This window comes from Mesocricetus auratus, unplaced genomic scaffold (assembly GCF_017639785.1).
Source record: "Mesocricetus auratus isolate SY011 unplaced genomic scaffold, BCM_Maur_2.0 Super-Scaffold_100009, whole genome shotgun sequence".
Lineage (NCBI taxonomy): Eukaryota > Metazoa > Chordata > Mammalia > Rodentia > Cricetidae > Mesocricetus > Mesocricetus auratus.
This window is the reverse complement of record NW_024429193.1, coordinates 14,363,097-14,507,275: the sequence shown is the minus strand read 5'-3', so window position 1 is coordinate 14,507,275 and position 144,179 is coordinate 14,363,097. Positions and strand designations below refer to the sequence as shown.

The 144,179-nt window shown below is 44.5% G+C and overlaps 1 protein-coding gene and 3 long non-coding RNA genes across 6 annotated transcripts in view; 1 reads left to right on the top strand and 3 right to left on the bottom strand.

Annotated features, from left to right (window-relative positions):
* Lmo4 (LIM domain only 4) overlaps positions 1-6,614 on the bottom strand; it is a 16,234-nt gene extending 9,620 nt beyond the window's left edge. Inside the window, exons 1-2 of one of the 3 annotated variants that reach the window (XM_040751668.1) lie at positions 6,192-6,614; positions 3,195-3,433 (exon numbers count right to left, since the gene is read on the bottom strand). In XM_040751668.1, the coding sequence (XP_040607602.1) occupies positions 3,195-3,430 (236 nt within the window). In that variant the 5' untranslated portion in view covers positions 3,431-3,433; positions 6,192-6,614. Of the gene's footprint in view, positions 1-3,194; positions 3,434-3,630; positions 3,780-6,191 lie in introns of those variants that run through there. The other 2 variants (XM_040751670.1, XM_040751669.1) reach the window with 2 other exon arrangements.
* A 1,836-nt stretch (positions 6,615-8,450) lies between these two features.
* On the bottom strand, positions 8,451-9,544 carry LOC121142305. Its single transcript, XR_005879288.1, has 2 exons — positions 9,466-9,544; positions 8,451-8,690 (listed from the first exon to the last, which is right to left on the bottom strand). It is a non-coding gene; the product is annotated as an uncharacterized LOC121142305 (long non-coding RNA).
* Positions 9,545-50,928: 41,384 nt separating this feature from the next.
* LOC121142303 lies at positions 50,929-113,937 on the top strand. Its single transcript, XR_005879286.1, has 2 exons — positions 50,929-51,079; positions 112,479-113,937. It is a non-coding gene; the product is annotated as an uncharacterized LOC121142303 (long non-coding RNA).
* On the bottom strand, positions 51,726-132,990 carry LOC121142304. Its single transcript, XR_005879287.1, has 3 exons — positions 132,887-132,990; positions 101,055-101,226; positions 51,726-51,832 (listed from the first exon to the last, which is right to left on the bottom strand). It is a non-coding gene; the product is annotated as an uncharacterized LOC121142304 (long non-coding RNA).
* Positions 132,991-144,179: the final 11,189 nt, after the last annotated feature.

Here is a 144,179-nt window from a genome sequence, read left to right as displayed (position 1 = left end):
GCCCGAGTGGAGCCGGGGACACCAGCGCCACCGCGCCGGCTCCTGCCCTTCGCTCGCCCCCTCGCGGCCCCGCACCGTGGACTCGGCCCGCCACCCACCCACTGGCCTGCTCCGATCGGAGCCCCACCCGACGGCGTCCCAACTTCCTCCCCGGCCGCACTTTCCGCGCCAGTCACCCGGCCCGAAGTGGGGGTGGAGGAACGCATATTGGGGGGGCGGGGGGGGAGACGGGAGTTTGCAAAGCTACTGCGTGGCGCTTGGGTGGAGCTGAGGGGGTCTGGAGCTGCGGAAGGGAGGGGGCAGCTGTAAGGCTCCCCGACTTTTGGAAGGTGGAGGGGTCAGGCAGACGTGGGTCCCTTTAAGACCCACCCTCCCCCTCCTCTCTACACCCCGCTTCCAGCCTTTCCCTCCCTCTCTTAGAGGCCAATTTTGTTAATTAAATGTTTTGTTTGCGACGAAGCTCTCATTCATTGCGGACACGTCATTCGGAGTAGATCTAAGCCAGAGACCAGATCTCATTAGATAAAGCCCATCAGAACTAAGAAAATGGAGGAGCCACTAATTAAAGCTTTTAATTGTGCAGATTCGCTGCAGCAAGGCCGCCGCTTTATCTGAAATCTTGGAGGAGAGGGGGCAGAAGCCCATCTCTGCTCAATCGACACTTGGCCACGGAATGGGGGAGGGATTGGGGGGGAAACACCTCCCTCTCCTTCCTACCTCCCACTCCCCACTGGCCTCGCCCAGATCCCAGCAGCTTTTTAGCCAGATCTTGGTTGTTTAAAAAGCAACAACAAAACACACACACACACACACACACACAAAACCCTCAAAGTCAGACTGTGTAAAAGCCCCGTAATAAATTGCTGTGTGGTCCCAGGCAGGCAGAGGGGTCTCCTTCACCTGGTGACCCGCTGGGACCAGCCACTCTTTCCACTCTTCAGGAGTTCCTGGTCTCTGAAGAAATGAAAGGGGGGCCTTTGGAGAAGGGATATCTGGGAGGGAAAAGAATGTCAGCATATTCTTCATTTCCCCGCCGCCCGGGTTCCTTAAGTGACAGAGAGAAAAGTATGACTCCAGGTATCTCTATGGGACTGGACAGGAGGCTGGGCTTGGGGTCATCTGAGCAAAGTCTGAGGATGTCCATGATGCATTAGGCACTAAACTAGAATGTCTCTTCTTGGCAGACAAAAGTTTCTCAGGGTAGCAGCTAGTTCTAGAGCAAGCCAAATTCCAGTCCACAAGTTCAGAGGCAAAAAGTAGCAAGACTCCAAGATTATTTAAGGGTTAAAGCTGTGTGCACACCTCTCCACTAGGCTTCAAGAAAACACAAAAGGGCATTCGTTATTTGGCCCCAAGAATAAGGAAAGGAATGGACTTCATTCCCAGGAAGCCACTTGCCTAAACTTGTCCTGTGGGAATCCAAGTGGACCCATCTCCTGGTTAATTAGTAGTAATCAAAAGAAAAATAGCACACACACACACATCCCCCCCCCCAAACACTTGAAGAGATGATCCTGCACCATTCACCAAATCTTAACTGCACTGTGAATTTTTCCACACCAAACCACTATCCTTCCTTACCACATTTTTGTCTTCACTTAATTATAATACTGTCAAAGCCCATGGCACTGCTTGGAAGGGGAAGCATTACACCCAAGCTCCTGATGATTTTCCAACATTTACTTCTAAAAGAACACTTAGTGAAATTAATGCAGCCCTATTAATGTAAAAATAAAAGCTCCTCCTCCCATATTTCTTACACTTGACTGATTGAGGATGCTAGCGGAGTGGATATAGGTTGCATTACCCGAATCACCAAACGTCATTTTACTCCATTATTTTAGTCTAATGATATCAGCAGAGGCAAACACACCCATACTCAGCTCCAAACTACACTGGGATCTTGTATAGCATCAACCACAGATAATGGTAACCACAGCGGGCCTAAACTCGGAATAAATTATTTTATCCACTATTTACCCAAAAAGACAGAACTGAATTTTCTACTAATCACTGTAAGGACAAAGGTTTAGAGCAGAAACAAACAGAAGGAAATTCTTTTAAGTGTGAGTTTCTCTAGCATCGGTGTGTGTGTGTGTGTGTGTGTGTGTGTGTGTGTGTGTTTTAATTACTGGATGTTGAAACAGAACACCTCCTAGAAGCATTCATGTGCAACAGTCTATCAAACCATTTACTCAAATTAAATGTGTAATCCTTCAAATGCCTCCTTTCAAATTAATGAGTTTAAGTAGCTTGAGTTCACCTGAAAAGATCCTATAGGCACCTGACCTCCAGAACTCTTTCCATTAGCTGCCCCACAGCCTGTTGGAAAAGACTGCCTATATCGACATGACTGTTCCTATACATTGCTTTAAAATGCAAGATTAGCATAATCCTATGGTCTCTTTTGGGGATCAAGGGCAGAACTACAAATGGCAACAACAAAAAACAAACCCCAAGGTCCTTCAAATGAAAATAAAAACACACATACAACCCAGAGTCTCCACCAAAAGGTACACACCAACAGTGAGTACACCAAACCTTTCCAGTGAGCCTATGAAGAAAAACACTACCGCTAGGGTCTTGTTTTTATTTTATTATATTATTATTATTTACTATAAAAGAATTACAAGTCTTTGAACTGATGGGCAATCAGTGTTCTTCACAAGGAGCACAAAGAATGAGTCACAGACTTCCCTCAAAAAAAGTTGAAAAGTGCTTATGTAAATATCATAATTAGCCATCACTAGAGACGAACAATTTCTCACTAACTGCACTTTTATTTTTAAATAAACCTTTTGTCTCTGAGTGTGAGTCCCCGCTTAGCTCTGAGAAAGCGCCTGAACGCCCACATTTTAGACATGCTTACTTTTAACCTGAAGCCCAAGCTGAGACTACACTTAGAATTTATTCCAGGGGGTGCTCAACCTTGGACACTTAACCGCCCAAATACCACCAGTCCAGAGTTTTTAGCCATAAATTGTCATCAAATACTGTAAAATTAACACATGCTTTCTTGAGTCATTTAAATGTCGCCAACTGGAGGGTTTGGGGGGGGGTTGTTGGTTTTTTTTTTTTTTCTTTTAAGTCTGTCATGTATCTCCATAGATGTCCGCTCCTTCCTTAAACCCCTGGTAACCCCTGGCCTTGCTCCTGCTGGGCTCACCCATCTGGCAGAAAGGCAGCGAACTTACCTAATGTAGTCATTTCTGCAGAGGATCATGCCGCTCTTGGTGTAACAGGACGTGCCGATGTCGCCCAGCTGCGCCTGGCAGCAGGAGCACTTGAGGCAGCGGCTGTGCCAGTAGCTGTCCATGGCATAGAGCAGAAAGCGGTCCGCAATCTTGCCCCCGCAGCCTGCGCAGCGCTTCCAAGAGAGGGAGCCGGCCGTCACCGGGGGCGGCTGCGAGCTGCTGCCCGGATTCACCATGGTCTAGGGAGAGAGAAAGACAAAACGGAGGATGCAAAAGTTAGAAGTCGATCGCCCGCCGGGCGCCAGAAGCCAGCGCGCTCCCCTCCTCCCTCCCCCAGAGTGGCTGCAAGAGAAGCAGCAGCAGGGCCAGGGCGGGAAGGAGGCCGATCGGAGAGAAGGGAAGGAGGGAGGCTCGCCGGCAGCAGCCGCCTGTTTACTTTTCTCAAGCTTTGTTCTGGGGCCACGAGCTGCTCTCAACTTTCCAAAGCGCTCGCCGCCGCTGACAATTTCAGCTCGGGGACTGTCAAAACTCCGAGAGCTAGGCTCGGTGGCGCGCTCCACCCCTCGCGGCGCCGCCTCCTCCTCTCCTCTCCTCTCCTCCCCCCCCCCAGCGCCCGCCTCCGCCCGCTCCTCCCGCCGCCGCCCGCCTCCAGCAAATGAGGGTCAAACCCACCCACCGCCGCGCCCGGCCCCTCCCCGGCCCCCGCCGAGCCCCGCGAGCCAGCCTCGGGCCGCTGGAGGTGGCCGCCCCGCCGCAGCCACGTTCCCTCCCGAGCTCTGCCGGGGGAAGTGAGGCTGCAGTTCATAAGTTGCAAATAGTTCGGGGTTTTCTGCAAGGCGCGGGGGAGGGAGGGGAGGGAGAGGAGGGAGGGAGAGGCCGAGGGGGAGATGGAGGTGGTGGGAGGGGTGGCAAGGTGGCGAGAGGAGAGGGGGGTGCCGGGTGTAAAGTTGCGAAACTGGTTTTTCGTATTTTAAACAGCACCTTTCACATGCCATTGTGGTGACCGCCATCTCCCATTATTGTTCCAAATCTCATTTCATTTTGAAGATCAATGAGTGTTTTCAGGACACAGGCAAGGATAATAGATCATTGAACTTTAGGATGCCTGTTAACTTCCTATACAAACACTCTCCACTTTGGTCTCGCTAATCTGCCCTTGATCAGCAATTTAAATGCTGGAGCTTTGTTCCTCCAAAGGGTGGGGGGGGGATAGATAATGTTCGAGGAGGCACTATTGAGGGACACACAAGTTAAATTCAAGCCAGTCCCGATGCCACCTCAAACCGCTTTTAAACCACCCCCCCACACACACACTTTCTAATGAATGCCACAGGAGAAGCAACTGGGGTATATTATAGGAATCAATTTATAAAGCTTAGCTTAAACCGATTAATTTGTTGCCTCCAATCCGGAGTCCAATAAAGTCCTAGTGTTTCTCCAGTCACTTATTCTATAAAAAGATCAAGTTATTTACTGCCAATTAAGCAGCTTGTTTTGTCTTTGTCCTCTGTGAGGCGAGAGTGTGGGCTCCCCCAGGCTCCCAGCTATCTGCTCAAGACATTCAGCTGATACCTCAGAAGAGAGAGGGCGAACTTTGTCTGTCCCCAGCCCAACTTAACTGCTGCAAAGAACAGGGGAGAGGGAACGAAAGGACTCCGGTTCCTTAAATAGGCCGATTTTAAACACATTTCCTCCGAAAGAGTCCCGGAACGTGTGTCCAGTGACCGCACAATAAACCAGAATAAGAACTGCACCAATTAAGCTGTAACACAACCCCGAGACTCTGGAAACAGGACCGCTCTAAAACCCATTAGCATTGCATTTATCCGAATGCATCATACCTTTATGTAAATTGATTTATCTGATGCATTTACTCGAGGAATTGCTTTTTGTTACAATTTCAGCCCTAACCCAAATGAATCTGCATTTCCTGCCCTAGGTCTTTAAACTGTTCCCCCCCTCAACGTTTTAATCGCTCCGAATTCCTTTTTAAAAGGGGAGGGGGAGGGAGGAGATTCCAAGCTGCTCCCCGCCCCCATCTTTAGTGAGAGGTAAATATATATGTATTTTTTTTTGAAAAGGAAACATTACACTGAGAAAAGCATCCAGTAACCCCATTAGCTAAAGCTCTTAAGGACAAGCAATACCTTAATGCTGATTAAATCTAAAAGAGATGAATCAAGAGGACTGACCAGAAACTGACTCCCCTGATAACTAAGGACGGGCCCTCATCAAGTTTCATTTAGAGTTGGAAAAAAAAAAGAAAGAAAGAAAGCTTTTAAGTTAAATAGGCTTATAGTCTAGTAATTACATAGCCAAGCAATTTAGGTCCTGGGACAGTCAGTGAAATAGAAAGCAGAGCTGGCAGCTAGAGGCAAAATCTGCCCCCCTTTAACAACGTCTCTGGTGTTTTTTAATGGAGACCAAGGGAGGGACAAACGTAGCGCTGGCCATTTGTAGTACAAAAATGGATGCTTAATTCATGTCTTGATTTTAATTAGGTGATTCACCGGATTTCTCCTGGATTGGAACAAAAGATTTATAAGCCAAGAGGAATTCTTTTAAAAAGAACCGGCAATGCCGGATCCTGGTCACTTAGAGCTTTTCGGTCCCTGTCTCAAATAGTGTTGGGGGGGTCACGACTATCGCCCCCACCCACGCACACATCACTTCTCATCCAAGCAGCCCCTGCCTTTCCTGTAGGAACTGGGACTGCCCCCAGCCCTCTCTAGGGTCCCCACCAGCCCAGTCTCCAAGAAGAACCCTTTTGTAAGCAAGGAACCGCTACAAAGCTGGCGGCCCGGGGCTGCCCTCCGTGCTAGCTCGCAGGCCGGCCTCGGGTAGTTTCAGAGTCACGCATTATCTAAGGCGACGTATTGTTTACTTGCAATTTGGGACGGTCAAAGGAAGGAAGCCAAAGAAAACAGCCCCGGCCCCGATCAGCTCCCCTCCCCACCCGCCCCTCCCCGCCCGCGGCGCCCCCAGCCACCCCCTTACCTGCTTCTCCCCTATATTGCAATACTGCGAGAGGCGGCGGCGGCGGCGAAATGCGAGCGGAGCCGCTCGGCTTCCAGGGCAGGGGCGCCGGGGCCGGCGGAGCTGGAGGGAGGGAGGGAGTTCTCGCAGAAGCAGGGAAGGGGAGGAGGGGGCTAAGGGCTGATTTTTTTTTTTAATCGCGTGGCTCTGGGGCGGGTAGAGGGAGCCCCACGCTAAGTGGCAGGCGGCCCGGCGCAGAAGTGTCAAGTCTCAGCCCGCGGGTCCCGATCCTCAGCCCCCGGCTGAGCGCGAGCAGCTGCAGGCGCCCCTCGGCCCGGCCCGTGCGGCGCAGCGGCAGCCACTGCTGCAATCGCGGCTGCAAGTTTGGCAATGTGGCTTCACTTTGTACGCGCCCCCGCCCCCGCCGCGCCCGCGCTCCTCCTCCTCCGCCGCCGCCGCCGCCTTCCTCCCGCCCGCCCGCCCGCTCGGGGCCGCCGGCGGCTCGGCCGAGCTCCCCCCTCCTCCCGCGAGCTGCGGCCGGGGAGCGGCGGGGCAAGCTCGGCCCCGCGGCCCGCGCGACGGCGCACGGAGCGGAGAGCTGCGGGCCGGCTGGCCGGCCGGGAGCGCTGCACCGATCGGCTGCCCCGCTGCTGCTGCTGCTGCTGCTGCTGCCCGGCTCGGAGGCGGCGGCGCGGGCCTCTAACCGGCTGGCTCGCTCCTTCGGCGGCGCTTACACATGTGTTACTGACAGAGCAGAATCCCAACTACTCCCCGGCTCTGCCGCCGACGTCAGCGACCCTCAGCCACTGGGCGGCCGGATTGTTCAGGCGGAATAATAAAACCTGCCAATCCGGGGAAGGACAAAGGGTGACTGAAACGAGACTCGGGGGGCGGGGAGCGAGGCGGGCGGCTGAGCGGGCCCGGACGGGGAAGGCGGGGGGCCGGGGTCGGGGGACGGACGAGAAGGGACCCCGGTGGCGCGGGGGACGCGGCCAGCGAGCGCGTGCCCAGGCTCGGAACCACACCTGCCTGCCCGGCGCGCGGGGACGCGTGGAGCCGACCCCGGAGGGCCCTGGGGGATCGCCCTCCCCGACCCAGAGAGCAGATCCTCGGGAAACTTACTTTCCCAGAAATGGGTCTCTTCCTGTTAGGGTAAAGGAGTCCTCCTGCCGCAGGGAGGTGGACTTCACACTGGTGCAAAAAGCGGGTGTTGTGTTTAATTCACGGGATTGCAGATTACAAAACCCTGGGGGAAGTGGGAAACAGTTCCTACCCGAGTACTGCCTGCTTAACCCCATCTTTGCTCCCGTTAACCCCCGGGTACACTGCGTGGAGCAGGCAATTCAGAGATGCTCGTCAGTTGCTGGTGGATACAGATCACATCCCTGGTTTGCAGAGATGAAGAAAACTTTCTGGGAAAAGCTTTTGCTCGCATTCTCCCTCTGTGTGGAGGGATAGACTAGCTCTCTCCCCCTAAAGCGATGCAAGCATTTGCCAGAGCTGCCAGCTCACAGCCCTATGGAAGGGAGACTAGTCATTTCTTGTACATTCCAAGATTTGAGGAATGCTGGCTTCGGAGCCTGTTTCCAGGGCCAGAACTCAGCCTAGATTCTTGAGTATCTCATTATTCGACCTTATTCTGCCAAGCAGGCTTAATAAGTCTCTGATCTGATGTTAATATTAGGACTGATTATCAATGGTAAGTTCCAGAGAGATTTTTCTGTTGGGAATTATCATGGAATCACAAAGTCCTTCTGCTAGGCAACATTAACTACATCCAGTGTTGTGGGACAAGCTTTCACACTGCGTTACACGCAGGCCTGCTAAACTGAGGAAAAGTTGAAGGAAAACCAGTCAGGCCTGCTAGACTGAAGAAAAGTTGAAGGAAAACCAATCAAAAACATCTATAGTGCAGAATTTTTGGTCTCTAAACAGCCAAAATTAGTACGAAAGGATAAATATTGCTCATGAAACCAGGCAGAGGGTGATTTTAATGCCAGCTAAAACACCCATTTCTATAATTTAGCTCCTTGAATTCCTAGCATGTTACAGTTAAAGATTATTTTTATGGATATGTATTTAATGTTGACTTCTTATGATTACTTCACCGTGTGCATATATTAAAAGCGTTTTTATAAAAATCATCGACATAATCATAATTGGAATGCCCTATGCAGAAAACAGCTGCAGGTAGACATGATGAAAGCAGGCCAATTTAGGAAAGTTTTTTGTTTTGTTTTGTTCTCGTTTTTTTAAACTCAAAGGAGGGAAGGACACCAGGAAGAAATAACACATTGTAATTCCTAGGATCATTTTTGACTTACAACAAGTTAAATCAGCCCAACAAGGAGTTTTGTTTTTAAGACCAGTTTCAAAGTAGATATTTCTGCCTCTGCCTTCTGAATTCTGGGATTTGGGGCCTGTACCACTTTGCCTAGCTGGGACAAGATCTCAGTGGCTGCTATGGTGTTGAAATATGTCAGATGAGAAGATTTCCATCTCTTTGCATCAGTTTCTTATCTAAAAAATAAAAAGAAGAAATTAAACCAGATGGTCTCTATTTTTTTCCTTTTTAGCTGATTTTTAAAAACCAAAACACATAATATATAGCATCATCCTGAGTTATGGTATTTCCTCGAGTATGAACATAAAATTAAATTTTAATTCCAAAATGAAATGTTATAAATTTAAGCAGGAGTGCGCTCAGCTATCACTGGATGATTCCCTGGGGATCTAGCTAGTCTTTGTGCATGGAAGGAAAGAGGGACGGATGGAACTTTGAGCATGTGTCTCCAGGCTACATGGGGGCCTACACTTTCAGAGGTGGTTTTAATATTTTGCTTCTAATTGTGTATGAAGTCTGCATACATATCCCAGTAAAGTGGAGTGGGCAGGAATATATTAAGAGAGAGCTTAATTTACGGGTTACTGTGGTTATAGAAATGCAAACGTGGTAGGGGCTACCATCTCCTCTGAAGGATAGGAAGTGAATCCGTTGGCTGTGGTCGAAATCCAGGTGTACTTTAACCACAGCGCCACCTCTGGGTAGTCTTTATTTCTGCATCCTCAGTCTAAGCAGTCCTTTCTCATGCAGATAGCAAAGTCTGTCTGAGATCTCAGAAGAGGGAGGAACCCAGGGGTCACTCTTTCATTTCTACTCATCCTAAACACACAAAAACGGTGAACAATACAAGCTCCTGAAGGGCACCTGTGTTCTGTTTAATAGAATTGTTCAAACAGTCGTTTAAAAAATAGCACCAAGAAATACTTTTAATGTAAAGTAAGATGAACTAACTCGGGATAATGTTGCATGGTGTCTGTTGGTTTGGGTAGACTCCACTGAAGTCACACATTCATCATTCATTCAGTAACCTAAAATAAGACACAAATTATGGTACTTTATAAAAAAAAGAAAGAAAGGAAGGAGGAAAGAAAGAAACCCAAACTGTTCCCAGGCTTTTATCAAATTTAGGGACCATGTGAATCCTATCTATATCAAGCTTCCATTTTTCCTTACTTGTCCTGAAATTGTTTGTCTACACTTCCCACCTTCTCACGTGAGTTCTTACTTATGGACGTTGCAATTCTCCAGTGACAATCCCTCAAAGACTCCACAGACAACAGAAGCTTTGTCTGTCATCTTCTGATATGACAATGCCCAAGACAAGTGCCCAACTCCTGTTCAAAGGGGGTAGGGGGAGATGATGCCCTTTAAAAGTCCATGACAAACTGTGTGTTTGAAGGAGGGCTTTTTAGGAAAGACATTACAAGAGTGCCCACCCATCTTTACTCTGGCATCCTAGAACTCCAAAGGCCCCCGTGCATAAGGCATGAGAGGAAACTAGTTAAAACTAATGCCAAAGACTAGTGGGCAGGTTATGCTTTTCTATCAGCTGGGTGTAGGGAATATAGCCCAGTAACCAGGGCCTGGGAAGGCTGGAAGCTTTTAAGAATAGGACTTAAAATTGAATATGGTGTGCTGGACGGGTGGGCTTATTGTCTCAGCCGTTGAGAGGCTGAGCTGGGAAGGCTGCTCAAGCTAGGAAATTTGGGGCAGCAAGACCCTCAAAAGAAGAAAGGGGGGAGGTGAGAAAGGGAAGAAGGAACAAGAAGAAGGAAAGGCTAGGGGATATAACTCAGCTGGTGGAGTTGGTGGAGCATGCACCTTCGTTGGGTCCCAAAGACTGAATGAACCAAGTGCGGTAGCGTACATGTGTAACCCTCACTCAGGTGACAAGGGAAGAATCCGAAATTCAGGGTAATCCTCAGCTACACAGAAAATCCAAGAGAGTTTCAGCCACATGAGATCTTGTCTCAAAAAACAAGCAACTCTTTGAAAAGAAAGAAATGAAGAGGAAACGAGAGAGAAGGGGCTCCCATGATGGAAGAACAAGCAGTTGCTTTGCTGTAACATTTTAAAGCTCAATGGCTATAGGTGGTAAATATCCCACCAAATTATTTATGCTAATTAGTTTTAGAAAGTTCTAGCCTAACTCCTATTTTATAAAGCCATAGGGAAGTAATTGGTTTTAATTGGAATAAAGCAGAACATGGCTGAAGAAAACAAAGTATCCATATTGTTGATATAGCATTGGGACTGCTATACTTGGAAACATAACTGAAGACCTGGATTCTGCTTTAATTTTTCTATTTTATTAGGGTGTGTGGAACTCTTGGCAATGACAGGAAAGGTGGAAAAGCTGATGGGGGGTACAGAATTTGAGTATTTTCTCTGACAAGCAAGGCAACTTTAATATAATTGTAAAAATTGACTTATTTATGTGGGCTTGGAAGAAAGGCTCTAACTACAGCCCCGATCTGTTTCAGAACTGTTGGTAAATCTCATGGTGATGATTTCCTGGGAGGAATTTGGCTTCTCCAGACTCCATAGCTAAGACTGGAGTCTGTCAACACTCCAAGCACAAGTGGCATTCTGCAAAGCAATGGACAGACTATTTGAAGAGCCTTGGTGTGTTCCTTCAGGCTACAGCAGCGATTCTCAAACTTCCCAGAGCTGGGTTCCATTACTACAGTTCCTCATGCTGTGCTGACCTCCAACCAGAAAGTTATTTTTGTTGCTACGTCATGCCTGTAATTTTGCTACTGTTATGAATCATAATGTAAATGTCTGTGTTGTCTGATGGTCTTAGGTGACCCTGTGAAAGGGTCATTCAACCCTCAAAGGGACCTCGAGCCACAGGTTGGAAACTGCTATTTTAGATGGTCTAATGGGTCAGGTGGTACTTATTGAAACTGAGATAAAACTTTTCTTGGATAAATTTAATTTAATAATAGGTACAAAAGAGAGTATAGATATGATTGGGAAATGTGTGTGTATGTGAGATAATCACTGCTGAGTATATTATATATTCTGTCAAAAACAGTGATCCTATTTAAAATCAATTACCACCCCTGTCCAAGACAAAGGAAATGAGTACTTATTGACAGAGAAATTAAAGCCATACAACATAATTCATTTTCCTTTTTGTTATCTCTGCTTTTTAGTAAAAGATAATAATTCAAAAATCTTAAGCTCTCTAAACCACAACTTCTGTGGTGTCATTTTTAATTGCGGTATTGATATAATTAAGCTTTTTTAAAAATTCAGTACAGTTTTCTAATGAAATGAGCTGTTTTCAATATAGTACTAGTTTCTATTTGCTCACAAAGAAATTGATGAGAATATGAGCATGTTTATTCATTATAATGAATGGCTCTGTTGGAATTAGGGGAGTACAACCCATAGCTGTCTGTGGAGTTGAAAAGCATACATTTCTACCACATATAGCACTATAAATTTTTTCAAATAAAAACAACAACCAGATATGGATTTTTTAAAATAATAAAATTGGATAACTCAATTGACTAAAATGTGTTCCCTCCACGCAGAGGTACACATTATAACGTCATCATTTATATTTCTCAACATAAATCAAATTTCATAATAAAATTGTTTTTGATGAATCACCACTTCTTTTCTAGCTTCAAAACATTCTGACAGAGAAAGCAAATTTGTTGATCTCTCTGTATGATAAGAAATCACTGAAAACATATTTAAGACTTTTAGTCTAGGATGATTTTTTTAAGGAAATTTCCTGTAAAATGAAATATTCAAGTGAAGCCATCCTCAAATTTGGGGGAAGAACCAAAGAATAAAACTGACTTTATTTTCAGCATTTTTTACGGAGCCATCTGCTGTGTTCTCAGACAATAGGGCCAGGAAGAGTCATTATAGAACAATACCATGGAAACAATTTGCTTAAATAATGAAAACTTAAACAACACTACCTTTAAGATATGTTTGTTCTAACCCTGGGGTTTAAATATTCCAACGTTGTACCCAGATGTCTCCTTATTGCTCTTCTCCACTGAGATAGCAGTTAACACTGCACTGGAATTCCTACTTACTGCTGGTGTGTCCGGTAGTAAATCCTACACATTATTAGAATATCTGTCTGTTATCAGTCCAGTCAGGGGGTGAATTATTGACTATAACTCATTGCTGGGAAGACGGCACATGACACTCCAGTGAAGTTTTGATAATTTCTAGAAGTCATGATAATTTATGGATGAGGGTTTTGATTGATTTCCCTCCACCTATGCGTGCCTATCAGTAAATAGGACACATATTGATGGCCTACTTGAAGTACATTAACAATATGGGGGAATTCACAACTTAAGCCTTTCTCTTTTTTTCCCCGGAGAGATTCTATTAACACAGTTACTCGGTGTCCGTGAATTTTCTTGTTTGCTTTACTCATGGGAACTGGGAAGAGAATCACAGATCCCTACTATTGAACGTGTGAAATCCCCGGTCACATGACTATTTAGATATATTCCTCATTTACAGTTATTCTAACCTCTGCTTCTGGAGAGCCCAGAGGCAGGGAAGTAAAACACATCCTGAAAGATTTTTTGTATCTCTTCAAGTATCAGGATTCAGTCCATAGGATGAGAGACCATTTGAATCCAATGAACACTAGCTAAGTTAGTTATTATTTGAAACTCTCGTAATACATGGATATAAAATTCACAGATACTGCTCATCATGGTATAACTGTCACTTTAAAGTTCATCAGAATATTGGATAGTACTCGCCCATAACAACAATTCTATTTTACTTTTGTGTTTGTTTTCATCCTGTCTCATTTTTGCTACATTCTCCAAATTCAATTATTTCCCAGAGTAAACTCTACTAGACAAATGTTTCTTTTATTCCTTTACTGAGTTTTCATCATTGTGATTTCATTATTGTCTGATTTACTACAACAATTGCCTCCTAGAAAAATAACAGTATCTCCAACTCTTAATATATACTTTGGAATAAGGCAAGCAGTATAAATAATAATTTCAATTTAATGGTTATTTTCCTAGATGGCATTTAAAACAGTCTACATATCTGGAAATTTCAGCTTACACCCAAATAATATTTTGAAATCTGAAATAAAAATAATGGTGTCACTTTTGCAAGAGCAGTCAGGGTCAGAGACGGGTTATTTGACTGAATACTTGGCTGGGGGAAAATAATGCTTTCTTCATTTTGTCTTAATTTAGTAGCTTCTAGCAGTCATCTAAACAATCTTAAAATTAAAAGATAATGTTAATGGGAGAGACTGTTGTCATAGGATAATGGTTCCCTGCTGCTAGATTAATGCAGCCACAACAATGCTGGAGCACTCATTGAAAATAAAGGGGAAGACAAAACCGGGAGATTTATTTTCAAAGCAGGTGTCATGGGTCCTATGACACTGTTGTGTTACAATTACATCGCTTCATTTTTTTTCCAAATCACAATGGAAAATGATCATTTTCCCCCAAAGGTTGCGAAGTGGCGATGGCATTGGCTCAGATCTCCATGACCAAAGTGCATTCTTTTAGACTGGAGAAAATTTCTTATATGGTTCCTCAACCAGGAAGAGGCTTCTAATTTTTTAAACTTGTTTATATACGTCTGTGTGCTTGTATGTCTCATGCATTGGTGCCCTTTACGAATCAGTAGAGGGCATTGGATTCGCTGGAGTTACAGGCGGTTATGAGCAGCATGAAGTGGGTGTTGGGAACTGAACTCGGATCCTCGGGAAGAGCCATCTCTCCATCCCCAGAAGAAGGTGTCTTAAAGCTGCACCACTTACGCACAAATGCGCCCTCAAAAGTGGGGAGAACAACAACAAAAACCAGTGCCGTTATCTACTTCATACTGGTATCAGCTCGTCTAGGAATTGTGATAAGCCTCACATTGCCATCTGTGTATTTCTTCCCAGCAAACCTGGGAGTGACGCAGCAAGAAGCTCCGTCCGTAGATGTTCGTTTGCTACCATAGCCAAGCTGTTCCGTTTGGTCCTGAGGCATCCAGACAAATTTCCAAGGACCTAATAATGGGAATGCCATGGAAGTTGGAATTCCTGGTAGCATCCCAGATTCCCACTCCTTTTGCGACTGCCCCACTATTCCTGATAGTGGGCCACCCTGGACAAAAGACCTTTTAGAAAGACTGTCTGGAGGTCAGAAACGGAGGAAGTCAGAGATATGCAAAACTGCAGAAGATGCTGTCCCCCTAGCATGGAAAGAAATTGCCATAATGAGGGTGTGTTGAGAGAGGACACATGGGAAGGTACCTGAGAAAAGCCTGAGGGGCCGCCACCAGCAGCTAACCAGGAAATGGGGACCTTGGTCCTGCTGCTCTTGGAATACTGTAACAACAACCAGAGGCCTTGAGCAGTAGATGAGATGGCAGACTCAAATGGCACGTGACTTCAGCTTAGTGAGAACCTGAGCAGAGAGCTCAGCTCTGCCATTCCCAGGCTTCTGACCCACAGACACCCTGAAATAATAGTTAGGAATTGTTTCATGCCACCAATGTTATGCAATCTGTTTTCAGAAAACTCATGCAAATTCTGTGAGAAAAAGCCCAAGAATGCTTTTGTTCCACCCTTCCCTCTAGTAGAAGCAATTCTATTTTTTTCCTTACTGTCCAGTCACCTTCCCTTGCAGAGCCTGAAGCAAAAAGCCTGAGTTTGCTAACTGTGATCATGGTGTGTATCAGTTAGGACTGGGGATTATAACAGATAATACCAGATATAAAAAGAAGGCAATTCTTGGGATTAAGACAAGGCCTAAGGACCAGTCTGGAAAACAGCACAAAGCGGCATAGTTAGAAAGTAAGAATTTCCACAGTTCTCTCAGCAAAGATGGTTGCTCTGAATGATTCTGCCTTGGTCACCCATCCTGTTGCAGAGGCCCTGAAGAAGTTCCCTATGGGGTTTCTCAGGTCAGAAACCTACTTTCTACAGATGGAGAAGGAACGAGGCTCTTAAGGTCTCCTAGACAGAGCAAGCGCTGGGAGCATCCTCCTGCCAAGATGTAATAACACCCTAGAAGGAATTAGAATCTAGACAATTTAAAAAGTGACAAATGTCAGGCAAATTGCACGTAGCCAGGGGCTGGATGCTAGAATCATGGGTAGTGGAGAGCCTGTCAATCACATCTGAAGTGTATCATCCGGAAGAAGACTGTCAGGCTACGGGAGACGTCAGGATGGATCTGAGGAACTGACTGCCACAGCATGGGGGTGGGGAGGAAGTCACCTGAGCAAGTTAAGGACTCAGCTGTCTCTCTGTGTTCCCCATACTCGACCTGTGTGGGGCAGCCAGAATGAAATGACCACCTGCGCTGTGTGCGCCTAAGGGTCGTAAATTTCTTAACCTCTAGTCCCATCATCCGCACCATGTTTCTCTTCCCTTCAGATTGTAAGGGTTCCTGGTCGTGGGGGTGTTATACCTGTCAGAGCTGTTTTAAGCAAATGTCCAAGGCAATGGCAAAGCCAGCAGATGTAGGCAATGAAGGCCTGCATGGTTTGCTTATGTGAACGGAATCATGGTTTTCTGTGTGTACGCATTTGCTTCGATGAAGTTTTTAACTGTTTTTGTTCTTCCCATTCCACCCACTCAAGAGATTTATCCAGCACCTGCTGTCAATCAGCAGTGTTCAGAGTTCAAGAGAGTCAACAGCAAAGCGACCCCTACAAGCTATTCTGCCTTAGATGGTAGACCATGCTACGGGGAAAAAGGGAGCAGGGTAGGAATGACAAGGAACTCTGGGTCAGGGTGGAATGGTGGCGGTAGTGGGGCATAACTATGCACATAGAGGACTCGACGGGAACATGAATACAGAGACCCACAGGAAACACAGAAGCCTCGAGTCCAAGGGAGAGTTCCAAGCAGAAACACCAGCAGCGAGGAAACCCCGAGGAGCATGCACTTACGGCCCGTTGGATGCTGGAAGGAAGCCACAAGGCCCAGAGTTCAGAAGATAAGGCAAGAGGTTAGACACCGGTGGATTGGAACTTGGGACCTTACCAGATGCTATTGGAGGATTTTGAACAAAGAGATAAGATCCCAGTGTTTCAAAAGCCTCGCTCTGGCTGCTGTGGGGAAGACCACAGACTAGAGCGGCCAGCACACAGAGAAACCACTGTGCAGAAAGTTCACAAAGTAATCATTCAGTAGATCATGGCAGCTTGGACCTTGGGGCCAGCAGAAGCAAGGCGTGTTCAGGCTGTGCGCCTACTTTGAACAGCGTCAACAGGTAGAACCACAGTGTTTATTGTAAGCTCCCACTGAGTTCGCGTGCCTTTGACAATTCCTTTGTGTTGTCATATTTCATAGCAGCTATAAATTCCCTTCTGCTACTGAGATGACAGGACATTCACACCCTCTCTCTCCAACATGCACACAAGATCCCCCTTCTCACAGGCTAGGTGTGACAGAAATGGCCACAGTCTTACTTTTTCTCTCAAATCCATTTTGATTTAGAAAAAAAAAAACTTCCAGTAATGAGCCTTTCTGTGTGTGCCAGGTATGGGGGCCAGACTTTCTCCACAGAGTGACTCTATCTACCCAACAGCCTAAATGATCAGGGTCATTACCTCCATTTTTAAACAGAGGAAACTCCAATCCAAAAATGAAGTTTTTGTTCAAGACCAATGTCAAGACTGAGGTTTAGAACTTGGAGTTGTTCACCTAGGTCTGACAGTGCAAGCCTTTGTAATTCCAGTTATACAAGAGTCTGAGTCAGAAGGATTTCAAATTCTAGGCATGTCTTGGGTAGAGCACAAATTCAAGGCCAGCTTTGACAGCTTAGCAAGACCCTGCTTCAAAACAAAAGCCAGCTCAGTGATAGAGCAGGTATGAGGCCTAAGTTCCAATCCTCTGCAGAGCTCTACAGGATGAGAAAACTGTCCATGCTCTACCAACCAATGGGTGAATGAGCTTTGTCAAATAGTTTTGCAAATCCTTAACCTCTAATCCTGTGTTTCTTAACCGGAGATTTTTTTTTCGATCTGTTAGGAATTTGTTGGTGTCTGGAGATACTTTCGGCCATCACAACTAAGGGAATGTAAGTTGCTACTGGCATTAACAAGTCCAGAGATGCTACCAAAACACCCTTCAAGGCAGGGGAAAGTGGACTAGGGAGAGGGATCCGAGATTAAGAGCACTGGCTGCTCTTCCAGAGGATCTGAGTTCAGTTCCCAGCACCCACATGGAGGCTCAGATCTACTCCAGTTCCAGGTGATCTGGCGCCCTCTTGTGGCCTCTGCAGGCACCAGGCATGCACACAGGAAATACATACATATGGGCAAACATCCATATAAAATAAAAAATAAATAGATCTGTGGAGATTTTTTGGAATAATAATAGTTTATGATGATTATTATTATGATTATTATTATTGAAATGGAGTGAAGAAGCCCTGCTCTAAACAATTGTTGGACTTTGGGCTTTCATAGTTAAAGTAACATGAGTTGTAGGACTTTTGTTAATAATCTTTAATGAAGATTTACAAATAAAGAAGTTCCTTTAGTCAGAAAATTTTCAGTCTTGAAACCTTGATTGAAGCAAAATGTAAATCCATCCCAGAAAAAATTCTATTCACTATATTCTATGGGGGAAAATGTTCAATTCATGTAAGTTTTTGAGTTTGAAAATACCAAAGAGAACTGCAAAACTTGAAAATAAATAAATGCCCAAGTAATTGTCTATAGAAAGTAAGTGACTGACTTTAAAACTGCAATAGAAGTCAGTCTTTGGGAGTGGAGAGAGTACTTTCTGCTCTGCCAGAAATTTGGTTCCCAGCACCCATGTTAGGCAGCTCACAACCACCTGTAACTCCAGATCCAGGGGAGATCTGAGGCCTTCTTTGGGCCTCTACAGTTACCTTCACATACATGCCATACACTCATACAAACATATATAAAACCAAAAAAATCTTTTTTAAAATTCAAATCACATATATGTATATAAGCATGTGTGTATATACATGTCTATATATATATATATGCACATGCATGCACAGTGAAACTGTAACTGTTGTAAGATGAATTTGATATTATGTGGGTAGACAATCCCAAAGTAAGATTCTTCTGGGTTCCATTGGAGCTTGATAGTAGGTCTATAGTCATTATGTTAAAGAATAAAATCAAGACACAAGGCCTTACTGAAGTCAGCTACTGAGCTCTGCCCCGATTTGAAAGTCAAGTATTTCAGATGTAGCAAATACAAAGCTCTTAGTGGGAACAGAGTTGGGTATTCTCTACAAAAGCTACTGCTACTAGAAGAAAATGAGACAGACAGAGAGTGTTACAATAAAGACAGACAGGGCCACTCATATCTTAATCTGAGCACACTGGGTTGCTATTGAGTGGGCTGAGGCAAAGACTCCGTGGGTAAATGTACTTGTCATGCCAGCATCAAGGCCTGAGTTTGAATCCCGGAACTGCCATAAAACTCAAGCACGATGGAATGTGTGTCTACAATCCCAGTGCTCTAATGGGAAGATGGGGGCGGGGTGAGCAGAGACAGGAGAATCCCAGAAGCTCCTGGGAAAAAGTTATTCTCTGACCTTGGCACACATATCTTGGCATGTACACACCTGCACTCTCACACAAGCATAAAACAAATATACATCCAGAGATCTCTTTTCAAAAGTCATTGTAATCTGATTTTTCAAGGGTTAACTCTTCTTTAGGGGAAAATTGAACAAAAAAAGATATGTAGAGGCAGAAATCCAGCTTACCCTTAGATCTGCTTGTCTCTCCTTCTTAGAACCCCAGCTGAAGCTGTGGATCTTGTCCCTTGGAATTAAAGACTGCATTTCCCAAACTTCCTTGAAGCCCCATGGACACTGTGATTAGATTTTATCAACAAAATAAAATATAAGGGGAAGAGCAGAGGCTTCAAGGAAAACACCTACATATTGCCACAGCCCCTTTCCGGGTCTCCTGCTGGTCTCCTATGGCTGTAAAATGTGGACCTGGTGGTTAAAGGGCATCAGGAGAGAACCTTGAGGATGAGAGTCATGTGGCAGGATGAAGTCGTGGATGATGGAGCAGACGGGTAACACCGGTTCCTAGTGACAACACATGTTGACAAAACAACAGTGGAGTAATATTTTCAAACTGATGTGAGAGAGGAATCAATTTAGGTTGCTTAAGTCTCTGTCAGTTTCTTAGTAGAGTTGAAACAATGCTGGCTGGCCCTAGTGTTTTAGAGGGAAAAGCTGAAGTGAGACATTAGAAACAGATCCCTGCAGCACTGCTCCACCTGAGAAAAGATGCGGCCATGGGTCAGGTCGGACTCTGGAAGCGGTGAGATAGATCTAGAGGACAATGTTCAGAATGCAGGCATCGAATGTGAAGGATTAGAAAGAAACAACGAAATAGGGCTGACCTCTAGATTCTGTGCCGGAGCAAGCAACTGGCAGCTGTCCTTTCCTGAAACAGGGAAGCCAGTGAAGGATGTATTACAGGGATAAGTCAAGATTCTATTTGTACCTAAACATAAGATTGAGATCCCATTAAACATCCATGTCAGCTTTCAAAGCCAGTTAGATAAGAAATTCTAGACTGATAGGAGAGGTCTGAGCCATAGCAATAAATCTGAAAATCACAAGTGCACACACAATACTACAGTCGTGAATTAGACTAAAAAAGAGTAAGTTGAGGTAGAGAAGAGGTCAACCATTGAGCCTTGAGTTACACCAACTCCAGAGGTCTGAGAAAACACTGAAGAAAAATACTGAAGTGACTCTAGCAACATCTATAAATGCCTCAAAGAAGCTAACATGTTTGGAAATGCATCATGGGAAGCAAATGGTCATCAGACTCTACCCCTTTCAGGTTTCATGCGTAAACAAGCTGGGTCATATGCTCCACCCTTAAGCCAATCACAACTGAACCCTGTGCTGAGTAAGGGAAATATTTCCTCTAGAATGAACAGACCTCTGCCTTGAAACAAAATCCAGGAATGCATGAACAGAGAAGTGGGTCGTGGAAGTCACTGGTGGCAGTTGGGTAATAAACAGGATCTGCCAAAATCCGTTTTACTGTCACATAAAAATTCCAAACCTCATCCCAGCTAGAAGTGGTCTTGCTTGGGGCACGTGCAGTCAGGGGAGTTGGTACTGCCTTTGCTGCTGTATAGTCCATCGTGTGATGAACCACATGTCTGCCCTTTGTATGCTATTAATTATGAAATAATCACTCCCATCTTCAAGAAGTTCCACACACCAAAGACTTCTAAAACCGAATAAAGATGCTGCCAAGTGAGGGAAGGCATCCACGGCTTGGGTGTTTTTTTCTCTGTACCACTAGAGTCACCAGCTTGTCAACCTTGGAAGAGTAAACACAGTTTGATCACATGCATAAAAGATCAACTGTTACCACAGAATACATTTTAAGGGATAACGGAGGGGGAAAAACCAAGAAGAATTCTCCTCATGTTCTCCAAGTTCTGGGCCTCTGTGCCAGGTTCTTTGTTCTGTGGTTAAAACAAAACATAAACCTTACGCTCACCTTCATACAAGTTCCCAAAGTTAAACATCCCATTGTCATTTGTCTCCACACCAAGTTTTGGGAACTAGTCTCTCTCACTTCCTCTGACTCTGCTGCCATATATGGAACTGAGCTTATAAAATGAGTGGGTGGTGATGGGAAGCTGCACCCAGGATTGCTTAGTCACAGAAATGGTAATCCTGAGTAGCTAGTCCTGGTCCCTGCATCACAAACTAGCAAACTGAACATGTGATACCTCTACCTCAAATTGCCACTTTGTCCCCCCTTAATGAAGACAGAAGACATCAAAAACTGTTGAGCAAAGTCAGTGAGGAATCAGCAATAGAGGGCCACTGGGTGTGAAAAAAGCATGTGCCACAGTGTGTGGCAGTGAGTAGGTCCACAATTAACAGTGGTTCAAGGACCAGAGAAGGCACTGCATAGCACACAGCTAGTCCTTCAAGTTCAGTCTGAGGAGTCAAAGGGTAAGCTATGTCTGGAAGGGGGAGACCACTGTCTTGCCGTGCGTGTGCGTTAGACACCAAAGACACAAAGATGATGTGTAGATGGAGTGATCAAACTCCAAAGTGAGAAGAGAAACTGAGGGTGCCCTGGCAGGTAGGAGTGGAGTCTGGGCATTCACCAGGGGTCTCCCAGCAAGGCGATGTCAGAGCCTACACTCATCCCTCGGTTGTCCCCTCCCTGCCTTACCACTTGACCACCGTCACTTCCAATTCCAGATACGAGCCCTTTCTCCGAAGGGTGATTTGTCGGAACACCTGTTTAAGAAGCTGCAACCGACTGAACCCCGGGTGTCCTTAGCTGTTTTCCAGACTCGAGCCTTGGCCTTTCCCCTCTGACCAAAACCACTGAGGACAGTCACCTTGGATTGATTATGTGACAGGCTATTTACCACCTTCCACTCTTGGAGTGCTGGTTTGGTCAAGTGTCAAAGTGCCAAGGCTTTATAGAAGCCTTGGACCCTCAGAGATGGCAGAAAGCCACCGGGGGCCTGAATCTGAGCAGTTTCCCCCAGCAACTGCTTTAGGAGTCGACTCGTGACTCCATTCTGACCAATGAGCTGCAGGAAGAGGCTACCGGCTGCATCTCCAAGGAAGACACCCTTGCTTTTTATCAAAACAAACAATGTTCTGCGGGAGGAGCCACCACCTCCTCAGTTTGCCTTTAGATGTAATATAAGTGCGGGAAGATGGCTGGGCCTCCTGCCTGCCCCATCTGGTAACCACAAGGAGAGGCAGACAAACGGATCAGAGAGACAGTAAGAATCAGTCAATTCAGTCTTCCTGGTGGGGCCTGAATTCATCTAGACATAAGCTTCTCGTCTCTAATTTCTTTCTGTGTGACGAAATCAGTGCCCTTTGTTGTTCTGGTCACATTCAAAAGCACCTTAATTATTATAAAGTGGGACCTGAGCTTCACAATTTCCCGTGATGCTGAGGAGGTATTTGGGGTTTTCTACCACCACCATGGCCATGAGAGAAGAAGCTGTCTTTAGGATGACGGGTCTGCAATTAGGCTCTTCCTGTTGCAAGGCCTCCCTGAGGCATGGTCCCACCACATGCTATCTCTTAACACTCTTGTTTCCAGAATGCCTATTATTTTTAATGTGAGATTTGGCCTCGGCCAACCTTTGTCTATGCCATTAGAATTTAACATGCCTCTTGCCTCTATTGGCTTCTCTTGATTCTCACTGCCTGTGTCAGAATGCAGAATAAAATAAAACAAAAAACGAAATCCTCAACATTGAGAGTTGAAACAAATTCTGAATAATGGACTTGTGCCCAGCTGCATGGGATTCCAGAGCCTGGTCAGCTTGAGTTGTGTACATTTGAAATTTACAAACCATTTTCCCTTTGTTTCGCCTGTGAATAGAGGCTGCAATGATATCCCGTCACTGTATATCATTATTAAGAGTCTTTGCTTATGTTAAGGGGACTTATGGAAGGGCTCAGACAAACACAAAACCACTTATTAGGACAAACAGAGCTTTTAAAAGAATACTATACTCTCATGAATAAACTAGTTGCTGATTGGCTAGAGTTGCAATTTAGCTTTTATCAGTAATTAAGGGCGAGCCATGGAGCAAACTCGTTAGTTGACACCAATTACAATTGGTAGAGGAACTAATGAGTCCAAGAGAAAAGTTATTTATTTCTAAACTTTTGAAGCATAATTGTTGTGTAAATCGGATAGCGCGCAAATCTTTTCCATACGTTTAGGTTGGTAATTGAGAAATAAAATGGTTACCAAATGTACTCTTTGTCCAGTTTTGTTCCGTAGTCGGTCTCTCTTGGGACTCTTTAAAGTGTAAGGAAAAGGTGATGTCAACGGCAACGTACTCTGGGCAAACGGAGCCAGGATTAATTAATAGAGATGAAAGGGAAACTAGACCTTTCTTACCCATCGGCTTGCAGTCCCCACAGCAAGATACTTGCTGGTCTGCAGATGACCAAACAGAGCCGAGGAGGAGGCCAGGGCCCAGAGACCGCCTTGTGTTTAAAAACAAAACAAAACAGAAGAATGGAGAATAAGCCTCTGCTCCATCTCATTTCCAGCGAGGAGTTTTTAAAACAAGGAACTCTCAGGAGCTTTTCCCTTTGAAGTTTAATATGTGGGGCTTTACATCAATATAACATTTTAAATGTGTTAAACAAATTAGTCTCTGGTTACAAAAGTTTCAAGACATTTGCCAGTTGCTGTTTAACTAAATTGAATATGTGGGGTGAAGTTGATCATGCATTTGTTCATTTAGAAGAGCGCACATTTGGAATGATTAATAAATAAACCAGCCTCCCATCGCTGCAACCTCTGTGTTTATTTGAAGGCAATCTACTTTAAAAGGACATTAATATTCTTAGAATTATTATTAGAATAATTGCTTTTACTCCTCTCAGAACACACTTTTTTTTTCTCATTTCCCTTCAGCACAGGCAACTTTACATTCAGATAGAAACTTCCCATTATCACTCCCCACCCCCCCAAAAAAATGAAGAATAGGAATTATACACTTTTCACTGAGGAATAATTAATTTGTCTCAAGTATTAGAACACAGAATTGAAGAGTGACTTTGAATGGTAGTCTCTGAGGAGTAGCATTGTTTGTTCTATTCAGTCTTTAATGGGCTTCAGTAAATGGCCAGGAAAAATTACCTCCTTTCTGTAATATGAGAGAGGCGAAGAATGAAGGAAGTTATAGAATTCCCTAAGAGAAAAGGGACACACACACACCCACACACCAGTGTGCACACATACATGTGTGCGCCCTTCACCACAGTGCCCGCCTGGTCGCTGAGGAGCACATGGCTCTCCTTCGGACTTATTTGAGGGTGAGAGATCTGGTTACTAAGTGCATTAAAGCACAAGCCTGTCCCTAATTTGTATTGATTATTCTTATCGTGACCACTGTTGAATCTGCTGGGGAAAGCGTCCGTCCTACAATTCCACGGGACTGGATATTCATTACGCCCACCGCGTTAAGTTCCTTCCCTCTCAGGACTGTAAGACAATGAGGACCAGAACTTTGGCAGAAATGAGCTCCGAAGGGGCCATCCCTCCCCCCAGTGGTCACTGGATTCCCCCCTAGGCTCCACCCTAAAAAAGATTGCTAATAGTAAATGACTTTTCACGGAGAGCTAAGGGCTTCCTCCATGCTTCCCACAGGCCTCTGGGCTTCCCCAAGAAGTGGGTCTCTTTCCAGGCATAAGGGGCCTCAGGTTCAGGGGTGATCTGCAAGGCAGACTGCTCAGAAGATTGCAGAGACCACGGTAGTTATGTTAGCTCACACTTGCTTTCTCTCCGTGTGTGATGGGCTTCAGGAACCACGAGGTAGAGCCCCTCTCTCTTGCCTGAACAAGACTAGAGGAGAACCAAACTGCACCCTAGGACTGAATATATAGCTCGTGTCTGGGCGCAAGAAGCTACAGAATGGTAAAAAGCCCAGTTGGACTTCCCGAGCGCTGTCAGGGCTGGGCAAGCCTCTACGGTCCAGCGGGGCACAGGCAGCGGACGGAGCTGGGCCTGCTCTCTGTGGTCTGTTCATGAGAAGAAGGCATTCCCATGTCTGGCAGGGTGTCAAGCCCACGGCCAGGCCAGTGCGGCCCTGTGTGTGCCTACAGCCCTGCGCGCGCGCGCTCGTGTGTGTGTGTGTGTGTGTGTGTGTGTGTGTGTGTGTGTGTGTGTACGTGTGCGTGTGTGTTCCCTTCCTCATTGATAGGATCTGCTCTCAAGCTTCATGAAGATAGCAGGACGGAAAGCTGACACTTGGCCAAGTGTCTCAGACACAGGTTCTCACTAAACTGGAACGGCCCCACTAAACAAACTACAGACAGAATTTAGGGCCCACTTGTTAATTGCTTTGTGTCTTTGGGCAATTTTGCTAATTTCCTTGAATGGCAGGAAAGAGTGCTCGTTTATAAAAATGGGACTAGTGCAGTCGCAAGTGAACTCGGCAGGTTAACTTGTTGGCACTGTGTCTTTTACTAAAGGTGTATGTACCTCTCTTCATACTCAGATGCAAGAAGATAGCAGCAGTCTCCAATTGTATGACAAAGACAGCAGCAGTCTCCAATTATATGACACGTTTATAGAAGTTTTTTGCGTGTTGTCCAAGAGTTGTGAGGAGTTCGAGTTCTCATCCTGTCTCACTTACAGCAGGAATTATCTGTTTCACAGGTGAGGGGAAAAAGAAAAAACGCTTGAAGAATGGAACAGAGTTGCATGTCATGTGATCAGAAATAGGCGTGGCTCAACCAAGTACATGCGTCCTCTGTCTCTGACTCCCTTGACTCCCCTGCAGTAGGCTTTGTAACACTCACGCACTAGGCCAGGCGTTGGTGGCGCACGCCTTTAATCCCAGCACTCGGGAGGCAGAGGCAAGCAGATCTCTGTGAGTTCAAGGCCAGTTTGGTCTACAAAGTGAGTTCAAGGACAGCCTCCAAAGCCACAGAGAAACCCTGTCTGGAAAAACCAAAAAAAAACCAAAAAACAAAAAACACTCATGCACTAGAAAGGGTATGCCTTCAATCAAATGATACAGGCTGGCTGGCAGCCTTGGGGCTTCATCCAGCCACCAGATGGGTTTTGTTTAGCTGACAACATCTTAAAATTTTGAAATTTTGGCTAACACTAAAAAACATGGAGATTACCTGTAAATATTTGGATTTACAGATTCTTCATAAGCAGAAAGGTCTGGAACCTGCCTGTCCGTATGAATCCACTGCCAACTAGGTCAGTAGCCTAGAGAAGGTCAAAGTCACCTCATTCGTAAAAGAGGATAATGACAGTGCCAGCCTTAGAAAGTACAGGAGAATAGCACCAGGTAAACATTCCCTGAGCTCAGAACAGTCTCAGACCCAGGGGCCGATCTCATTCAACCTTATATGGTGCGTGTGTGTGTGAGTGTGTTAGTGTATGGGTATGGGAGGATGGGGGTGGGTGATGGGGGTGCGGGGTGTGTATGGGTGTGTGTGTGAGTGTGTGTGAGTGTGTGTGTGGGAAGGTGGGTGTGGGTCACGGGGGTTGGGGGTGTGAATGGATGTGGGTGTGTGTGTGTGTGTTCATGTTATGAACACGTGCAGATCCACATGCCTGCTCATGGAAGCCAAAGGTCAACCTCAGGGGTCTTCTTCAATTGCTCTCTGTCTTACTTCTTTTAGGCAGTGGCTCCGCCTGAACCCAGAGCTCACTGATTATCTAGATGTGCAGGCCAGGAAGCCTCAGGGATCCATCCCGCTGTCCCTCCAGCTCAGGCACTAAAGGTGCACAACCCCACACCTGTTTTTGTTTTGGGGTTTTGTTTTACGTGGGTGCTGGAGATCCAAAGTCCTGGCTGTGCAGCGAGCAGGTCATCACGTGAGCCATTTCTCCATCCCCATCTTATTTTTGTTCTACTTACCACGGTTTGCCAGCAAAACTGAGGCTGAGAATTTTCCAGGGAGTGGCAAGTTCTACTTATTGTGAGGATATCCAAGATGGGCGTGTTGTTTTAGTCTGGCATGCAAATCCAAAGCTGGTTCTCACACAGGGAGTGCAGTCTAACCTGGCGTTAAGGTCTCAGCTTCTCCAGCTGAGGTTATGAAGAAACGGTCTCACATTTATGACGTTTAAAGCAAATAGGACAAAACCTAACCTGACCTAGCACGCTGCATGTCTTTGCTGGGAAGAGAGGAAAGAAGAAACCCAGAGAGAAAGGAGGGGCTGGAAAGGCAAGCGCTCTGTTAGCTTGGTCTAAAGACAAGGACAGACGGAAGGGAGGGAAGGAAGAGAAAGACCTAGGAGGTTGTTCCAAACATCAAGGAAGGTGACTTCTGGTGCTTTCAGAATACTTCAGAAGTGCTATACCCTCTGGTAGCAACTTACATTTTTCTTTGTTTTGTTTTCAAAAACTTCAAAGTTTCTGTAGGCATCATCCTCAATTACAATAAATGTCAGTAACATGCTTGAAGAAAATTTGTTTAGAGATGTGTGTACGGTTGAAAATTGCACATTACATATGCCCCATGCATGATTTTCCACTAAATTTTTAACGATGTGAGGAGGTACATGGTTCCAGATAGATGAGTGAATCTGAATGTATATATCTGGTGCTTTGCACGTTGACATAAACACAGCTGCTTTTATACATTTGAGAACATTTGTGTTTATTTGAATGTGTGATGGGGAGGTCATCAAAATGAACACACTCGTTGTGTTTATTTGAATCTCACATCGCTCATAAGAATACACGCCATGTTTGAACATGCAGTCAAACACTAGCCTCTCTAAAAGGCAAATCAAACCCCAGAAGGCAATTCAATGCAAAACCCCATTAATGCTGCATTAATGACAAAATTCCATTTACCAGAGAGCCAGGGAATTTAGAGTTAAAGGTTTTCAATGGAAATTTTATTTCTACTTGAGAAACATACAATTTCTTTCTATTACTTTATCATAGTACATACAATCTATATTTAGTAATACAAAGAAATTAAAGTTTAAGTAAAACCAACCCTCATTCTAAAGTACCAAAAATGTTGGCAAGATTTCAAGGGATGTCATGGAGTTTTTGTTGCTGCTGCTGTTAGCTTGCTTTGAGACAGGCTCTCTCTGCATAGCTCTGGCTGTCCAGAAACTCCCTAGGTAGACCAGACAGGCCTTGAACTGACAGAGATCTGTCTGCCCTGCCATCTGAGTGCTGGGATTAAAGATGTGTGCCACAGTGCCCAGCAGGGAATGACATGTTATGGTTTCAGCAGCATGAACAACACATTGCACTATGTTTGTAGAGGACTCTGGCAGTGTCTGAAGTCTGGATCTCCCAATGACAGGTCTGTGATGTGGGCAATGGTAACGAGAATGGAGATGGTGTGAATGTATATATCACTTCTACCATCACGGGATGTTCTCTCTCCCTTATCTTCCCTCTTACATATACACCAGTAGGTCCAAATGGGGCACTTGAATACATACATGTAAGTATGCTTACCTTAACCCTTGAGCAGAGGCAAATTCCAAACCAAAACATACACTGTTGCCAAATAAAGGAGGACAGCATTAAACTCAACCCCAGCTCTGGAGTGATGCCTCCTGCTACATGTGTGTGAGCATGCTGAGACCCCAGAGTGATGCCTCCTGCTGCATGTGTGTGAGCATACCAAGTCTCTGGACTGATGCCTCCTGCTACATGTTTGTGAGCATACCAAGAACCCAGAGCAATGCCTCCTGCTACATGTGTGTGAGCATACCAAGTCTCTGGAGTGATGCCTCCTGCTACATGTGTGTGAGCATACCAAGTCTCTGGAGTGATGCCTCCTGCTACATGTGTGTGAGCGTGCTGAGACCCCAGAGGGATGCCTCCTTCTACATGTGTGAGTATTTTGGGACATGCTTTCTCAACTGCTGCCAAGGCCCTCTCCACTAGGCTGCATGCAGTAACTGGGAGAGGGGGCTCAGGTTGTCAGGGACAGAGGCATCTGCCATTAGAATGCTCCTTCCCTTTGGTTTTCTGTGAGGGAAAATATGACTAGCAAATACATGAACAGAGGCAAAGAAGGAGAATTACAGAAGAAAATAATGGGTTTTTTCTAGAAATTAATAGATTCCAGTGCTGAACATTGAGGACAAGAGTGTTTCTGCTTGGCTTGTGAGAGTTGACAAGTTCACACCTGATGATGTTTAGCTGGAGAATGAGAATTCTATTGTACATTATTAACTAAAGTTTGGAGGAGGGGGCACCAGGAGGAGGAGTGAGCTTGTGTTTCCGAGAGTCAGAGAGTATTAGCATTTTGCCACCAAGAAAGACTTCAAAATGTGGGAAATGTTCAAAATAAAAGACATAGGCAAAAATTCTTTAAAGGCCCATGTTGTTGGGTCACACAAGAAGCTTAACAAACTGTTTCTCCAGGTTCCACACGACAAGGTTCGAAAGTGCTTAGCTAGTTAGCTAGGAAAGCTCAGAAGAGACAGAAGCCCTGCCTCAGGTCCTGTCTTCCTCTCTACTTGTACAACTTTTTCTTTCTACCAAGATATGCTTTTATCCACCAAAAATATTATTACTATATTTCAGAGTGTTTCCCTATTCATTTTAACACTTCTTAAAACGTTTCAGACATGACAAATGGAAAGGAGGAGAGGGAAGTTGCATTTTAAATCAAGCAATTTTCTGAGTTTTGAGTAAGAAATGAGGAATACTAGCACAAACCTCCCCTTTGATGAAGCCCCAGATATAGAAAGGATCGGACTCCACATAGACAAAAGGATTTTTCCCTGACTTGGGAGTGATATCTTGTTACACTAACGGCTCCTGACAGCTACCGTAGGACCCTTCTTTTACAGTCTTTTTGTGGTGAGCTAGACTCAACCATTTAAAACAGCCTTCTAACAAGCACTGGACCAAGATAAGAAAACTAGAGCTGATTTAAGTGAAGCAGGAAGTTAAAATGGTACTTCCTGTTAAAATGCTACCTGTTGGGTAGGATCTCATTTTCACTTTAAAAAATATAGTGGGTGTTTAGTTGGGAGCTCCACTCCAGCCTCTTGCTTCCTCATTCCAAACCCCGCCCCTTCCCAGAAGCACACCTTCAGGCATCTCCTCCCTCTGTGAAGCCCAAGATCACACTCACAGCGTATTTAAGACCAAGTATCTAGACCTGCCACGTGATTTCTCTCCTGCGTTCTTCCCCTGAGAATCACCTGGGAGTTGCTTTGCTTATTAAACCTGGCCTTATTAATTCGATTTGATTGGGATTACTGCATCAGTGGAGAAACTTAATGTCTGAGTACAGAAACCTTTCATTGGGCTTAATGAAATGGCTCATTGGGCATGAGTGCTTGTTCTGCCCAAATCCAAAACTCCAGCACCCACACAAAAAAATGCTGGGCATGCAGGTGCTTGCCTGTAACCCTAGAGATAGGAGACAGAGACAGGCAGATCCTGAGAGCTCGCTGGCCACCCAGCCTAGCCAAAAAGGTGAGTTTGCAGTTCAGAGAGACTTTCTCAAGACAATAAAATGCAGAGGGATGGAGGAAGATGCCAGCATCCTGTCCTGGCTTTTTCTTGTGTGTCCAGGGGTACAAGCACAGTGACAGGCTGTGTAAAATCATAATACATGCATTCTCATTTTTACTTTGGAAAATATAGTATGTGGGGGTTGGAAAGATGGTGCAGTTGGCAAAGTGCTTGCTGCATCAGGGTGAGGATATTTGTCCAGATCCCCAGCAGGCATGTCAAGAAAGAGAGAGAGAGAAGGAGGTGGAGGGGCTACATAGCAGTATTGGGGATAAAGGAGACAGCCGTACTCCAGGAGCTCATTGGCCAACCAGTCTAGCCAACTACGGAGCTCCAGACCCTGTCTCAAAAAAAAAAAATACGATGGAGAGCTATTGAGAAAGACATTTAACAACAACCTCAGACCCCCCCCACAAAAACAAATAAATACATAGTGTCTGAAGATAGATGTGTATGCATATGAAAAACTTTGCTACCCTCAAAGTTGTCAGTGATGATCCTTTCTCGTTAACTATACTTAATACTTTAAATGCAATGAAACATCAATTATATTTATAAAATATTTCTAATTTATTACATGTTTTTATTTGTATGTCTCTATCTATGTGTATACATGCTGAGGGTGAGCTTGAGCCACAGCCCTGCTGTGGAGGTCAGAGAACAACTTCCGGGGGTCAGTTCTCTCCTTCTTCCGTGTGGGTTCCATGAATCAAACTCACGCCATCAGACTTGACAGCAAGCACCTTTATCTGCTAAGCCCCGAGAGATACCTCCTTTCCAAATAGATTTTTACGGAGGTTTTCAAAAGTAGAGACATGACCCAATCAGTTTCACTCCTGACAATGATTCACTGTGGGACACAGAGTGGCCCGAGAGTCCCCTCGGAAGCACTGAGCCACACTACCTGGAAATCAGTGTCATGCCCGTTCTAACTCCAGAGAGAAAACAAGTCCCAGGGGAGAGTCCCTGGCCTCTCATGACAGTGAATGGGGAGCACGTGTGGGCACTGAGTCCTTCTGCAACCCCATAGTCCTTCTGTGTAGACATCTAAACGGCATTCTACTGTGTGTCAAAGTTTTACCTGCTTTCCCCAGAGCCAGAAAGAGAGAGGTTAGGCTCAGCCTCCATGTTAGTGACAAGACAGCAATTCAGAGGCAGGGCCAGGCAATAAGTCCCCTGTGGTGTTCAGCTGGAATGTGGTCGACTAAATCTAGGATTCTGGGCCTAAGTGAGATGGCGAAGATCAAGACATCTAGTACATTTCATAGGTGTTAAGAGGGTCAGGATGGGTAGTGATAGCGTCCACCCATCCCCCTTCTCAAGAGCCACGGTGACAGAATTTGAACCCACCTTTGCCTTACTGACTGGGTGGCCATTTCCATGTTCTCAGCGCCATGTGTAAAACAGGGAGGTGACACGCCTTGTCTGAGAATTAAAGAAACTAATACAGAAATGAACATTCAAAGCACTTCCTGGTTCCTGCTAAGTATTACATAACCCATGGTTACTGCTTTAGTGACTATATAAAAGGGTTTCTATTTGACTGATCCTAAATAAAAGAAAGCTATTCAAAAATGAAAGTGTTCTTAAGTGATTACTACATACTATGTCCCATTGAAACCTCTTAGGATGAGGCATGCCCTCTGTTAAAAAGGAGACCAAATAAATTATTTAAAAAGTATTAAAGACATGTAACATTTCATTTAAGAGGTATGTAACTGGAGGTGGGCTCTTTGAATTCATCAGAGTTGAAACAATTTTAAACGGAAAAGTCTTTCTCACTTAGTGAAACAATGTAGTTTAATATGTCTGCCCAAGAGCCACCCAAGTCACCTGAGGCATGCTGACCTACCCATAGCAGGAGCTGGTAAACAGTTCCTAATGTAGAAAGAGCAGGTGGATTGTTTCAAAGGCCCTGATAGGGGATCCTATCCTTCTGATTGCAGGGCACAGAGCAGATCACAATCATTGTCTAGCAGCATGGCCAAGGCATGGCAGACATGTAGCAGGCTAATTCACTCCTCCAACTTCCTGAATGTTTCCTCTGCTTCCAAGTAAGTTTCAAGGACCAAACCTAAGACCTAGGACAGGCGAACCAGCTCGCTGGTGGGCATGGGAAACAAGACTGTTGTTGGCGTAGCCCCTCCCAGCTCTTCCGTCCAGTGTGTCGGTCTCTTCTAACAGCAAAGTCACAAGCTTGAGAATCAGACCTGAGGTTCAGAATAACGGGAGGGAGGAGACTTCTCAGCACTGAGTAGTCAGGGAATGAGATGAGTTAGACAGGACCTGCTGTCTATTGAGACTCAGTGAGGTATCCCAGGCTTCCTTACTTTGGGCTTGCTGGCCAGAGTTCTGGTTAATAAGAACATGCAATTTCCATCTTGTCCCTTTGTTCTCTAAGTTTTCTTGGGGTCATGTTGGGTGGACACTCAGGAGGCGCTCCAGGATGGGTTTATGTTCATGAGGTACCATGTCATTCTCCCTCCTGTGCTGAACAATAACCTTGGACTTTCTCAGTGTGTAGCCCCAGACTTGTCTGGGAACATGGAACCCAGTGGTAGGCTACTACAGGGGATGCCTTGGCACACATAGTGTCTTAGGGTTTTTTATTGCTGTGAAGAGGCATCATGACCATGGAAACTCTTATAAAGAAGACGTTTAATTGGGGCGGCTCGCTTACAGTTGCAGAGGTCAGTCCATTATCATCATGGTGGGGAGCATGGTGGTCTACAGGCAGATGTGGTGCTGGAGCTGAGTGCTACATCTTGACTCAGAGGCAACAGGAAGTCAAGTGACTGTCACACTGAGTGGAGCTTGAGGGAAAGACCTGTGTTCTGTACTTGCCATTCAGATCTTTTGGCTGTATCCAGAGTTGCTGGAAAGGAGCTCTCAGCACCGCAGGGGTGAGACTACTGCTCAGCCCTGCCCATCTGAATGTCTTGGCCAATGAAAGGTAGAGGCAAAGGCTGTCTCCTGGTGCATGGCCCACATTTTCGCAGAAACCTGTCTCCAATATAGATAGACAAAGCACCTTAAACGCTCACTCCCCAATTTACCAACGGGGGTACAGAGGGCTACTCAAAACAAACCAAAACCCGGCTTCTCTCATGCCACCTGCCCAACATATGTCCCCAGCTTTCTGTTATGTGACTGACAGACTTGGGCATCAGGAGAAACTGCATCTGAAAGTTTGAAAATCTAATTTGCGCTACTATTGTTAGACAATGGTAACTTCTAGCCACTGAATCGGAACCTGTTAATAGGGCAGCATTGAGGAATCACTGTCGCATTTGAAATCCATTTCTAGGGGGAGTGAGAGCACCGTCAGGGACTTTCTCAGAGGGTCACTGAAGTCACTACCATCAGAAAACAGAGTGCTCAACACAACCACCTCAAGGGCCTACCTGCTTTGTCTTAAGTCTGTAACAGACTATGTAAGGTCCAATAATTCAGTTAATTAAGAGTGAAATGAAGATGGTGACTTCATATTTCTTTGGTCAGTAAAAATTTCTAGCCTTCTCATAACCCCCTTTATTCTCCCTTTGTGAATTCTAATAGAAAAGTCCTTCTAAAATCGTATTTTGTTAGCAGGGCATATGCCGGCGATGCCACAGTATCTTCCCACAGATCACTGCTCACATCATTCAGATGTTGAAAATTTTAAATGAAATCAATACTGGCCTATTCATGTCAACAGCACTATCCTTGGCAATGTAAAAATACAGAGAGAAATTGCAACCTAAGCGACTTACCCCACGCTCTTTTCATTACAGGTCGTCAATTAAATTATTTCTATAATACTGTATCCAGCCACAGAATGCTACGAAATATCCATGCGCATTACTTCAGCTCCACAGAATCCCTGCAAAAATGAATGAGGGCTGGAGAGAGAACTTGAGAGAGGGCGCGGAGAGGGAAGGCATTTGTAAATAATAATAAGCCTAGCCACTCAACCTGCCAAAGTTGCTCCTCAGTGACGGCTTTGTTATCCCTTAAGATGCGGCAACATCTTCATCCTTGCGGCTCCAGAGTATTCCAAGAAGGACCAATCTGAGCGGCCATTCATATCAGCTCACCCAGGTCCGAGGGAACTTGAGAGTTTGGGTTGCTCTCTTGTGACCAGACTGTGTCAAACGGTTCTGCCTTTAGAGGAGCTGCTTGTATCTCTCGCCTGGGATTCAGTAGCAGCAGCTGGAAGAGGAGGCCCATTCTCAGTCAAGTCCCGGGTCTGCATTGATGACACTCCAGGAGGCTCTGCAGTCCAATTGCCCCTGGCATTAAGCAGAGGCACCCAGTCGGCTGGGCCGGGGCCCAGACTAAATCAGTGATCCAGCAATGAAGCAACTCGGCAGGAGAATAAACTGATTGAATCAATAATTTCAATCACTGCCTATCCCCTGATAGGAACCGGGGAAGATGGGAAGGATGGGGGAGGGGGCACCCATAAGCAGAGACACTGGGGTTAAAGCCCAGTCTGAGAAGAAACAAAGACACATCTTGCTAAGGAGTCCAGTGTCCGGGAGAAGAAAAATAGTTCAAGTTCACTCAGGGCCTAGAAATTGTCCTCACCCCGAAGTAACGTGCAATCCGTCTGCCATCTTACAGACATCTCTTCCTTCAGCCACCAGACTCGAGGACAGTGACTACAGCTGGCTGAGAGATGACTCACAAAGCTGGCTGCTCCCCAGAACCCTGAGCAGGTGCCTACTGGTCACAAGCCATGAAGCCCAGACTGGAAACCCCACATGACACTTCCTCAGCTCTGTGGTCAGACCTATGCCCGTGTATCGAGACACCCGGCTGTCATTCAGGTTTATTCCCCCTAAATTAAGGAGGGTTGAATCATATTGCATTTTGAATTAGATTTTTCCAGAATAATCTTGTGAGTTGGTGTAGGACAGCATTATGGCCTGCCTGCCCCCAGCATGGCTGCTCCTGTAAGTCTGCTAGTCTCTTTGGTAGAGTCTAGGTAGACATGCCTGGGATAGCCGGAGTGCTCTCACTTCCTGAGAGTGGCTGTCTGGTGGACACTTACCATTGAAGAACTTGATTAATCCTCTTGGGATCCTCGGGAGGCATCGTTATTTATGGTCCCATATTACAGATGTGGAAAGTGAGACACAGAGAGCAAACTGGACAGGGCCACTGAGCTAGCTCCCAGCACGATCAGAATGGAAATCTGAATACGTGGGCCCCAAATCATATTTTTCACAGACAAAGCACTCTGTTCCTCACCTTCTCTGAACTTAACGAAGGGGATGGAGGAATGTTTTCTCTGGCTGGTGACCTTCCGTCACCAATCATATATGCAGCAGGTGCCTCAGCCATGGCAGAGAAGCACAGGACTCTCAGGGTGCCCCTGAATCACACCCATCTTCTCTATCTTGTTCTCTCACGACGACCTGGATCTCTGCCAAGGTAGAGATCCCCAGCCACCCCCCAACACTTATCTAGATCCAAGGTCAAAGACATCAAACTCTGGGTCCCAATCTGTCAGGCCCTTTTCTGTATGGAGCTGTCATTGTAGGAATGCCACACGAGCCTGAGACCATGAACAGGGTTCTGGTGGTGCAGCCTGTTCATCTAGAACACTCTGGAGGTCTGTGCTCTTAATCCAAAATTGTAGGACAGAATTTGTGAGCTCTAGATCATGTCATAAAAAAGAGACTTGGAATAGGGACCAGTCTCCATCTACCACCTTCCAGATGAATGACAGAAAGCCATTTGCAAGGTTATGAAAAAAATCATAATCTGATGGTTTATAAGCAATAGAAATTAGTCCTCATGGTTTTAGAGGCATCAAGACCAAGGCTCCCACAGAAGAATAAAGGAGGCAGCTCTCTGGGGTCTCTTTTATAAGGGCACTAACCATGCCTAAGGACCCCGCTTTCATGACCTAGGCACCTGCCAAAGGGCCCACCTTCTGATGACGTCACTTTGTGGAGATGGGTTTCCGTGTGCTAATTTTGGAGAGACACTAACTAGGTCACAGCAGAGGGCTACTCCAGGCACTGACCAGGACCCAGGACCTCACCTAGAGGCTCCTTAAGACATGCTACAATCAACTGAATCTCACTGAGAAAAGCAAGTGTTGGTGAGAAATAAGAAAGACCTCTGAGGGTCTGAGCAGCGGAGAGTAGCCGCAGACAGGGTGGTGCAGCTCTGTGGTGGGAGTAACTCTGGGCTCTCCTGGGAGACCTCGGAGCGTACAGTGCACATTACCGGAGCGGAGCCAACAATACTAATGCATTGCTTTCCGACTCGATTCATTAAAGGATTTTAAGAACCCGAATGCCCAAGGCCCTGGGCTTATATCTGGAAACATGGAAATGAGATAAACTCTTTTACCCTAAGAACCTCAGAACCCTGTGGGGAAACAGAAATACTCGGAAGTGACCGTGGTACACAGAGAGCTGTGATTAAGGCTAGAGAGAGGGGTGTTCACAGGAGACTTTGTAGGCTGCAGAAGGGCTTTAGAGGCAGGGAGACCCCAGCTGGGCTTTGAGTCTGGGAGGTCAAGGTGCCTCCTCCGTCAGCACGCCTCCTATAACTGCCTTGCACATGCGTCCTGCCCGAAAATCCCCACAGCACCCTCAAGAGGGAATGCGCTCCACATCATAGACAATGAAGCTAAGCAACCGCACAGTCAGGAACCAAGCCTGTCTGCACCCAGAGCCCCTTCTACGGGCCAAGAGAATGGAGATAGTAAAGTGAGGTCACGGGAAAGAAAGGGGCATTGCTTGCACAGGTCGCAGTTCTCTGCTGCTGAGGGTTAGGGTGATGCAGGCAGACGGGGAGACTTGGAGAGCATGGAGTGGTGTCCCATGGAGCTGTGAAGAGGAACTTTGCAGGCCACCACACGGGCACATGCCTGGTTCAGCCACTCACAGACCACAGAACCTTCAGTAGGCTGTGCGACCTTTCTGTGCTTCTGTTTTCTCACCTATAAAAGGGGGATGATAAATGGCAACCCCCTCGTAGACTTGTTAAGAGAATTAATGAGCTAAATAAATAGTAATAAGTATATACCGGTGGAGAACAGAGCTGGGAGAGCAGTAAATACACTGTGTGTTTGTAATTATCATTGAGAGGGGCAGAGGGAACTCTGACTCGGAATGTGTGTTCTGGAGCCCACTGACCTGGCTGAAGCCGTGGGGGAGCTACATCACACCCATTGCCTCAGTTTCTCTATCTAGAAAACAGGAAGTACAGTGGTCACCCACAGGGTTACCACAGACCTCAGTGTTTCCAGAGACAGGAAGTCTGGCTCCAGGTACGAAGCAACTTTCCAAATGCTGTTCTGTCCTGCTTCTGCTCTGTGGGCTTCCTGGTTACAAGCTAAAAAGTTTCTTAGCAATCATTTGTGAGAGGGCCCTCATGGGAAATTCAATAAAAAGTTCAGCGAAGAACTGTAAATTCTTAATTGTAGGGGATTAATAAGGCTTTATTATGGTAAATTTACCTCACATGTGATTTAATAGGTCAAAACTACATTTTGTAATTAAAAACCTAAGAAATCATGCACGCTGAGGCTTATAACACAGAGATTTAGTCTGAAATAACTAACTCAGGAAGCCATAAAAAACAAGGCAGTGTCTATAAATCATGGCTTGGAGGAGACATGGTTTTGAGAGGCAGGTAGATGGGTCTGCTTGGGGTTAACACCAGGTTCCTCAATATAGCTTCGTATCCTTTACCATCTGAACTGTTCAACCAGCCTGAATTTACAGACCATGGATTCAAGATGGAAGGCAAACAGATGGTAATATAGTGACCATGCCACTGCTGACCCCTCCACACCCTTGTACCCCTTACCTCCCCACCCCACACCTTGGTTTTCAGCTTGCTGTCCTGCCTCCTGCATTCCCACAATTCCTTGAGCAAAGCCTTCCAACTAGATGCTAACCTCTTAGGTCTTCCCTTGAACTGACAGCTCTGACATTCATTTGTATTTCAAGCCAGAGGTCATTTTCGCCTAAATGGAAAGTCCAAACAGTGGTAAAGTTCTAGAAGGTTCTCAAGGTAACACTGAACATGTTTCCAACAAGAGGCGACATTATATGATGGTTCTACAGACAGACAGACATGAGGTAGAGACTGATTCCATTGCTTAATGTCTCAGTAGGACAAACCCTTTGAGAATTTTATAGCTCACAGGCAGAAGCTTATTATTTTGTAAAATTTTAAAAAATGTTGCTACCTCTTTGGGTTATTGTGAGAGTTGTATAACAATATAAAGCATTGTGTTTGACACGGTCGGCACTATGTATTACCGGTGATCATTTCTTTTGAGGTGGAAAGGGAGACGATGAGGGGAGGGTTCATGAGTTTCCATTCTTTGCATTGTCCTGAATCACAGTGGTATTTTCTCTCCTGAGGGGGATGTGCCTTTCTAAGCTGGGAGACAAAGCAATAATTTTAAAGTTCTACGAATTATCAAATGAGTCTTCATTTTCGGCATAAAGGTTGAACTTTTACATAACATGTACCTGACATTCCAAGGAAAAACAAATTGGAAAATTTTGGTTTGAATTTTTCTTTGGAAAGAAACTAAAACGAAGGGTTAATGGGCTTGAACACTCCACCGGGAAGACATGTAATAAGCTGACTTTCTCATTGTTTTAAATCACAATTTAGAAGCATATTTGTGTGTGTGTGCATTTGCACAAACGTACATGTATGTATGTATGTATGTATTTGCTTTGAAACCAAAGAACTCCTAGTTCTTTATTCACACAAAAAGTTGATATGTGAGCAAGAAATCCCTCCAGCTATAACTGCTTGAGGTGTAGCCATGTCTGGTGCTGGAGGGATAAACGAGTCTGCATTTGTCTTACAAGACTTCCAGCTGAGCTGTCATCTAGAGTCATTCTGTAGGCCCTTGCTACCCATCCCCCTTCACCATGTCCCCTGCTGCCTGGTCAGTGCCCAGGCAGACACACTGCAATCAGGGTCTCTCAGTGGTCTTTCGCCCTTGCCTTTGCCCTGACTGCCCAGGGAAGCACCACTGTCCTGCTGCTGGCCCCATGCCTTGGTTCTTAGAAGAGGGATCTGGGTGTTTCTTCTTCACCTTTAGCCTGGTGACCTGGCAGTGCGAAGCAAGATGTCCAGTTGCAATTAACCATTAGAATTCCCGTTTCCATTTCAGATGCATTTTATCTTTGGAGCATTCTGGGAGTTGCTCGTTTGAGCCTGACAACATGATTCCAGACACAGCCTCAGTTTTGGAGTCTACCAGCCAGGGTTTAATCAAATCAGGCTAATTTATAAGGTGAACATAGTTAAAACCTGTCAGCAGAGAGGGCAGGGGACACCAAGGATTTGGAGATTGACCATAGATTCCTCTAGTAGTGCCCTTGCTAAATCCAAGCCTTGTCCATTTTCCTCAGGAAGAATGGGGAAGTGTTTTCAATAAAGCATGGGAAGGGAAACATCATCCTTAGAACCGCTTATGTGACAGTCTGAGTGCTTGGAACGTTTCTATTTAAAATGCAGGCGCGAGTTCCACAGAGGTGTCTCTTCCAGAGGTGTCACACAGTCTTCAGCCCCACCCCACCCCACCTCATCTGGGAACACAAGGCCCATCCTGGCCTTGAACACTCACTTGGGGCTGGTCTTCAATCTGGCCACTTTTGGCATTGCTGTAATTATGTCGGTCAAGGCCTGTGTTCTTGACAAAGAAAACATTCCTCTTACTCAACCTGAGTGAGCCTTAATGAGTCCTTGTATCTTGTGATAAATTTCATAATTATTCAGCCCCTACCACTAACACCGAAATTCATCAGTCAAAGCAAATTAGCCGAGATTCATTAGAATAAGACATCTAGTAGGCACATGTACTTTATTAGCCTCTTACACCAATAGTTTTAATTAGGTACATATTTCACAGCTCTCCAGCTACTCCAGTGAAGGGCTGCCTTTATCTCTTTTATTTACAGTAACAAGCTATCAAACACACACCACCATAATTAAACTTGGATATAAAAAAACTTGTTTTATTAATGGCAGCCTATTCTAGCCTTGAATTTCTGAAACCTGCACTAGACAGATATTTTTATTAATTAAATAAATACTATTCAATTAAACTGAAAAGATGGGGTGATGCGCTCAAGGGGGTGCTGAGCTCGATTTAAGAGTGAGACTTTCTTCTTCCTTCCTTGCTGATGATTTCCTCTATCTCACCTTCAGCAGGAGGAAAAAAAAACCTATCTCTTCATCAGATATTTTAGTGATGAGAAAAGTGATTAAAATCCAGAACATTTTTAAATTATTAATAAGGAATTTAAATGATGTTATAAAAAGGGAAATATGGGAGAAAATGTTACACATTCATGGAATTTTGGCTCATGCATAATAAACAGTTAAAACACTACTTGTGCTACCCAAATGAAAGAATCCAGGCCAACATTCTTCTATGCGTCAATAAACGACAAAGGGCGCCATCTGCTGGCGTGTAATTCAGAGGCTTGTGGTGGAGTTCTGCCGGTTTGTAGGTTGTTTAAAAAAGAGTGACAATATAAATGCGCCTACTGACGCTTATGTCTACTTAGACAAGATAGAACGGTAAGAAAGAGGATGTTTTTGCTTAATTCTCCAGTCCCATTCGAGGATTTCAGTAGGAGGTGGTTGGCCTTTCCTGTTTGATACACTGGGAATTGAGTCTTTTTGGAAGCGGCACCCAGAAGGTCCTTAAAAGGCTCGTGGCATGGGGGCCAAACTGTGCAAATCACCCGCCAAGCAAGGTATTGATGTTATCTAGCGCCCCAGCCCCTGAGCTCCTGGTTTGTTGAACCACGGCGAACCTCGGGATTCTGCCTCCTTTCTCCTGCAGATTTGCGGCGCCATGGCCACCACTCCTCAAGCCCTGCTCTGTAATGCCAGCCTTATTGTCCTTTCTTACTCTGACCTTAGTTGTTCATTTCTCTCATGCGTGGGTATGAAATTCCTCAGGCTTAAGACACTTTCGGGGGCTGAAGGGAAGTTAATCAAATATCACCTTAACAAAAATGACCTATATGGGTTGATTAAACCAGTCAAAAGGATATGTGTACTGGCCTTTGAATGATGTCTCTCAAAATTCAGAATCTGTGTTGATTCTTAACATCTGCAAAGGGGCTCTGTCCCTAACCCTGGTCAGCCTGTCTTTCTCAGACTTCCAAGACACATAACCTTTTTAGACTCCACAATAGTCCTTCTTCCTGGTCATATCTGGGGTGTAACATGGGAAAACAGATAGTTTTAAGGATTTTAAAAATATGTTTATATTTCTTTTTTTGTTTGTTTGCTTGTTTTGGATTTTTAGACAGGGTCTCACTATGTAGTTCTAGCTGTTCTGGAACTCACTACATAGAACAGGCTGGCCTTAAACCCATGGAAATGTACCTGCCTCTGCCTCCCAAGTACTAGGATTAAAGACATGCACCACCACAACTACAAATGGCTAAAGTTATATTCCTTATAAATACCAAACATCAGGTATTTTCTGAATTTGTAGTCAAAATAAATTTGTACTTTATAGGCTATCATATAGAGACAGTTGGGAATAACATGCTATTTGCAAAGTTTGAGTAAACTTACATGCTTCCGGTCTTTCTATGAGGCAAGCCTCAGAAAGCTCTTGCAATGGCGCCAGTGTGAGGAGAGCTTGTCCCAACTACAACTACCAGACTACTCAATGTGCTTCCCATACCGTGTGGGGAACATGCGTGTGAAGAGTTCCCCTCCAGTTTGCCTTCTTCAGGACATACATTGCCATGAAACTAGCAAGTCCCAGAGCTGAGGAGATGGACAGTGACTAAAGTATTTGCAATATATGTGTGAGGACTGGAGTTTGGGTCCCCAGAAGCCCACATGAATGACTAGAAACCCACATGTCATTCTAGGCTTGAGTGGACACAGGGATTCTGTGGAGCACGCTGACTAGCAAGGCCAGCAGTACCTGTGAACTCTGGGTTTGGTGGGGAGACTCTGCCTCAATGAGCAGGGTGGAACAATAATTAAGAGTGATTCCCAACAACCGCCCAGGGCCTCTACATGTACTTGCAAATACATGTGTATACATGCACATACGCACGCACGCACGCGCACGCACACACACACACACACACACACACACACACACGAAAAATAGAAAAAGAAAACAGCAATCCCTTTGAAAACCTTTCTATTCAAAAGTCTTGCCTTCCCCTGAAGTCCCCCCTATCATGAGCACAGCTTCTTTCCACTCTACAGTTTCCCTACAAGGGCTCTGCCTTCCCGAATAGCCTTCAGACTTAAACAGGGTTCTACTTCAAAGGCCCCTGGCGGCCCCTAGTGAAGGAGCCCTGGTTCTGCCCACGGTGGTCAGGTGCAGGCTCATCCCGGTGCAGTCAGATCCCTCAGCCCTGAGAGCTGGAGACCAGTGACTCTTCCTTCCATCACCATGGCCCCAAGGCCTCTCCTCTGAATGCCTCTTCATGCTTTCTCCCCGTTCTATCTTTTATAGGAACAAGAAGGAGACATTGAGTACTGTTCAGCAAGCAGGTAGGTGTGGTGGCACACGCCTACAATTCTAGCAGTCAGGAGATGAAGGCAGAAGGATTGGGAGATCAAGACCAGTCTGGGCTGCATAATGAATGCAAAGCCAGCACGGAGAGCCCATGTGTCAAGCTTAAAACCAGACCAAGGGGCACAAGCACACCTCTCTCGGTGAATGGCCTTTCCTCCTCTGTCTTCAAAAGCACAGAAGACTTCCCAACATAAGGCACTAAGTAGAGCATCTGTGAGCAACCCAGAGGATGCCATTACCATCCTCTGCAGTGATGGTTGGAACCTGTCTTTATTGGAAACCAAAATAATAATAATCATGATAATAATAATAGTATTGTAGTAATAATATAGTCTTAGTTAAAGTAAGTCAGAGAACCAAAACCTGGGAAGAAAAAAATACTACTAAGCATAAATTCATCTTTATTAATTAAAAAACAACATAATAAAAACCCAATTCTCTAAATGAGCTTCAAGACTAGTACATTTTCTCTTCTTCCCATTGGCTACTTGTTTATTATTGTAATTTTTCCTTTCTTGTAATTTTTAGTTGTTCCAATTTTGTAATTTTATTGATTACCAGTACAGTCTCTTAAAAAACAAAAAAGAAACAAGACATGTGCTTAAGAGGAAACTCAGTCAGTAGAATGCTTGCTTCAAGCATAAGGGCCTGAGTTTGTACTGGGTAATCCCACACATGGTGTAGCAGTGAGTACCTACAAGCCCAACGCTGGGGAAGTGGAGAAAGGCGAATTCCTGGACCTTATTCGGTCATTCGCCTGAGCCAAACTGGTGAGTGCAAGTTCAGTGAAAGAATCCGTCTCTGAAAATAAGGTAGGGCAATTGAAGAAAACACCAATATTGACATCTGACCACTCCTGTGTGTGTGTGCGTGTGTACGCACACATACACAGACTCAGGAATACACACATAGACATACAAGAATACACATACTCTCTACCCACACTGTGTTGGTTAAGATCAAGTTCTAGCAACAGTAGAAACTCCTAAACTATGAGACTTAAACAAGATAGAAACTCTTTCCTACCCAAGTAGCACACCATCACATTATCCAGGGCTTCTGTGGTGGTACATAAAATCAAGATATTCTCTTAGTTCACCACTGTGGCTGCCACTCCCAAGGCATCTCCAGCCTCTTGCTGCATGTTAGCAATCACATAGAAGGAAGCTGCACAGACCACGCTTGCTTGCACCCTACAGGCTAGATCTTAACCACAGAGTCACATCTAGCTACAGGGATTTGGGGAAATGCTCTCGTCGTCACTACAGCCATATACCATCTAGAGCCTAGAAGAATGTTGCTCCTATGGAAGAAAGGAGCAGTGTGGTGATATCTTGCTTGTACAAATAAAGCCTGTCTGAAGGTCAGAGAATGGAGCTTGCCACTAGCTAACCATAGAGGTCTGGAGGTCTGTACAGACAGACAGGAAGTGAGATAGCTGGACAGAGACAGGATATATACAGGGAGAAACAGGAACTTGCTCTCTTGTCTGCTGGGATGCTAAGGAGGTAAGGTGTGGCAGTAGCTTACTCTTTCTCTCTGATCCCCCAGCATTTTCCTCTATCCCTGACTCCAGGTTTTTATTACATAGGCCAATTAAGAACTCCATTTACAGAGAAGCATACTAGATTATAATCCAAAGTATAACACACGTGAACCCATGAGTTATAAATAACCCATTGAACAAGTAAATGACTAGGAGAAAATAGTCAGCTCTCCCACCATCTCCTAATAATTTGCTTTGCTACTCCATCCTTAGGAGACAGACATAATTCCTCATTCTACAAATATGGTTCACATACAGTAACTTTCTTCCAAAGATAACAGTGTAGAAAAGAGTAACTTCGCAGTGGAGAATTCTAACAAATCTACACCAAGCCAGGGAATGGAGGTTAAAAGCACAGCAGTGGCTCATACCAAGAGCATGGAGCCTGCGATGGCATGTTGAGAAGGGCGCTACGCTAGACGTCTTTCCTCCCAAACACTTCACTTCAGTCTAATCATGATGAGAACATCACTCAAATCTCAACTGAGGAACATCTATAGAATACTTGGCTAGTACTACCCAAGACAGCCAAGGTCACTGAAAGCAAGGATGTGAGCATGGGGGCATGTGACTAATGCAAATGAAATCCAGTCTTCTGAATAGAATCCTACCCCCCCACACACCTGCACATATACACCACACACACAAATACATACACCATACACAAATAGCCTTGGCATGCAAGCATGCATATATATTTTATTGTTGTTTTCAAGGCAGGGTTTCTCTGTGTAGCCCAAGCTGTCCTGGAACTCACTCTATAAATCAGGATGGCACTACACTCAGAGATCCACCTGTCTCTGCCTCCTGAGGGCTGGGATTAAAAGCATGCACCACCACAGCCAGCAATATAAAATTTTTTAAAGGGAGATTCTATACTGAATGACAACCGGTAACCCTTACCTAGGAATCACTTTTGCTGTTTGCGTCCTAAAATTCAAGAGATATACCTGCCACAAAGATCTCTGAGGCCATCTGACTCATCCTCCCTAAAAAGAGGAATAAAGCCTAGAGAACGCTTAAGAAGAGTTTGCTGATCTTACTAGGCAGCTGCAGAATAGAGCTGCAGAATAGAGCTGCAGAATAGAGCAGAAGCCAGATGGGTGACCATGTGTTCTCTGCATTCCACAAGGCTTCCTGGTTCTGTAAATTCCAAGTGCAGAGATGTCACTATCCACCTGGAGGAAAGATCCCAACACTGTAGACTACACTGTACTAGGAACTATCCCAGCAATGGCCAGGACCCCTTATGTCAGAGCAATAGTTGCCTTACTTCCGGCCCTGCTTATCTACAGGCCTGACTGCAGGCACAAAACCTATACAAGCATCTCAGATTTTCAACATGTAACAGGCCAACAAGAACCTTCTGACATATGAAAATTCTGTGACCCAGTCCAACAGGATGGACTCAGACATCACTTTTTATTCATTCAACATATGTCCAGGATTATCTAGCTCTAAAATTTGAAAACAGAATCCAGTTACGGCCCCTTATATTTCCTAATTAATTGCTGGAAACACCTCATTAGCAGTACATTCCAGTCTCTTTCTCACGCCTTGCTCCCTGACTAACCATTTGAGAATTCTAGATTTTCACACAGGCAGACATGAGTGTACATGCAGGTAGGAACCTCAGAAGCTGGTGAAGGCCACTGTTCCTCAGCGTCTCATATCACAACACAGCATGGTGCACGGAAGCAGCACCGCAGAGCCTGCCAGGTGAAGCTAACTCTCTAGAGACAGGGTCATGGCAGGGGTAGACCTTTCACAGGCTGACCAGGCTTCTCTCGGGAGAGTAGCAACAGGTTCCCGGGGTTTCTCTGGCCTTAATTGCAAGGCCCAGGGCCCATACACCTGGATATTACTTAGCCTCAAAGCACTGTGGAGGTCTTGGTTCCAGGACTGACTACCTTTATCACGGGGGGAAGGAAGTCCCGCTCCTGTCTAGGAGACAAGTACAATACACAGCGTGGGTGGTTCAAGAAAAGCATGAGACTACTGGCCTTCAAAGAAAGGCAGGTCCCTGGGAGGGAATGAAGAGAATGCTTCCGGATCCCTGAAGTAGCCAGCACCAGAGCAAAGGCCACCTCTGTCCTCTGAAACCAAGGCCGTGTCATGCACAAGAAGGAGGGACAGCAGCCGTGTCACAACAGACCTGGGCCAATCTTCCCTGAGGGACTCTATTTTCTTCTTCCACGGCCTTTACACAACAGGAAATGAAACACGGCCATAAAAACTCTCCAGTCCAGCATCCAGCAGCTGCTACCACCAGTCTTCTCTAGGTCGCAATTTAGGAAGCCTTAGAGAATTATTCTGATTGGCCTCCTTCGAAGTCATTGTCCACTCCTTGACCAATCAGGAATCATGGTCAAGGCTGGTGTTGCCCAGAAAAAAACTCAGGAACCCCTGAGTTGGTGCTGAGCCTGGAGAAGCAGCCATTGTGAACCAAGAGTCACCCCCCTGGATCCTAGGAATGGAAGGATGGTGACAGGCCATGAGCAGTCGCCTGCCAGCTTCCAACATTCTAAACAGCTCTAAAGTACTGCGGAGATTCGGGGGTGGCTTTCCAGTCACAGAAGAATTAAATGGAGCAATGAACGCCAGCTGCTGCCATGTATCTAGTCTTTTGCTAAGCATTAAAGGGAAGGGGTAGGAATAAGGATTTAGAGACAAGGTTGAATGCCTGCCCTCTGGAAGCTTAGTCACTGTTGGGCCACTTTGGGTAGAGGTAGATCCTAGAGATCATCTAGTCCCAGAAAGCTCCTGGGAGGCCACATCCACAGGACAGGTCTGTGGAGAGGACAGGCCCGGCTCTGAACTCCTGCTTTCCTTCTAGGGTATCGCTTGCCAAATCTATTCTGCTCATAGGCATGTTACATAAAACAGTGTTTGGGAAACAAACACACCAAAGGCAAAGGGTATGTGTTAACTGCCAATACATGTTAGCTCCCTCGCTCTGCTCCTGACGGTTTCAACCAGGGCCCAGGAGGTCAGCCCAGCGCAAGCGTGCAAGCTGTGATAGCCTCACAGCTATCAGAGATCCAGCTGGTAGGGCAGATAGTCCCTCTCCCTCTCCTCCTGACCCCCAGGCTACTGTCCTACCTCCAACCCCTACTCCACTTGGATCAAACAGACAACCAGAATCACCAAGAGGGCAGGTGTGGCCATTCGGAGAGGATAGCTCACTCTCTTAGGTCGTTCACTAGTACCCCAGGATGGCTCACTCTCTTAGGTCACTGGTACCCCAGGATAGCTAACTCTCTAGAGACAGGGTCATGGCAGGGGTAGACCTTTCACAGGCTGACCAGGCTTCTCTCGGGAGAGTAGCAACAGGTTCCCGGGGTTTCTCTGGCCTTAATTGCAAGGCCCAGGGCCCATACACCTGGATATTACTTAGCCTCAAAGCACTGTGGAGGTCTTGGTTCCAGGACTGACTACCTTTATCACGGGGGAAGGAAGTCCCGCTCCTGTCTAGGAGACAAGTACAATACACAGCGTGGGTGGTTCAAGAAAAGCATGAGACTACTGGCCTTCAAAGAAAGGCAGGTCCCTGGGAGGGAATGAAGAGAATGCTTCCGGATCCCTGAAGTAGCCAGCACCAGAGCAAAGGCCACCTCTGTCCTCTGAAACCAAGGCCGTGTCATGCACAAGAAGGAGGGACAGCAGCCGTGTCACAACAGACCTGGGCCAATCTTCCCTGAGGGACTCTATTTTCTTCTTCCACGGCCTTTACACAACAGGAAATGAAACACGGCCATAAAAACTCTCCAGTCCAGCATCCAGCAGCTGCTACCACCAGTCTTCTCTAGGTCGCAATTTAGGAAGCCTTAGAGAATTATTCTGATTGGCCTCCTTCGAAGTCATTGTCCACTCCTTGACCAATCAGGAATCATGGTCAAGGCTGGTGTTGCCCAGAAAAAACTCAGGAACCCCTGAGTTGGTGCTGAGCCTGGAGAAGCAGCCATTGTGAACCAAGAGTCACCCCTGGATCCTAGGAATGGAAGGATGGTGACAGGCCATGAGCAGTCGCCTGCCAGCTTCCAACATTCTAAACAGCTCTAAAGTACTGCGGAGATTCGGGGTGGCTTTCCAGTCACAGAAGAATTAAATGGAGCAATGAACGCCAGCTGCTGCCATGTATCTAGTCTTTTGCTAAGCATTAAAGGGAAGGGGTAGGAATAAGGATTTAGAGACAAGGTTGAATGCCTGCCCTCTGGAAGCTTAGTCACTGTTGGGCCACTTTGGGTAGAGGTAGATCCTAGAGATCATCTAGTCCCAGAAAGCTCCTGGGAGGCCACATCCACAGGACAGGTCTGTGGAGAGGACAGGCCCGGCTCTGAACTCCTGCTTTCCTTCTAGGGTATCGCTTGCCAAATCTATTCTGCTCATAGGCATGTTACATAAAACAGTGTTTGGGAAACAAACACACCAAAGGCAAAGGGTATGTGTTAACTGCCAATACATGTTAGCTCCCTCGCTCTGCTCCTGACGGTTTCAACCAGGGCCCAGGAGGTCAGCCCAGCGCAAGCGTGCAAGCTGTGATAGCCTCACAGCTATCAGAGATCCAGCTGGTAGGGCAGATAGTCCCTCTCCCTCTCCTCCTGACCCCCAGGCTACTGTCCTACCTCCAACCCCTACTCCACTTGGATCAAACAGACAACCAGAATCACCAAGAGGGCAGGTGTGGCCATTCGGAGAGGATAGCTCACTCTCTTAGGTCGTTCACTAGTACCCCAGGATGGCTCACTCTCTTAGGTCACTGGTACCCCAGGATAGCTCACTCTCTCATGTCATTCACTGGTACCCCAGGATGGCTCACTCTCTCATGTCATTGACTAGTACCCCAGGATAGCTCACTCTCTCATGTCATTCACTAGTACCCCAGGATAGCTCACTCTCTCATGTCATTCACTAGTACCTCAGGATGACTCACTGTCTTGGATTGTTCACTAGTCCCTGGATGACTCACTCTCTCAGGTCACTGGTACCCCAGGATGGCTCACTCTCTCAGGTCACTGGTACCCCAGGATAGCTCACTCTCTCATGTCATTGACAAGTACCCCAGGATAGCTCACTCTCTCATGTCATTCACTAGTACCCCAGGATGGCTCACTCTCTCAGGTCACTAGTCCCCTGGATGACTCACGTTCTCAGGTCACTAGTCCCCTGGATGACTCACGTTCTCAGGTCACTAGTCCCCTGGATGACTCACGTTCTCAGGTCACTAGTACCCCAGGATGGCTCACTCTCTTAGGTCATTCACTAGATTACCAGGTAGAAGGAGAGAAGGTGAAGGACAGGAGGAGTGGGAGGCAGGACTGACAGCCATCATACCTAAGGAAACTGGAATAGAATGACAGGCTCCACAGCATCATAATCAGAAAGTCAGGGCTTGAAGTGGAACATACAAGTCCAAAGCTCCTGCCCCTCTAGTCTAGAGGTGGTGTGAGCTTTCTCTACGTAGATCCTGCCCGCCACAGTGAGTCATGCCATCAGAGCGCCCATCTGTAAAAGCTAGACCTTGCCAAGGACTTGACTGCACAGTGTGCCTGGAAATGAAGAAATCCCATTCTAAATCTGCATATTCATCATCCTGGAAAGATATGCCACCTTCCACTGACCCCTTAGGAAAATCAAGTTCACTTCAGAGTTTCTCTAAAATGCCATTTCGTTTTTAAGAACTAATCAAAAGCCCTGTCTTTGTTCTTTCCTTTTTCTTTTCCTCACACAGCTCAGTCTACCCAAAGACCACTTTGAGCTTCTGGTTGCCCTGCCTCTACGTCCTGAGTGCTGGAATCTTCTACCGGGCCCAGTCCATGTAGTGCTAAGGCTCAAGCCCAGAGCCTTCTGCACGTTAGACAAGCACTCTACAAGCTGAGCCCTGTCCCCAAGGAAGAGATGGTGCAGCAAGGAGAGTGGGATGTCACAGTCCCTGGGAGTAGGTGCCCAGCAGATTCTAGAGAGTGGGATGTCACAGTCCCTGGTGCTCAGAAAATACTAGAGAGTAGGATGTCACAGTCCCTGGGAGTAGGCCTTCAGCAGATACTAGCTGAGTCGCTCGGACACACTCCCTTGTGCCTTCCTTCCTGATGTCCAAGAAGACATGTGAGTTAAAGATTGCTGAGTTTATAGCTGTATCTCATGGGCTGTAAAACTCAGCAATGCAGTCTTAAAAATCGTCACTGCCTACTGAAAATCCATTAAACTCCATTCATAGTCCAGGAGCCAGGGAGAAAACATTCTGCATCCCCCGCCTTTGACTTCTCCTTTGCTTGCCTGACTGTCCCTTCTAACTTTGTCCCAGAAAAATCTCCAGGGAAATGAAATCAAGCGGTTTCCCAGATTCACTTTTCAAAATTAGTCCTGGGCTGGCCTTCAACAAGACAAACATATTCTGTGCAGTCACAGGAGAGAACAACACAGCATTCCTGGACCAAGACTTGGAGTCATGAAGCCAGACATGCTGGACAAGCTGAAGACAGAGGTATGTGTTCCATGGTTACTGCTGCCTGCAAGGCCGCTTGTCCAGGGGCATAGCCCGCTCTCCCCTTGTCCTCCGGTTAGTCCCTTCCCCTTCCTGTTCTTGGCAGTGGCGTATGTTTACTGTCCCTGCTTGGGTCTGGGCTAGGGAACTGTTATCCAAAATCACTAAATCAGGTCATAATTTTGCGCAAGTGCCCAGAGACTGTCACCAGAGTTATAGAGTTGCCCATCCAAATGTCTCCCCTTCTCAGAGTCTAGAGGTGGTGTGAGCTCTCTCTACATAGATCCTGCCCGCCACAGTGAGTCATGCCATCAGAGCGCCCATCTGTAAAAGCTAGACCTTGCCAAGGACTTGACTGCACAGTGTGCCTGGAAATGAAGAAATCCCATTCTAAATCTGCATATTCATCATCCTGGAAAGATAAACACAGTGTGAAACTAACTAAAATATTTAATAGTCAACATTTAATAATTCCCTGATCATATGTGGAATGAGCTCTCATACTGAGGGCACTGCCATGCTCACACATACATAATTATGCAGGCAGTGGTCAGGAGAGCTTTCTTTCTTCCCATAATAGATTGTCTTTCATTCAATGTGCACTTCAACAGTTGCCCCAGGAGAAAACAATGCCTACTCTGCCCTTACCTTGTAGTTCAGAGGTCGTGGTATTTAAGTATCACTGGAATGTCCTGTATGTAAGCTGTTCTTATCTTCCCATTCTTCAAGTCACTTTTGCTCTGGCTTCTCTCCCTAAAAACAAACAGCAGCAATAGCAATATGGATGTGCATGATTATGTATATGTATGTGTATGTGTGTGTATGTGTGTGTATGTGTATATGTATGAGCATGTGTGTGTGTTGTGTATGAGTATATGTACGTGTATGTGTGTGTGTGTGTGTGAGTGTATGTGTGTGTGTATGTGTATATGTCCAAAGGAAAACAATTGAATGAATTTGAATCCTAGTCTGGTAAGAATGCCTTAAGAAGTAAGTCCATGACTAAAACAAATCCTCAGACTTTGGCTTTGCTGCATAAAGATGGCGTTGGACACGAAAAATGCAGTTTCTTGGTTCCTGTTGGGGCCAAGAAAGACATCTTAAGATACAAGTAACTAAAGCCTCTTCTGGCAAATGTATGGATTCCCTCTTTGCCCACTGACTTTATCCTTTTGTTTGAGGAGGTGGCTGAATGGTTTGTTTTTGAGACAGGGTCTTGCTATGTAGACCACCAGGCTGGCCTCGAACTTGCCATCTTCCCAACCTCTGTCTCCCCAATTCTGAGATGATAAGTATGTGCTATCATGATGGGCTCACAAGGTCTCTCCTTATTTATTTTATTTAACCGTGAAATGTTTCTTGATATGTTATTTTTACAGTACTAGGGTTGGGAGGTTGAAGCTAGGGCCTTGTACATGTCAGGCGAGTGCTCTAACACCAAATTATGTGATATTCCTTTTATTTATTTTTTACTATGGGGCCGGGGTTTACTAAGTTGCCTCAGCTAGCCTTGAACATATGATCCTGCCTTAGTCTCATGAGTAGCTGGTATTACAGACCTGCACTACCAGATCCAATTCTAAGTCTTCTTTAAAACATTTAAAATGGCATAAATCTAAAGTCACTATTTGTGACCAACCTCTGTAGACTCTTTCCACAAATGCCACTTATTTTCCATCACCCGAGAAATTAACAAAATCTAAACCAATCCCTCTTGCAAAGACATTATTCAGTGGTAACAAGTCCCAATGTGAAGAATCCAGGTTTCCTTCTGTCTAATCATATGGCCATTTTCCCAACTGTTTCACACATGCTAATGGAGTGTGACAAGCAAAACACATTTGGCTCAGTAGAGGGTCCACCATGAAATGGCTCCACAACGACAAAACTCTAATCATTTTTCCCTAATCTACCACTGTTAGGCAGGGGCAGGGAGTGCCTTCCCTGCCATGAGTGATTTCAGAACACTGATCAGGGCAAACGTGACAGATTCTTTATCAGTGTCAAAGTCTTTTTGTGGTCAAGTCCAGTAACGTTAAAACAAAACGCCTAGTAGATAGCAGATATATGGTAGCATTATGGAATTCCCTCCCAGGCGATTCTTTTCAGTCACCCCTATGAAAAGAAAAATGGAGTAAGGCTAAAATCAAAAGAAAACGCAGCAGAAGTCTGGGCAGTTGTTTTTTTGTGTGGAATTCAGACAATGTGAACAGCGTGGGCGCCGATTGCTCTTCATTCATGCTAACATAGAACAAAGAGAGATTGCCAACAAAGAAAGCAAGGATCTCAGGGGAGGGGACGGAACCTCAATGGTCGTTTAATTCCAGGAAAGAGGATAACATTGCTCGGAAGGATGGGACCCTGCATGTACACACAAGTGCCCCCACCATGTGGACATGCCCTCCCTTACCATTTCAGTCACGAAGCTTCCTAGAGAGGTTTTCAGTTGGCCTACGCAGTTCGTCTTTTGGGCCTTCCTGATTTTATCAGCAGTCCCTGGTGCTCACAGATAGAGACCACCTCAAAAGCGACAGCATCCATGCATCTCTGAGCAGCTCCCGAACCTTTGAGACTGCGGAAGTTGCTTCCCTCAGTGGAAAGAGTCTGCCAGGCCATCCACGTTGCACTCATGGAGAACACTCTCCTCCATTTGTCGAGTGCCTGTTCCTCAAGCAGAACCCTAAAGAGCCCTCTTGTGTATGCGTGGGAGGCCTAAAGGTACATGCCAGAAAGAGGTCAACCTGTTCCTCTACCTCTTCCCCAAATAAGGTGGGATCTGAACCCGCCCAGGCCAAAATGCCAGAGCATGGAGCTCTGGTGCCTTGGAGGAAAAGAACCCCGGGAATAACAAAACTGTCTGCACAGCTAGAGACAGACAGTAGAAGGAAGTACTCTGCATGTCAAACTCTAACCTGAAATTTTTTGTTACACCATAAATGGGGAAATTACTATGAAAGAACAAGTTGTACTATGCACCCTGAGTCCTGGGCCTTCAGACGCTCGGAGTTAGACAGCTAATGACTCTGGCTATTTCAATATTTTATCTGATTTTTTTCCTTTTTCATACTAATTTAGAAAGTTGGTACTTTAGTGTAATTGAACTCAGTGAAGCTACAAATGTCCAGACCTTTTTAATAAGGTAGCTTTCAGTATTAAACTTCAGAGTCTGCTTTTCTCCCAAGCAGGCACTTAACTCCCATTAGCACTAAACATCAAGAAAAAAATATATATATACTTATTTATATATACATATATATATATATATATATATCTTTGTATAGAGCTCCAAGGGGGAGGGTAGGAAGAGGGAAGAAAATGAACCCCTATGGGTAAATAAAGCAGCGAGGCTGTAGGTGGTTCATTTGCAAAGATGAAATTAACGACTAGGACACCCAAATTCCAGGGAGCATCTGCCTCTGAAAAGCAAGATGAGGAGAAAATGTTGAAACCATTTTGAATAATACCCCAACCACAGTTTCCTGCAAATTCTGTTTCCCCTCTATCCCCGGCACATACATTAAACCTATTTTGTACTTGTTATGGACATAATGATGCTAGACAACATAAGAAAATTTTATGATTTTTTTCTTATCATTTTTACTTATCTTCCACTGAGCCAATTTATGCAGCTTAAACCATTGCTAAAGGAGATGCATCAAAAATTGTCCGTAATCATGACAAATAATAGCACAAAATGTTCGCGAGAAGCTGCTTTCTTATCATATTTTCATTAAAACATCTTTTCACCTGCCTCGCTTTTCCCATGTCTGGAACTTGCGTTGTAATCAGTCTTATTAACTGAGAGCATAAATATGATTTATTATGGTCTGATAATGGAAGCTACGTGGACCCGGAGAAGGGCTATATTGTCCTCTGATGAAATAGCTCTTTTCTCTCAAATGGAGAGCCGTATCATGAGAACATGCAGACTGCAATGAGTGATTATTTCCTCGGGGTGAGTGATGGAGAAACCCGACAGAAAATCTCCTTGTTGACCATGACAGCCGCACAGGGTCCCCAAACCTCCCCGAGTTTGACAACCTGCAGACACTTTTGATGAACTGTATTCTTCTGTCAGAGACAGCCTGTCTGTGAGGAGAAAAGAGACCTTTATCACCGAATCGGCTATTATTGTCTTGATCTTTTATAAGCAATCACTAATGCACATGAATATAATATCCTTTTATCGAAGTGCCACGCATAATAGAAATGTAGTTAAAGGACCCTCTCCCTGGCTATGTAAATGTCCTCACACCATAATTAAGAGAGATGGTTTGTGAGTGATAAGGGAAGGGAAGAGTAATCAGATTGTTTCAGCTTTATCTCCCTATTTTAAAGACTTCAACCTGAGGCAAACAGCATTTATGGTAGATATACGGAACTAGGTCAATTTGAAGTCTTAGGCTAAAAGGAGAAATAGTTTTGAATGTGATGCTACTGTTATATTTTTATTAAACATGCAAATGGCAGCTGGTTTTCAGCCAAGAGTGATTACTATGCTGATAGGCCTTAGAAGAAAATGAGTATGCCTCTCAAAATCCCCGTCTGAGGGTTACCGCCAGAACAAAGCCCCATTAATAAAGAATACACTCACACAAATGGGTCCTTGAATCCAAAGAGAGGTCTCCAACAAACTCCCTGAGTACCCATTTCTAGGAGTCTAAATATGACCCCAAAACACTAGACCAGTACATTTTTTTCAATTAATAAATGCATTTGAAGACAAAATGCCTGCAATTATTAAGCAATTAAATGTACTTCTTCTGTGGCCCCTGGGAGCTGTCTCCATTTATGAACTGTGAAGAACTGGGGAGCTTTTTGGGTTTGGTGGCAGAAGTTTCCCTACCTCCCAAATAAAACCCAAACCAGGCTTTCAGGAGAAACCCAGTCTAAGTAGGCCAACAGCTTGATGCTCGGTCTCAGGTGCCAGCCGAAAAGAGGAAAAGGCATCACCCATAAACATTCTCACCCACCCTAAGCAAAATACAATACTTAATTTTTCATTAACCTCCTGACATATGGACCCAGAGCACCCCCACGCCATCCCCTAATGGGTTTTGCATTGCCAATTACTGGAGAACACTCCACAGCACTGGTGCTGAAGGGTTAATCATTAGTTTCACACCACTGGGTGGTCAGAGTTCGAAGAGCAGCCCCTGAACCCAAAAGGGCAGATAGCAGGGAACTGGAGGCTAAGGAGAGCTCTCGGCAAAGAAAGCAGTGTACCATGACTACTGCCCTCCTTCTCCCTCTCTTGGAAAACTGCCTTGAGGTGATCTGAATATTACACACATGCACAAGCATGCATACATCCCTGTACATGTACATGTCTGGGCCCAGAGCAAATCACCACCCTGGCCTGCCTGTCCCCATCAAAGGTAGATCAGACCAGAGGGATTTTTCATATAATCTCTCTCTCTCTCTCTCTCTCTCTCTCTCTCTCTCTCTCTCTCTCTCTCTCTCTCTCTCTCTCTCTCTCTCTCTCTGTCTCCTCTCTCCTCTCTCCCCTCTCCCCTCTAAGAGATGAGTTTCCCATGGGAATGAACAAAGTGTGCTGTTTCAGAGGCATCTGGGTATTGAGAAGTGTTTGCTCTCTCTTCAGAGACACATCTGTGAAGCTCTGCCAACTCCTGATCATCTGTATGAATGAGGCTGAGCGATGGGATGGGTAGATGCAAGTCACAGATAATCTTCAAACTCCTGTTGGGTCTGCATTTTAGTTTGTTTCTGAACAAAATGTACCATGGCAATTAACAAACAAAACTGATTGGATGTTTCCCTTCTCCTTTTATGGTCAATCTTGTACTTGTCAACAGAGAGAGGAAATTGTCAAAACACTGGCAACAAGAGAGAGAAAAGGAAAAAAAATTCCCAGATAGTCAGCAAACTGGATAATCTGTCCCTGAAAAACTGAGGAGAATCTAATTTTAAAGGTAATATAAAAATACCCTGAGATTAATTCCCGTCTTCCAAATGCACCTTTTCTCCTGGCCCCAAGACAGCTAACCGAGATACAAACACCAACCACCAAGACCCACAGGAGAAAAAAATGAAACTGACTGCCCAGCCACATCTTCTTCATCGCATCTATGCATGTTCTAGGTTGTATCACATCCTGGGAGAGATCTAGGGAAGGGGAGGAGTGAGAAATAGGAAGAGAGCATCTTAGGTGTGATCCATGTGGCTGAGGGTATCTTAGGTGTGGTCCATGTGGCTGAGGGCATCTTAGGTGTGGTCTATGTAGCTGAGGGCATCTTAGGTGTGGTCCTCTGCCCTGACCTAGCACTGTAGAAATCCATATAGCTCATTTAAAAATACACATAAAAACTGAAAGTCAACATCCTCAAAGAGGATGACAATGACTCAGCACATTATCCTTTAGTTGGCACAAAATTCACTGTTCCTTACACATACAAAATGTCCAAGTTCATTTGGGACCAAAGAAGAATCTGCTGAGTGTGATTATTCACGGTTCTTCCACTCAAATAACAGTCTGTGGACCTTCAGTTAAGGAGACAGACTTCTAATGTGCCCATAATATGCACATGCCCTGACCAGATGGGAATAACTCAGTGTCCATAGTTTTGCATTAGAAATGAAAATCTAATAAGGTAACTCTCATTTAAATATCACAGAAAACATCTCCACCATCCCCACTGGCAATCGTGGAAGCAGGATCAAATTCCTCTGGTCTCCCCCTCTTTTCACCTACCAATGCCAAGGTGCTAGGGAAAAGTTTTTTCTCAGAACTAGCAGAACATAGTTTGGTTTCAGAGGTTGGGGGGAAGGGTGAGGAGAAGGAAGCCTCCTTCCTTCAGTCAGAAGGGATTTGTTGTTTTGTGGTTTTTTTTTTCCTACACACACAAGGCAAGAAGGGCTGGGAATACTCTGCCTTATGCAAAGGGATTCAAAGGAGTCTTTGTGTCTGATTCTGTGCTCCCCAACTAGCCTCTGACAGCAGCATCAGAACCAACAGATACTTTAGTCTGACATCTAGAAAGAGGCATTTCATTGCACAGGAAAAAAAAACCCTGAAGATACTGAAGCTTAATGACTCAACATCCTATAATCTTAAAGACTGGTATCTGTGTGCTAGTTGATAGCAACTTCTTAAGGAATGAACTAGCTACATTAGGACGTCAATGGATGCAACTTCTGTACCTGAGCATCAAAAAAACTGATAGGCAAATTAAGTACGCTGGCCGAACGCTATCATCTCCTCATGGTCATCAAATTGCAAAGATCATTATGCAGAATATATATTAAACTATCAAGTGGGAATTAAATTATTTACCAAAATGTAGAAGGATGTTGGATGCTCAGAACTAATTGATAGGAATTGGTCTATGGCAACAATAGTCCCCTTTGCTTTTGTAGATGATAGCATCAAATCCTCGTGTGTTGTAGGACCTTTAAAGTTGGGAATGGTCTGGGCAGAAGCACAGCAAAGCCACTGTAAGACAGAAAGCATGTTAAGAAACAGAATCAGTGCATTCAGGGAATTTGGTGCTGATACCCACTATCCTAGGAGAAACACACACTGCCTGTTTCTGCTGCTTCTTTGGCCCAAATAGAAACAAGCTTGGGGTAGATTTAAGAGCTGAGAAACACTCAGTGGTTAGGAGGGAGACTTAGGAAACCATTTGTGAGTGTGGCACGGAAAATGAAGCCACCTGAAAGAAAGGCCCAAGACGAGACAGAGTCCATCTCCCACCAAAACCACAGATGATCTGTAAGTTGCTTTAGCTGATCTACTAGCCAATTCAGATACTGAGCCTCTTACATTTCCAAACTGGAAACGTCTCAGATTTTCTCGTCCTGTTATTTTGATGGCAATGGAACTTGGAAATCAACAAGAATAAAACCAGCTCTGTATAAAAACTAACTCATCATTTGCCCCCTACCCCAAATATACTACACATCTGATTTTCTGACCAAATAATTTAAAATTCCCAAATATATATGGGGGAAAATATTGAAATAAAGTAGTAAGACCCTGTAAATCTCTTTTTGAAAGGACATTTGGAAATGGACATCTACAGCAATTGGACTATTATGGAAAAAATTGGATTTCCCATGAAAGCTCATAGTGTAGTGCTCAAAAGTTCTTGGGTGAGTGACAGGCGCATCAAAGGGGAATTTGATGATACATAGGTGTCTGAGTGCATCATGCATCATGGACAGACTTCAACTTGGCTGGCTTTCGTTTCTACCTGAGTCTCCATCTACACAGCTAGTTAGTTAGTTAGTTGGTTAGTTATTTAGTTAGTTATACCTATACATATGCTATCCTTTCTTCTGGATTTTTTACTATCAGTTTTCTGATTCCACACTGAAATCTTACCATTCTCCCCTACTTTTAGCTCCCTTTCTCATCACATAAATTAAGATTTTCCACCATCTAAAGAAAGTTCAGGAGATGGGTATTGTTGCTGATTCATTCCGCCATTGCAGAAAAAAATGATTGCTAAAACAAACAAACCTGGAAGAAAGGCCAAGCAAAGGGAAAAGATGGAATTCTAAGTGAAGCCCAGAGTCAACATTTAGGAAAAATGTTACCAAGTCTCTGCTCCTTGAATTCTAGTACAAGATGCCAGGGACACCCAGGGCAATGGCATTTCTACAGATGCTCCGGCTGAGTTCTCAAATTCTTAACCGTATCCCTTTGACTACAGAAAAACCAGGCCAAATGTGAGGCAATCTCATTTCCCTGTGACCTTGCAATCTCTTGTTCTTTTAAACACTTCCTTGGGGCTTTGCCAAGATCTTCAGTTTTCATTCACTCTATCATGAAGGCTACATTTTTAGCTATAGAGAAATTATACTGATTAAAGTGACATTCTGTCATCTCCCTGAAAGCTTCCGTCTTTGTAGAGAGGATTGGCTACGTAGAGCCATCCTGAATTCTTCAGCCAGTCACTGCTTCAAGACTACATCACTCCTGGAATGTTTTCTTTTTCTTTCTTTTTGAGTGCAGAAGGAAAGGTAGAATCTCATGCAGCTTAAGTTGATGTCAACCTTTCTATATAGATGAGGCTGGCCTTGAACACCTGGTCTTTCTTCCTCATCTTCCAAATGCTAATATTGTAGGCATGAGCCACCATGTCCACCAATCAGGATTACTTCCTATCTTTCCCTTCCTTCTTTTCTTCCTTTTTATCTATCTCCCTGCCTCCCTTCCATTCTCCCCCTTTCCATTATTCCTCCCTTCTTGTTCTTTGGTTTGCTTTGGTGGTTGAATTTTGTTGAAACAGGGTCTCACTGTGTATCCTAGGTTGGCCTTGAATTCATCATCTTCTTATCTCTGCTTCCCAAGTACTAGGGCTACAGACATGTTCCACTACACCCAGACTTGCCTCCCCTTTATTGTACAAGTGTTAAACATATTAAATATTTGAGCAAAACGCTCTATAACAGAGACTGTCCTTCTATTTAACCATCTGTCTTAAAGTTAAGAAGGCAGAAGCCTCATGCATTTGGCAAAGACAAAAAGAAAGGATGAAAGGGAAAAGTGTGGCAGGAATGTTTCTCTTCTAGCATCCTCCCTCAGGTTCAGATGGGTAATTCTGGCTGATTTCTGCTAACAGAGGATGTATTCAGCAGATAAGGCCAAGCCTCTCATTTTACCTTCTTCCAAAAGCCTACTGTTTGCTACTAGGACTACTCACAGCAGATGCCAACAAGCTGGGTCATCTATCCCAAAACACAAATGAGTGTTTTTCTAGTAGACACACTAAGAAATGCCTACACAGCTGGGGTAGAGGCATCACAAGTAGAATAATCTTCCCAGTTCAAACCGCGCAGATGTAAAACAGAATCGTGACTTCCCTGCAGTTAGGACACTCCAGGTATAATGTTGCTGCAGGCCTGGGTCACCTAAGTGCTCCAATGCTATTACCTATTTCTTCTTGCCTCTTCTTCATTCTGTGTGGGTTTTAGTTTGAGGCAAGATTCTCTCCCATGTGGTACGGTAAGGCACCAGCAGCTCCAGACTTACACAGCCCTTACCAAGGGAACCTTGGAAAACAGGTACCCCTGTGGTTCCCAGAGACTATGTCAGTTCCTCAAAAGAATGCTTAAGAACTTCTTGGGTCATTTGTTGACCGAGAGGCCTCACTATTTGATTGACACCCCTACTAGGGTTTCAAGGAATGTGAGGAGGGCAGATCCCAAAGGAAAAGACCTTTTACTAGAAGAAAAGAGAACAGAGGTACCCTTACTTTGAACCTAAATCAGTAGCAGAAATGGAACTCGTTAACATCCCTTGTTTCAATAGCAAGATAGCACCTACCTTCCCCTTTGCGCCAAGCCCCTGAAATGCTTTTCATGTCTGTATGGAGAACAGAGCTTGTGCACCCGCGATGTGGATGAGTCAGATCTGCTTAGCAGCTTGCAATGGTTTCTTCACTGCTGTAACTGGCCATCATGTAAATAAGTAGTTACTGACTTAAGAACTCGCTATTTACTCAATAACCCTTGATAGGAACCATGATCCCTTTACACACTATTTTCGAAGTACATAATTACAGGCTTTTCAAATGGTTACTTCTTTTAGGCATTTGCCTGTAATAGCTCCTTCAAAGCTGTTAAGCTCTTATCATTTGAAGACCCAAGTAGAAAATATTTAGTTCACTCCTCATTGACCTAATAGAGAACAAGTTCATCTCTAAGATGATGCAATCCTCTTGCCAAGAACACATGGTCAGGCTTAGGCTATTTGGTTAGGAAACCAAATTGCTATCATATGACATTCACCTCATTTAGTAATTAAATATTGACACTGAATGATCAGAGGTCACTATTTCCACAGTCCCTTCTGAAGGAAATCTTGTCCTTACTACTTGTCCCAATGTTATGACTACCTAGAGACATTCCTATGGAAGTAAAAATGTCAGCTGGGTCTGCTGGCTCCTGTATATCTCATTCTTAAGCATAAGACATAATTCTTACTTCAGTGTAAGGTTAGCTTTTATGCACAATGAACGTTTTGTTTCTGGAGAGGAAACCAAAGCCAGGGCCAAGGGATCCGGGCACTGTCCCCGTCATAAGCAACGATGTCATGTGATACATGTTGCATTGTAATGTACAGATGCCCCTCAACTTACAATGGAGCCACATTCTAAGAAACTCTCTATGCCTGACCTATTGAACATCATGGCCTATCCGCAGTACCCTGGAGAGTATCTGTCCTTTGTCTTTGTGGTCATGTTGCTGATTTGGAGCCACAAATCACTGCCACTGTCCACTGTGTCATAATAGCATTACACTGCACCCTACCAGCCTCAAAAAAAGATTGAAATTCGCAGTAAGATTTCTACTACATAGATATCTCTTTTGTACCATTTTTTTAGTTGACATAAGTTGAAAATGAGGGACTGCTCGTGTATGCCTTAGTCTCCTCTGAGTGCTATGACAAACTGCTTCAGACTAGCTAATTTATAGAAACAGAAACTTATCACTCAAAGTTTCAGAAGATGAAATATCAAAGATCAAGACATCACTGAGTCCATGTCTAGGGAGGGCCCTTCCCCCACATATGACATGTTCTACATGTTTTCACATGCTAAAGGGGGAAGGACTCCTCAGAACTCTTTCTAAATCCTTCATCCCTTTTGTCAGGGTTCCCCCTCATTATCTGGCTGCCTCCCAAAGGCCCTGCCTCTTAATAGTATTAACTGGAGGTTAAGATTCAAATAGAATTGGAGGGGTACACAACATTTAAACCATAATACTACTTAATATATTTGACCCAATCATTACAGATAATGCTCTCACATTAAAATTACTTGAGTAGCACATTTGAATGAATCTCAAGATGCATAGTGAAATCCATGTCTTGCTTAGGTTTCAGAGGTTCTATGGCAAGGCTGGCTGGGTCTCTCCAAGAAACCATCAATTCGTCGGGTCTACTCCTAGACAAAGAAATGATTGCTGAGAGAGTGAGAATTACCATTCCTTGGGGATGAGTCCCACAACTGGTTGTCGAAACACAGAGTAGTCAGTCCTGAAATCATATATTTTTAAGCCACACCAAACATACTCAGAAGGTTGTATTTATGGAATTGTGTGTGTGTATGTATGTGTGTGTGTGTGAGAGAGAGAGAGAGAGAGAGAGACAGAGAGACAGAGAAGAGAGAGAGAGAGAATAATAATAATAAAAAAGGCCTTCAATTTCAGAGGGAGAAAGGAGTTTATGGAAGGAGTTGGAGGAAGGGGACAAAGGGAGGGATGAAGGCAGCCAGGGAAGAGGGGGAGTGATGTGATTATATTTTAATTTACATTTTAATTAAAAAGAAATCATTAAGTATTTTCAACCCCATCAAAGGAATAAGACAAGGTAAGGGGATACAAAGATAAAAATAAATTTTGCATTATGCTTGCTTACCTACATTAGGGCTCTCTTTGACTACTTTGCCAATCCCACCATTCTCAGAGCTCTCTCTAGTCTTGAGTTTCGAGAACATCAGTCCCAACACACAGCTCCTATCAACCATCTGCCTTTGCCATGTGCTTTCTACATAGAATCCTCTCCTTTTCTCTGCCTTTCTAAACGGTCACCTCTTCAATGCAGTTCACCATGAGTCATCCAGGAAGAGCTACCTAAATATTCTGTTTCCAAAACACATTCTACAAAGATCAATATCATACCACATTGACTTGTTTGGTGAGCTTTTGTGGGGGACTGTCTCTGCCTCCTTATATTGTGAGCTCCCTAAAGGTCATATATTTCATGGCTGTCTCCTCCGGGCCCTCCAGAGTACCTGGCACAAACAAGTCTCTAGGTTATTTTGCTTTAGCTCAGCCTCTTCTGCAGGGAGAGACTATGTTGCTTCTGCCTCATCCTTACTTTCCAGGCTTATAAGCAACTGAAGAAATACACAGACACATACACCAAGACTAACCAAACTGTAGTGGGTGCTGCACTGGTAGTTCAAAGACTATGTAATGGACGAGAAAGGGTCCGAAGAGAAGGAGGAAGAGAAGCAAAGAGTAAGAGGGATGGAGCGAGGGCATTGCAGGAGGGTAAAAGCCCGAGCTGAGACTCCCTCTGAGGAGAGAGAAAACTACAAGTGAAGAAAGGAGAAATGCAAATGTCATGTGGAGATAACAGGAGGGGACAGTGGGGTGGAGTCACTAGAGTCTCACTGTAGAAAGGTCATAGTATTGTCATGACCACCAAGGGTTCAGGTTAGCAGACTAAGGCATTTACATTTTGGGCACCATAATAACAGAGATTTGTTGAAGAGAAAAAGTAACATGAAGTCTGTGTCATATAACTATGACAAATACCCGAGAGAAATCATTTCAAAGGAAGCAAGGTTTGATTTTCTCTCAAAATTTCAATGCAATGTTGGCTAGATCCATTGCTTTGGGACACGGGTAGAATATCATGGTGATGACAGCTGCCCACCTTACTGAAGGGCTTAGGGCCAAGATAGACCCTCCATAGTTCTATCGCAATAACCTACTTCTTCCAACTACACCCCACCTTCCACAGTTCTACTTCTCCGCAATCTGTTCAAACTCTTGACACTGTGGCATAGTGTTGCCAGCTATACTTGAGAATACACAACCGCTAGGACCTGAGTTCAGTTCTCATAGAGCCACATAAAGCTGGACATTGTAGTACGTGTCTGTCAGCTCAGCAGCAAGACAGGAGGCATTCAGCCTACAGGCTGTGGGTTGGACTCACCTAGAACCATCTATTAGGTCACAGCCCTTATCATCTAACTGTGTCTAGAAACTGCTCCTGTGCTTCTCTCAATCCGATTAAGTTCACCAAGGCCTCGGTCACATCAGCACTTTAGAAGACTTGTAGGAAAATTATGGAGGTTGGGGTGTCCTAATGCTCAGAACCAACTCTGTCAGACCATATGTAACAAAAGGCCAGCCTCTCACCTCTAGTGAAACTTGGAACTACATGGATTACCCAAAAGAAGAACAATTTGCTAGTGATCAGCTGAGTGAGTCAGACTTTCGTCTCTCCAGAGCTTGCTGTGCTATGAGCCTGGGACTCAATCCTTCCAGGACTTCTCATGGGTGCCTCTCTTATTATCAGTGCTTCTGCTCAAATATCATTTTAACAGGGCCCTACCCTGACCATGATGTAAAAACAGCACCTCCGTTATCAGTGTCTGGTTTTAATTCTTCAAAGAACTCGATGGTCATTTGATGCCTATTTATTCTTTCCCTTATCTTCTATCTTCTCCCAGTTTAGGTATCTGTAACCTGAGGGTAAATATTTTAGGATTTTCAGGCCATGTGGTCACCATTATAAGTGCTTGATTTTACCACTGTAGCAGGTAATACTCGTACACGATACATAAAAATGGACCCAGTAATGTTTGAATGACTCTTCACTGATAAAATTAGACTGTGAGGCAGCTTAGCCATGATCTGCCAGCTGCTGCTCCAGTAGAAACTTCCATGAGGTCTACCATGTTCCTTGAAAACACTGTCTGTCTTGTTTACCACTGGACTTCAAGGACTTGTCACACAGTAGGCACTCAGTAATTTTTAAAGAATGTATAAGGGAACAGAGTCATGTTAATCAGGCAAATGTGCTGAAATACTGCACCTAGTGAGACAGACAGAAGTTGTATGTATTTCATTCTGTGACAGGTTCATACATGAAATAGGCTGCCCTGTGATGCTCAAATTTGTGATAAAAATTACTGTGAATGTTTTTATGAATATTTTCAGATGAGATTACCAAACTGGTAGATTCTGAGAAAGCCAGGTTTGTCTCTATAATGTAAGTAGTCTTTATTCAATCAGTGAAAGGCTTGAATAGAACAGAAGATAGTAGAATGTCCCCCACCCTACTCCACCCCATCCCCCAGCTAGAGGGCATTCCTGCAGCAGATGGTCTTTGGGCCTAAACTGCAATATTGGTTCCTCAGTCTGCTAGCCAGACTGAAGGTTCTGGACTTGCCAGCCTCCATAGTCTCATTAGCTAAACTAGTCAAGTCCTTAGAATCAGTTAGCAGACAGCCAGACACCTCTGGCTTTGTTCCTCGGGATTGCCTCAGTTAATATTCTGATAAACACCAGAGATTTGCCTCAGTGCTGAGAGAGGGAACTAGACAGCTCTTCAAAACTGAAAGCCTTCCTCTTGCAGGTGCTCAAATCCTCGTCACAGCAATGTTTGTTGGCGTCTTACAGCCTTCAAAGAAACCTTCAAACTTTCCTTTGTACAAACAGCCTCCGAGGCTCCAACCCTCCTCCTCTTCTCCAGGTACCTCCAGTGTGCACGATATACAAGAGTCATCCATAGCCCACTGCACATTGCTCCCATGTCTGCACCAGGGATCCAGGCTCCCAAGCCTTTGTGCCCTTGCATATGCTGTAGTGTCCCTAAGAGTAACACCCCACCCACCTGTCATCTGCCTAATTCCTACTCATCCTTAATGCTTCCCTTGGGATTCCCCACAGAGTAGATTTCAGAAGGTGGCCCTGCTATGCCATCCCCTCCTCCAGCAGCCTCCTGCATGGGTGATGCTTGCTTATTTCTGTCCCTCTAGAGAGTCTCTGTCTCCTTGAAGGCAAACTCTGTGTTCAGCTCCCCACCCACTCGTCCCACTTCCTAGGCGCTGTCTGTGTCCAACCTACAGTGAAGACATTAATAGGCAATTAGACTAATAAACAAACAAAATATTTTAAGAAATTAAACTTCCTGTAATATGGTGCCATTTATCTGGTATCTGCAAGAATACGGCTTAGCATTGAGAAGGGAGATGAATAATGAGAACTCAGAGTTCTGAAGAACCTCCCCAGAGAGGCTTTGCCTGCACAGAGATCTGGACTGGCTAGAGGAAGGAAAACACTAGAAGATCTCGCCTCTCTTCTCAGCTTCTCAAAACCCTATGAAGGCCAGTGTAGCTGGGCATTAGGGGAGATTATGAGAGCCTGAGCCCAAGCAACCCATGCAGCATTTGAGCACTGCAGCTCGGCTCCCTTCATGCAAGGGACTTGGGGGCCCGGGTCTCCATTATTTCAATAGATATCAGCAAGAAAATGGGATGGACCTCACAGTGGTGCCCAAACAACTCTGCTAAAACTTGTCTGGTTTATAAAAGTGATTTCTGGGGCTGGAGCGAGCTTTGTTAGTAAGGTGCTTGTGGAGTAAGTTCAAGGACCTGAGTTCATTTCTAGAACGCATGTGAAAAAGCCAGGTGGTACATGCTGGTAATCTTGGCACAGGGAAGGCAGACAGGTGGATTCTCCAAGACTTGCTGGCCAGCAAAAATAGCCTAATTGGCCAGTCCCTGGCCATAAAAATGAGGTAAATGGGATCTTGAGGAGTGACACTTGAGGGTGGCCTCTGTCATACACACACACACACTTGTACACACACGCACTTGTATGCACACACACTTGCACATACATACTTCAGTTCCTCCTGAGAAAATGGAGCTTTCACTGGTAGCCCTATATTTGAGGGTGAACACCTGATCAGACAGAGTCACAGGCTCTATCGTTCTGGTTCCATCGCTGAATAGATGTTATGTTTCATGCTGTTATTTCCCATGCCTCAGTTTATGTATCTGTAAAACAGGAAGAATAGCTCCCAGCACCTGTCACCGAGGAGGGTAAGGCAACAAACCAGGCGGCGTTTTGCGGCACTTGGCATTTCCACGACTTCCGCTCTGTGTATCTGCAGCAGTATTACTATTACTTCTGAAAATGCCAGCTATCATCCAAAAGGGTTATTTCAATCACAAGGCTTTCTTCAGGAACACTTCATAAAGGAAAAGCGAAAGCCTGCACATTCTCCTTGGAACCATCATAATTAGTCCCAGTAACAGTTGGGACTTTTTTTTTCTCCCAGTTCATTTATAGTCAGATTCTGCAAAATTGAAAACATCCAACATCTGGCCTGAAAAACTCATACAAAGACAGAACGGCCCAAATGGGCATGGGTGGGCTTCGGTGGCATGGGAGCCAGATGTGTCTTTTGCCTCAACTACTCTTTTCAACCTTTGGAGGAAAATTTCAACTGAGTTTTCATGCTCATCAAACCCCTAAGGCTTTGGTTTTCATCTCTAAATTTTTAAAATATCTTGTCTGACTATTTATGAACTTCAGATTCTCCCAGACAGAAATTTGTAGAAAACAAATCTTTTAATAATACATAAAAGAGCTAAGTGTGGCTTATGTCTAGCCTGTAACCCCTGTCACTCAGGGGAACTTGAGACAGGAGAATGCCTGAAAGTTTGAGAACAGTATGGATACAAACTCTGGGGCCAGTTTGGACTGTACAGAAAGACACTGTTTTTCAACACGTTGGACAGACAGGGGACTAGAAAGATACCTCAGCCAGTAAAGCCTTAAGATGAGGACTGGAGTTCAACTCCTAGGAACCGCACAAAAAGGTTGTGTGGGGTGGTATGCACTTGTACCCCAGTAAGCTGCACTAGCATGTGCTTAAAAACAGAGCAGATGTCTCCTGAGGAGTGGCACCTGAAGTTGGCCTCTATATATGTGCACATGCATGAACACACCACAACAGTACACATGCATGTACGTACACACACACACACACACACACACACACACCACAACAGTACACATGCATGTATGTACAGAGAGAGAGAGAGAGAGAGAGAGAGAGAGAGAGAGAGAGAGAAAGAGAGAGAGAAATAATAAAGAACTCAATATTCCAGCAGGAGCTTTGTAAGCATTTTTGGGGTGCCTTCTAGCAAACCTGGGGCCTTATATATGCTAGGCAAGTTCTCTACCACTAGGATACATCCCTAGCCCTTATGTGCAAACATTTACAGTGAGAAAAAAATAGTTAACAAAATTCACCTCATTTTTCTGAGACATCTGCCAATAACACTGCTGTCTGTGTGTTATTAGCAGACTCTGATAAGCACTTTGCCAACATTATGTCCTTCTATCTTTGCATCCAGTCCTGTAGGAGGTTGTTATTTTCTCCACTTTACAGGTAAAAAAAATCCAAGGAATTCATGGATTAAGTAATTTACTGAAAGCCCCATCACTACAAGAAAAAAAAGTGTTTTGGTTGATGTTTGAAGGAAAACTTAGCTTAATACCATCTTAATACGGCAGAAATCCAAGATAATTGTTAATGGAATAAAGTGATTTCAGCTATATTAAGCCACACCCTTGTGGTAAGGCTACCCAGAGCCCTTAATACACCTTCCAGAGATCAGAGAGTTCGGGCTTCCCAAGCAAGCCTGCCCGCACTTGCTCCGGTTTCTGCTGTCTCTGCCCCTCCAGGGGAAGGAAAAAAGAAGTAACTTATTTTGGCACTTGGCTGAAGAAACACTGTCTTCAACTGCCATCGTTTTCAGCACGCCACCCAACAGCATCATTCTGGAAGCCTCCTCAAGGCAGCCAGGGAGTTCACAGGCTTGCTAAACAGGCTGAGAAGGACCTGTTGGGGGAACTCCATGGAAGGGCTTTGTGAACAAGAATAAAGAGAGCACACTAGCGTTGCCTTGTTTCAGGAAAAAGGGAGCGCATACAACAAAACTTGATTACAAAAATCTCATTTTACAAGCTCTAGGTAAGATGCACAGTCCTGAGGAGGCTTTGCCCCACTGGCTTGCTGCGTGTGCTTCCTGAACCAAGGCCTGGTTCCACTCCCAGGGCCAAGTTAGATAAAACCAGAAGGGTTTATATGCACAGCATTTAACTTTAAACATTTCTTCATGGAAATTTACAATGCACATAATTTACATATTCAATACCAGTGACAATTTACTTCTCCCATCTGAACAGGGCTTTCAACTATGCCACTTGAACTAAATTAATAAACAGTAATTACAGAATGTTGTGTGAGCTAGCTGTTGATGTTGAGCAGATTCTAATCAACACCTTCTTTTAAGGGCCAATTAAAGCTGAATGTATGCAATATAAACATCTTTGAGTATTTAGACATGAACTGCAGAACAAGGTAAAAAAAATTTTAAATCTGAACAATTAGACTGGGGACGAGTCCATCAACCTGGGGAGATGATGGACCCTTTTAAGTGAGTCTCCAAATTCATGTTAATTTCTTCAAATGAGATCTTTGTGAAATGATGAGGGCTTCACCGAGGACTCTTTAAAGCAAACCCCATCCGCTTGGAGATTTCACCTCCGTCTCCTGTTCTTTTCCATATTCTTCAGGTTGTACGGCATTGCTTTCTAAACCCCCTCCAACACTTTCCTCCTTAACTCGTGTGCATCTCAGAAAAACTTAATCTCCATATTTCATTTATGTATAAATCCTTGACGTGTTATTTGGTATCTAAGAAACCTTTTCCTGGGCCTCATATCTGACCACCCAGGCTCCACATAGTATGGAGTGCACCCCAGGCTCCCCGATGGGAGATTATATCCCACGTAAATAGCCAACACAGAGATCACAGAGACAGGACACAGAAACAGTGGACAGCTTTTTGCTCACCACTGTCCTTAAGTTCCACTGTGTCTAACACCACAGCAGGCTGTGCAAAATGGAGTGGTGAGGAGACATTGCAACAATGGTCCAGAGCTCAAGAATGGTCCAGAAGTAGACAAGTGATGTGCATTATTGAAGGAGGGAGGAAAGGGAGCTATGTGTCATCATATGGGGAAGACCATGGCAACCCCCACCATGTGAAGTCTAGCATGGGTCTGATCCTGGTAACTGTGTGAGGACACACGCATGCGCAGGCCTTGTGACCTACAATTCTCCTCTTTTCTACCTTAGATCCCAAGGATGTGCCTGACTCTGTCTGTCATTCTTGGGCTGACTCCTACTCTTACATTGCCCTGGCTAGTGTCACCTCCTCTTCTACTCTGACCTTTCCTTTCTCCTCCCTCATGGACTTGGCCTCATCCTTCATGTCCACATCAGATTTCATCTCAGATCTAGGCTTAATCACATTCTCCTCTTGTCCCCACCACCACCCCCGTCCTTCCATTCCATGTGTCTGTCTCTGTCTGTGTTTCTGTCTCTCTGTTACTTCCAGTCTTCTATGATTGATATTAAGCTAGACATTAAGCTGCTTTGAAGGGTTGATCTTTGTTAATTACCACTGATACTTATCTCTACAGAGAAGAGGTGCACTCATTTCCCAGCTCTACCTCAGCTACATTGAAAACAACACAAAAACAGAAACTTTTTTACATCCCGAAGCTTTTCCAAGGCACCCAGCATAGGACTATTTATGTGAGCAAGTGATAAATGAGTATTTGTTGAATGAATATGAATGAAGCTTTCTTTAAAGTCAATAAAATGAAAGTCTCTGTTTGGCTTCAAATATTTTCTCAATAAAATTTGGAAGTATAATGATAGACTCTGGGCTAGAAATCAAAATTTCAAGATAGATCGTATTTACTACTCTCATATTAGAAGCCGGAGAGTGATGGAGCCATGGGACTGGAAGGGACCACCAGAAATTATTTAATACCATTATCTTATGCATGTTGGAGAAGGCTGCACTCTTGAACAGTAGTTACTGACTCTTGTTCCATGCATGGTGTAGTTACCACAGTGATGGTAATTACTACTGACTACCAAGTATCTCCAGCTAGAAGGAAGGTTCCTTGTCTCTCTTGCTCAAGCCTGGCTGAGACCTGGAATCCTCTTCCTTCCACACAGCAAACTAGCCCTCAAGAGCCACCAATTATGCACCCTACGATGCTTTCCTTCTCTTTCAATCTCTACTTACATGACCAATCCACCTGCAACAGTTTCCAGCCAACATTTCCTACCTTCCATTCCTTCTTCCCTAGTCTGCATTGTTCTACATTCCCAGTTCTCTAAGACCCATCTCCTACATGTGAAATTTACAATAATTTCTAGTTGCTGCCAAAAGAAAGAAACAAAGGAAGGAAGGAAGGAAGGAAGGAAGGAAGGAAGGAAGGAAGGAGGGAGGGAAAGAAGGAAGGAAGACCAAAATCCTTGGCAATATATTTTAGGCCCTTCATAATCTACCACAAACATTCTAGCTTTGTATCCAAACAGCTCTGGAATGTTCTCTATTGTTCAGCTTAGTTCTTGCCAGGATTTGGCTATGCTAAGTTCTTAGTACCTTTAAATGTTCTGTTCCCTCTCTACCTAGACTCCTATCCTATCCGACATACCTGCCAAACCTCTGTAGATTATTCTGACATTGGTAAATAGGAGTTCTTAAATGTCTTCCCTGACCCACACAGGCTAGTTCCTCAGCTCTCAGCTCCCTCTGAGCTTCCAAATGCTCTAATTAATTGTGGTATCTTGGCTTCTTTCCACTCGCATTACCTCCTGAGTCTTGGCTTTGCTTTATATACTCTTACATCCCTACTGGTGGTATTCCCCCCCCTGAATTCAAATTTATTCCATCCTGGCATTTCTGCCTAATTATAAGCCCATGCCACAGTAATTCCTCCTGTGACAAGGGAATATTAACTTTCTTGCTGAGCCTTTGGTATGAGAAAGACCAAATTTCCAGTCTTCGTTTCACAGCATATTAATTTTACAAACTTAAAGAACATGCCCAAGCTTCCTGAGCCTTTAAGCCATTCTTCCTCATACAGTTCTTATAGAGGCTAAATGGCTGGATTTAGGATAAACATAGACGTCAACAGAATAAGACCTTATCTTTCATGGTCAATTGACTTTCTTCAGGGTTTCAAGATGATGTAACCAGGAAAGAATTATCTTTCAACAAGTAGTGCTGAAATAAATGAATATCAACCTTAAGAAGTATGAAATTGTGTCCTTATCTCACATCATACACACAAATGAACTCAAAACTGATCATAGTCTTAATTATAAGGACTAAACAATAAAAAAACTTAGAAGAAAACAGAAAGCTTGGTGACCTTTGATTAAGCCATTTGTTAGATATGACATCAAAGGCATATGGTAAAAGAAACTGGACTACATAAAAATTAAGGACCTTTTTGTTTCTAAATGGCCCCCTCCAAATAGAAAGGCAACCACAGAATGGGTGAAAACGTCTGCAAATCACCCATCTAATAACATGTTTGTATTCTGAATAGATGAGCAATACTTACTACTAAATGAGAGAAAGACAGTAACAGACAACACAATTCAAATTCCAAGAATACATAGATGGTCAGCTTCACATGGAAAGACACTGAGCACCAGCAGTGTTCAGAAAATACAAATCAAAATCACAAGGTACCACATCATACCCACTAGGGTAGGTAAAATAAAAAAGGCAGACAATAATTGCTCAGCAGTTGCTAAAAAGGTTAAACGTAAAGTCATCATATGATCTAGCAAGTCTACTCCTAGGTAAATATCCCCAAGAACCTAAAGCATACATCTACACAAAATCTTCCCATACTAGCATTACTCACCGTAGACAAGTGCCGAGACAACCCAAGTGCCCATCAAGCTGACAAAGAAGCAAAACATATAATAACCAGACAATGAAACATTATTTGCCAATAAAAAGAAATAAAAGTAGAGATACATATTACAGTATGGATGAACCTTGAAAACATGCTAAATTGTACAAGTCAGCCACATCAATATTGAATAATTTGTACAAAATATTCTGAATAGGCAAATCTATATGAAGACTGGTAGTTGCCAGTGGCTAATAGGATGGGGGAAACAGATGGGAAGTGCCTGCAGATGGGTAGGTGTCTGTCTGTGTGGAGGATGATGAAACTCTGGAATTTTCTAGTGAACCCTATAGGTCTATGAAAATCCATGCATTATATTAAAGGCGTGAACTTTTGATATGTGAATTATATCTCAATGAAGGCTTTATAAAATAGCTAAAATTATATTCACATTCTAAGATTAAATGGGATTCTTGGTGCATGCTAAGGCACACAACAAACGCTCTCTACCATGGTAGACACATCTCCTATTGCTGCACTCACTGTCCTGCCTCTGTGTTCTGTCCGGACCAACTGCATTTTCTGTTTTTCACACTACATAAGCTTCTTGGAGATGGGCAAAGGGACTTATGAATCCTGGTCATCACCCTTGAGGTCCTGATTGACCTGAGTTATTCCACATAGTTCAGAACTATAATAAACAGATCTACAGAAACGAATCAATCCAAACTCGGCAACATAGAAAATGTCAACCCTAATCAAGAGCAAGTATTTAAAATTATTTCTATTCTGAATCACAACTTTCTGCCTTTTCCAGCTTCTATGAATAACCTTCTCAAAGCTCTTCTTGGATTTCACCCATTGCCTGGTCCCAAAGCAAGGACACAAACTTACATCTGGGTTATAGCAATGTCTGTTTGTAAACAAAATTCATTTACAATTTTAATAATCTATTGTTACTTAAAAATGTAACTTAGTAGCTTTTTTTAAAAGTGATTTTTGTCTGTTTCTTACAGTGTGGTAGGTCCAAAATTAACTACAATATAGTAGAACAGCTCAATGGTGTTTCTAATGCTTCTAATATCTTCTGATGGACAAAAACATTCAAGACGGTCTCTTCATGTCTGTGTCTGATACTTCCAAAGAGATGGCTCAGAGCTTTGGACAGCGAAGTAGAATAACCCATCTGGAGTCCTGTGTGCAGCATCTCAGTTTGCAGTTATGGTTGGAGCCTGCAGAATCTATCGCTCTCCAACCATCACTGTGTGGCCTACGTGTCAAGTCAAACTTTTATATTGCAATTCATGACCCAAAAAGGCAAAAGGCAAATGCTGCTAAGGTATCTTTAAGACTCCAGCCAGGACAATCCCATTTATGCCACATTCTGCTGAGCAAACCAAGGCAGAGAGATTCCAGGGGATGTAGCTACCCAGAGAAGTGAGCAGTTGAAGGGGTGACCCACAGGTGCATCTGAATAACATGCTTCCACACAACCTACCCAAGCTGAAAGGAAGGAGAGTTACATTTGCAATTCTTTGCCTCTTGCTCGACCCATTTGCTTTAGGTAGAAGCGCATCACAGCTTGAGAACAGATGTGCCACGACATAGTGACACTGCCACACCCTGGTTCTGAGGCTTCCATGTTAACATAGGTCCACCTCATCACTCCCTTTACTACAAACTCACACAAGCCCCTCCAAGGACTCAAGGGAATCATTTGTGTTTTATTTACTTCCTTCACTCCTCCCATTCATGGAACCTTTGTTGAAAGCATTTCCAACTACCACGGCTGTTTGCTGTTAATGGTAGTTCCAGTTTTCTGATAGGCCAACTGTTTGCAACAACAAGAACCAAAATAAAGACCAGAGACGCCATAACACCTGTAGTCATAGTCAGGGGCATTTGTGGTTCATCTACTTTGGAATAATTCCAGGACACGATGTAAGGGATTGGAGAATTTACCTAGCAGAAGGTATCTGCAGAGAGTGCATGGAAAGGACTGGGCATCCAGTGAACCCCTGAAATTGTACACCAAATGTTGGGGTCCTTGTGCATTTTTCTGAGGAAGGAGACCCATTAGTTTTCATAAGATTGTTGAAAAGTACTCAGAAAAGTTGAAAACTGTTCCCTCTGTAGCATCACAGGCTACACTATGCCAACATTGTTCCAATCCGACTGTCAATATTTATTGTCGTAAGCCACATCTTCTGATGGCTGTGTAAACAAGTGGAGCCTTGATAATCACCATCTCAAATGAAAGAGTGACCCTGATACCTTTTCTGCAGGCCATCTCCTTTCAAGGTAACTTCCCACTGAAGCTCATATACATAGACTACTAATTTTTAGTATTAAGACCATATCTTTGGGCATAACATTACCTATTTCTAACACTGAAGGACTAGTAATAGGATTTTGCAGCTGAGAGAAATTGCTGACCTTACGACCTCCTCTGAGATGACAATAGATTATACACTGGTACATGTGTCCAAGTACCTTTTGTCATACTTAGCCCTGTGCTTTCCTGTCAGCAGCCACAGAAAAGCATTTAGTTAAACATACAGTGGACATGGATATTTATTGGCTGGCTCAGATTTTTTTTTTTGAAACAGGGGCTCAGTTGTGTAACTCAGGGTGACCTTCAACGTGTAGCAATCCTCCTACCTCAGCCTTCCAAACACTAAAATCACAGGCATGTGCCACCACCTGCTTTATTAAGTTCTCCTAGAAACTCTATGTACAAAAGTATAAAAGTTCTCCCCCTTGTGCTGTCTTTAGTTTCCTATTCCTCATCATATGTGTAAAATAGGAAGAGAGAAGAAAAAAACTCTGGGGTCCCAGTACCTCAAAGAGGTAGAAGTTCTCTATGTGGACAACCACCAACAGTTATCAACCTCTATTACCAATTCTGTTTTTAATGTTTATTTATTTATACCTTATGTATGAGTGATCCCCATGGATACCTTCATGCCAGAAGAGGGTATCATATCCTATTGTAGATGGTTGTGAGCCACCGTGTGGTTTCTAGAATTGAACTCAGAACCTCTGGAAGAGCAGCCAGTGTTCTTAACCATTGAGTCATCACTCCAGTTCCCTAATTATAATGCTTAATCTCATTAGGCATTGAATGAATAGCACCCAGCGAAGCTCTGGGTAGATTCAAAGAGAAATAAAATAGGTTTGTTTTTCACCCCAGGTTGGATATGGTATTATGGGAGAGACAAATAAAAACAAAAGAAGCAATGGAAAAATCAGACTGGTGATTGAACTATCTCAGGGAGAACGGAAGAACATGGGATTATCAGTCCTCCCAATTGCCTGCAATTCCTGGTAGAACTCTCCACTCTTGATATCTCTTCCCCATCTCTATCCTGAATGAAAACAAGAGAGTAACAGCAAAAGTGGGGAAAGGCTCCAAGACTTCTCGCTCTAGCTTCCAGTGTCCCCCTTCCTTCCAAGCATTTGTTTTCCTCATTCTCTTCCTAAGCTGGCTTTCTCTACTCCTTTCCCTTCTCTCTCCTCCCCTCCCTTCCCTTCCCCCTTCCCTTTGTCCAGCATTGCATCTCACAGTCTCCCTTTCACCCAAAGAGTGTGCATTGAGAACCTCCACTGTCCAAGGTCTTTGTAGGTTGGTCCTAGAGATGCAATGCCCTAAACAAAAGCCAGTCACCCAGAGAAAACTTGTATACCAGACTCTCTGCCTCTTTGGAATCTATCTTATCTTCATGTGATATTCCATTTTTATTCCTCCCACTTTCTCTCTTCTGACTATTTTTGATTCTATCTCAAGCACTGTTAGAGATTTCCTACGAAAGGAAATTAACTATAACGGAACAGGGACATTAAAAGCCTCAGTTTCCTTGGAAATTATTGAACTCATGAGGGTTCACTTTGGGTTTTGAATTTTGAGAACTGTTATAAGAAGTGATTTTTTTTCTAATCAGAATATTTTAACCCTTGCCCTCTCTAGCTCTTCAGATTCTGTTTTTTGATCTTCAGGCTCTGAGAGTCTTTCATAAGCTCCAGTTGATGCCAGATTGTGAAGGAATGTCTTTCTAAACTCTTAAACTTAGAGTAAGCCCACTCAAGGAAGCCTGGAAGCAGCTGGTACCCACACCTCTGTAGAGGCAAGTCTGGGTGCTTCTTAGGGACAGGGCATTTCAGACAATACGCGGGCTCTGCTATGGCCCACCTACAGCACAGCCACATGAACAAGCCACACTATGTCATCTCCCAGCACATTGAAATGTGGCGCCTCCATTCTTGCTGTGTGAGCTGACTGCTGGAAAAGCTGGAAAGCACTACAGCAAGACAAAGGCTAGCAGTGTGTGGCTCTACGCTGCAGCAGGGAGCCACCTATTAGAACTGAGAATAACACACTTTGCAAAGATTGTTTGATAGGCCCCCAACCATTCTCTAACTCTAGAAGTGAAAAGATGAGCAATGGGGCTTGAAGACATGGCTCAGGGGCTAAGGGAACTTGCTGAACAAATATGAGGACATTAGTTCTGAGATCATCACCTAGGTAAAACCTGGTTGTGACCACATCTGTAACCCTAGAGCTATGGAAAGCAGAGACAGAGGGTTGCTGGGGCTTGCTGGCCGCCAGCCCGGCTCCAGGTTCAATGAGAGACTCCATCTCAAGGGAGAGACACACAATGATAGATCAGGACACTCAATGTCTTCCTCTGGATTCTGCCCTTGTCTAAACACCCCAACTCATGTGCGCACACACCACAGGCATATGTGCATGCTCTCGCAAATGCATACACACACACACACACACACACACACACACACACACACACACAAGTATACACACACAGGTACACACACAAACACACATGCATACACACAAACAAGCACACACAATAATAATAATAATGAGAATTTTTAAACTTAAAAAACTGTCATATATTTCCAGCGTTTCATGTGAAATCCAAGATTACAAAGGGGTGAGAAGGGAGGGAGGGAAAGAGGAAGGGAGGGAAGGAAGGAAGGAGGGAGGGAAGGAAGGAGGGAGAGAGGGAAGGAAGGAGGGAGGGAGGGAAAGGAGGGGGTGTGGGAATGTGTGGTTTAAAACTGTCTCTGGCCAAGGATGTAATCCAAACCAGAGAAGCCAAATGGAGCCCACAATGTACAAACCCCACAGCCTGCTCCTAGAAGGTGGTGAGGCACTCTTCTCCATCTGTTACTGCCATTTAGCAGATCAGAAGATAGCACCACTCTTTGACTTTATCAGGGAGACTTTTCTTTGATTAATAAACTTGGTCAATAAAGAATTGTCTGCTGCCTAGGGATCAGTAAACAAGACATTTTTAGGAAACCCTGCATGAATGGTAACTGAAACATGCGAATTTTGGTTCCCACTTTGGCATTGGCAACAGGGTGATCTCTTGGAAGTCATTTCACTTTCCTGGGTTTTAGTTTCCTTTTGTTTCAAACGATGGTATTTGGACTCTCCACTTAACTCCCGGCTCTGATTATCTGTGATTGCATTCTAACTGAATAGTCACTTCTCTTGGTCATCATCCAACAGATGTCTTCCTGTGAGAAACCAGTCACTCTATGCATTTGTACCAAGTTGTATTATTTCTTCAAGAAGATGAGCTACCCAGCCCTGATGTCCTTCCTTGTTCCAGAAAAAATCTATAGACAGAACTAGACCGCAGAGAAAAGTAGAGCTAAAAATGACTTATGTAACTTTCTGATTTGGGAGTGTAATGAGACTCAGACCAACTAAATCCGAAGGGGAAAATAAATACAATTAATTTTATAAGGAGGATTATATAATTACAAAATTAATTCTTAGTTTTTCCTTTAATTATACTTCAAAATAGTCACTCCACATTGTGAACCCAAAATAAACACAGGGAGTAACCACCCCTTCAGGCAGTTATGTGTGGTGGAATGACTAGAAGAAAATTAAGATGTGTTCCCTTCTGGTCCCCAATGGATGTGGGAAGCTAAGAACATGCATGTTTTCTCTCCCTATTAGTCAAAGTTCATTGCTACATAACAATTTACCACAACCTCACAATGCCATATATTTATTACCACACAGGATAGGGTAAACCGTGTCCTCTGCTGGGGGGCTCACAAGACCTTAGTTGAGGTGGCTGGAGAACTAATCTACCTTGTCAACTGGAGGGTGGCTAGAAAATCATCCACTCCCCCCAGCTTGTTCTGGTTGTTGGCAGTTTCATTCAGTTGTGATTGTTGAAGGTCCTTGCTTCCAATGACTGGTGCCCCAACTTCACTGGACATCACTCACAATCCCTTTACACACTAGTTTTCCCAACAATGCCATATCATCAAGACAGCAAAGGAGTCTTCAGAATAAGTCCAATAGCAATATAGAACATTGCATGACACAATCGGAAGAGGGATGGAGTAACCTGCATGTACTCACCATCTTCTCCTGGCTAGCCTCAACTGCCATTCCCATCCACAGTTGAGGGATTGCACAAGGACACAGCCTGATAAGGCTGGTATCTTAAGCATCACCTTAAACTCTACCTGCCACCAACAAAGAGTAAAGAATTCCTGCTCCTTGTCTCAGTCTCTAAAGAGGGACCGCCTTGCAGGGGGCCGTGCTAACCAGGAGGCCTATATTTGGTAGCCGTATTGGAGCCAAGTCACACTCAGGCTTAAGGCTGCCAGTGATTTGTTAGCGTCTCCATTGCTGTATGGAACACACTTAGGACTGTAATATAGAAGGAACTTGAAAGTGAGCATGGACAGCAGAGTCATCATATTCTGGCCTGTGGCCAGGAGCAGCCAAGGCCAGAAAGCACATGGCAGTCACAGGCAGAACTTAGAAGGTGACATGGAGAGGGAGAGACCCACCATGCCCTTAGCAACCTGGGGAAGATGAGGTCTCACATTTCCAGCAACAGAGGCCAGCTGGGCAAGTAGCAGAGGAACAGGAAAAGGAAATGATCCAGAAAGCCAGTAAGGACCCCATGAGGCCTGCCTCAAGACCTTCAGGGCTACTCCGCACTTCATGGGGACACAGTAAATTTACCTATCCATCATTTTTAGGGGGAGAAGTCTGGAAACCTGAGCAGTTACCTGAAAAGGACTGTTTGAAAGTACAAGGAGACTGGCATATTGCTAATTGGCTCATTTAAAGTTCACATTCGTTTCCCTGCTACCCCAGGGCTGTGGAATCTTGAAGAAAATTCAATCAGTTATAGAGAAATAAAGGAACTACATTTCCTTCACGCAACTGGATTGAGTGAGTAAATCTGTAATCTTGCTACACCTGCAATGTAACAGCCACTATATACATATGTTTTCATAGAATTCTCCCCCAGTCCTATGAGATAAGTGTTATTATATTCCCATTTTACAAATGAAGTTGAAACTCTAAGAGGTTATGTAATTTATGCAAGGTCACACAGCTGCTAAGTGGAAAGACTTTGTTTAGAGTCCAGAATTGTCTGACTATACCATTTGGCCTTGGTCACTATGTTTATGTATTAAAGTAGTCTTATTTCTACAACACTTATCAAGTCTCAATGGCCTGGCATTAGGTTCATGGCGTACTGCTTCTTTCATAGCCTGGGTTAGCAGGTGGAAGGAACTCAAGTACTTGAGAGTACCATTTGAAACCCAGCACTCTCCCATCCTTCAGTTCAACCTCCTCTCCAGGTAGTCAAAAGATGCAGAAAGAAAGACTGTGAGGGTATCCTATGGTTCAGGTCTAGAGATGGTATGTGCCCACTCCTGCCAATGTGTACCTGCAAACCTCAGGGTAAACTGCCCCCTACCTGCAAAGGTACCTAAAAGACGTAGGAATGGGATATGAAAGCCATATAGATCCCCTTACCCCAGCTCCGTCCACACATAACCTAAGGACATATGTTTCCATCTCCTTCCTTGGAGAAGTCAACTTTTCCTTTAAATATGAAGGTCAAAATCATTTCTTTTGAAATCTAGCCTAATAATGAAATGGCGAAGAGAACGCATACAGCCGGAAAAGCTTCGGCTTGGTTTTAAGGGACTCTACAGTTTGCTACAGGTTACCTATGATCTAGTGTGGTGTCACACAAAGGAAAGCCATGTGTACCTGACTTGTGGTAGAATAGATCATGAACTACCTGTGCTTTCTAATATCCTTCAAGGCTTTAAGGATCGTGGCTCATGGGAAGTAAAGTGAAGAAAACAAGAAGAAGGTGGTACCTGGCCCTTAATTCAATCGCAGTAGCTCTGTCTTGATCTCCCATCTGTACCAACTGAGCACATAAATGGTGAAAAAAAATGGTGCTATAAATGAATGAGCCATGGGTAGAAACCAATGCATTTGCTTAGGCACCATGTATAAATACATCCCTGCCCATCTCTGTGACCTGAGGAAGACACCATTGGGCAGATGACAGTGGTCAACTCAGTCTATCATCCTCAAAGGTCGTTTGAAGATTTAAAAAAAACAAAAGCATGAGCATTAGAAGCAGACAGACCTGTGGTCAAAATATGAATCTTGTCAGGTAGGATCCTGACCTTGGACTATAAAGAATACAGAAGGCCACCAATTTAAAGAGGAGACAATCATTACAGGGATTAAACAAAAATGATAGAAATTAGCCTGTCCTAAAGTTCTGCTTCTTGCAAGCTGAGTCACCCTGGGCAAGTCACCTAACCTCATTGCTCCTTTAGTCTCTCTTGTGTAAAACGGGCTTTAGGATACAACTCACCTAGTAAGCCAGTTGTAAGGATCAAACCAATATCTGTAAAGCATTTAGCATGTGATTGACTCATATAGTAGAAATACAATGATTCCAACTGTGAAAACTAATAATAAGGTCCCAAACATCAATCAGGCCACATGGCGGCCCTCCAAAGAGCTGTGATAACTTTAACATAAAGTCTCTGAGAAAAAAAGACAAAAGAAAGAGAAGAAAAAAGGAAGAGGCTGTGCTGGTAAAGTGATATTAAGTAGAAAAGTTACATTGGGAAAGAGACAACGTGTATACATTGTTCACAGACTTGAGGCCAATTCTCATATATGTAGGGAAAGGCACAGTAGCCTGGAGAGACTCAGTGAATCTATTCTCAAAGTAGGGTACTCTCTTTAGACAGGTGCTGGAGAATGTACAAGGGACCCAGCAGCCAGTGACAGCCTGAGTCACTATGTCCACTAGACAAAGCCTCCAGTGAGGGTGACCACACATTCTGGGAAGGATTTGAGCAGTCACAGACACAAAGACAGTAGGGAAAGAGTCTGGGTAGAGACGGGTGTTTGTGCTCAGCCGTGATGATCTGAGTGCAATCTTGGGATCTCGAGGCAGGAAAGGAACTGACTCCCAAGGGAATTGCCCTATGACTTCCACCTGCACCCCTGTACCCTAACACCACCATCAAAAAAAATAGTAAAATAAAACAAAGAAAGCTGAGAAACCAAGAAGTAGGCTACCTCTCTAGCAGGCCTTTAGTTTTTCGAGCAAGCATCCACGTATCATTTAACAACCAAGTATGTGGTACCCGGGTGTGCATAGCTTTGCATTAAATAAAAGATAAGGAGAGCAGGCTGTGGGCACCTCCTGTCCCTGACTCCTAGGGATCCAATGATCATCAGAGGATCCTTTTCTTAGGCAGACCCCCAGGCATTAAGTTCAGACAGCATCTTCACAATCTCATGTTTTATTTTAATAATCTAAAGCCAATTTCCTCAAATTATCCATCAGAGGCAGAAAAAAAGGGGGGAGCACCTCACTGTAACTTTAAAAATCCAAACTGATTAAATCCCCAAATAAATAATTTAAATCTTAGACATGAAACCATTCAGAAAAGAGTTCTCACTTAAGTAATTTCATTCTGTACCCTGACAACAGTAGATTTCATGAAACACTATGTTTGTTTGATCTGCAACATAATTTCCAAAACAACTATCAAAGAGAGAAATCTGGGGCTTCATGGTGGCAGCCAGCATCCCCTTCTAACTCAGAACAGGGAGCGGTAGAGCAAAGACAAGTTTGCAGCCAAGTCTGTCTCCAAGACATAAATAAGTGCTCCTTGTGGATGAAAGGGCAAGAAGTTGATTCTAAGTCTACAAAACGCTATCAGATATTAGATGCACTATCTACTCCCAAACACTGAAACACAGCAGAATGAGTCTTGACAGAGACATTGGGATTCGATGTCAATCTGCCAATTGTGATTACCACATCAGATGTTGTGATGGTTAATACTGCCAAAATGACAGGATCTAGAATCACCTAGGAGCAGAGCATTCCGGCACCACTGTGATGGATTATCTAGACTAGGCTAGCCTCTGGCTATGCCTGCAAGGGAGTATCTTGTTAGGCTAACTAAATGAGGTGGGTAAAGCTGTTACCTGGGCTTAGGTCCTGGACGACACAAACAAGAGAAAGCCTGTGGAGCACTAGAATTCATTGTTTTCTGCTTCCTGACTGGATATAATGTAACCAGTTGCCTTCAGCTCTTTCAACCTTTTCCACAGGTCTAGACTCTCAGAATGTTTCCCACCTCACCTGTGGATATAAAGTAACCAGATGCATCAAGTTCTTTCATCAGCATGTGGTCTAGACCCTCAGAATGTTTTCCACCTCAGCTGTAGAAGTAATGTAACCAGTTACATCAAATTTTCTCAACCTTCTTCCATGCCACAATGGTCTAGACCCTCAGAAGAATGAGTCCAAATGGGTCTTTCCCTTTCTAGTATGCTTTCGTCAGGGTGTTTTATCAAAGCAACAGAAAAGGTAACCATGTCAGATGTGAGCTGGCCTTATACAGTAGCCGTAGAGAAGGATGTGTCAGAAATCGCGTATATGTAAGGAGGTGAGCTCGGATCCCAATATTCATTTCTCTTCTGAGAACTTAAATCTCCTCTGTGTCTCCCTAACCGATGACTTAGGAATAATGTCCCTCAACTCACACAATTTGGCTGTGACATTTTCCTGTGGACAAAATTTTAGTCAGTTCACCTCTGACTCCTTGGTTTGGCTGAGTCTAACCTTTAGCTTTCCTCTCTGAACTTGCAGAATCCTGTTTGAACAAGAATCCTAAGTGACTTTAACAAAACCCCCACCCTTGGTATCTGAGCACCCAGGTCTGGACAACCCATCAAGCTGGGTTAGCCACAAACTCACTTTTTCTGATACTCCTGCCTAAATCGTTTCCTAATGACCATCTCTACCTGTATCACATATAAATCTTGACCTGCCCTTGTTGAAGTCCCAACCCTCTGTCAGACCCCCTCACTAGTCCTTGTGCCTTTGTCACTTCTCATGAGTAAAGTCTGTCTAAACCATTTGATGTCAGAGTAGTAAGTTACTGAGCTGAGAGCAAATGAATTACCTACAGAATTTAGTACAGCATCTGACAGCTAGTCAGCTCTCATTATCTTTGCTATCATCATCATCATCATCATCATCACCACCACCACCACCATTGCTAGATGATGGAGTGTGGTTTGTTTTGAAGAAATGCTATTATCTCCTTAACACTACTTTTAGATTCTTATCAGAGACAGACAGAAAATAATGGAAATAGCCAGATGATAGAGGATGGTAGATAGAAAGTTGGATAGTTGATGATTGCTTGATTGATAGATAGATAGATAGATAGATAGATAGATAGATAATGATATGCAGGTAGACAGACAGAGGGGCAGTGTTATTTTCTATGCTATGAGTTTCTTCTCTGAGACTTCAGAACCTAGAACTGACCATACTTAGCCCAAATTATCCTATTACTGTTCTGATGATGGTCCAGCTGCCTGTCCTCCCCAAGTCTCAGGCTTTTCTTCTGGGAAATAGGGATGGTATCAACAATTGTTTCTAGGGCATCATGAAGATCCAATGAATTAGTATAGTCACCATTCTTGTTAACATCGGTGTCATTAGAGTAAGAAGCTTGTCTCTTTGGCTTTGGGACACTAATCCCTAAGCAGAGTGCCCCCGTGAACCTGTCAGAACTAAGACTTTAAAAGAACTGAGAGCTCCTGCTACTTCACCAACCAAGTCACATTTTACTAATAGCAGGCACAAGGTTCCTCAGAGCCTTGTCCTTCTAACTAGACCCTAAATAGTTTATCCTGTTTTAATTTCCAAGCTTACTGAAGGCCTAGGCCTTTTGAATGTTCCACTGGAATGTTAATTATGGGAAATTCCAGAATTCGTGGCTTAGAGACCAGTTCCCATTTCCCCTGTTGCTTGGCACTGGGATCCCTCTTGCCTGGCCTTCAGAACACCAACTCACTTTCCAAAGCCCACAAGGCTGAAGCCAGATGGCAATGCAGCCAGGTCCTGCTGCTTTGGGCCCTCCTCACCCTGCCAGCCTTGTAGTTCCATCCTCTGGCACTGGTTTCCACTTCCTGCACACCCTCACAGGCTCTCCAAGGTGGCACCAAAGAAAGCCTTCCTTTATACAACTTCCAGAAGCACATTGCGAACCTCTGGCTGCACCTGAGCTATGCTAACTAGGAGATGACGCGGAGCCACTTGTTACCCACCCCCAGACCAAATGCCACCCACTCATTTAGAAGAAACCATGTCTTCATGTGCCTACACTTCACTTTTCCTTTGCTTGTGGCAGTGACCTTTCGAAGTTTTCAAGGGAATACCTTCCAGTTGATTCCATCATTAGCACAACAGGCTGATACAGGATGCTGCCACAGGGACCACAAAGCCCACGGTTTCCTGGAGACAACCATAGCAGTGTGGACTGGATCCCTGACCTGCCTGGTCTGCTATCTGAGTTCCTTACCTGATAGGTTTGCAGTGTTCACACAATGGCCAGATTTGCTCCACAGTGGGTCTGGGGGTGGGAGGGAGGTACTAAATGTCTGCTCAGTAATAGGAAGCTTGGGGAAGACCTTCATAAAAGAATGGGACTAGTCTACGAGAAAGGATCTAACTCCAGTAATAGGAGGCTGGGGGTGGCTTAGTGAGCAAAGTGCTTTCTGTGGAAGAACGAGGACCTGAGTCCCAACCCTCAGCACCCAATGCATCTGTAATCCCCAACACAGGACTGGGCTGGGCTGGGCTGGGAGACAGGTGAATACCTGGACTCCCCTACCAGCCAGGCTAGATAAAGTGCTGACCTCCAAGTTCCATGAGAGGCCCTGTCTCAAAACATATGGTGGATGTGTTGAGGAAGACACTGGGTATAAACCTCTGGTGCGCACGTGCACACACACACACACACACACACGTACACACTTCATAATAGATGAGGACAACCTTAGCCATTTCAGCTCCCTCGATATATTCCTGTAGGCAAAGGGATGCGTGTCCGAAAGCTAATCTTGCAGAATGGTGGTTTTAAAAGACAAGGACACTAGACAATCCTAATGGGTAGGTCAATGGGATGAAAGTGTCAGTCAGGTCATCCTCCATCCTCGAGAGTGGAGGGAGGATGAAGAGACAGACGGGTTCATAGCTCTGGTCCTGAGCAAGTCAAGTGGCTTCTGTCCTGTATTATCATGAACATGTGTGAGTGGTGGCTGTTGACTTTTAGAATGCTTGCGGTTTACCCTCATTTTGCTGCGGAGAAAACGGAGGCCTCTGGGAATCAAACCATTTGCTTTAGGTGATGGCGAGCTGTGCACAGGGAAGGCTAAAACACTTGACCCCAGCATCTGCCTGAATCCTGTGCTGACTCCGCCTCACCCTGCTTCCTGTGTCTCACAGCTCTGAGCACTGGCCTGGGATGCTCAGGCGGGTGTGCCTTCACTCCTGCATAAAACTAGTCTTTTTGGTAAGGAAAAATGAATATTACTAGGACACTAGCCAGAGTCCCAGAAACTTTCATCTTTTTTTTTCCTGCTTCCAGTATTCAACTCCCCAAGAGTCAAGCAATCTGCCTAGTGTACCAGAAAACCAAGCCCATTTTTATTGGGAGCTATTTGAGGCATATCAGCAGCATGCCAGACACTGTTCCATGGTCCCCCAGAGCCTCCCTCCTTACTTCAGATTGATTTATGCTAAAAACAATTATACACCCTGGAGCTTCACTCCTGAAGCCAATAAAGGGGCACCCTGAGGGCCCTGTGAGAACTGAGAGTATTTGAACAGTATTTTTGTGGGTCTTCAATGGGCACCATCCCAGGCCAGCTCCAAGGCAAACTGGTTTTGAGTATGTTTATAAGCAATGGGTCAGGATTGATGGAGGCCTCTACATACCACGGGAAGAGGGGCTGGCACAGCCCTGCGCATTCTCGGAACTCCAAGGTTAACTGGAGTTCATCTCCCATTCAGCACGCTCTGTGGTCCCCCTGGAGTACACAAGGCTGTGGCCCTTACTGCAACAGTCTTGAGGTCACTCTAGTTATCCCGCATTTCTGCTCCCACAGTCAGAAGTGTACTATAATACAAATCTGAGCAGGGGGTAGGAGTGTGTGTGAGCATTGTGTAAAGCCACAGGGAAAATGGTAGAAAACTCACTGTGGTGGCCAATACCCAAAAGAGCCATGACTTAGTTCTTAAGTTCCGAGTTTGACTGTGTGTTAGGCACTTGCTGGGCCTGTCTACCTCCTCATTACTGTAGTAAGCAGTTATGTAATCTTACTTGGAATAGCATGAGGGTTGATGCTCAACTCTATTCGTGCAAACACAAATAGCCTTGCCTAAAGCAATGACAGAAAGAGGTCACCTAAGTGAGTGAGATTCCCATCTGTGAAACAGATCAGTAGTGTAAAAACCTGAGATTATAATTATATTAACTATCGTGTGTGTGTGTGTGTGTGTGTGTGTGTGTGTGTGTGTGTGTGTGTGTGGTCACCTTGATACCATCTAGAATCATTTGGGAATACAAAACCAAAACCTCAGTTGAGAAACTGCTCTCACCAGGTTGACCTATGGGTAATTTTCCTGTTTAATAGGCAGGGTCCAGCCCACTGTAGGTAGCGCCATCCCTGAGCTGGTGGTCCTGGGTTGTATAAGAATGTGGGCTGCTGGGCAGTATATGCACACCCCTTTAATCCCAGCACTGGAAGGCAGAGGCAAACTGATCTGAGTTTGAGGCCAGCCTGATCTACAAAGTGAGTTCCAGGACAGCCAGGACTACATAGAGAAACCCTGTCTTGGAAAATAACAACAAAAAGAACGTAGGCTGACCAAGTCATGGAGAGCGAGTCACTAAGCAGAGCTCTTCTATGGCTTCTGCTCAGTCACCACCTCCAGGCCCCTGCCTGAAGTCCCTACCCTAACCCTCCCATGATGGACTGTGATGTGGAAGTGTAAACTGAAATGGACACTTTCCTCCCCGGGTTGCTTTTGGTCATGCTTTTTATAACAATGATAGAAGCCTAAGATGTTGATCTGAGACTACAACTATATTAATTACCTCTCTCCTTGAAGATCAGGATTGAAAATGTTAAAAAAAATAAAGAAAGTTGATCTCTTAGATTAAGTTCATTTAATATCATATTTTCAAACATAATTTTAAATGTACAAAATTAACAAAATATTACAAAAAGACAAATCCAAACTAGGCATGACAGTGCACACCTGTAATCCTGGCTCTTGAGAGGATGAGGCAGGAGAGTCTCAAGTTCAAGGCAGCCTGGGCTGCACTGAAAGACCCTATGACACACACCAAAAATGAATCTATTATGTCAATTATGCATCCTTATTCCAAACTTCCTCCTTATTATAACCACATACTCTCAGACAATGTTATACAGCCTAATGAAATAGTAGTCAGAGCAATAACAACAACTGTCCTGTAAGAACTAAGTGGAATGGTTTGGGAAGAATTAGTAAAGGCAGTTGCTAGAAAAGAATTGTAGGTTGGTGGATGTTGGCAATAGAACTATAACGGACTGGGTGAAACTGTAAAGCTTTGAACTGCTTCTGCATTCTGATCATCTTGGGATGTCTTTAAGACTGTTTCATAGGCTAAAGGTCCCAAGCTGGAAATGACAGGTATTGAGTCTGGGTGTGGTTTATGCAAATGATCGAGGAACTGGAGAGTCTGTGTGCTGTTACTCAAGGAAGCCTAAGAGCTAAACAATAGAAATACACAGAGCCAGTGAATGAGATTTACTGATGTTTAAAAAAACCTGGTTAAAAAAGCAAGTTATCATTGAGCCTTGGACAGCAGATCAGTACCCATCCCAAGTATATACACGGTCTCTGGACTCCCATAGAACAATGTGAGGTGCACTCTCACCCTGAACTCTTGGGGAAGGGTCTAGGCCCTGCCCTATATGAAATGACAGACTATGGACACCCCCATGGAGGGCCTCAACCTCCCTGGGGGAATGAGGGGATAACGGGGGGGGGGGGGGATGGGGGGGAGGGCACGGGAGGAGGGGAGGGAAAGGGAGAGGGACCTCGTACTGACTTGTGAAGCAACCTTGTTTCTTATCTAAATTTAAAATGGAAAATAAAAAAAATATTAATAAAAAAAAACCACAAAAAAAAAAGCAAGTTATCAGCCAGGCAGTGGTGGTGCACGCCTTTAATCCCAGCACTCGGGAGGCAGAGGCAGGTGGATCTCTGTGAGTTCAAGGCCAGGCTGGACCTACAGCCTCCAAAACAATACAGAGAAACCCTGTCTCATAAAAAAAAAAAGCAAGTTATCTGAGTCTCCTATTTACTCAGCTTCTTTTGTTTTGTTTTCAAGTTATCGATGACTAGTCTAAAGATGAGGCTTTTACTATACCAGGAGATGAGTTCTTCTAACCTGAGTATAAATTAGACAGAAGACTATGCCACTAACCTGAAGATTCCATTTTCCTTTGCTTCCTACGGAGTTTTCATTTCTTCACCTGCTCCCTTACTGAGATCATCAACATCCTTGAGCTACCCCTGAAAGGCATTGTGGTAGACTTGGTAGATGGTGGCACCTCCCCCACGGGGAGCACCTTCTGAGAAGCCCAGCCCAGCCTCATCTCCTGCTTTGCCCTCCATGTACCAGCCTAACTACATCCCATGCCTTCCTCATCTCTCTGTCTCACACTACTGTGGTCCCATTTGACTTTGTCTCTCTTCTTCTCTTCCTGGAGCCTTCTACCCCACTCTAGCCTGTCCTAATTCTTCCTGTGCTGTGGCTTTTTCCGACAATGAGTCTGTCCTATCACCAAAAACCATCTCATCTCACTCTCCTTCAGAATATTGCTTTTTGCTCTTCTGTGGAATTACTTACTCATTTGCTAACTTTTATTGCCAACTCTATTTTCTTAGAGTAAACCTTTTTTCCTAAGTTTCATGCCATGCTGGTTGATCACTGTATTAATCGGCTTTCTGTCATTGTGACAAGTGCCTGAGAGGTTTATCATGGCTCCGTTTCAGGGGTCTCCATCCACTGCTGGTTGGATCCATTGTTTCTGTGCCTGTGATGAGGCAGAGCATCAGAGCAGAAAGGCATGGAAGGACAGAGCAGCCGGGAAGTGGAGAAGGTGAGCGGGAGGAGACTAGCGCAAGGCATCCTCCAAAGGCGTGCTGCCAGCGCTGTTTTCACCTCTACCACCTCCCAGGAGTCTTTACAACTTCACACCCACCAATGGACTCAACTACAGAACAGAGCAGAGCCATCGCAGCCTGTTCATCTCTGGAATCATCCTGCAATCTGCCTAGACGTTCGCTCTACTCATTTCCCGGGCATCTCGAGCCAATCTAGCTGGCAATCGATGTTAGCCATCACAATGGCTAACACTTTAATTTTAGCATCCCTGTCTTAGTTCTGTTCTATTGCTATGAAGAGACACCATGACCCAGGCGACTCTTATAAGAAAAAGGATCTAATCGGGGGCTTACAGCTCTAGAGGTTTAGTCCATTATCAGCTTGGTGGGGAGCATGGCAGCATGCAGGCAGGCACTGGAACAGCAGCTGAGAGTTTCACACCCTGATCCACAGGCAGCAGGGAGAGAGAACTGGGCGTGGCATGAGCTTTGGAAGCCCCAAAGCCCACCCCCAGTGACACGCTTCCTCCAACAAGACATCACGGACTCCAACAAGATCACATCTCCTAGTGCTTGCAATCTTTTCAGACAGTTCTGCTACTCATGATCAAGCGTGCAAATATGAGTCTCATTCAGTCCACACAATCTCCATATTGCCTGGCCCTACTCATAAATTCCACCTGCTGTTTTGACACGAGAATACTCTACATAGCATCTAAGCCCATGAGATGACCAAGAAAAAAAAGCATTGTTGATAGATTATAACTGTGTTTCCCTATCCCTAAGACTATGAGTCGACTACTGGAACTTCAAATCACCACCTGCACAATAGCTAGTGCTAGGGATGCAGCGTGCTCTGTGGAAAGGGTCACTCTTTGGAAATCTCATTTGATTAGGAAACTTGCATTCTACGGAGATTTTCCTGCCTATTGGAAAACATGTGAAGACGAAATGAAAAAACTAAAAATGTCTCATATTTCTAGAGCCATCATTCTTTCAGAGATTGTGTTTATTTTTTCACATGCCCAGAATGGAGCTCAGGGATTATGAAGCAAATGACCCCTCTTTGGAAATTTTAAAATACTGAAAATATTATTATCCCAGCTGCATTACAAGGGCGTAAACTTGACTCATTGTTACCCAGGCCACTGTAAACGAGACCCACTCAAGCACTTACCAAAGATGACCATGATTTCAAATCATTAGAGCCTTTAGCCCTCTAAACCAAATGCATCCACACAAGCCCAAAATTGTTTGCCCCGCCACACAGTCATTTCTAAAGGAAATAATTGTTGCACAATCATGCTGTTAATGAGACTTGGTAGCCCAACTTATAGATCCAGGATGTGTCCCTCACTTAGCAGGCCACTGATACACATTATGCCCAGGAGGATGTTAACCTGCCTTTTAAGGACTTGCAGGGCTATGCTGAGGAAGATTCCAGGTTGACAGAGGGTCAGCATACCAGGCTAACATCCACCTCTGCTCCCAGTGAGTGTGTGTGATTTCAACTGGCCCAGCCTTGTTTCCCTCCTTAGTAGGACTGTGGTAAGGAACATGAAAAAGTTCAGGGAAATGCCCTGAAGACTTCTAAGAATAGACCAGTGAAGTCCTTACTCTGATCCGTACTCACTGCTTGTAAAGCATTTGTGCATTCAACTCATCTAAGCCTCCTAAGGTCCCTGTTAGAACAGCAAGGCAAGTGACATGGGCTCGCCTGTCGGAAACAGCCAATGCTTCAACACTTTTGCCTTCCAAGATAGATGGCAGATCCTTCCATTATTGTCCCCATTTTATAGATAAGGAAAACCACAGAATCCCACAGTTCTATATCTCAGGTTAGGGTTCTATCAAAATGCCCATCAGCAAAGAGTTGCCTAAACTGGAAAGGGCAAACACACCAAAACATGGGCAAAGACTAAAGACTATGAGGAAACATTTCACAGAAGACACACAAATGACTAAGAAATGCTAAAAATGAAGATGAAAAAATCGAAAGGCTCATCAATAATGAAAGTATATAAATTAAAACAAAACAAAAAACAAGTGTTTCTTCTCATCAAACTAATGGTGTGTGTGTTCATGTGTGGACTTGTTTGGGGTTAGCAATATACATGTATACACACACATATGGAAGCTAGAGAATAACCTTGAGTGTCATTCTTTAGGAGTTTTTTGAGACAGGGTCTCTTGTTGACTTGGAACTCACCCATGAGGCCATGCCAATGTCAGAAAACACCTGGATCCTCTCATCTCTTCACTAGTACTGGGATTATAAGCATATGCTATCATGGCTAATTTTTTTTAATGGGACCTGGGCGTTAAACTTTGGTCATGTTTCTAAGACAAGTACTTTACTGGCTAAGTTACTTCCCCAACCACAAATTAGCAATTTTGGAAGATCACCAGCTGGGGTCGGGGATTATGATACTCGGTTAGAACTACATAGTTGTGTTACCTCTGTAATTAGTCAGTTCTACATACACTCAGTCGCCTAATGACAAACACTGAGGAGGTCCTGGAACCACAGAGAAGATAAAGTCACCTTTCCCTCTCTAATAGTTATCAACAAGGCCTCTGGGAGCACATGGGAGAGTCTGAAACTCCCAGGCTGGCTGTTGAGTAGAATCTTCATTTGGATGAAGAATTTCAGAGTACTCGAAGCAACAGAGGAGAATGGTAGAGTTGCACTGGAGTGTGACATGCACAGAAGATGTACAGAGAGCCTTTAAGGCTAGAACAGATTGAAGTGCACAGAGTGCTGGAGAGGAAGGACAGAGGGACGTGTGGGGAATGGCAGGCTCTCTGCTACAAGAGAGCATACAGTAGGAAGTAAGGCAAGGAGGATAAAGGTGGAAGACCTAGAGAACTGAGAGCATCCACATAGAACACTCGGGTATTCATTAATTTGCCCACATTTTCTTGAGCCGCGTCTTTGTGATGGTTACTGTTCGGGATGTCAGGCTACATCTAAGCATGGAGACTTGCCATTGGAGATATTCGACTACAGAGGCATGCAGGAAGCAGTGTATACAATAAATTACGTGATAAAGCAATGGCAAGCCTTGAAACAAGTTCCTCTGTGGGAACAGGCTACCGAGAGGAGTCCGGTGAAGACACAGTAGGTGTTGGGGTTAGAACCTGTTGACTTCCTCTTCTGATCACTTTGATGAAGTAGGAAGTAGGAAGCAGGAAGCAGGATCACCAGCCAAGAGCAAGCATTGGTGAGGAAGTTAGGGAAGTTAGAGGTTGAAAGGACAAAGAACTAATACAGATGCCATTTTCACCAAAATAGCCTGAAGCGCATAGCAGCAAACAAGAGAGCATGCCTTGAACAAGCTGGAGGGCAAAGTCAATACTCAAGGTTGCCTTCCCACTACCACATGTATGCCGGATCATGTCCAGTCCCCACATAACTCTCTCTCTCCTCTCTCTCTCTCTCTCTCTCTCTCTCTCTCTCTCTCTCTCTCTCTCTCACACACACACATACACACATACACACATACACACACACACACACGAGAGAGAGAGAGAGAGAGAGAGAGAGAGAGAGAGAGAGAGAGAGAGAGAGAGAGATTAGAAGAGGAAGAAGAGAAGTTATTTAATGAAATCTGAAAAGGGTAGGAGGATCAGGATAATGTGGTAATTAGGATTGGGGTTGAATTTACACCCAAAAGAAGAATAAGGGTATTAAGGGAGGATGGGGCACTGAAAAGGTAAAAGAAGCATTAAATATGATCCTGCTGGCTACAAATCGTTCTGGCTGGGGACGAAAGAGAAGGAGCTGGAACGATGCCAGGTGGGGGACCAAGAATGGGAATATCAATTTGAGACTACAAAGGAGCTGTCATTGTTTATGATCATAGTGCAAGAATGATGGAGGGAAGGTGGTGGCAGATCATCAAGGCCATCCTGACAGAAGCACAGATTCAAAGTCTGTGGACTCTGAAGACATGTTCTGAGTAAGAACCCAGGGTGAGGAGAATACAGGGCTGAGCCCAGAGCCCTGGGCTGAGTGGAACTGAACAGAGAGAGGCCGAGTGTGGAGGAGAAGCTGAGGGAAACAGCCATGTCTTGGTAACCTACAGAGAATGAAAAAGGGAAGTAACAGTAGGGTCAGAGTCCTCAAAAACGTCAGACACCATCAGAAATAAACACAGCCCATCTGGCTCACAACGATCTTGTCATTAATGAATTCAGTAGGTGCTGTGAGGAATGGGTGTGTGTGTGTCAAGAAATAGGGGTAGCTAGTGTGGACCTCATCTCTTTGGAGACACTGTGGGGCAAGTAGAGCCAGTCCCCTGTGGCTACAGACTGAGTCTACTGACAGACCTTCCTGGAAATGCAACATGAAAGGGGGAGATGTAAAAATGACTTCATTGCTTTAAATCATGCAGATCAGCATGCACACATCTGTAACGCACTGTTGTCAAGACAACTGACAAAGCCTCCAAACCCATCCTTCACTTCATTCATCTGTCACCTTGCTCTGTGCCTGTGGGCGCCTGTACTTTTCTCTCTGTGGCTGGGAGATAACCTTAATTTAGACGAGAAGCTGTGTGTTTCAGACATGGGGGAAGACGATATCGTTTGTGGGTTGGATAGTTGCCAGTCTGAGGAGGGGACCTCCTCCAAGGGGACCTAAGGTAGTACATAAAGTATAGTGATGACAGTGACCCTGTGTGTCAGAGAGTTCAATCACATCCCTACCTGGGCCACAGATGGCCTGAAGAAGTTAGCCATTTGTTATAACAAACATTCCTTAAAGTCCTATTGAGAAAACAGGAGTGAGGAGCAAGTTACATACTTCCCAGGGGAATGTAGGATTAGTTACTTCAAGATATCTTAAAGGAAAGACTCACCAATAGCATTTTACTTATCCTAGTGGTCATTGGACACTCTGAAGTACTGGCTACCATTAAGCTATTAATAAGCAAAATGGGATAACCTCACCTCCTGATAAGGCAGTTGGGAAACAATGGTTTCCACAAACGATTTACTACAATAGACACAATCACCAATATTAGAATGAAGTTTAAGGCCAACAAAGAACGCCAGGAAATTTAAGAGGTTAAATAATGACTTGAGTATCCTAGATCTGCTCAACAATGGTTTTCAATGTCCTCCAATGGTGGTGCCTTTGCTGCCAGACTCACACATTTTTAATTAATGGTAAACAGAAGAAAGCTACACTCTGACAATTCTGGAGGCCAGAGGTAGACGATGTGATTCCTAGGTTTTTTATTTTACTTTTTTAGTTGTAGATTCATGAGTTTGTATTTGATTGTTTTCAAGATTTATTTTCTTGTGTGTGTGTGTGTGTGTGTGTGTGTGTGTGTACACATGTATGTAGATATGATAGCTCCCCGAGTCTGTGACTTCACAGTGGCAGAGGAAGGCTTCCCTCAGAGGTGGCATTTGCGGGGTGCTGGTTTTTCACCTGGGTGCCAAGATCCTAACTCTTGTGCTCATGGTTATGTAGTAACTTGTCTTTACCATCTGAGTCATCTCTCCAGCCCATCTGTTTATGTTTTGAGACAGTCTCAGATAATCCAGTCTGACTTTGAACTTAGTATATCACTAAGGATGCCCTTAAACTCCTGATCCTCCTGCTTCACCTCCTAAGTGCTAGGATTATGGGCATGTGCCACCACATCTGGATGTCTGGATCAGTCTTTAGGCAGACTCCACGTATAGCCCAGGCTGGCCTTAAACCTCAATCCTCCTGCTTTCAAATGCTGGGATTGCAAGCATGTACCGCCACACTCAGCTCGTTTACATCACTGATCATTGAGTCCAGGACCTTGCACATGCTAGGCAAAGCATTCTACAGTTGAGTAACATCTCTGGCCCACCATGCCCAGTTTTATCAAAGAAGTTTTGCTTATCCTTGTCTCCAATTAATCCCAGCACTCGGGAGGCAGAGGCAGACGGATCTCTGTGAGTTCGAGGCCAGCCTGGACTACCAAGTGAGTTCCAGGACAGCCTCCAAAGCCACAAAGAAACCCTGTCTTGAAAAACCAAAAAAAAGAAAAAGAAAAAAGAAATATATCCCTAACTGTTGGCTCCTTTTCTCCCCTCCTTCCAGGCAACAAAGTTTTCAGGGGCTGCTTTACTCTTTGGGGGACACTTAACACATAGCCTAGCCCAGTCTACTGATGATGCAGGTTAAATTTTGGAAGCCTTCTTCTCAGCCAGGCTAAGTCTCAGGTGCTCTGTGACAAGAAGACACCTTGGTCCAAGGGTTCACCCTCACTCCCCTTCCTCTCTTCTCCATCTCCTGCCATTACCAGTTTCTGTATATTCAGGAGAACCTTTGGCTTTAGTCAGGGCCCTCTGTGTCCAGGACAAATATGGTTTAAATGCCATCATGACAAATGTCCTTTGAGAACACTGTGAACTCACATGTGTATAGAGACTGTTACAATTAATGACATGTTCTCCCATAAGCTTCTTCATTTCAACCTCCCAGCCAACCCACCATAAGACCTAACACCTCCATTTTACAGCTGAAGAAACTGAGGTTTCTCTCAGATAACCCTAGCCAAACTCTCACACTGCATCAGTTTCCTACAACTGCTGTACCAAATTACCACAGACTTGGTGACTTGAGCCAACAGAGATATGGGACCAAGAAGTACAGAGTCAGTGTCGTGGGAATGAAATCCAGATGTCAGCAAGACTCCTGCCTTTCTAGTAGATCTGGGGAAAGTCCAAGTCCCCTGGCCGTGGCCTATGGCTGTGGGTCTTGACACACTTTTTTCTTACATCCATCATGCATTGTCTTCTCGTCTATAAGACTCACTCCCTACCTCCCTCTTATGACACTTGTGATTACATGTAAGATTGACAGTTCAGAATAACACAGATCTCAAGATCCTTAACTTAATTATGTCTACAAAGCCCCCTCTTTATTATACAGGCAACAGGCACAGGTTGCAGGGATCCGAGGGTGTCTTTGAGGACTGTTCTCAAGCTACACACATACAAATGCAAAAGAGTTCGGCCCTCCTAGGAACTGCACTGCCCCGAATCCTTACTTTCTTTGGAATTGTGTCATCCCTGACTTGCTATGGGGACCCTTGCACTTTTTCGGGTGTGGCCCTGACAAGGGAGTCAGATCATGTAGACGAGGTGAGTCTTGGAGAACTGGCCATCACTCCTTTGTTTGTCCATCTGCTTCACACATTTGTCCAAACGCTGCTCGATGCTTCCCACATCCCACACCCGAGCCTTTTTTTTTTTTTTTTTTTTTTTTTGTCTTTTACTCTATGTGGTCTACTATGCTTTTTTATTATGTTTTTTAAAGATTTTGGCTTAGTTTTGTTTGGGCTCTCTCTCTCTCTGTGTGTGTGTGTGTGTGTGTGTGTGTGTGTGTCTGTCTGTCTGTCTGTCTGTCTGTCTGTCTGTCTGTCTGAGGAGGCCAGCAGAGTCTCTGGCATTGGAGTTACGGGTTATTGTGAGCTGCCAGATGAGGGTGCTGGAAACCAAACTCCAGTCCTCTGCAAGAGCAACCTCTCCAGCCTCCATTGGGTTTTTCTCTCCTATTTCTTGCCCTCTGCCCTGCTAGACTGCTTCTTACTCTCATTTGGGACCGTCAACAGTCTGTATAAATGCCATCCACTCCTCAGAAACTCTAGCCATTAATGCAAAACCCTTTCTTGGGCCACAAAACGGCCCCATTGGAAGCTGTTCTACCTCATACCTGACAAAGAAAAGGCAACTGTGGGAACAAAGCAAGATAGAAATCCAACTCTTGGGCAAGTCGTTTGAAACCCATTTGTTCGCTGGTAGACCTTACCAGTTATCCCGTCATAATCATTAATATTAAAATATTGCCTGGCATGGTGGCTCTCACCTTTAATCCCAGCACTCAGGAGGCGGCAGCAGGCAGATCTCTGTGATCCAAACTTAAAAGCCTAAGGCTACCTCTGCAGCAACGTCTCAGAAGGCTCTACCCATGGCTGCCCTGCCGTGTGGGCCGCTCTTCCCATGGCCACCCTGCCAGGCAACCTGCTCCTTGCAGACCCCTTACCGTCTGTGCCGGCACACTCCTGTGGAGGGGGTGTTATCTCCACTTGGTAGACAAGAAGGTGGTGAGAGTGCCAGCATCAGGATCCTCAGAGTATGGTGTTTGTGCCAACCACCAGCCCAGAGATCAGCTCTGGGAATTTCAGACAGGCCCAGCAGAGACTTGAGAGAGCAAAAAGGGAACTCTAGACACAAAATCGGCTTCCATAGCTAGTTCCCTGCTGTCTTAAGCAGCTTCCGTTCATACAATTGCATTCACTAACTGATGCATCTGTGTCACGTGCCTTTGAAAAATTGCTCCCTGGCTCTGAACTTCCTGTTACCTGCACCTTCCAAATCTTCCTAAATTGAGCTCTGGTTAAAACCACTGATCTTTTTTTTAATATATACAATCTTCCCATATGTTCAGCCCTCGGATCACTTCACAGACTGCAACCTGGTCACAGGAGGCTTCCTGCAGCCTGCACATGCAGCAGCCATCCTTTATTCTTTGTACATTTGGTCATGCGCCACAGAAAACTGGTTTGGGTCATCATGCTCACTGGGTTCGTATTTACAGGCCATTTCCACAGCCTCATCACTTCTCTATGGGCACTGGGGTTTTATGCATAACAGCAATGGGTCATTAGTCCAATTAAGTCTTTGGCTACTTCAATGGATCTCTAGGAGAGGATAGAGCACAATATGTAATTTCAGCTTTTCTTGCGAGGATTTTCAATCCTCCCGTGAACTAAATCATTTTATCAATTTTTAATTTTTTTTTTACTTGTCCCATTAAACTACAGACCCGGAACATACTCATGAATGGCTTCTTTCTGCTTAAACTCGAGGACTTCCTGACATAACAAAAACTGGTAATTAACTGGCTCAGAGGCTTTTACAATAGCCTCTTCAAATAAGTTCCACTGTGCGGCTCTGGCAGGCTGGCTCTACACGGCTGATAGCGGCAACGCGTCCTCAATTAAACAAGCTATCACTGCATGCTATCGCCCCCCTAGCTCTATGCCCCATGGTCGCTCTGCTTGGAAGTGCCCACCTCTCTCCACTTTCTGCCTTTGTGAAGTTATTCCCTGTATGTGTGGCTCCGCCCTCTCCATTCTAGTCTAGTTCTTTCTTTACTCCCTAAACATTAAGTCTCCAGGTAGACGAGATGGCTCAGTGGGTAAAGCTGCTTTCTGCCAAACCTGAACCCCTGAGTTTGCTCTTCCACTGAAGTTGTCCCCTGACCTGAATGAGTATGTCATGGTTATGCACATACCCGCACACATACACATACAGACTCACACTAAAAAATAAAATTCAGTGCCAACCAACTTCACCAAAACAAGACTGGGCTCCTGGGGTTCATTTTGAGGGCAGATACAGGAACTCAGTGAAGAAGAATGTCACCCTGGCTCTCTCAAAAAATGGTTGTCAAAGTGATTTGTTTTTCTTTCTCCCAGCCAGCCTCAACAAACGCAGTACCCCAGGGAGCAGAGACGATGACTCAGTCCTGTAAGCTCTTGCCTTGGAAGTGCAGGGACCTGAGTTTTGTCCCCACATGGAAAAGCAGGGCAGGCAACAGTGCAGCTTACTATTTCCCAGCTCTGTTGTCCATTGATTCCACACTCTGAGCACAAGCAAGTTGGGGAGGAAAGGGCTTCGCACAGTATAGTTTACAGAGGGAAGTCAGGTCAGGAGCTGAAGCAGAGCCATGGAGGGATGCTACTCACTGGCTTGCTCCTCCTAGCTTGCTCAGTCTACTTTCTTATATACCTCACGACCACCAAGTCAGTGGTAGCACCACCCACAGGGTGCTGAGTCATCCAGTATTAATCATCAATATAAGAAAATACCCCACAGGCTTGTACACAGGCCAACCTGATGGGGGCATTTCCTCAAACCAGGTTCCCTCTTCTCAAATGACGTCAGCTGTGTCAAGCTGACAGAAAACCAACCATGACATAGGCAGATCCGTGGAGCCCACTAGCTGGCTAGCCTAGTCTAGTTGGAGAATCCAGACCATGAAAGACCCTGCCTCAAAAACCAAAGTAGACAATGTCACAATGAACAGTACCAGAGGCTGACCCCTAGCATTCACACACATCACATACATGTATGCACATGGGCACATATAGGGTCACACACCGAAGTATGCAAAGGCAGTCCATATTTTCCTGGATTAAGGCGTTCTGTAAGTTTATGTTTACACAAAAGCCTCCTGTCTGACAGACTCTTGTCCATCTCACCCACAGTTTCCCCACAAAACAGAAGAACTGAGAATGGGCACTTACCGTGAGGCTCCCTCTACTCTTCAAATAACCCTAATGCCTTGACAGGGCTGGCAGCTTCCCCTTTGATCCTCAAAGCCAAAGATGCATCCTTCAGTGGGCAAAGGTAATCTACCTATGGCTGGTTAATTAGTGCCTCAGGTCTCAATTTGAAAGTCAGTTCTTCTTGGAGACTCTGACAACGAGAGAGAGAGACAGACAGACAGACAGACAGACAGACAGACAGACAGACAGACACAGAGACAGAGAGATGGAGAGACAGAGAGAGATCAATAATATAACACTAAGTTTACAATTTTTCTTTTCCTCTCTCTCTCTCTCTCTCTCTCTCTCTCTGTGTGTGTGTGTGTGTGTGTGTGTGTGTGTGTGTATGTGTGTGTGTGCACCCACAGAGACTAGAAGAGGGCATCGGATCCTCTGGAGCTGGAGTCATAGGGGGTTGTGTGCTGTGTAACATATTTGCAGGTATCCAAACTCAGGTCATCTGGAAGAGCAGAATGTGCTCTTATCCACTCAGTCTCCCTAACACCTCAGCTGTATTTTCCAAGCAATCTAACTCTACAATTAGTGCTATAACCTGCATTTACCCGTAACTGTTCCACCTATAGAAACACACCATCGTGAATCTCATTGTGCACAGGGCCTTGCCTTGGTCACTCCTTTCAGCATATGTACACGCCTAGGAATTTTTGTTAGTGGAGCTTCCCACACATGAAAACCATGCCAGTGAGTGACCAGGTCACCACCTTCAGGAAACTACCCTTAGCATTCAGCTACACTTTCAAAGTGCAACGATGCTGTGTCATGGTAGCCATTATACAGGGTTATTTGGGAGCAGAGCCCTGCCCTCCGGTTAAGCCACCAGGGTGTGTCTAGGCTAGGTGATCTTTGGCAGGGATTTGACACTGATGGAGTGACTGTGCCCTGAAGTTAAACACCAAAAACCAAACTGAGAAGACAGCAGGTCCTGGTTAAATATCCCAACCCTGTGACTGCCTCACCCTGCTGTGCAAATTTATTAAAGCAGTCTCCAAATAAACAAGTCCTAAAACTAATCAGGAAGTGGAAAAACATAAAAATAATCCCCAGCCCACAACACACACCCATGAAATCAAGAAATAAAGAAAATGTTCTATATAAAACCCACGGGGCCAAACTCTGTCCTCAATTAGTGTTACAGGCTGCCAACCCAAGTCAATGGAGGTTTTCAGTCCAGTAACAGAGGCCAAATTTGGGGCCCACTGTGCACTGTGCCTTTTAGGTCATACATCAGGAATATCAAGTGGGTGGGTGTGTATTGACTTCAATGTCACAGTAATTAAACTGAGCAATGCTATCGTTCGTATTGAGTTCATTGAAACTTGTACCAACCAAGGAGTTTCTAAGGAGTGTGTGTGTGTGTGTGTGTATGTGTGTGTGTGTATGTGTGTGTGTGTGATGCCTGTGTGTGGTATGTCTGTGTGTGGTGTAGTGTGTATATGTATGTATGTGGTGTGTGTGTGTGATGTATATGTATGTGGTGTGTGTGTGTGTGATGCCTGTGTGTGGTATGTCTGTGTGTGGTGTAGTGTGTATATGTATGTATGTGGTGTGTGTGTGTGATGTATATGTATGTGGTGTGTGTGTGTGGTGGGGGTGATGTGTGTGTTTACTGGAGACACCATGCATGAACAGTATCCAACATTACTGAGAGGACATTTTCATCCAAACCTGGCCCCTCCACATGAGTAGATACATAGTCATAGGTCTTAATACCAAAGATAAATGCCTCTACTTTGAAAATCACTAAGAGTTTGAGGTGGTGAGGCTAGAAGGATAAGCAGTAGGCAAACCAACCTTGTGAGCCTGAAGACCTGAGTTCAGTCACCAAAACCCATGGGGAAGCAAGGCATGAGAATATGTCTTTATAATACCAGACTGGAAAAACAGGGCCAGGCACATCTCAAACTCACTGGCTGGCCAGCCTAGCCTACTAGGAGTTTTGGGCTAATTAAAGACCCTGTATCTAAATAAATAAATAAAGTAGATAGATGGCATCTGAGCAAAGACACACACACACACACACACACACACACACACACACAGCATACCCTTACTTCAGACAACAGATAAAAGTTCAAAATGAAATATAAGCCTATGCATAAGAAAGTTGTTATATAAAAACCATGAAAGGAGAAAGATAAATCTTTATAATGTTGATGTAAGTAAGGGCTTCTTACATTTAACATCAAAAGTCTAAGACACAAGTGAAAATGAGTAATTGGACTTTACCAAAAGTTTCCAATTTGTTTACAAAAGGACACCCTTATGAACATGAAAAGAGCTAACATTATAGAGAGATAAAGTTAAATATATGATAAGGTACTTGTATCTGTAACCAATGAGCCCATGGGCATCTATAAATTTTCTTTGGAGAAATGTATATTAAAACATCTTGCTGGTATTTTTTAACAGTGTGGAAGATTTTATGAAATTTTAGTTGTGTCGTTTGTCTTTCAAATTATCGTGTTGTAAGTTTTCTTCATCAGATATGCCAACTGATGAACATGGCTCCATCATCTGGTAAATATTACTCAGCAATAGAAAGGAATGAAGCACTGAGGTACACTGGAGAAATGTAGAAACATTGTAGGCATTCTGCCAAGTAAAAGAAGCCAATACCCCAGCATGGTGGGGCACACCAACACTCAGAAGACGGATGCAAGAGGGTTAAGAGTGGATGAACATCCTCAGCCTTGACTTTGGGGCCAGCAGGGGTTACACAAGACCCTATTTCAAAGAGAGGAAAGAAAGAAAGAAAGAAAGAAAGGAAGGAAGGAAGGAAGGAAGGAAGGAAGGAAGGAAGGAAGGAAGAAAGAAAGAAAGAAAGAAAGAAAGAAAGAAAGAAAGAAAGAAAGAAAGGGAGAGAAAAAGAAAGGGAGAGAGAAGAAAAATAATCCAGGCACAAAAGAATACATATTGCATGAGTCCTTTATGTGAAATGTCTGGGATAGATAAGTCCACAGAGACTAAACGTGAATGTGAAATTGCTGGAGTCTTGGAGGATGGAGGGGTGGGGAGTGACCACCGATGACAATGGGTGTCTTTTGGAAGTAATGGGAATAATCTAGAATCAGACAGAGATTATGGTTGTGCAACTCTGGAAATGCACTAAGAATCATTGAAATCACTTCAAAATGGCAAGCTTAGTGGGACAGAAATTATGTATTATTAAAACAAAGCCCAAGAACCCTTATGGGGCAGGCTTCATTCTCCTTATTTTGTAGACAAGGTTTGGAGTGAGGGCTTCCTCAGACTCTAAAAGCAAGGTGATAAGAGCTACATTTGAAACTTCCCTGTCCGTCTCATTTCACCTCAATGACCTCTAAAGCTTTGGAACTGAGGGGGTGAAAAGGAGCTAGACACATCTGGCTTAGATCTGTGGTGACTTAATTCAATCCTCACTTCCTCGTCCTTTACCTCCAGCTCGATCCTGGGCCTGGGGCAGGTGGGTGTATGGCAAGACTCATGGGAAGCCTAGGAAAGGCCATCATCCTCACGTCAGTGTGACCAGCGACCCACACTGTGGCCCCTGGCTCCTATTGAGAAATCTGCCCCCACAATCGATCGTAATGGCAGAGGTTCAATTTAATTGTTCATGAATCCCCATCCATCATGAGGACAGCAGAATGACAACCGTGGCCTTGGCAGGACCTCCTCCTTCAAGGCAGAGGCTTAATACAAGTAGATGGCCCTTTCACCCTTCATGGTTCTCCCTCCTGGAGCCCTGAAGCTTCTCCAGAAACAGGCCCCAATACATTTTCATACCATTTAGTATGCACCGTATTTACTGTGGGTCATATATCATAATTACCTGCCGGCCTATCTTCTTCTAGACCCTCCTCTGTGGAGTTCTTAAAAGGTCCATTTGTTCCATTCAGTTTTCAACTCCCATGCTATGGGAACTTCCTACCTCCCTTGAAGAGAAGTTCTGAGTGTGAAGTAGGTATTTTGGAGTGCCCAGCTCCAGACTAAAATATTATGAGAGTGATCATTTCCCATTCTCCCAACAACCCAACAAGGAGGGAGACCTAGTAAATGCAAGTGCAAACTCTTGGCATTTCTCTGGAATGAATTCTTGCTCTGCATCAATACTCACCTTCCTGGCTCAGTCTGGTAGAGACAGGGGATGTTTCCATGGGCTTAGCTTTTGCTGTATGAACTTGGCAAGCGGAGATGTGAGGCAGTATAGTGTTGCCCAGGGTGTGACAAGCAGTACTTTCTTGCATCTCATCATAAACATTTTCCCAGGGGTAGGCTGACTGAATTCCCATCTTCCCATTCAGCTTGAGAATTTTCTTTTTTTTAGTTTCTTTTGCTGCACAAAAGTGAAGTGTGAAGCAGCCTGTTTTCCAAGTCTGAGTCATTTAGTTGAAATGGTTTCTTCTCCTTCTGGTAGAGGTTTGCATGTTTCCTGTCTCTTTGGAGCTATTTTACTAACTAAGGGCTAAGACACCCACAGTTTGACAGTTCTTGACAATTTTCTAGATGCAACTAGCAACTTCAGAAGCTAAAGACAGTCACAGAAAGGTCCCTCCATCCCCCTCCCCCCAGTTCACATGGGCTGGCAGAAGAGCACGAGGTATTTTGTACCCTCCAGGCCCATACAACACTCCTTCTTGGTTTGGGCTATTTTGAGAAAGGCTCTCACTATGTGACGCAGGCTGACTGCACACCTACCAGGCTCCTGCCTCAGCCTCCCAAAGCGCTGGGATTACAGCATAATATCTTTGCATAGTATCCATTTTCACAGTTGTCTGGCTCAAAATTCAGGGCTTTAAACTTGAGATCTGTTCAAGTTCCTCATGATGACAGCCTTGGGTGGGTCCCTCACCACTCTCTCCCCATCCCGTGGGCCTCCCACCTGCAGCTCACACTCAGGGAGAGAATTTAAGATGTCCCACCTTACTGGCATGTCTGTGTGAATAAATGACTAAGGCAGGAAGCTTCACCATGGCCACCTTCTGTTGTCCCGGCCCAACACTCAGTCTTTGATGACTGCTGAGCTCTCGGCAAGCAGATCCCCTGGGCCTTGTCCTTGACTGTTTCCCCTTCACCAAATAGACAGATGGGTTCTAGAGCAGGAGTCACATCTGTGTCAGTTTAGACTCAGGGTGCCTTTGGTTTGCCTTATTTCATTCTTCAGAAGGAGGTCTATGAAACAGTCTGTTGTGAGCTTTTCATTCCAATCACTGCTCATCTACCACAGTTAACTTCCACATCACTTGTCATTTTCTTCTGTGAATGCCTCTAAACTGGGCTAAATACCACCACCAACCAACCAACCAATCAACCACACACACACACACACACTAAATACCACCACCAACCGACCAACCAATCAACCACACACACACACACAGGTCTTCATGGCTAAAAAGAGAACCAGCCAGAGCCCACAGCCCACACATTCTGTAGCCCTTCAAAGGCCACAGCATTGCTCCGAATCCCTGCCGGTTCCAGGGACCATTTCTCATGTCTTCGACTCTAACGCCCAGGCTAGCTAGCTTCCTCTGTCCCACGCGTGTCCACTGCTGTCTTTGTTTTCCACAGCTCCTTCCCTACACCATGCATTTTATCCCCATCCCCCAGGGTCGTTTGTGACGTCTCCTTCCACCACCCTACTCTGTCCCCAAAACACCCACGTCATGTCATCCATGAAGAAGTGAGTTTACCAGTTCTGGAATCGTCAGGTGTTCTCTGTTCTCCTGGGAAACCTTAAGAGACAGGAAGAAGCCGTGTTCCACTGAGATGCTGTGGGCATTAAAGATGAAGGAGAGAGAGGAGGCAGGCAAGGATGGACTAGGTAGATGTCGACCAGAGAAAGGGAAAAAGAGATGACCCAGGAGAGCATCAGCTGCTGGGACCTACAGGAAGAGGCCAGAGATGAGTCCTGGAGCTGGAGGCAACAGCCAAACCCTGAGTGACCTCGGGCTGAGATGTCAGCATCACCCCCACAAGTCACAAGGGCATCAGGACAGGTTCTGCACCCCTGTCCCTTGAGACAGGGTCTCTCCCTGAGCAGGAAGTGCATGTGTGGTTAGGCTGGCTGGCCCGTGTCCTGTCAGATTTCCCCTGCCTCTGCTCACTAATGCTGGGGTTATCGACACAGGCTTTTTTATGTAGCTTTTGAGGATTCAAACTCGGGTCCTCACTGTTGCAAAGCCGACACTCTTAGCCATCCCCCAGCCTCACCACATGAGCTGATCTCCAAGGTACCATGTTCATCTGCAGCACAGAGAGTGTGTCCTAGAGCTGCCTGGCTGTGTGACCACGGGCCATGTGGTGAGTTCCCATTTCATAACCTACCCAACAGGGACAATGGCTCAAGCCTGCAGCATCCTCCCAAGGGCTGGACACAAATGCTACTAGTCTCAGAGTCCGGCACATGCTGGGAACCCAAGTAAAAGGCAGCTATTCTGCATATAAACATGTATGTGTCACTTCTATTTAATTATCACTGCAAACAATAATAAATGTAATATGCCCTATTAATGCTATTATAAGTTTTTCACTCTAATTGGTTGTGTACATTGACAAATATACAGTGCTGATTATTGTTAAATTACAACCAGATCTGTAAGGCACTGATTTATAGCATTTATTTATCTTCAGAATGTCAATATTCCCCCAGCCCTGACTAATTTTGGAGTGCACACGTGATGCCAGTGAGCAGACTCAGGAAGAGAAGGTTGACATCTAGAGCCATGTGAGTAGCTTCAGGGCCCCTCTGACAGTAATCTCAGGTCTGTTATGATATCTGCTCAGGCATCAAATACTGACGCTCCCTAATTATGTTCATGCATTTACTGTCAAAAATGCATAGGGAGGGGCTGGGAGGAAACTCAGTCCGAAATCTTGCTATATGAATACAAACAGCTGAGTCCGATCCCCACAACCCACAAAAAAGGCAGGTGTGGTGGTGCTCGCTCGCGATCCAACACTGGCGAGGCAGAGACAGGTGTATCCCTGGAGCTTGCTGGCAAGTCAGGCCAGCTCACTTAGTGAACTCACAACACGGTGTAGCTGACAGCTGAGGAGCACACCAAAGGTTAGCCTCTGACCTTCACATACATGCATGAATACCTGCACAAGCATATACTCATACAAGAAAAAAAAATTATTCCAACTAAATCAAGAAAAGCCTCTGACCAGGCAACAGGGTTACCATTGTCTTTCTTCTTGTCTATGAGTCTACATACTATCACTCCTTGTTCATCACCTCCAGGCTCATAATTCTTAAAGAAATGATCCCTCTGAGGTGCGTGTGTGCGTGTGTGTGTGTGTGTGTGCATGCATGTGTGCACACGTGTGTGTGTATGTGTGTGTGTGCGTGTGTGCATATGTGTGTGGAGGTGCATTGGTACCGAGCTGGGCCCACCCTCTCCTCCAACCTCCCACTTCAGTACAGATTATATTTGAAAATCGGCCTTGACTAAACTCTTCTAATAGCTTGTAACATCAATTTAATGACAGATAAAATAAAGGAAAATTACATTCTCTTTCATTTAAATGCTAAGCCCTTTTAATTGTTTTATTTTAAAAAACTCATTTCCTCTTGTAATTATCAATATATTTCCATCACCCCAGGAAATAAAAAGGTTTCTTTCAAGGGGCAATTTTAACACCTGTAAATCCCCCAGATGTTTGAATGAGTCCTTCAGAGCTAGAGAGGAAAGCATTTGTTTTATGTCTGGCGGATTCTCAGTTTGCTTTTTATTTTTTTTAAATCCTTTCATTGTATTTTTGATTAGTGCTGGATAAATAATGTTTGGATTAAAAATCCCTACTGTATGGCTGTGTTTAGCATTCATGCTACTAGTTTCCCAGATTCAACATCTAATGAAACTATAACAGTCCCCACACATGAGTAACATGATTATATACAGAACTGGAGAGAGCCGGAGGGCCACCCCATTCCAACCTGTGCTTTGTAAGAAGCAAACTGAGGTAGAGAAGAGTGACATGATTTGTCCACCTGGAGGGTGGCCTTTGATACTTCCCCTGTCACACTCTCATCCCTCTGTGTATACATGTATGTTCACACACACACACATACACAATAGAAAGTGCACTGGAAAATTCAGCAGAACCTAAAACATTGGGTATGTCCAGAATATGTGAGTAGGAATTTAATAATAATCACATATTTACTCATCAGGTTTTGTCTAAGTGTATGTGTTGATCTATGTATTCATGTATGGGGATGCATGGTGTGCGTGCGTGCGTGCGTGTGTGCGTGTGTGTGTGTGTGTGTGTGTGTGTGTGTGTGTGTGTAAGAGAGAGACAGAGAATCTATTACTAAACCTGGTGCTCACTGATTGGTTAGACTGCCCGCCAGCAAACAAGCCCCAGGGATCCTCTTGCCCCACCTCCCCAATCCTGGGCTTGCAAGAATGCCCCGCCATGCTCAACTTTTCATGTGAGTGCTGGAAATCCAAACTCGGGTGCTCACGCATGCATGCATGGTAAGAACTCCACCCACAGAGCCATCTCCCTAGCGCCCTAGCCCTGCTCATCAAATGTGTATTGTGTGCTTACATGTCTTAGGAGCTGCCATTTCCATAGTCTGCATCTTTCCCTTAAGCACCTATGGTGCAAGGTGCAGTCTTCTCCAATGGAAATAAACCTGATTAAAGACAGCAAGAGCAGGGGGTGGAGAGAGTTCTCAGTGGGTAGAGTGTTTACTGTGCAAGCACCAAAACCTAAGCTCAGATCCTCAGAGTCCTTGGAAAGCTGGTTATAGCAGTGTGGGTCTGGAACCCCAGCACGGGTTGAGAAGGGGGAAACAGAGGCAGGCAGATTCCAGGGACTCACAAGCCAATCAATCAAGTTGAAAGGTTTGTTCTTTCTTGTTTGTTTAATACTTTTCTTTATAAAAATAATAATAACAAAGGGTTTTCTAGCCAGAGTGGGTCCCACTCCAACAGAAGCTCCACTTAAAAAAACTGACAGTGATCCACACACAAGACTATTTCCAATAGCAGACCCTACATGGACAGACATTTCCATGTGGCCGCCCTCGGAGCTGGCAACCTGTGCCGAAGTCCCGTCTCTTCCAAATTTGACGACACAGTTCTGAACAAAGAAAATGACCCAAATGTATTTCACATCTGATTAATTTGTGTGGATGATACTTTGGGGCATAAGAAATTTCCATCAAATGTTGCTATGGCTCAGGCAGAGCTATTGGTGCTGTATATTGACACTGACTAGAAAGCAAGCTAGGAACCATATATGGGCTGATCCCGTTTCCTAGGAGGACATGTTAATAAGGAGACAACAATGAGGCCTGTCATGTCAGCCTGTTCCCCAACACAGGGCCAAATATCCTTGATTTTTCATTTTTGTCTTCTCAATGGTGTACAGGATTGGGACAGAAATAAATGTGAGTGTTTAGGAATGTTCCCTCCTCTAGTATAGAATTTAAATTTAAATCCAGTTCAAAAACAACCATCATTTATTCTATTGTGTAAATCCTGCAAGTCAAGAATTCAGGCAGGGCTCAGCTATGTGGTTTATCCACTCCATGTGAAATTCATCGAGCTTCCACAGTAGTACTCTGTAGTCTATGTTATTTGGTTTCAAGACAGATTCACTCCAAAGTCTAGAGCCAAGTTAAGACTGGCAAGAGAACTGGTCTCTGTTCTACTGACCAGAGCACAACATCTCACCTCTCCTGCAGGTTATCTAGGGGAATTGGACATCATAAGTAACTCATCTCCCCCAGGACAAGTAACCCTAGGGAATCCATGGGAAGCTTCCTGACCTCCTCTGGCCTAATCTTAGAAGTCATATCACATAGTGTTACTTCACTGTATCCTCCTAACTAAGAACAAATTATGAAGTCAACTAAGATTAGATTTTCCTAATGTGTGTGTTTGGAGTGATTACCCCTTCTCTCCAAATGTGTGATCACCTTAATAGAAATAGCATAATTCTACATTGTCATGGTCACCATCTCACACACACACACAGACACACACACACACACACACAGGGGTGGGGGGCACTTTCTAGGGATATCCCTGCAAGATACAAACATTGCAAAACACAATGATTATTTTCCTATGGTACAGTACCTTAAACATGCAACTATAGCCTTTAGCCAAAACTGGTCTTTGTCACCATTGAGAGATGCTTTGGCCTGATTTGAAACTATGTGCTCTGTCAGTCCAGTCCTAGAACAGCTCACTCCTTCCATCCCAGCCAAGGAGGTAAACGAATGACTTCCACCAGGCCAGGAGGATAGCAACTTGGAGCATCAGTATGTAATGGGGCTAGAATAACACCTGTGCCTTCGCAAACATTCCTGGGCATGGGACCGTTCTGCAAAAAGAACTGAATGCATCAAAAGACATCTCAGGTGGCACAGAATAAATGACCCAGCCAGCTTCCAGGAGAAGTGAAATCCATGCCAACGGAACAAAGAGGGTCACTGAAGTGCCTTGTCACAGGTGTCACCCAGCCCAGCCACAACTTCAGCTGTCTCGGTGAATTATGCACGTCTGAAGCCAAAGTCGAGTTGCTTGTGAGAGTGAAAACATACTTAGAGCTGTCACTGGGTCCTCACCTCAGCCCATCCCTCACACCAACCTCAGCCCCTACTGTGGAGAACAGGAAATGGGTAACTAAAGAGCTCATTTTACTGTCTGGCCTTAATGTCCAGCTCAGGCATCCACTCCAAAAGTGACCTTGAGTCAAGGTTGGATAATGGTCATGATGCCAGCCTAGAACATTGTGACTCGGGGCAATTTGCCCTTCTGCACCCCTTCTTTTCCAAGTTTACCCTGTACTCAGGGAGACTGTGGACCAGTCTCAACTACTTTTTTGACTTGTAAAGAAAGAAGTATAACAATAATTCTTACCTTTAAATCAGTGTGAATGAATTCAATCACTTAATTGCACTCTGTAATTACCATCAGGGAATGACAGAGATTGAGGTGTTGTTATTGAGGGGTGGGTGGCATGTCCCTCTCCCCAAGTACTTTAACAATAAAATTCAGGCTGCCAAAGGGTTAACTAGTGTCACCTTCCCTGTTACACAGCTCTCCCTGTCCTTCCCCCGTTACACAGCTCTCCCTGTCTACCCAGAGTTTGGCTAATGGTTCCCAAATTTAATAAAACACAAAAGATAATCTAGCATCATGGAACACACAGCACTTGCTTGTGTTCTCTTGAGGCCATTCTTTCTTTCTTGGCAACAGAGTCATTGTCAAACAAATATTAGTTCTAATAAGAACAGTGCCAAGACCCAGTTGCCACAAATCTACCAGCCAACCTACTGGTGTTATCCGGAATGATCTTTTAAGAAGAGGGTGAAACACTGACTGAATGTAAAAATGGTGTCACGATTGGACTTCACTGAGCCATGTGATTTCTTTACAGTTTGGGGACACTACCTAGCTTCCAAAAGCCTACCCGGATTTAGAGGTCAAATGACCTAGGAATCTCAGAGGACATCAGCCGGATGCAATGGCTCCCCCCACCTCCCAACGCCGGCATTTCCTGTGTGCTCTCCCTTTCACTGGTATAAACAGACCACGAAGCGGGACAAGGTGTCTGGACCAGCTTCCCAGCTGCTTCATTATTCTGCTAGATCAATATTAATTTTTGCAGGCTTCCTTTTTCAGCACATCAGGGCTAGAAGGGGCAACTTGTACACACCCTGGTGTTTGGCAAGGGGATTTATGAGCCTGCTCTAAAGATACAGCCCCCGTTGCACTGAGTGAAAATCTGGTTGGAGCCCAAAACAACAAGGAGAGAGCAGGAGGACACAAAGTCAAGTCACTTCTCACAGGCCAAGTCACAGAACACTGGAAAGCAGTACCTGGATGTTATGTGCCTGCCTATGGTGTTTTCGCCGCCAATTTCCTACTTGGCCACATGTGCACATTTAATTAATGTTCTGCTCATCACCTCCTGCAAGTCATTAATAAGGATGCACTGTAGATACAAGCTCATCTCAGAGCCTGCCAGAAGCACTCCGCTGGCCACGATCTCCCACCCAGTGCACAGCCGCCCACCGGCTGCTCACGTGGTCTTGCAGCCAGGTTTCTGAGAGGCAGAGCTCAGAACCGGCTCGGTTGAATTCATCTTTCAAGTGAGATTTCTGGATGCATCCATTTCATTGCCTTCACCCACTAATGTGGTAGAAGGTTTTTTTTTTTAATTCTATTAAAAAATGCAATTAAATTTGTCTCATGGAATTTGCTCTTTAAAAATCTAGACAGCTGCTTGCTCGTGGTGGCATTATGCTCCTGATTCCTGCATGTTTTTTTTCCTTCATCTCCATTCCATTACTTTGCTGAGGATTAAAGACGGGTTTAGCAGATGGCAAATGCCAGGGTCTCTTCCCACCCCCACCTCCCATTCAGAAGACTGGGATCGTGTCGGCCAGAATACACAGCCCGGCTTCCTCCACGGGGCTTTTGGAAGCGAGGAGCAATTGTTTCGTTCAAATCCACCAGCTAACGCAGAAAGTGAGACTGAGGGGCAGAGGAAGAGAGACTAAGGACTCTTCCCCATGGCTGGCCCTCAAGGCTTGGTCAGGGGTCGTTCCTGAGCCTCGGTCTCCTCATCTCCAGAGTCACTGATTTCCTCCACCATTGCTCAGCCATAAAGCACTCATTAGGCTGTGAAGCAAATGAGGTAATGTCTGTGGTGAGATGGTTTGTGCGTTTCCAAAGAAAGACACCATATAAAAAGCATTCTGATTGCTAACAGTCAGGGACACTCAGCATCGGGCCTGGCTGGCCCTATAAACTATTTAACTGCCTGCTCCTTGCAAAAACTATTTTTATCAGTTAATTACACATTTTTCTTATTAAATAACAATGTGAAAGCATTTCTTGCTCATTTTCCTGTCATGATTAATTTAATCTGCCTCCTTTATTAAAAGTCCAGTTTTCTTCCCGTGTCTTAGCCACTCTGGCAAGGCTAGCGCCGCCCTCACAACTCGTCAGCTCCTTTGAGTCACATCAATTCCTTCTACTTCATTCTTTTCTTCAGCCCAAGCCTCAGATTCCCTTTCTTTCGCACTGTGACTGCCTCTGGTGTCAAAGGGAGCACCAAACACTGGAGACCACCTTGCCCTTCTCTTCCTTGAACAAGCCAATGCCCAGAGGAAATTTCATCCTAGCTCTGAGCTGTATCCTGAATGAGAAGGAGACCAAGGCAGCAAGGTTGTAGGGCTGGTGTTGAGTGTCACACACACACACACACACACACACACACACACACACACACACACAGGATGACCAGAATTCAGGTGAAGAAGTAAGACAAGAATGGGAAAGCCAGGATTAGTAGCAGTCCCTGCACTATAGGAATCTTTTCTAATGTTATTGTTATCCATTAGAATTAATTGTGATTAGTAATAATAGCAGTGGCACATATGTAATCTTCCAATGGAGAAAGCAGACCTCTGGTGCCCCACGGTCATTGCCTAAGCCCACAGAGACAGAAAATAGCTTGGAAAAGAGGTATCGCAATTTTTGAGGCAAAATAATTAACCGAAACACTTACAGAAGTGGTGCCATAGCAAGCATTTTGATGTGCTTTTTCGTTAGTCCTTGTGATGGGCAGGCAGGGTGATCTCTGACTCTTGAGGGCCATCTTTGGACCGCCTTCTCCCCCGAGGGTGGGGCTGGACTTCCTAACACTTCTCTAGTGAGAACAGTGCACCATCATCATGGGCTATCACATCATCATAAGCCATTGCGTCATCATGGGACATCACCTCGATGCCTGGCCTACAGAAACACTGCAGCTTCGTTCCTGGAGGCCCTCAGGTTTGCCAGATGCAGAGGGGTGAGCTGCCCTGGAATGGAGCCCAGGAGGCGAGAACCCCAGATACAGACAGTGGGAAATAGAAGCTCACCATAATGAGCCAAGTCCTACCGATAACAAGGGGTGGGTTTAGGAGGAAACCTGCCCACACCCTACCCTAATCTCCACCACAGCTTTCTTTGCAGCCACACACAGGCACTGGGATGGGATTTTAGAAAGACACACTCAGCTGATCTCCATTCACATTCCCATATACCACAAACACTATAAAACAGTAACTACTTGGTCTTTTAAACTGTTGACTCTTGGGATGAGTTATTACACAGGAGTGGAACGCTGATACACCATCCTTGTCATAAATTGGTGATCCAGAAGGAACCTGAAGTACTACCTTGATAGAAAGCATAGCACTTCCTTATCCATTGCACATGAAACTGTGTCGTTCAAAACCCTCTTTACTGTTGGGTGTGGTTTTAGAAGTCTCCCAACACGAGTAGTCACACACACACCATTAATTGTTTGGAGGTAAAAGAGAAGCTAGGCTGTTCTCCTCAGAGCAGCATGAGGAAAGCCTAGGAGTGAGAAGCCCAAACCTCTACCTCATCAGCCAAGATATGAGCCAAGTCCTCCAGACTCCTCCAATTTCATGTTCATCTTTGCTGACGTAAAGATAATCTGTATAGCTATGCTGACTAAACAGCCTAAGGTGTGCAGATGGGCTCTCCTGTAAACCAGGAGGTCTTGGCATCTTGTTAAAAAAACCAAAAAACTGAAGAAGCACACCCAGATAACACAGCAAAAGATTTTAGTCAAAGAGGAAATGAAAACACGGGACCAATCCATCACAAAGGAGCAATGGGTTACCTAAGCTAGAGCGGTCAACAGCCCATGGTGCCTGCCAAGGCTTCCTTCCGTAAACCCACGAGGAGGAGTTAACTGCTAAACTGTGGAGTATAGGGGATTTTCTGTTTTGATTGACAGGCTTAAATTATGTTTAGTTCACTCCTTATGTCCTTTCCCTTGATACAGCTGGAATTAATCAAATGTACACCCAATCAGGCATAAGATGGCAAAGAGGGGATTTTCCCCCTAAGAACAATTCATTTTGAGGACACAGTTTGCCTTGCTGTACATGTACCCAAAACCAGTCCAGACTGGATCAGACCATTGCCCATAGTTACTGGATATGTTACTGGAGTTGCCGAGGGGTCTCTAGGGAGGGATGACCTACTGCATTGTCTGGAGTAGAGTGTATGTACAGCCAGATAGCTAAGTGCTTTGTTGGGAAAAGAGGCGAGTTTGACTAGCTCAACTCAAGCAGAGTCCAGGTTGCTAAGGTTTCCCCTACACTTGTGTGCCTCAAAGGGATTCCTCCTCTCTCCACATTGCCATCTCCTGAATGTTGGCATTTCCCCTTATGGCCACAAGATGCTTGTAACAACTCCAAGTCTCATGGAGTTCTACATTAATGCCATGGGGGATGAAAAGGAAGTATTCTTGTTTCTTGGTCTAGACATGAGGAAAATTTTCCTCAGAATTCCCCTAGCAGGATTCCCCAGGCATCTTATTTGCCAAACCTGGATTATATGCCTCAAGTAATCCTCAAATGAAGGGACTGAGATGACCATGAAGTGACTGAATCCATCCACATTTTACCTCTGAGGCTAGGAGAAGCCTGGCATCCTGGGAAGCAAGTGGCCACCCAGAGAGATGCTGACAAAACTTGAGGTTCCGTACACACAAAGTAAGGAGTTGTTCACCACTCTAGCATGAACCTGGGAGAGACGGGGTGGACTCAAGTCCCATGCAATACCCAACTTTATTGAGAGCATCAAACAGTTTATACTCTGAGGGTTAAGACAAATCACCTGAGTAAAGTGTGCAATCACAAGGACAAGCCGCGTGTGGCAAAACACGGTTTTCCAGATCACACGCATGACAACAGCTGGAGTAAACTCACTCCTTCCCATCTGCTAACCCGGGAGGAGCACAGAAACACATTCCAGGAACAGTTCTGTGTTTCGAAGAAACTGAGATCACAAGACTTGTTTTCTCACAAGCACTCAGAACTCTCCCACAACTCCATTCTTGGACCCAGCTCTGAGTAGGACTAAGCTGTAAGTCACCACAGGCTGCTCTGTGCTGGAGAAAAGCATCAGGACGGCTTATCCCAGTGAAAATTGGTATCTTGTCCTCACTCCACACACTGTAAGTCAGAGAAGGGCTCCATGATCTTCTACAGCGTCAGTCAGGGATAGACTGACCAAGGCTCCACCCATGCGAGACCTCAGGAGTCACGGAGGCAGCAGAAGAGACGTGAGGCCTTTCCTACTGTCACTTTTGCTCACGTTTCTTCAGCCACAGGAAGTGAGTAGTCCCATCTGAGGGTGCATGTCCTTTTCCTGCAGACCAGGAGACATACAAAACAGCTGCTGCTGTGATCCCAGTGGGCAAACAACACTGCCTCCAATAAAGTCTTGTCTCCTCCCAAGGTTTGGTGACATTAAAGTGAGATAAAATAGTTCTTCATTTCTCAAACAATCATAAGACATGATCTACCAGTGACTGGGCTGGGATGGTTCATCCCAGGGTCAGGAAGACACTGACACCACCCTCCTTAAAGACAGAGACACTGAGAAAACAGCTGTCATCTGAGCAGCCTGCTGCATAATTCATTCACTTGTCCTTTCCTCCTCCTCCAAGGCCCAGAGTTCCCGCATCACAAATTTTGACTTCTCATTGTTGGTTCCAAAGCCCTTGTGATACCCTAGAGAGGGGTCTAGGCCACAGAGAACAGTGGACTGGAGTGAGAAGTACCACAGAAGATGGGGGAGGGGGCACCTCACAGACATCTGCTCTTCTCCTGTGCCAGTCTTAGAACAATGAGTTGTCATCGTCTTTGTTTTCAGATCTCGTTGGGAATGGCTCACGAGGGAGCAGGATTCCTGCCCGCATCCGTTCACCTCCTTCCTTAGGGGCTCTTCCTTCAACGGACACTGTTGGCAACTGTGTCTGCTGGTCTTGCTTCTCAGAGGTGTCTGTGTCTTAGAGAAGGAGGTTGCAGGATGGCCAGGGCGGAGGCACAGAGGGACCCTGAAACGCCAGTGCTTCAGTGCAAAGGGCTAACCAGGATTGCCTGATCAGTTCAGGCCTGGCGGGAAGGCTCTTCCCATCTGGTGGTCAGAGACCCAGGGTGAGGTATTCCTATTTTCAACTATCATTTCCAGGGTTGCTGTGGACATTGAAAACACAATGAACTGCAGCAGAAGATGATGGACAGCAAGTGAGCGAGGCCTAGACCAGACGTCACCTCTTGTGCCCACATACCACGGGGCAGAACTGTCCTGTGACCACCCCTCACTACAAAGGAGGCTGGGAAATGTAATCACGGTTCATGTCCAGGAAAAAAAGAACAGATTTTGGTGGACACAGCTAGCGACCACCCCCACAATCACCCACATAGCTTCCTATTTTTCTACTTGGCAAAGACTGACTTCACAGAGTATTTCTATACAGCAGTGCACTCTGCCTGTCAAGAGGACAAATCTTTACTGAGACAGACTTCACAGAAATCTTGGTGAAATTAATGGAGAAAGACCTGACTGTCTACCCATCTTCTCCATGGTATCACTCCAACCTACATTCTTGGTCAGGTCTTGCAGTTATTGACAGATGTCCTGATCAAGACAGTCCTACCACAAAAGAAAGCCAAAAGATGCTTCATGGGTAGGAAACATCCTTTTCCAAATGGTAACAAAAGAATAAAGGAGTATACTGGATATGATTCACTAGTGCAGGACTTGGGTAAGAGTGGCTGTCTAAGCAACTTCTGTTCATGCATCTGCTGAAGTGCAGAAGGCTGGCTCCTGGAACAAACCAATGTGTCAAGTTCCAGAGAGACAGTGGTGAACTTCAGTGACAAGATTCCCTGGATCCTTACAGACTTCGCTCCAGAGAGAATGTAAATTTAGGAATATAAATTGAATGTCCTAAGTAATTTTCATAGAAAAATGGGCTGAAGGAGAGAGTAGCCACAGGCATGGGGAAGGGTGGCTTCGAAGATAAGACTTTAAGAATCGTAGGCTTGGGAGAAGTACAAGAGGAGACATGCAGTCCAAGTGGAGGGCACAGTAGACAAAAGTCATGACAAGAGATAATGTGGCATCCCTAAATAACAGAAAAGTGACTGGTATGGCCAGGACGGTGAGGCTGCTGGAAGATGAAACTGGAGATGTGTGTTGGAGCCAGGTCATGAAGTTTTGTTGATTATGATAATTTGAGTTTGGATATAAATAATATGGGGATCAGAACTAGAGAGAGGCATGACTCTATGCTGTATTCAGTGGCTAGAGTGAATGACAAGAAAGCCACACAGGATGTCCTAGAGGCGAGTAGTTCAAGATCAGCTGTTGGCAGAGTTGGTCCTTCAGGGGGCTTAGAGGGAAAACAGCCTCAGACTTCTGCTCCAGATTCTGGTGGTTTCTGGAAGTCTTCAGGAAATGCCGGCCGAGCTGGCACAACACCTGCCTCTGAATATGACTGTTTACCCACCATCCACTGCAGGGCAGTCTTTTTAGAAGACAAAGGCCACACTGCAGAGGGTTCCACTCTCTTGCAGTATGAGTCATCATGAACAATTACATCTGCTGTGGCTCTGTTTCCAAGTACGATCCCATTCAGAAGATTTCACTGTGCATTTAGGACTCAATTGAGCAATAGCATGGCGTTCCCATGGCACACACACAGTTTTGGAACGCCGATCCCTATGCCCAGGAAGAATGGGTGGTTAGAGTGAGGTAGGTGTGGTAAGAATGAGGTAGCAGAGGGTGATGTCATCGTGGCAAATAGAGAGCTGGGGCTTCGGGATCCACAGGTATCTTGTTCTTTATAAATCGTTTGAGCGCTGAAAGACTATCTAATCCATGGGCGGAAGGCAGGAAGCAAGAGAAGGACAAGACAGACAGTTCAGTCTGCCACACCCAATGACCTGAGTTTGGTCCCCAGGACACACACGACAGAAGGCGAGAACCAATTCTGGTAAGTTGTCCTCTGCCCTCTGTACATGCATACATAGAGAGATGGAGACAAAAACATAACTAAAATATTGGGAAAGCAAAAGAATGGCTTCTGACTTTCCAGCTTAATAAATTAGAAGGACCACCTTGAGGCCCGTCAAGGGATGGATGGATGGATAAAATGTAGTACATTAAGCCAAGAGTGGCAGCACACACGTATAATACCAGCAGTTGGTAGGCTGAGGCAGAAGAATGGCAAATCCAGGGTCTGCCTGGGCTATATACAGAGACCCTGCATCCAAGAATCCAAAACAAAAACAGAAGTGGTACGTGTATACAATGGAGTATTATCCAACCATAAAGGAGAATCAAATCTCGTGTTTACAGCAAGTAGTGAAATTGGAGGCCATCATGCTAGCAAAATGAACCAGACTCAAAAAGATAAATGCCACATTTTCTCTCATCCACAGAATTTAGATTTTGAAAGATATAAAACTATAACAAAGAGTATTTGAGAGAAGAAAGGGCACCAGTAGGAGAAGTGTCAACAGGAAGCAATGAGGGGTAAAAATTAACAAAATATATTTTTCACACACAAGAAAATGCAAAGACATTTTACACAACTAGTAAACACTAATTTAAAAGTTAATAATAAAGAATTTCTGGATTGAGCAAGGAGAATGATGAGACAATTTATGAAATTTAAAAGGTAAGGCATTTTTTGCAGTGGCAGACTATGGTTTTACTCTATATGATACATTCAAGATACACATGAGCCCTCCACACAGATATGTCAGTTCAAAGTATCTGTGAAATTCTAGATTTCCAAGGAGAAAACTGTGCTGGAGATAGAACTCTGGAGTCTCTGCTATGCCACATAATTAGGGTAACTCAGAACAGAAGAGTGCACAGCTTCCTCCTTCTCAAGGGCGACCCTTTTCTCACACGGTAGAACACTTTCCCCATCAGCCCTGAGGAGCCCTGGGTACTTCATCTCTGACTCTCTGCCATCTCCATGGGGCCTGGGTTTCTACAGAAGAGGGAGACTGACCTCCCAAACCTATCCCAGTCTCACGAAGTGTTCTTCCTCTATGACCAAGAGAACCCACACAGCCAAGACAAACACCTCAACCACATGAGCCTGATGAGCGCACCATGCACGTGTGTGAGCGTTTGTGCACACACACACACACACACACACACACACACACACACCTCATCCCTTCAGCAGAAATGACCTAAACTTTGTGAGGTTTGCATGTCCCTAGAGATGATCTCATTTGCCTGCTTCAAAAGCGCTTTGGTCTGCACAGCCTGTAGCAGCAAATTTACACTTCAAAAAGCAGACAGCTTTTTCCACATCTTATTCACTTAATGGGTGAGAATGTAAAATTAGTTCCGTTGCTGATGAGGACCTTGAGCCAAATGAAGAGTGTTCATTTGTCAGCACAGGCTTACAGCCTGAGACATGATTATATAGCTAATCCAATAATGGGTTTTGATGCTGAGCATTTATTTATATACAGTATGTCTTGTTATCTGTTGATAATCAGGACCTACAATTTACTCTTTCTTGTGCGTGGAGTGTGAAATAGCAACATCTTCCAGACATATTGCATTTAAGTACCAACATGCAAACATATACAGAAAGCGCCATCATCAGCAAAATATTGTATTTGCTTTCTTTAAAAAAAGAAAAGAAAACCAATGCTTGGATTCAGGCCCTCATATTTTTAAATATAAGCAGCATACTTCCCTTGATGTCTTTCTTAAGACTACCTAAAAAAGAAAAAAAAAACAAGATTTTCCTTAATCACCTTGACCCACCTTAATCAAGTGATTTCTTTTTCTTGTTCACGGAGGAAAAAAAAAACTATCTGGGCTCAATTCTTCTACACTCAGACAGAATGATACAAACCAAGAAGATACCTGGAGGATATCTTCATGACGGCACCCAATTGGCTCCCTGAGTCTTACAGACACCCTGCTTGCTGCAAAGATTCATATTAGCACCACGTGAGCAGGGGAGCTGTGATAATTATCTCAGGCAAAGCCTCTTTTTTCAAATGTGTAACTTAAAATTAAATATAAAACTACCACATCTCTATCAGCTCTCATGGAGACTCCATAATGAGCCATTAGATGACTGCTTTATACCCTGTGGATGAGACTGAACGTCTGTCACTAAAATACAGGGATGCTCTTGGTCTAACATATACATAAAACACAACATTCGCGAGCATCTTTGTGGGTAAAATATGTTGTGGAATATTTATCACAAAACCTGTAAGAAAGGAGAGACATGTCTGGATTAAGGACTCTACACATTTCGCATGTGTACCTGAAGATACCTGTAAAAACCCTACTACACGTGGGAAAGTTAACACAAGTGCTTTTGTATGTGATCACCCTTTGGACACACGGAGAAAAATCCCAAGCTAATGCTGTATGTTCCTGATTTGACATGTCCCTACCAAATGGGTCTCCAGCCCAAATGAGGCCAATTAGATTAGCCGCTGTGCTAGCCAACAAGGAACAGGACAAGGGCCCATTATTAAACCGAAATTTATTTCACAATATTTCCATGTCGACAGAACACCTTGATTTACTAGATTACGCCAGTTTGCTAAAAAAATCTCCTTGTGCATGGCAAAACCAAGTTCAAGTTTTGTGGGTAATGGGTGTGTAGATTTGAGGACTCTTTATAGATAGAAGGACTGTGGGGAGAGCAAAGGCTAACTCCATGTAAATCTGTGTTAAAGCCACACGTGACCACTGAAGTTCAAAACCCTTTTTGTATGTGTAGTGGCTGCTTTACCTAGCCCAGATAATTCATTAGGCTTCAACTCTGGTTGAGATTAAATGAGTCTAGCATCCATTACATTCTTACTTTCGTTGCAGAAACAAATCTTTCTTGTACCAGCCAGTGTAATCTTCAGAGTTTTCGTTATATAAAACACCTCAAGAAAAATGCACTTCGGTAAGATTTACACTTTATTACTCTAATGATTCTACAAACACTTCCACAATGTGATGAAAGACAGCACAGCCCCGGACTGATTGAGAGCTAATAAAAATCAGTACTAGAAACTGAAAAGAGCGCCCTTATCATCTTTCTTTCATTTAGAGCTGATTACTAGGGGATTATAATGCAATCACAGCTATGTGTGAGAGGTAGCTATGGGAACCAGTTTTAACTGTTTATCTAGCCAAAGATCTTAATTTAAGTTTGAACACTCTGATTCATTTATATGTAAGACACCAAGGAGACAAAATGCAGAAGAAACAGATGCACACTTGTTCTTCCCATTTAACTTCAGAAGCTACCAGCCAATTTGTCTTTCAGGAACAAAATTAATTTCTGATGACAATGTGAACAAGTAATAAACTCGAAGTCCCTGTCCTGGGAAACTTGTTAATGCCATGTAATGTTCTGGAGTTCTTTGGGGGGGAAACAAGGTTTGCTCCCGGAGTTACGGGACATTCATAACAGGCTTGTCTTTGTCCCAACCCTGCAGAGGCTTGTGGTACCTTTTCTAGAGGCTAATTAGGGGACGTTCAACAGCAACCATGTGGCTGACCATTTCTTTCCTACAGGATATTTTTGAACTACTCATTTTCCTTCATACGCTCTCGTGGTTCAGATTTGGTCCCAGCTCAAGTCTCCAGCTCACTGCTGCCCAGCCCTGGCCTACGGGCAAAGATGACGAGTCACAATTCCATCTTCCTGGATCTCCTGTTGTTACACGACCCATTACACATGTGTGCATTCTACCTCCAGGCCTTGGACCTTCACAGGGAAACATACCCAAGAAGTCTTCATGGTGGTTGTCAGTGGTCCTCAAGCAACACAAAGACAGGTGTCTGCAGGCTTCGTCAAGCACATGGACACCCTCAGCTGGGAAATCAGGCTGGCCTCTCCCTCCAAAACAGCTGTCCAGTTCTTAGTAGAGATAACCACATAACTGGTACTACAAAGAAAGCTAGCATTTATTGACCACTCACTATATAAAGAGGACAAATTATATACTCTACATGCATAATCTCTCAGTTAGGACAAAAGCTCTAGGAGGAAGTCACTTAGCAACCATTTTATAGGTGAGGACACTGAGTCATGTGAAATCTTAAAGCGGCATGTAGCAGAGTCAACACTTGAATGCCATTCGTCAGATTCTAAAACTAACCATTTTAAGCACGCTACAAGGTAAAGCTTGGCTGTTAATATTTCTCATCTTGCTTTGTTCACATTTTTTTAAGTATTGGACCAGATGCCTCTCTCGATCCAGAGGTTCTGTGCACACCCCGCCCCCATGCCTTCCCAGCTCGTGTTTCTCTGCTCTTGGGGACCTCCCCACGGCATAATGGTGGTCCATTAGCGTGGTTTTCAAACCTCGCTCTCTCCCATGCTCTGACAGTTTTCATATGCTCCACATGAAGGATCCTCTTCCAGAAATACTTTTGAAGAAAGTCTAAAGTAAGCTGAAAAGTATTACATTTTTCATCTCAACGGGGAAATGGATTTAAGAAAAGGAGCGAAGAGCCTGCAGGTCTTTCAGATTTTTTAAAAAAGAATTCAACACTGCTGTATTGGCTCTGGGAACACATCTATCACAGAAACCGAGAGAGCATCTGCATTTACACACGGAAAAGGTTCCCTCTGTCCTTGATCACGATAATGACTTAGACTTGTGTCAAGTCTTTCATCCTCAGGGGCGCCCCTGCCCCTGCAGACACAGTCCAAGGAGGAGCTCTCTGCACCATCACAGCCCTGTTCCTGCCCTGGTGAGAGGAAAATGGTCCCCAGGGAGGGGACACATTGAAAAAGACAAGCAGGCACTGTAATTCTATTTGCAGAGTCAAGAGGCACCTAAAACAATGCCCCAGCGCCTGGCACTTAGGAATAACAGAAGAAGCTATTCACAGGATACCAAGAGGCAGTATGTGAATGAAGGAAGTGCCACAGGGCTGACAGCCATGTCCTATGGACACTAAGAGGTCTGTTCATTGCTCTTTGTGCTTCTTAAACCACCTTGGCTAGCTGAGAAACATTAAGACCATTTTCCCTGCTTCCTTTGCCCTGAGGTGGGAAAGTGGCTGCATCAGGGAGGGAGGCAAGCAGGAGCTCTGTTTAGGTAGAATGGGACCTTGCATACCGCTGGGTCACCAGCTGGCACTCCGTGGAAGCCTGTGGAAGTCATCCTCACCCCCCAGGCAGGCACAGATATGGAGCTACCCCTCTGGACTAGATGGGGATCTCCCTGAGCTAGCCGCAGCTCTACCTGAGCCTGCTGTGACAGCCTGGTATGGTTGGGAGGCACTTGTGATGCTCCGCCCAGAGCTCTGTCTCTTTACACTTCCCACAGCTCATCTACCACAGTTAACTTCCACGTCACTTGTCATTTTCTTCTGTGAATGCCTCTAAACTGCGCTAAATACCACCACCAACCACCCAATCAACCACACAGGCATGCATGCACAAAGGCATGAATGCACAAAGGCATGCACTCCCACAAACAGAGAGACACTTCCTGTGCATGGACCATATACCTTACAAGCTGTATTCTCCCACACCCTCTCACACTAAGACATCATTCATTGCCCATCTACACGTCAATTGATGGGCTAAACACATCACACAACTATGTCCCACCACCCAAGCACTGTGGCTGAGAGTTGATGATCCACAAGATGGAAGTACTAGAGCTAGCCACTGACAGAGCTGGAATCTCTGGTCCCGCACACTTATACTCCCAGCACTTGGAGGAGGCAGCAAGACAATCAGAAGTTCACTTGGGCTACCTAGTGAATTTGAGACCAGCCTGGACCACATGAGACCCTGTCTCCAAACAGAGCGGAAGAGAAGGAGGAAGGAAGACTTCCTGTGCCCCACCCTAGGTCATACTTTCCCCACCAACCAGCATCTCTAGGCTGGGTTTATACCACAACCATATTGGTATAATGGTTCCCAATACCAGCACATACTCGGACGTTTATAAGTGGTCAACAACACACACTCTTACCGAGTAATCTCTTTGAAGGAAGTCTATGGGAGCTAAATGACCACCATTGTCTAACTGCAGTCTGCAGTACACTGTCTTCATTAACCTTGCAGCCCAGGTAATGATTTTGATTTTCCTAGGTAACAAAAGAATGGGGAGAGAGAAAGAGAGAGAGAGACAGAGACAGAGACACAGAGAGACAGAGAGAGAGAGACAGACAGACAGAGACAGAGAGAGAGAGGGACAGAGAGACAGAGAGAGAGACAGAGAGAGAGAGAGAGAGAGAGAGAGAGAGAGAGAGAGAGAGAGAGAGAGAGAGAGAGAGACAGAGAGAGAGAGAGAGAGAGAGATTTAAACAGGGTCTTTGGTGTCATGCTGACGAATCAAGAAAAAAAAAGTGTTGTCTTCCTGGATTCAGGTGTTCTTTTCACTGAATTCAGTCAAACCAGTTCTGCATATTGACACAGGAGGTGTAACTTACAGCGATTCAATTGTTATGCATCACTGCATAATCACATCTGTCATCCATCCCTGTCTTCCTCCACCAAGGCTGCTGCAGCAGTGGCTGCATATTTCCCCAGAGAATGAGAGAGCACAAGGACTGTGGTGGCAGAGCGTCCTCCCCGGGATAACAGGGCCACTCTGACAGACTGATAGACCCACTCTTGCTTTGTTGTCTTGTTTTCTCTTCTTTTCTTTTTAATTTCTTTGTTCCTGTTTTGTTTTTATTATTCCTCGTGTTGAGGAATTCAAGCCCACATATTTTGCCATTGTCCCTGCTACTGCCCCAGCTCAGTCTTAAGCCCTGACCTTCTGACTTTACGCTCCCACTGAACCATCCCTTAATGCTGCTTACTGTGTCTCTCCCCTCCTCATCTTCAAGTGCTGTACGACCTCTGAGAAGGAGTCTATAGCCACAAGACATTCAAGCCTTCCTCCAAGCTGGCTCTAACCTACCAACCCAAGTTTGTTTTCCATTACCCTCTAATCCAGCTTCCCGAAACATCCAGCTGGTGTCCTCAGTGGTCCCCAAAGGAACTGTGCCCTTCCCTGGACTACAATCTGTACACACACTGTCCCTTACACAAGGAGTAAGTCCAATCCTTACCCTGGCCAGAGGTCTCAGTGACCTTGGCCCTCTGTGCTCTCACGCCTACACATCTGACATTTGGTGACTTGAGTCCTCATTTGTGTCTCGTAATTTAATTTCATGGATATTTGTATTCGGCCTCCCTCCATGGGGAATGCTAGTTGCTTTGAGGGCAATGACATCCTCTTACATATTTGTGCCAGGAGAATACAGAGCAAGTGGCGTTTTAGTGACCCTTCTACTCTACTGTCTCTTAGAAGACAGTTTTATACACACTATAGGAGGTACAGCCGAGTCAGGGAATTCCCCAGTGAACCATATGGCTCCTGTCTCCAGGTAGTCTCACAAGATGTCCTTTGCACATAGCACTCCTAACATCTCCCCAACACCACCACCACTGCCACCTCCAGCCCTACCTTCCTCTAGCTCTACTCTTTCTGGAAGGCTCCTTAGCCCAGTTTAGATTAGCAGCCCCTAGAGGGTTCACCATCACTTCACAAGACCAGAAGAGGTTTGGTTCTCCCATCGGTTGGGTTAATTCCACCTAACAGTTGTGACACTGGTTAAGATCTCCAGACTGCATGTAATGGGAAATGAATAACTAACTGGCTTGTGTACCTGATGAGACACAAACCCATTCCTCTAGGTTTCTCTTCCCCTTCTTTCACTGCTCTATCACACCCCTTCATTCCATGTGACCTTTATTATCCGCCTTGCAAGAAATGGGGGCTGTATTGTCATTGGCCTTGCTTCCTGCCTGTCCTTTGTTAACATTTTAACCAAAGAGGGTAACTCCTCTACAAATGCCAATGACATCATTAACTAACCATCGTTCTGTCTGGTCCACTGGTTATTCTCTCTTCATCCTTTACAACTTGGATTCATAAGCACAAGCTTACACATCACCCTTGGGGAGATGTGTATTCTTCCTCAGCTATTGTGCAAGACTGCTATTCAAACAGCTCCATGAAATTCTAGAACTTCCCAAAGCCTTCCCTTCCTGAACCATCACAGCATGGATACTCTGCACTCACCTTTGACACCAACTGCACAAACCTTGAACATGTCTCTCTTCCCTGTCTTTGTCCCACCATCCCTTGGCCTCTTCTCTACCAACCCAGTCCAGAAGCCAGAGTACACTGTGCAGTCCAGGGTGGCATCCAGGGTGGCTTGCTAGGACGCAGAACAAAGACACTCTTCTACTTAAAAGACTTGAGAGCCTTTAACTTAATCTGGGCATGAACTGGGAAGACAGTAAACTAAAGACAGAGTGGAGTTTTCATTCAGTTATTCCTGAGAAGGGATTACTTCCTAGAATGACGGGTAGGGAGTCTATTTAGGGACAAACAGGAGAGAACAGAAAGGGTAGGAGTCTCCTAAGGGGGTCTTTCTCAGCGTAGCTGAGCTTTTACATTAAGGTTGAGCATAGGGGAGCAGACCCATCTATTTTAGGTACAAATTTGAAGTCATAGAGCAGGGAGATCTCGTCTACAGTGATGTTCTGAAAGCAGAAACCTGCCTTGCTGTCTTCTAAAGAAGCTGAATAAAGAATAGCAAAGGTAAGTTTTGAAATATGAGACCTGGACTGCGGGTATAACTCAGAGAAAGGGTTCACGGATACCACATATGAGTGCCTGGTACCCCTCAAATAAACAGACAAGTGAAATAAAGCAAGGCAATGAAAACTTAAGAGGACGAGAAACGGAGGTGTTACTGCAGACAGAAAGCACAGGAGACCCAAGTGAGAGTGGAATGAGGCTGCAGTAGAATTTTGGCCAAGTTCCAAGCTCAGAGTCAACAAATGCAAAGCTAGGGGTAGGAGGAGGTGGCGGGGAGGGGAGTGAGAAACCATGAGAGCAATTAATTAAAAGAACTGTGTTTGGAGCAGCTGAACCAATGATGCTCCCACCCCCACCCTCCCACCCATGCCTGCAGATCACCTAACAGTTTGCCTTCTGGTTAAAGCTTGAGAATCTCTCCCTGGAGAGAGGAGAGATTTGCCTAGAGGGGGTCTTGAATCAGAACTGGGCATTCAAACTGAAGCAGAGAGGAGACAGTGACAATACAACTGCCATTGGAGAAAAGTGTAAAGTACAGCTTCTCTTAGAGCCGGGGATCAGCCTTAGTTTGTGGACTTCTTGCCTAGCATGTACAAAATCCGGGACTCAAGTCCCAGGAACACAAGTTTGCCATGGAGGCGTGGTCCCGCCACTCAGGAGGTACAGGAGTTCAAGGTCATCCTTGACTACATAGCTACTTTTAAGCCAGCCTAAGCTACATGAGATCCTCTCTCCCCAAAAAACTAAATAATAAACGATTCAAATTAAAAATAAATAAAAGTTGCTCAGCCTTGAATAGGGTGGTCAGCCGATTTGGATCACCCCAAGAGTTCCAGTTTATAGTATAATCCCCAAACACTTGTTAATGGTTTTCATTTCTCAAATGGTTATAATGTTGATATTATAACCTGTATTCACTCACCTATGAGTAAAGCAGAATCAATACATGTGTTTTCATCTTGGGTCAGGTGCTAATTATAGATGTTATCATCCTACACTAGCTTCTGATGTAATTTAGTGAGCACAAGTCCCAAACGGTGCAATAAATACAGAATCAAACATGGATGGATTCTGACATTGTTGTTACACAAGATGTTCTGGAACCTGGAAGTGATATTTCAAGAGATTGTCACTAAATTGAAAACCAGCTTTTTAATTTCTCTTAAAGGCTCAAGAACTCCTAAGAATATACATATATGGGGACACATTCAAAGAATTATTAAATATTCTGTGAAATTACAAAGAAAGGGAGAGGGAGTAATTTACCTCAGAGAGAAAAGAGATTAGTCAGAAAGTACACGATAATTTTGCTTAAGTTTCAATTAGTTTCAGTAAAGATTCATGAGGACAATTATCCAATAACCAAAAACAAAATGCTGTTTTTCTTACGGTTCTCAGAGAACAAAAAACTAATTCCTGGAAACAGAAAAGCATAATATTTAAATTTAAAAACTCAATGGAAAAATCTGAATATCTGAATGCATTATGAACAAAACAAAGAGATCTAAAAAAGAAAACTTGGAAACCTATCAAATCATAGCTCAAGAACATAAAAATATGAGAGTGTCAGGACTTGTGTCTACACCCATTCGCAAAGAAATCTGTGGAATGTGGTACAAGACAAGCTAAAATGTGAGAATCAAATTCATAGAGGGTCAAAAGCTGGCTTCTGAGGTCTTTTGAATCATTAGATGAAGACTTAAGGGAAGAAATGAGCAGAGACATGATGTGATGAGCGTCCTCTGACCTAAAGAAAGGGCATGAGTCTTCAGACTTACAAGACCTGCTAACCTGTGAAGGAAGGAGGAAAAGAGGAGGAAAAATAGAGCCACTACATGACATGATCTGATGGCGTTTCAAAGACCCAAGGATCAAAAGGAAACATAGCTATGGGGGAGGGGGATCATCCATAAAATAATAAGGGTGGAATGAAGGAATTTCCATCAACATTTGGTATTTCAAAGGTAAATAGAACAATGCTTTAAAGTGTTTCTTGTTGTTTTTATTATCTTTCTCCTTTGTTTTTGAGACAAGTTCTCCCTACACAGCCCAGGCTGACCTCAATCCTGAGACTCCCCTGGCTCTATGTAGGAACCACTAGGATAATAGGCATATTATCCACAGTTAATAATGCCTGCAAACTTAGAATTCCGTATAAACCTGAGCTTCACTGGAAGGGTAAAGAGGCAATACCCCTTCCTTACTCATCCCGAATATCATGATGGACACCCTTCAAAGAGAAACAAATATATTCGACAAAGTCTCATATGATGGAGGGGGTTTCAGAAACAAAAACGTGAAAGATCCAGGGAGACCAGATTTTCTGTGCCATTTAATGAAGGGTTGTAAACAGACATGGTTATGCCAAAGAGACCTGATCTAGTAGTAAGTTTAGAACCGGGCAAGGCCTGTTTAGATTCTGCTTGGCCCATCCCTGTAGATCACAGGCAGAGGGGGAGAGCAGGACAGGACAAGGTCCTTGTGTCTCTGTGCATGCTCATGTATAAGTTCACACACATGCAAAATAAATGTATTTGCAGAGATGCAAAGACTGAAAAATTTGTTTTTGTGAATTATGCATGAAAAATAATTATTCAAAAAATATTTTTGGAAAGGAACAAAGGCATCAGAGATAGACTAAGAATGAATGTGGTTGACCCATAAGTGATGCATCCTATACTATTAAAATAATTCCTTGACCTTAATGCTGAAAAGAGTCCTCAAGTGAGGAGAATAGGCTGCCCAGCCAAGCTCAGTTTCTTAGTCCTAGGTCTAACCACACACCTCTTGATGATTGCCTTAGTTAGGGTTACTGTTGCTGTATTGAAACACCAGGACCAAAGCAACGTGGGGAGGAAAGGGTTTATTTGCTGTGGTTGTTTGAAGGGCTATGGGCCCCACAGACTCATGTGTTTGAATGTTTGACCCATACGAAGTGGCACCAATAGGAGGTGTGGCTTTGTTGGAGTAGATGTAGCCTGTTGGAGGAAGTGTGTCACTGTGGAGGTGGGCTTTGAGGTCTCATATATGCTCAAGCTACACCCAGTATGGTACACAGTTCCCTTCCTGTGGCCTGCAGATTAACATGTAGAACTCTCAGCATCTTCTTCAGCACCATGTTTGCCTACATACATCATGTCCTGCCATGATGATAACAAACTAAACCTCTGAAACTGTAAGCCAGCCCCAATCAAATGTTTTCTTTTCTAAGAGTTACTGTGGCCAGGCAGTGGTGGTGCACACCTTTAACCCCAACACTTGGGAAGCAGACACAGATGGATCTCCATGAGCTCAAAGCCAGCCTGGTCTACAGAGCAAATTCCAGGACATCTAGGGCTGCTACACAGAGAAACATTGTCCTGAGAAATAAAAACAACAACAAACAAACAAAACCAGAGTTATTGTGGCCACGGTGTCTCTTCAAAACAATAGAAATGCTATGATATTTGACTTATGCTTGCACATCACTGTTCATCACTGAAGGAAGTAGGATAGGAACTCAAACAGGGCAGGAACCTGGAGGCAGGAGCTGATGCTCAAGCCATTGAGAAGCCCTGCTTACTCGCTTGTACCTCATAGTTTGCTCAGCTTGCTTTCTTATAAAATCCAAGAACATCTGCTCAGAGATGGCCCCCATTGTAGTGGACGGGGCCCTCCCCCATCAATCACTAAGAAGTTGCCCTACAGACTTTCCTACAGCCCAGTCGTGTGGAGGCATTTTCTCAATTGAGCCTCTCTGTTTTCCAATGACTGACTTGTGTCAAATTGACATAAATTAGAGAGGACAACTGTCCTCTTGTCAACTTGACACATAAACACATCACTGTTAAGCCACAACCTTGCCTTTTTTATTCATTCACCAATATCTAATATTAATATGAGCATCACAATATAAAATATTCCAAATTTTAAAGGTCCCACAATCTTTAAAAATTCAAACACTTAATTTTTCGAAGTTGGGAGCTAGAGAGATGGCTCAGCAGTTAAGAGCACTGGCTGCTCTTCCAGAGGACCCAGGTTCAATTCTTAGAGCCCTCATGGCAGCTCACAACTGTCTGTAACTCCAGTTCCAAAAGATCCAACACCCTTACACTGATGTGCACTGGTCTCAACTTTCTTATCTCCCAAACTCCTACAGAACAGCTCACTGAACTCTCAACACACAATGACTCTTCTAGCCAAAGTCCCAAAGTCCTTCCACTGTCCCCCCAAAACCAACATGGCCAGGTCTGTCACAGCAATACCCCACTGTCCCGGTCCCAGCTGTCTTAGTTAGGGCTGCTGTGGCTGTGGTGAAACACCATGACCAAAGCACTTGGGAGAAAAGGGTTTATTGGCTTACGCTTCCATATCACTGTCAATCGCTGAAGGAAGTCAGGACAGGAACTCAAACAGGGCAGGAAGCTGGAAGTAGAAGCCACTGAGGGGTGCTGCTTACTGGCTTAGCTTGTTCTCCTCGGCTTGCTCAGTCTGCTCTCTCATAGAACCGAGGACCACCTGCCCAGAAGTGGCCCCACCTGTAGTGGGCTGGGTCCTCCCCATCAATCACTAAGAAATTGCCCTACAGTGTCACCTGCAGCCTGATCTTAAGGAGGTATCTTCACAATTGAGCCTCCCCCTCTTCAGCGATCCCAGCTTTTGTCAAGTTGACATAAACTAGCCAGCGCAATGGTGAGGTCATTATTATTAGCACAAGCATAGGACTACTTTTAAATTTCAATCAAAGAACTAAATACACAGAATATAAATTACAAAAGAAAATGTAAATGTAAACTTTTGCAGCATAAAAATTATGTAATTAATCTAATCTAATCTGAAAGAAAACAAGAAGAGCTACAAAAAAGTATAAGTGAATTAACTATTCATAGCAGAAAGTAAATGCAAATCTAATTCCAGTAAGTCATTAAGAAATTTGAATGTATATGCTTAAAATTGTAAATATATTGGGTTATTTCTTATTAGTGTGAGAAAATACTAAGATTAACAAATTTAAATGAAAGACTGTTTGGGTTCATGGGTTCAGATGCCTTATTCCACAGAGGGTAAGGACTACTGTTTGGGAGATATGGGGGCATAGCGTCCTGGTAGGGAACTTGTGGTTGAACAAAACGGCTCACTTCATGATGACCAGGAAGTTAAAAAAAAAAAGCCAGAATCCCATTATCCTCTTCAGGGACCAGCCCCATGCTTAACTTGCTTCCAAAGTTCTACCACCTTTCAATAGCACCATCTTCTGGAGATTAAGCTTCAACACAAGAGTCTTTGGGAGGTGTCTAAGAGCCAAGCCATAATATATATTCCATGGAATAGCCTTACCGAACTCATAAAACTTAAGAATGAGGTGATATACATGCACAACAGAATTTTATTCAGTTGTAAAGAGAAATGAAATTATGAAATTTACATGTAAATGATGAACTAGAAAATACTGTAATGGGTGGAGTAACTCGGTCCCAAAAAGACAAATATTGCATGTTCTCACTCAGCTGTAGATCCTAGCTTGAGACTCTTAGACTTTCGTCTTTAAGTTAGAATGCTTACAGAGGCCAGGAAGCCACGAAGGGGTCCTGGGAGGTGGTGGTTCCTTAAGCAAGTACAGTATAGGTGGTAATGAAGTAGAAGGGAAATACTGGGGATGGAAGGGTTCAAGCATGGATTGGGGTGGGTTATGAGGAGGGTGAGAAGGTGGGGTGGAGGGCTAATCAATTCAAAACGTGTATAAAAATGGGAATTTATAAGAAAACTAAAAGATATGCTAGGGTCAGTGAGATAGCTCAGTAGGTAAGGGTATTTGCCACGAAGGCTGGCAACCTGAGTTCAGTGACCAGAATTGGTAGAAGACAACTAATCTCACAAATTGTCCTCTGACCTTCATATTCATGTGCATGCCTTAGGACACATACACACATACACAATAAATGTAACAAACAAAACTTTTAAAAATAACTTTAAAAACAGTTTGAAGGAAAATTGCCTGTGTGGATGCATAATGATGTTTCCAGAAGCAATATTACTAACAACAACCACAAAAATCCAAATATCAGTTATGAGGTACCCTCCGTATCAGCAATTGGTCGGTGTGGTGGTTTGAAAGAAAATGGCCCCTAGAGGGTGTATTAGGAGATATGGCCTTGTTGGTGTAGGTGTGGTCTTGTTGCAGAAGTGTGTCACTGTGGAGGTGGGCTTTGAGGTTTCATATATGCTCAAGATGCCTCCCAGTGTAGGAGGATCACTTCTGTTTGCCTACGAGATGTGGGATTCTCATCTACTTCTCCAACACCATGTCTGCCTGCACGCTACCATGTCCCAGCATATATATAATGAGCTGAACCTCTGAACTTCAGGCAAGCCACCCCAATTAAATGTTTTCCTTTACAAGAGTTGTTTGGGTCACGATCTTCACAGCAACAGAAAGGGAGGCCCCAAAACAAGGCTCTCAAAACAAGAAGTTCTTGTCATTTTTCTTTGACTGACATCCACTAGAACTAGATGATAAGACTATTGTTGAAGTGTAATACATGCAGGCTGCAAGACAAAAAAACTTATCAATGGTCTTACCCAACTCTACAACCAGAAAACCATAATATCATTCTATCGCATAAGCGATGTTCACCAATACAACAGTGGCATGGCCATAATAGGGGTAACCAAGTGCGTTCTGATAAGATTTTAGGTCTACTCAGAATGAACACATACCTCATACTATGAGCACTATAAATCTATTCAAAGTTCATATCTAGAGAGATCATAGGCCATAGGGGAGAACCTACTACTCTTGTTTTGCTAAGTAGGCATGGTATCAAACTGCCCTCTAAATATTTATATTTCTACCCATAAATCAGTGTTTCTCTGCGGTCTGCTTGAAGGTTTCTGTTTATGGTGGGTGACGATCAATATAGAAACGCAGAATTTCTCAATGAGTGCTCAACCCTAAATGGGATATTAATATCATCCCTCTAAGGTTCGGAGAACAACACAAAAGCTAGAGCGGAAAGAATGTAAGAGCTAGAGGGTGGGAAAGAGTGCTGTAAAACTTCTGTTTGTGACATGCTACTGCACCAGGAACTCACAGTTGATGTACTAGGCCCATCAACATTCTATCACGGTTGGTTGAGGGGTGCTCATAGGCTTCAGTCATGTCAGAGGAGCTATAAAGAGTCAAAGGTTGTGGTAGGAGAGGAAGTCACACTCCTCTGGGGCAGTTGTAGCCACTGGCATATTGCCCTGACTCAAGCAAATAATCCATCATCCGTGATCATGAAGGTAACTGTGATTAGATGCAGTGGATCACAAAAAAAGAAGGAGGAGGAGGAGGAGGAGGAAGAGGAGGAGGAGGAGGAGGAGGAGGAGGAGGAGGAGGAGGAGTGAATAAAAGCAGGTGGGGAGACTTGGGAAGAAGTGATTCAATGGAAAGGATAATGGGGACCCTCATCGAAGAACTCTGTGTGTGTGTGTGTGTGTGTCTGTGTATGTGTGTGTGTGTGTCTGTATGTGTCTGTGTATCTGTGTGTGTGTGTGTGTGTCTGTGTGTCTGTGTATGTAACTGTAAAAGAATAGATAAAAACCTGAGAGTTGAGTGGACGATGGAAAATGAACAACACTGCATTTATACTAAATATATCATGCTTCATAGCAAGGAGTCCAAAGTTGGCAAGTCAGTAGGGATAACTACAAAGCTCAGAATGATGAGACCGGAAGAAAGAAATGCCATAGTGATTGACTAGAGTTGAGTTGTCACCTTACAGTGTGCTTTTTAAACTATTATTTTATATTTATATTGCTTTTCTAACTTAAAGAAAATTGTTTAAAACCGCTGCCCTTGCAATTAAAGAGTCATGTCTTTGGAAACCTGTGCTTTTTATAAGTATTGGTCACTCTACTGAATTGGAATTGTCCACTTTAGCACTAACATGGACCTTTCCATCACTGACCTGGCAGTCAGCTGGAACTGGGCAGCAGTGTTCTTAGAAGACCAGGTCACTCTTCACATCCAACCTCTACCCAGTGCTCCCCTTCATCAGCCAGAGGATACTTCCCCAGGCAGACCCCCGTCATGAATGCCTTTTGTTGCAGAGCAGGCACCGCCTCACTGTCATACAGACATGTTACTGGATGTTACACATGCTCAGATGAGGTTCCACAGGATTGAGTAGCATGTCCTAGGAGTCCAGCTCACTCCTATTACCTCTCAGGTGGGAGAAAAGGTTCTCAGTCTTCCTCCAGGCAAGGGAATGAGAAGGTGAGAGCCTGATGACACAACCTTAGGCTTTCATCAGTCACTATCACCAAGCAGCTACAAATTCAATTCATCAACATGTGGAAGCAAACAATGGAGCTCTGGTTGTTAACCTAGCAGCTCAAATCTCAGCTATGAATCCAAAGTCAAAGTGGTCCTAGAATCTAAAGTCATCTTAGACGGGGGCATTACACTGTATCACGCACACATGCCAAACATGCTTTAAAGTATCCAGTTTATAGTTATCCACTATTCAGGCCTTTTGCAATTAGTTCTTTTGCTTAAGATTTTTCTTTTCTTTTCTTTTTCTGTGCCCTCACCGTTCTTGCCATTATTATTTGTCTTGTTAAAAGTTTTAGCTGAAACTATAGCTCAATGGTACAACACGTACCTGTCATGCACAGACCAGGAGTTTGAGCCTGAAAAACAAAAATATGCTTTTTAAATGAAAAACACTTGTGATATTTTTCACTAAACTTGTAATATTTTATGGTGATTTCCCCTCTTGGTATTTCACATTCCCCCGTAACTACAGAGAAAGGACTCTGTTTCGGAAATATTCTGTTTCTGTGTGATCGTGTCGCATTTAAGTAGCATTGACTTTGTTGAAAACGAGATCCTGATCTATATCCAGGAGTCGTTTCATTCTCCTGGGGATACGGCCGTCTTCTTTAATATTGCCATGTCCGTTGCACAGTAAGACTGAAGGTATATCCTAGTTTCGTTTTTGTTGTGTGATGAAGTACAATTGTGGTGATGCTTGTTTTAGCTTACAATTCCAGATCACAGTCCACTATGTCAGAGGGCTCCAGGTGGCAGGAACTTGACGTAGTCAGTCCCATCCCATTCAAGAGCAGAGAGAAACAAGCGTGTGTGCACACGCGGGCTCGCTTATGCTCAGCCTGACTTCTCCACCTTCAGATCAAGAGCGCCTTCCTGAGGGAGAGTGCCACCCGCACTGGGCTGGGTCCTCTCATAGTGATTAACTTAACACGGTATCCAACAGATGTACCCACAGGCCGACACAACACAGATAATCCTTCACTGAGACTCTCCTTTCAGGCAGTTCTAGGTGCTGTCAAATTGATGACGAAAACTAACAAATTGAAAAATATCATTTGTATTCTCTGAGGCAGAAATAGTGTCCTTGATCAATGAAAAAGCGCACATTAGTGAGTGGACAGGGCCATATTCTTGTGCCAAAGGCCGCCCCTAAAAGGAAAAATAGCCGCTCGGGACCTCCAAGACCAAGTTCTCATCACACAGGAGATGTGTTTGTTCCAGAGGGACAGAGGGCAGGGAATAAGAGACAAATACAGGAATAAGAGAAGGAGAAGGGGACAAGAGAAAAGGGGGCAGGGTGTGACTGCCTCTGGATAGAGAGGGGAGACATGGCCTATAGGAAAATGGGAGTTTAGAAAGGTGAAGCGGGCAACCCTGTGTTAGGATGAGGTGTTTAATTTAATTGAGCATGTTAATTAGGGCAGCCAAAGGGGGATTTTGATTACTAGACTTTAATAGTTCAATAGCTGGACCTTGGTAGTCAGCCTCAGGAATAGGAAGTTACCAGACAAGGGAATATACCATGGTGGCTAGCTTTAGGAATGTAACGTGAGAGTTTTTAGCGAGGAAGAGGGACTCGGGGAGAAGGACAAGGCCTGCTGGAGCCATGCTCACCACCTGGAGCTGGCCAGAGTCCCTTCAATCCCTTTCTCCCTCTTCATCTCTCTCCTCCTCCCCCCTCCCACTTCCTCTTCTTTTCGATTTTTCAGGCCCTTTCTAGCAGTACTGCCACACATCTCAGATGGCAGCTCAAGCCTTCAAGGGAGTGGACACAGACACGATTCTCTGAGAGGTTAGACCTCAGGCTGGGATTGCATGCTCATTCTGTTAGCCAAGGCTGGTCATGAAACCAGCCTACACTGTGGCAACACCTCTCAAAAGAGAAACTGACCAGAATTTGCTACAATCTTCAGTCTACTCTGTTGCCCAAGGAATTTTCCACAGGCTTTGGTGCTCCTGGATCTTTGAAGTGGGGGCAGCAGTGATGTCATGGTGAGGTTCAGGGCTTTATGGGGTCATGCTTGTGGAGAAGGGCCCCATGATGGACGTCTGAGAGAAGATGTGAGGGACATGAGTCCCCAGGAGGGTTATAACCTCCATTAGACCACATAGACAAATTAAATATTGTCCCTCTGGGCTATGGCCTCTGAGCAGACTCAGGTTTCCAAGTGAGATCAGAGCCAGTAGAACACAGCACATGCATGTAAAGGAAATGAGAATGTCCAGTTTCCATCTCCACTCAGGAACCACTGATGGCGACTGGGGGAGGATAACATGTGTGGCTAACTTTATCCTGTGGACCCCAAAACACTGAGCCCACCCTACAGTCGCATCCCTTTCCTTCTACTCCTGGGACTCTTATTCCCCATCTTCAATTCAACTCATTTTTCCATTCATTGAGCCTACGCTTGACTGGGGACACAGCAGTGAGAAAAACAAATTCTTTACTTCGAGGGAGCTGGCCTTTTTTAATTTTTTATCTTTTTTCTCTATCGAGAAAGACGATTTAAGTAAAAATAAAAATGCAAGTCAATAAAGGACAGTTGCATAGGCTTTCCTATGGTGCTTTGGGTGGATAGAGTGGATGTGATTTGGGTATAACTTTATTTAGAATAGCAAACAACACATCCTAGAAGAGGCGACACTGGAACAAAGACTAAAAGAGGTAAGTCAGCAACCCCAGTCTAAGAGAGTGCTGGGAGGAGGGGCTCGGAGGCTGGTGAGCAAAGCCTGGAGCACACACATATGGTACTCACTCAGTACAGGACACCAGGGTGGACACCCGCACCTTTGTTCATTAGCTAAACCCTGCCACTACCCTCTAACATTGTTCTCAGCATGAATATACAAAGACATCCGGGTCTCTGTCCTCAAGGAGTGCACCATCTAGAAAGGAAAAAGAAGGTAACTCCCTGGACATGGTGTTAACAAGCATGGTCACAGGTCGAAGAGTGTCTCAGAAGGCCAGCGGCTCAACTCAGCTGGGAATGTCTGCTCTCCATCCATCTGTTGGTGCATCAGAGACACAAAGATAGTGTTCGGCACTTGACACAGACCCTGCCCATCTCCTCAAATATTACAGAATAGTAATTTTTATTAAATGCAAATTTTATCATTGCATTCTAAAGCAAAAGTGCAGGGTGAACTGCGAAATCTAATCACCATGTAACTATCGCTGTGAATTAGTACTGCAGATACTTCTAACTGCTTAATTATTTATTTTTAAAATATATTCCAATATTTTAATTATGTTCAGTTAAGTGTACTTGAATATTTGCGGCACTCTGCATTATTTATATTAGAGAAAAAGCAGCCTAAATCAACTTTCCCTGGCATTTCATAATTTGTGCTTGCATATCTCTAAAATAGATTTATTTGTAGCTATCAAACGGTTATTTGGAATATGCTATGATTTTAAATTTTTATCTAAATTTTATTTTAATGCCTCACAAAATAAAATTTATTGGTTTCTTTATACTAGTATGTGTCTTATCTGATTATTCATATTCAATATTTGCAGAATACTAACTAGAGCTGTACTCTCCCCAATTAAATACAAACATGCAAGGGCCATCACACACCCTAACCTCACCCCACTTACCCCACCCTGCTCCATTCCTGGGGATACTCAAGATTTGTCAGCACGGAATTCTCTGGCAGCCCAAAGGGACAGAGAAGGGGAAAATGTGTCAGCATGGAGCACTACTACCAACAGGAAGAAGGGGGAGATCAGACACGCCAAGGGAATTTACTGTCCTGTGCAGAACACAAATCATATTGTTGCATGAGGGGGGAGTGGGGGGGGGAGCCGACACAGATGTAGGCTCCACCAGAACTGGCCTAAAAACTAATGCAGGCTGCTCTGGTGTTTGGTATCTGTCCAATGTCCTTTCCAATTTTGAAATTCATTTAAAAGTCATTTCAATCTAAAGGATAAAAAATATTAAAGTTACAGTATTTCAATAACCCTCTTAATGTTGTGCAAATCTAATAGACAGACGTCCTGGAAAGAGATTACCGCTTGAATACTTAATCCCAATTTGGATGTTTTTTAAACAAGGCAAACCTGGACTTAAATGCAATGTGCACAATTTAGCTAAGTATAAAATATTAATGCACAAACATGACTACAAATACAGCCAGAGAACCAGGCAGGAAGAAGACACCAAAATCCACCTCTGCACATTACTCTCCCAAATCAAAGGCTGGGGGTGGGGGGTAATGAACCTGTCTGCTTCCAGGATGGAGGGACAGGTGAATTGCAACACATCAACTCCAGCATGGGAGTGGAGGGCTAAGAATTAGCAGAGTCAGAGACCCGGGCCAGGCTAACAGCTGTATTCCAAGATGGTTTGCTTTCCCAGTGTTGCCTGCTTCCTAAGACTCTCTCTGAGAAGGGATCAGCATGTTCTCTGTGCTCTGGGATATGGTACCCCATACACGCACATAGTAGGGTTACAAGCTCAGGTTCTGAAGTCAGATTTCCTGCTCAACTCTCTCCCTGCAAACACTTGTTACCTGGGCTGCCTTGTAGAAATCTTTTTTATTTTAATTTTAAATAGCTTGTTTTACATGTCAATCCCAGTTCCCTCTCCCCCCTCCCCTCCTCCTGCATCACCCTATCACCCCCATCCTCCCACCCTATTGCCAATTCCTTCCACATAGGGGATATCTAGAGTCTGTCATTTCACTCAGGATAGGGTCCAGGCACTCCCCTAAGAGTCCAGGCTGAGAGAGCAACCCTCTTTGTGTTATGGACACACAATGTCTGTTAGTATTCGAGGGATAAACACTGATCCACTGTTCAGGACCCCATAGGTTGCTCAGGCCTCTTGTAGAAATCTTAAATCTCTGTGCCTCACACAGTTTCCTCATACGATCACATGGCACAAAGTAATAGTAGAAGGATCCACAATGCAGAATTGCTGTGAATAACAGTTGATGGGTGAAGGACAGACATCTTATTCAGGGACGTAGGCACTGGTAAGATGTATATGTCCTGGGAAATGGAAGGAAGTAGAAAGGGACTAGTTGGGAAGAAAAAGGATCAACAGGAATAGGGGAGAGACAAGAGAGGGTAACAGGAAGTACACGTGGTAAAAACACATTATGCACATGCATGAAAACATACATCATAACAAACCTGCTATGTGTAATTAATGTGTGCTAATAAACTATTCTAAAAAATAAAAATAGGAGTAAGTAAAATGGACATCGTTCTCATCTCATTCTTTGTCCATTACAGTCCCCCTTGTCTTCCACGCCCTTTGCTCCCCATCCCCACCCCGCCCTGTCACTAACTGTCAAAATAAGTGGATTCTAGTACAGCCATTGGATGACTGAACAAGCAGAGATTCATTGCTACTGTGACCAAGACACTGCACCCTTGAGAGACGGCCCAAGGGGCAGGCATGCCCTTAGCTGCTCCTGGCACCAGCTTTACACATATTTAGTGAATAAAATGCAGGAAGAAAAGAAATGGGAGAAAAAAGAAAGAAGGGAGAAAAAAGCAAGGCAGAAATGCAGGAATTCGCCCTTCCATGGGTAAGGAACCCAGTGACTGCAGTCGCCAGGCTGTGGCAACAGCTGACACTTAAAAGCAACACACCTCTTACCTTACAATCAAGGCCTATTTGTATTTTGCACTAAATATGGCAACGAAATTATGAATTTCACATTTTAAAATGTCTTGCGCTAGGAACTACACGATAATAAACACTCCTTGTCTTTAAGAGGAAGCAAAACCCACACAAGAACTAGAAATGCCAGTTATAAAACCCTCAAGGGTTTTGTTTCTCTCTCTGGAAACTACAGTAATTTCACCAAAAATTGGCCTTATTAAAATATCACAGTTTTGTCTTCACAAAACTACAACCTGTTCCCCTCAACTCCATCCTGTCTATGCAGCTCCGGGGGCAGAGTCAAGCTGAAGTTCCAAGTCTTGTGTGCCTCGTCCCCCTGTGCCTCGTCCCCCTGTGCCCTCCAGGAAGAAGCTCATCTCCCAGTGAGAAGCTAGCCACCATCATCTCTCTTTGACTGGTTTCCTCAGCTATGAAATTGTGCTATTTTTACATAACCTGCTCCATGGGTCATATAAAGATTAGACAAACATAGGATATATTAGTGAAGTGGTTGTATATTAAATACTCAAAATATTATTGACAAAATTACATCATAATTCATAATTTTCCTACACAGAGGGGTGATTCCTACCAAAAACAAATCACACTTTCCTCATCCCTTTTGCCTCATCCATAAGACAAGACTCATTGGATGACTCTCAATAAACTAATTTCTGGCTATAAAATTGATACATTTGTCAAAAAGAGTAAATATATAGTATTATATATGCATCAAACAACATGATATGCTAGCCCTACATTACATGTGTTACATTTACATTTACATGTGTGTACATAACACATATAAATATATGGATATATATAAATATATATGAATATATAAATATGATATATATATGAATATATGTATAAATATATGTCACATGATTTTCCCTGAGTGCAGTACTCAGGGCAGAAAATATACAGACCAAAGAAAGGGTCCCATCTCAGTCCAGTTTGGTGAAACATTGGGTTTTTTGAGGTTAACTCCAGAAACATGATGACTCATACGCAGTTTTATCACCTGGCAGTCGTCTAGGCCACTTAGGGGCAACTGGTCCAGGGAAGAGTGTTAAGTACAGCATGCAGGACTCGTGAAGAAATACACCACTAAAGTTCCCTGGGCAACTACATTCCTACCGAGTCCCAAGTCCCAGGCCATTGTTTACCTCTTATGTGATCTCAGAGAAAGGAGGGGCCTAATGAGTCTCCCCACTTCTACTCCGTCCTTCAATAATAGAATGTTAATAAGCCCAGTCACAGGTGCTTGGACTCAAGACAGCTATGGATATGTCCAATGGGAAGGAACAACTGCACACAAACACACACACACACACACACACACACACACACACACACACACACACGGGAGGTGGCTAGGAAGGGAAAAGGAAGGCAGGAGGATATTTGAGACAGAGTCTTGCTAAGTGGCTCAGGCTGACCTTGGACTCACAGTCCTCCCAGGCTTAGCAGTCAGCATTTTGTGTAAATCAGTTGTTGTTTATCTTCTCTCATTCATTCTTCACTGATTTTTGGAATAGGTGCTCTTTCCCTTTTAAGAGTTAGGAAAGGAAACTAAAAATAGGTAGTGAAATGATCAGAAATAAGTCCTCAATTGGTAGAAAAGGCAGGACTCAAAGCCTTTCTGGCTCAAAAAAAAAAACTAAACACATTGTTTCTGGTGCCCAGTGCCCAGCCCCCGCCCACCATGCCTC